At 42.1% G+C, this 116,440-nt stretch overlaps 4 protein-coding genes across 8 annotated transcripts; 3 read left to right on the top strand and 1 right to left on the bottom strand.

The window, feature by feature from the left end:
- The first annotated feature begins 27,234 nt into the window (after positions 1–27,234).
- On the top strand, positions 27,235–35,897 carry FAM89A (family with sequence similarity 89 member A). Its single transcript, XM_028723985.2, has 2 exons — positions 27,235–27,689; positions 34,788–35,897. The coding sequence occupies exons 1-2, from the start codon at positions 27,405–27,407 to the stop codon at positions 34,944–34,946; spliced, it is 444 nt and encodes a 147-aa protein (XP_028579818.1). The 5' UTR covers positions 27,235–27,404; the 3' UTR covers positions 34,947–35,897.
- Positions 35,898–42,861: 6,964 nt separating this feature from the next.
- ARV1 (ARV1 fatty acid homeostasis modulator) lies at positions 42,862–56,535 on the bottom strand. Its single transcript, XM_028723992.2, has 5 exons — positions 56,402–56,535; positions 47,722–47,841; positions 46,934–47,087; positions 45,362–45,586; positions 42,862–44,423 (listed from the first exon to the last, which is right to left on the bottom strand). Exons 1-5 carry the CDS (start codon positions 56,498–56,500, stop codon positions 44,317–44,319), a joined length of 705 nt encoding a protein of 234 aa, XP_028579825.1. The 5' UTR covers positions 56,501–56,535; the 3' UTR covers positions 42,862–44,316.
- A 254-nt stretch (positions 56,536–56,789) lies between these two features.
- TTC13 (tetratricopeptide repeat domain 13) lies at positions 56,790–85,214 on the top strand. Of its 5 annotated transcripts, none has more exons than XM_028723987.2 (23): positions 56,790–57,039; positions 58,300–58,394; positions 58,878–58,953; positions 60,433–60,503; positions 62,122–62,187; positions 63,240–63,332; positions 64,210–64,326; positions 65,129–65,239; positions 66,151–66,233; positions 66,748–66,889; positions 67,372–67,546; positions 68,667–68,823; positions 69,221–69,351; positions 70,126–70,258; positions 72,244–72,336; positions 74,662–74,745; positions 77,820–77,904; positions 79,061–79,167; positions 80,346–80,481; positions 82,103–82,182; positions 82,678–82,756; positions 83,862–83,941; positions 85,055–85,214. In XM_028723987.2, the coding sequence occupies exons 1-23, from the start codon at positions 56,790–56,792 to the stop codon at positions 85,164–85,166; spliced, it is 2,556 nt and encodes an 851-aa protein (XP_028579820.2). In that variant the 3' UTR covers positions 85,167–85,214. The 5 variants fall into 5 exon arrangements, with proteins under 5 accessions (XP_028579820.2, XP_028579819.2, XP_077781928.1 ...); XM_028723986.2 differs by having other exon boundaries at positions 79,058–79,167; XM_077925802.1 differs by lacking the exon at positions 63,240–63,332.
- A 3,944-nt stretch (positions 85,215–89,158) lies between these two features.
- Positions 89,159–116,153, top strand: C3H1orf198 (chromosome 3 C1orf198 homolog). Its single transcript, XM_028723993.2, has 4 exons — positions 89,159–89,719; positions 102,213–102,263; positions 111,301–111,828; positions 112,910–116,153. The coding sequence occupies exons 1-4, from the start codon at positions 89,372–89,374 to the stop codon at positions 112,964–112,966; spliced, it is 984 nt and encodes a 327-aa protein (XP_028579826.1). The 5' UTR covers positions 89,159–89,371; the 3' UTR covers positions 112,967–116,153.
- The last annotated feature ends 287 nt before the right edge of the window (positions 116,154–116,440 follow it).

The raw sequence follows: 116,440 nt of genomic DNA, 5'->3' as shown, positions 1-116,440 counted from the left end.
TCCAAATTTTTACTTCATCCTGCTGTGAATCTGGCTATGTCTAACAATATCTGCTTGTAGTTTATGGCTCTGGAAAGAGAACTTATGGCATAATGAATATATTTTAAATAAACCAATCTCTCATGCTGTCAAGATTATTTTTCTCTATTTTTTGGCTGTGTTCTTCATTCAAGGTACTTTCCAGATTTTTAAAGGTCAGTTGTTATACATTTAGGCCTTGGCATAATGACAGCTGGGGTGGAACATTTTAGTATGTTGAACATTTTTCTTGCTTTATTTATCTCTCTATAGCTTTTATTTCAAGGAATCCAAGAAACAACTACATTCTCAGTCAGCAAAATGGGTTGGCAATGGAAGTGTCATGACAGACTGTGGAGCAAGAACTTTCCCGCACTTGGCAAGTAGATGCACAATTATCATTCCATTAGAAACACAGAGGTGAAGAATTACCATCCTGCTGTCATGTTTAATGCTCCAGGGGCCAGAAGTGAAATTAATGAAGCCAAGGAGAAGGAATGCCCTTCTAGCATAAGAAAATACTGCCTGTAATCCCCAGAGAACCTCTCATACCCACTATGAGGCTTACAGTCATACTGAAGAGCCAGAAGTAGCTTTCTTGAAGCTAGGTTGCTTTGTAACCTAGATTGCTACCATGAAGGCACAGGTTCATTAATTTCTTCTAGCTACCCACACAAACCCAGAGAGAGCACTCAGGACAAGTTCAAATAATCAAATCTGGTGTCAGGAGGAGGGGATGCAGCCTGCAAAGAGGGTATGTCCTTTAAGAAAAGGGCATTTCCATGCCATGCTTGCAGCTCTACATTTTACAAATGGGAAAGCTGAGTGGGAATGGTTTGTCTTAGCCCAAGCAGAGAATTCAGGACTGAGAAAGGACATAAAGGCAGACCTTCTTTGTTCCAATCCAATACTATCCACTCTCCAAAGAACTCACAGTGAAAAAATAAAAGGCGTGTGTATGAATAATTTTAACGAAAAGTGTTTAATACTTTCATTTCCAGTCCCATATCCTAACCTTTCAGCTCCTTGCCTAATGTTTCTTTCTCTAATATATTTTTCACATATGTGAAATGTTTTTAGATGATTTTATCAAATGAATGTTTCATTGCTTAGTTGGTTAGAGCATGGTGCTGGTAATGCCAAGGTTGCAAGTTCAATCCCTGCATGGGACAGCTGCATATTCCTGCATTGCAGGGGGTTGGACTAGATGATCCTCAGGGTCCCTTCCAACTCTACAATTCTATGATTCAAATCTTAGGAACCTAAGAATAAATTTGCTGAATCAGAGCAAAAGGCATAACAAGTCCAGCACCCTCTTTTCAGAGTACCCACCTTGATGTCTATGGGCAGCCTTTGTGAACCCAACAGCATTCTTCCCATTTGTGATACCCAGCAGCTGGTATTCAGAAGCATACTCTGATGCTGGAGGTATAACATAACCATCAAGGCGAGTAACCACTGATATGTACAAAGAATGCACAGAAATCACTAAGTGATTTATTGTATTTATACCCCACCTTTTTTCTAAGAAGCTCAAGGTGGTGTACATGGTTCTCTCCCTCATTTAATCCCCATAATAACCCTATGAGGTAGGTTAGGCTGGTCCAGGATCCCTCAGTGAATTTCATGGCTGAGTGGGGATTTGAACATTGGTATCCCAGGTCCTAGCCCAGGGGTCTGCAACCTTTAAGACAAAAAGAGCCACTTGGACCCATTTCCGAAGAAAAAAAAACAGAGAGCCGCAAAACTCGTCATTATAAAAATAACTTTTTTGTCACTTTTTTATTATTTCTTTGTTTGACCCCTCAGAATCACTCCTCCTCATATAAATAAACGTTAAATTAACAAGTTACCTTTTTGTGTGTGTGTGTTCTTCACTCCCCTTCAAAACAGTGACCAGCGTACATGCCCCCTTTCAATGCAGTGACCAGCGTACATGCCCCTTACAATGTAGTGGGCAAGCGGGCAGGAAGGTGACGTCGGGACGGTGTGTGACTAACGCACGCACCGCCCCCATGCGACGTCACAGCCAGTACAGCACCCGCCACAGTGGGGAGTGTTGGGGCGCACAATGCGCCTCCTCCCCTCGCTAGTATCCGCCCCGGAGCCGCGGCAAAGGTGAAAAAGAGCCACATGCGGCTCCGGAGCCGCAGGTTGCAGACCCCTGTCCTAGCCTAACACCCTAACCACTACACCACACTGACTCTCAAGTTGTCAGTGAGTCTCCAAACCTATTTATTTCAGTGAACACAACTCTTCTTTTCCACACAATTCGTGGCCACTGTGTTTAACACCAATAGAATTACTTTTCACAGTTACAACCCGTATTCTCATCTTTCCTCATCCATTCCCCCTCTGGTTTAGCATTGCATTTCCTTATAAAATATAAAGGGTATAAAAAGAAGAGAAATACTTCACATTGGGTGTATTACTTTACTTCACATTGGGTGTACTGCTTTACTTATGAGAGTGTATATGTCTTCTTTCCTGTTTTAGAAAGGAACTTTGATCTGATATCTTGCCTGAAGTCCCCACTTCTGGTAGTCAAAGCTTTGAACCTGAATCTCTGCTTGAGAAATGCTTTTCTATTGTTAGATTACTGCCATCAGATGAAGTCATTCGCACACACCAGGATAATAAAACTGAAGGAAAAGCCACAGGAAGGAGATAGAGATACAATTTGAACAAAAGATCAAGTATACAGCAGATAAGACACTTTCATACTCATGGTGCAACGACAGAATGACCCTAGGAACCCAGTTGTCTTGCTCAATGAATTTTGTCGTTTATGCTTCTTCTTTGAATCTGTCTCTTTTTCCTTCAGTCTTTTCCCATCATGTCTTCCTGTCTTCTTCTTCTTCTTCTTCTTCTTCTTCTTCTTCTTCTTCTTCTTCTTCTTCTTCTTCTTCTTCTTCTTCTTCTTGACATTTTCTGATCCATTTCTCTTCACTTTGCCCCCTCCCCAACATGGATTAACATGAATTTAAATTATTAATTACTGCAATCTTTGACAAAATCATGAGTTCCAATTTGCATGTCACTTTGCTTGGGTATGCTGGCTTAAATTTATCTAGGAAACTGATGAGCAAAGCAGCATTTTTAAGGGCAATTCATACAATCGGTTTACGGGAAGAGGACTTAACAGCTTTTTGCACAAGCAGCTATCATTAGGTGATGTCATGATCACAGATCCATTACCAAGGATTATTCTTATCATATCAACCCATCAAGTAAAGCATTAGACTAGGACAAGATAAGAAAGATGGCCCTCGATAGTGGTTGGTGATAATGTGTTTTCTTCAAGGGCTTTTCTTTCTGAGAGTCAGAACTCCAAGGGAGCACTGATAAAAAAAGGAGAAAATTGAGAACTCTTGCCCTTGAAGAAGAAACACTGCAGAAATGTTTGGGGATATCTTAATTTCTCCACTCAGAGACTGTGGGTTGCCTCTCTGTCTTTTCTCTGTTGTTGCCTTCCTTGACATTTTTGGTGCTGCCCCTCTCTTGCTGTACTGGGTGCGCTGACTTTGACTGCCTTATGCAGAACACACAATGTTATATTGATTGTGAATGGCTTGTACAGTGCACATAACAGGGATTGAGGGAAGAAGAAGCAGTGGCTATATATACCATAACAGATGTGCCTGGCGTAGAACAGCTACAGAGATATGAAGGCCCAGAAAAATAAAAGAAAAAATTCTCCCCCCTCACCAGGGATTCGTGTCTCTAGGAAGATTGAATTTTTAAATGTTTTGCTGCCTTAAGCAAGTGCTATTTTCAAGGTCAGTCCTTTATAGGGCATTGGGTACTTCCATTGAGCAAGTCCCAACGAATGAGAGTCATGCAGGAGCACAAGGTGTGCTCTTTGTACAATCTGTGGCAAATGTTGGTACAGTGGTACCTTGGGTTACAGACGCTTCAGGTTACAGACACTTCAGGTTACAGACTCCGCTAACCCAGAAATAGTACCTCAGGTTAAGAACTTTGCTTCAGGATGAGAACAGAACTCGTGCTCTGGCGGCGCAGCGGCAGCAGGAGGCTCCATTAGCTAAAGAGGTGCTTCAGGTTAAGAACAGTTTCAGGTTAAGAATGGACCTCCGGAACGAATTAAGTACTTAACCTGAGGTACCACTGTATTAGGGATATGCAAATGTATACAGTAGGAGTAGGTACTGGACACAGGCTGCAAACACTCCATGCATTTAATGCACATGACGTCCACACCCACCCACAAGAATCCCAGAAATTTGCTCAGTAGACTGAAGCTGCACCAATAACCCCCTGACAGCAGCACTGTTGTTGTTTATTGGGAGGGATGATGTGGTGAAGAGGTCAGGGCTGCCTGGCTGAACCTGCAGGAATGCTGGATTGGCTCTGCCAGAAAACCCATGCAATTCCTGCTGTCCTGCTGCTTCTTGGTAAACAGCAGTGACACTGCTAACAGAAAGGGATTGGTGTGACTTCAGCCCACTGCTCCTGGACTTTACCTTGGGTACAAATCAGAACTTCACATATATGGGACTTCCTATCTCCCTATTGCTTGTAATGGATAAATATTGAATGGCCATAAATCCTTTATCTGTTCACATATTTGGATGAAATTTTCAAACACAATAGCCCCTCCTGAGTGTATTCAACCTTCCTAATTCCAGACAAACAGGGTCAGGCATTTTTGTGTTGGGCACACATGTTTCATTTTTTTTAAAGGCAGCAATCTATATTTTGTTTATTTTATGGCTGAATTGGATGAAATTTGTGGAAGGCTCTTCTGAAGGGGTGAATACCATCAGTTTTATACAGGTTTTTTTTGGGGGGGGAGTTAGAAAAAAGGATTCCCCTTTTCCTCTTTTTGTTTTGGGAGAAAACAGCATACATAACAGACACTATGAGGTACCCCTAGGTCAGAAACCTGCCCAATTTCAGAATGATAGGTAGTGGAGGTTTTATGCCAGAGGCCTTTGAAGTTGACCAAGGGGTGGGGGGGACTAAAATGGGATTTACTTACCTCCATGATTTTTTTTTGGGGGGTGTGTATATTAAAATACCAAACATCATAGAGTATTACAAGTCCTTAAACTGGTAACCTGTAAAATTTCAAAAGGATTTGGTACAGGGATTAAGGAGTTAAGATGAATAAGAAAGTTTGCATGCTGGGGGGTTGGGTTTTTTCCCCAGTTGACAACAGTTAAGTTTCTTCCTTCTACACCAAAGTACAGCAATCAAATGGAAAAAGGAGAGCCCTACAAAAAACTGTTAGTTGGTTGTAGGTTAGAGCTCTCAGTCAGAAACTTACACTCCCCCCTTCCCCCCATCCTTCTGTAATAGGAATGGACAACCTGTGGCCTTCCAGATGTTGCTAAACTACAACACTAGTCATCCCTAGTCATTGATCATACTGGCCAGGGCTGATAGAAGTTGTAGTTTGGGGAAACATAATGATTTTAAAGAGACAGACAGTCTGAGTCTGCCTGAGTTCCGTAGGTTTTCTAAAGCAGCCCCAATGGGGCTTCAGAGGCAGCCAAATTTAGCTTGGGACAGTTTGTGGGACACCTGTTTCAGAAGAGTCTTGAGTCTCTCCAAATCTGCTGCTCAGGATTCATTTGAACCAAATATACGCCCCAGGTACATATAGACCAATGAAATATATTGTTAGGAGCCTTTGCTATTCATTTTGTTTTTCTGTCAAATATGTAGCAGTAGCAACTGTTGGATGGGGGGGGGGGAATCAAGTACTTGTGTATTAATTTGAGTCATGTTTTTATTATTTCTTTGTGGTTTGAGTGTTTGATAGAGGAACCTCCCTTTTCCCGTTTTTATACAGCTCTTGCGGCATCTGCTGCCCTTGCACAGGATGAAGCATGTAATCCTCAGAGTTGGCTCAGATTAAGTAGTTGTTAGGGGACAAATAAGGATTTAGCCCTCCTCTTATTTCATCATGCTCAAGTCTCTACCCTGATACATGTGCATAACGTATCATAGTCACCAGGTACCTTATTTAAACTTATATATATATATATATATATATATATATATATATATGTATGTAGAATTGTCATATATTAGGAAATGCTCATTTTTTATGTCATGCTTATGTCTAATAGTAATATGAATTCATTCTTTTACTAGTGAGTGCCCCAAAATGTTGTGCGTTCTTACCAAATCTCATGTTATATGCAACATGCTGCAAAATATACAGGCATGAACATAGGAAAGCATTCATACAATTTAAATACTACAAATCTCATAATATACACGTGACTGAGAAATGTATAGTGTTGGCATCTGGAGGCTTTAATAATACAGTGCAGAAGGAGTAGCAGTGCAGATACAGTGGAACAAATGTCAGATAGATTATTTGCAGAAAACTGCTGTATAGGGCTCCTAAAATGGAGCTGGAAATGAGATTTCTCCTGCAGATTGAGCACTAGCCATGGTGCAACTGACAATTTTTGCACTAAATAAACTTTGATTCCCATGGTTAGCCAAAAAGCAGCTCCTTGTCTCAGCCTCACTTACCATTGCGGGGGGGGGGGGGGGGTGGCACTAGACTACCAACCTTGGCCTTGACCTGCTCTTTGCCTACAATGAGCACTTACCTAGCCTTGCACCTGAATTCCTGATACTGCTCTCAAAAAGAAAGAAGTCAGATCTTCTCTGCTGACATCTTCCTCTGAGACACTGGATTTCTTACCATAACCCTCTGTCCCTTTAAACTGTTTTTGTATTTACTTTTTATGTCTGCCAGGAATTGGGGGGGGGGGGGAGAGAGAGAGAGAGAGAGAGAGAGAGAGAGAGAGAATGAAGAACTGCTGAAGGGACCAGATAAGAGATTTAATTGCCACCAGATACCGTTCTACCCCAAACTGCATTGGCTGGCAACCTGCCCACAAATCCTTCAGACATCCCTGGATGCATAATTTCGCTGAATGGAAGCTGTATTTTCAGAAAGGGTGGGTAAGCTGAAGAAATCGTGCTTTAAGTGTAGGAAATCCTGCCTGCGCAGGAGTTGGAATTAGATAAATCAGCTTCCTTATGCTCTCTAAGGAGTTTTTATTTCAGCTTTTAAAATCTTGGTGTTTATTCTATATGCAGCAATGACTAGCACAATGATCCAAGCCTTGAATGATACATACTGGAAGGGACAGAATACTAAACCTCCTTTGGGCTGACGGAGCACAACTCCAAATCAGTATCAACTCCATAGCAACTCTATAAAATGTAAAGAGATGGGATATCCAATCACAGATCTCTGTTGTCTCATCCAGTCAGGCCTTTATATTCTCCACTTTGTCTCACAAGCCTCCTTTTGATCCTATGCAAGGCGAGTGACCCTATGATTTAATTGGATGTTGAAGCTTTAGAGTTTTCTCAATATTTCTACCTACAACTTAACCTTTCTGGTCAGTCGGATGCTCATTTTCTCCTAATTTTCCTTCCCATTAGCCATCACTTTCATCTTTTTCTACATCTTGTCCCTTTGAACTTAGTCACCTATTTTTTTTCTGCTTGGAAAAGGCAGTAGAATGCCTTTCCTGCTGGTCTGACTACAGCAGACATGACTAGAGAACTAAATGACTACTCCCAGCTTGCCTAGTTGCATAGAAAATCTTGACTACCCTAATAGAAAAGGGTATGCTGAAATCCTGCATTTGCTTAGTGGGACTTGCATCAAAGTATGGATACTTAGTATTGGATTGTAAGTATTCTAACAGTGCAATCCTATGCATGCCCACTCAGAAGAAAGCTGCTATTCCATTTTGAGGCTTATAACGGCAGAACTCCATCCCACCCCACCTTCCTTCCATGTCCATTTCATGTATTAATATAAAGCATTTGGCCTATTTGTATTTGCATGACCATTTATTTAAATTTTTATATATTGTTACTGTTACTAGGATGGTCTTCAAAGCTTGCTATACTTTATTATGTAAACTTTCCTCAGGTTGCTGTGAGCTGCTTTGAGCATGGTTAACTGTGAGAAAAGTGACACACAAATAAACTGATGGTGGTGGATGAAGTGGATGAGCAACTGGTGCCCAGGGAGGTGAGCCTAGTGGGTGCTGTGTGATTAGAGGGCACTGGGGTACTGGATGAATGGCTAGTACATAAGCAGCACTTCAGAGCATGAGGAGAGGGAGTGTTTGAAGTGCTTTATATTCCTTATTTTAGTACTTCTCACAACAGTCAATGCAAGATCTATGGCATTCACACAGCATAGATAGCATGGAGACACAGGCTAAGTAGAGAATGGCTTGCTTAAGACTAGATACTGAACTCATGGCAGAATCATTTCCTGAGCACAATTCAAAGTGTTGGTGCTGACCTTTAAAGTCCTAAACGGCCTCAGCCCAGGATACCTGAAGGAGCGTCTCTTCCCCCATCATTCAGCCTGGACACTGGGGCCCTCCTCTGAGGGTCTTCTGCTGGTTCCCTCACTGCACTAAGCAAGGTTACAGGGAACCAGGCAAAGAGCCTTCTCGGTAGTGGCGACCTCCCTGTGGAACACCCTCCCTTCAGATGTCAAGGAAATAAATAACTATCTGACTTTTAGAAGACATCTGAAGGCAATCCTGTTTAGGGAAGTTTTTAATGTTTGATGTTTTATCGTGTTTTTAATATTCTGTAGGGAGCCACCCAGAGTGGCTGGGGAAACCTAGCCAGATGGGTGGGGTATAAATATTATTATTATTATTATTATTATTATTATTATTATTATTATTATTATTTCACACCTCACCTCACTCTATATCCAGCACACTCCCACTGTTGGTTTGGGAAGTGGGGTACACACATCCACAATCCACATCTATCCTGCTTTGCTTATGAAATATTGCATGCTGTTTCCCCCCAAACCAACTTTGATTCAAACTGAGAAAAAGAACAACCTAGTTTTGTTTTAACTCAGTGTGTACATAGCCTATGAATTAGCCCTAAGAGAAACTATTAATGACAAAATAGCATCTTGGGCTAAGAGCTAATAAAACATGAAATGGACTAAGTCTGAAATCCTATACATCAGGGGGTCAGCAAACGTTTAGCAGGGGGCTGGTCCACTGTCCCTCAGGCCTTGGGGGGGCAGACTATATTTTTTTGGGGGGGGGATGATGCAAGAGGACCATGAGCCCTGGTGGTTGCTTACCTGTGTCTTGAGAGCAGCAGGGGCTGCCACCACCAGCGGGACAATGAGCAGCACGCAAAAGGGCTCCGGAGAGGGGCTGCTTAAAATGGTGGCCGCTCAAGAGCTGCTGCTGCTGGCACCAACATAGCCCAGCCCCCTTCCTTCTCTAGGCAGGGCGGGGAGAAGTCAGGAGGAGGGAGGGAAGAGGCGCCGCTGGCGCCATGTGAGGGAGAGGGAATGAGAGGGAAAGAACGTGTGTGCTGGCAATCCACGCGGCGATTCCCGGACCATACGCGGTCCAGATCCGGAAGGCAATTGGGCCTGATAAGGCCTACCCATGCCATACATACTTACTTGGGCGCAAGCACTTTTGAATTCAATCGCTTGCATCTGAGTAGACATATATAGGATTGCACTGCAGGTTACTTACTTAAACAATAGTGTGGCAGGAGGTAGAGGTACTCAGGTGCTGGATTGTAAATTTATTTTTATTTTTAAAGACCGCTTCTTCCATGCCCCGCACTCCTGCTTTCAATTTCTGCTGCGATCTGATTCTTCCTCTCATCATCTCTATTGTGGTTGTCTGCACAGCATGCAGCATGCTGTTGGTGCTTATTAATGTTATATTACGACAGTCATTTCTGTATGCTGCTCTTCCAACCCCCAACCACCAGCTGTTGTGCCTTGGACAAGACTCCCCTTGTGCTAAGCTCTCTTCCCTCTCATCACTGCTATCTGTGCTAGTCTCTACTCTGATTTTCTAGCTGCTTGCCAGCTCTTTTTTACTGTCCATCTGTAGCTAGACTCTTTTCTTACCAGAGAGACAATAAAGGTAGGGGGCCAAACACATGTGAATAATGAAACAATGAAAACCCTCTCAGGCTTGCAGATGGGCTCCTGCCCCTTGGCTATAAATCCTTTTCACGGTGAATCTTAGAGCTGCAGAACAAGAGCAGAGAAACCTTCACGGCCTGCCCTAGCCAAAAAAGCAGCCCTCCCTGTTCCTCATGTTTAAAAGAACCCACACATACACTATACAAAGGAATATAAGCCTCACAACCCCACCACGCCTCTCCCCGCTCTTCTTCCCCAACCTTATACAGTACTCAACACTAATGTCACAACAAATGTAGCTGATTTGTAAGAATGACTGTACAACATGAAAAAAGAGACAAGGCATGTACTTTTGTAAACCAAGAAAATCTTTAATAAAAATTATATTTTAAAAAAGAACAATGTATATTTTAGAAAAAGGAATCCAGCTTTCCTGTGTGATACAGGGAAGGAAGGAAGGTTTTGTGCAACAGTGGTGGTAGGTTGAGTGATTCATGAGATAGGAATTGATTTTGTAAAACTGATTGAGATGGGGATTGATCTACAGTGATGGCAATGTTATTTGCAAAGAGAAAATGGAATCTCTTATACATTAATGTATAGATACCTATAAAATGCTCAGTGTTGATTTTATTGAGCAAGGAGATTACTGCTTTGTGAATGTGATTGATTGAATAATGGTGGGGTGAAGATTGGAGGGGTGCAGAGATCTGAACAAGGAAAATATTTTGCTTAGTTGCAATAAATCCCCTACGTTCCTCTGGGATTTAGGATCAAGATGTTCATAGTAACTTTATTGAAAAGGATTTCATAGAGAGGGAGCTATATACTTTGTTTAAAATATTTCTATCCGCTTTTAGGTCTGTTGAGGGCCAACAGTAGAAATCAAAACAACCTTTTTAACAACAAACAAACAAACAAACTAGAGCCAGGAAATAAATAATTGAAAGTATCATTAGCAATAAAAAGTAGCATCCCCCACCCCACAAACTAGTTGTGGCCAGTGTCACAGCTGTTTAATGCACATCATGAGGAATGCTTTAACCTGAAGAAAAACGGTAAGGCTCAGAAACAGCCATAAATGCATTATTCTTTGCCATTGTTTTATACTTTGCTATTATTCTGTATGGGATGCGGGTGGCGCTGTGGGTTAAAGCCTCAGCGCCTAGGACTTGCCGATCGAAAGGTCGGCGGTTCGAATCCCCGTGGCGGGGTGCGCTCCCGTCGTTCGGTCCCAGCGCCTGCCAACCTAGCAGTTCGAAAGCACCTTCGGGTGCAAGTAGATAAATAGGGACCACTTACCAGCGGGAAGGTAAACGGCGTTCCGTGTGCTGCGCTGGCTCGCCAGATGCAGCTTGTCACGCTGGCCACGTGACCCGGAAGTGTCTGCGGACAGCGCTGGCTCCCGGCCTATAGAGTGAGATGAGCGCACAACCCTAGAGTCTGTCAAGACTGGCCCATACGGGCAGGGGTACCTTTACCTTATTATTCTGTATATGGTTCTGTATTTACGGAATCCTTCTTGAGATGTTGGCTAACAACAAGTCAGCTGATAAATATTTTTAAGGAAGGAAGGAAGGAAGGAACACTACACTACACTACACTACACTACACTACACTACACTACACTACATACCAGGGCCTTTTCCCTGGTGGTGCCCCATCTATGGCTTCCCCTCCCCAAGAAGGCTCATCTGGCACCTGTGCTGTTTTCTTTTTTGTACCAAGTAAAGACATTCCTGTTCTCAGAGTCTTTTAACTACTTTTTTTGGATTTTGTACTAAAGTGGGCCCTTTTGGCTTGTGTTTATGCAAACCTTTAAGCTACTGTTCCATACTGTTTGAATATTTTTTATTGTTGGGGCTTTTATTATTATTTTATTGGTTTTTGTTTCTTGTGAACTTCCTAGAGAGACACAATGGAATAGGTTGCATAAAAGCAGAAATGCTAAGATTTAATTTATCTGTTTTAATTTTAGATTCTTACACATACAACACACACATATTATTCAATTTTGCTACAATATTTTAATCCTTTGTATGGTTTAGATTTTTTAAATAAAATCAAGCATTTACCAGAATTCCGTTGTGAAAAATAATTTGACTCTTAGCTGAAGTGTATAGCTGCCACATTATTATACGTAATAAATATTATTTTTAGTGCACTCTTTCTCTCTTTATATGCATTATTTCATTGACAAGATTACAATTTAGCACTCTTTCCTCTGCTTAATCACTTGTTTCTCACTTATTGTTTTTGACATCAATAACAAAAGGCACAAAACGCTTCATTCTTGCTGGGTGAGTTAACACATGGGGCCTGGTCTAAAGCAATCAGTCCATAACGCTATTGCAAATTGAGATGAGAGGAGCTGCCTAAAGGGAATTGAAATTAGCTAAGACATGCTGTTGTTGCCATCTATGAAGATCAGGGGAGGGATGCAAGGGGAGAGGTGAACCAACACATTGGCAGAGATTCCAATGTGAACCAACACAGTCATTTGAAAAGGATTGCCAGAGGACTAAAGGCTTTTCTGGCCCAAGCTGTCAGACCTCATGTCACATTAATGCAGTTGGCTGAAAGTAAGTGGGTACTGGGAATGAAGAGGATATAAGAATAAAGTCCTCCATTAGCAGGTATATTTTGCTTTTCCTCCTTCAGTTGCCATGTTACTACAGTGGCTGAGACATAAACTTCCTATTCTGGAAGAAGAAGAAGAAGAAGAAGAAGAAGAAGAAGAAGAAGAAGAAGAAGAAGAAGAAGAAGAAGAAGAAGAAGAATCTGTTGATTCTTCTTGATCCCTTAGCAGCTTTTGATACAATCAACAATGGCATTTGCCTGGATTGGCTCTGTGGGTTGAGAGCAAGAGGCACTGCATTGATTGTTCCACCCCTACCTGCAGGGCCAGTTCCAGAAAGCAGCATTGGGTGACTACTTCTTGGCTCCTTGGTGTTTGCTCTGGGCAGTCCCACAGAATACCACCTTGTCCCAAATGCTTTTTCAACATCTATATGGAGCCCCTGGAGCTATCATTAGGGAATTTGGAGCAGAGTGTTTATAATCAGGAATAGTTCTCTGTCTCATCTGAGCCAGGTGTGGCTGTGCAAATCCTAGATTTTGAAGCAGCATTGGGAGGGACAAGGGACAATAAGCCGGAGCTAAATCCAGGCAAGAATGATGCTGTGGGTGGGCAGTTCCCAAGCTCAGGAATCAGAGTTTGCCTGTTCTGCTTGGGGTTGTAGTCTCCCTAAAGGATCAGATATGCAGTCTGGAGGTAGTCTTTCATTCATCGCTGTTGCTGGAAGCTCTAGTGAGCTTAGCAGCCAGGAATACCTTTCATCAGTTTTGGCTGTTCCTGGATAATGTTCCTGAACATTGTGGCTTACCACAATGATCCATGTATTGGTAGCCTCAAGACTAATTATTGCAATGTACTATATGTAGGGGATTATCTTAAGGTTGGCCCTGAAGCTGCAACTGATGCAGAACTTGGTGGTTTGGTTGCTGATTGGGGTGGCCTGTGGACATTTACATTTTTGCTGTTCAAGGAGCTGCATTTGTAGCCAATTTGCTACTGAACCAGATTTAAGGTGTTGCTATTAACATATAAGGCCCAGTTACCTGAGAAAACACCTTCCTCCACATAGGCCTGAGCTCTGTAGATCTAAACTTCCAGGCTCCTTCACCACCTGTGAAGGTATGTACTGTAGCCACCAGGGGGCAGGCCTTTTCTACTGTGGTGCCCAGCCTTTAGATAGAATCACCTCCACCAGGAAGCAAGGCAGATGCCATCTGAGCATCATTACCCATGTCTTGGTTGAACTTTCATTAACAGACTTTTTGTGAATATTTTAATTGACTTGTTTATACTACAAAGGGTGCTGTGCTGTTGTAAATGGATTTTTAATGTACTGTAAAATTTGGGTTTTAATTTTTGTGTTTTTGTTTTGGTATTCTTGTTGCACACCGTCCTGAGCTGTTGCTTCTAATGAAGTATATAAATGCTTTCAATCATAAATAATTGTGACAGAGAAGTCCAGGGCTGTTAAAATGATTTATCAGCTGGCTTTGTCCAAGGACAGTTGTGCTTAACACAGAAGGTCTTATAGTTACTGCTGGGACATAAATAAGCAGGTAATGCATCAATAAAAGATACATGTCTCTTGTCCCATAGAAGTTGTATCAGAAAGAATATTTCCACCAGCTGTATGCTTCTTCCATCATTCAAAGTTCCAGGGTAAATGCATAAGCTGCACCTGGTGGAATTTTCCCTTCCAGCTATATTATACCAAAAAGCATATATATGCACATTAAAAATGGGGCTGCTACAAGCCAGTGGTGCCATGCAGTGATGTCCTATGCATGCTTACTCAGAGTTGTTCAACTGTAAGTATACACAAGATTGCAACCTAAGTACCACAATTTCAGAGAAGCTAGAGAATTTACCCTCATACCACCATTTCCAAAAGTGCCCTGGTGGGACAATCTTGCTTTTAAACATTTTGATAATCCGTACTGTATCGTTTAATGATTGTGTGGAAACTGCAGAAGAATCCAGGATCAAGCTCATTATAATAAAAATAAACCTTGGACCTTTGCTGCAGCAGCTGCTAAATTGTAGAATCTTTCCCACATCCTCTGACTAGGGAAATTTGGCAAGCCCACTTTCCTTGTGCTTTCAAGGTTATTAACCCGGATACATTCACATGATTAAAAGAATAATTTAAGCTATGCTGTTATGCCGGGCTATTTTATTGTTATTGATGGGTTGTTGTTTTTTGTTGTTTTTGTTGCTTTATTCTTTAATCCTAAAGGTTGGGATATACAGTAGATAAATAGATAGTTCAATACCCACCCACCCACCCACCCACCCTTGTTTTATGGAATCCAAGGGGGATTTTCCAGCCAGTGTGACTAGCACTCCTGGTGAGCTCCTGGTCTTGTTGTGGAATAATGAGACAAGTAGAGACGTTGACACAATCACTCCTAAATGTGTGCTCTAATTGCAAGGAGCTCCTGGCTTTCTTGGGGACTATGAGCAATGAAATGGACTTGTACTGTAGATGTCTAAAGATTGGGTGACCTACAACCAATTGCACTCACTATATGGCAGTGGTGGAGGCAAAGAAGGTGTCCTTCTCCACCACAGTGAACTGTCCAGCAGAGGTTTCTTGAGTGGTGAGTGGACTACTCAAATCTAGCCTTCAAGTAGCAACAGTTCACCACTCGGTGCTGTGATACATTTGTGAAGCACTTTGAGTTCAACATAACTTGACACCATGATTGTTGCAGAACTGGGGAGGCAATTAGACAACTGTCTGAATGAGATTTGTGGGATCAATTATTGCAGCATGAGGATGTAGACCAAATGTTTTCAGGGGTTAGGCAAACCACATGCTCTCTTGACCCTTGTCCAACATGGGTGGTAAGATCTAGCGAAGAGGAACTGAGTGGGTCCATAGAGTGATTAAAGCCTTGTTACAGGAGGGAATCATACCACTCTGTTCTTCAGAGCAGTCAGCATGACTCCTCCTGAAAAGGCCCTCCCTGGACCCTGAGTTATTAGACAACTAATGCCCAGTCAAACACAACCATCTCTCACCCCTTGCCTAAGGAATGGATGTGTCAGGACATGTCTGGATGAAGAGGACAACGTGGACTCCTTTCATTCTGGCTTCAGGCCTGGGTATGCACTGAAACAGCCTTAGTGGCTTTAAATGATTACGGTACATTTATTTGGGAATGTTGCCCTGTTAATTCTTCTTTATCTCTTGGAGGTATTTGCCAACAGTGTCCTTCTGGAGTGTCTCTGCAGATTAGAAGTTTGCACCTGTGTGTTACAGTGGTTCCATTCCTACCTGCAGAAAGTAGCATTTGGGGACACCTGCTGGTTTCCTTGGAGTTTATGCTGCAGGGTCCCACATAGTTTTAGTCTGCCCCCTTGCTGTTCAACATCTATGTGAAGCTGCAGGGAACTGTCATCCAGAGATGTGGGGTGTCATCAGTATGTGGGTAACAGCTAAGATCTCTTCATTCCATCTGAATCAGGGAAGTCTGTGCAAGTGTTTGACAGATGCCTGGAGGCAGCGGTGATCCAATAAACTGAGGCTGAATTCTGATAAGAAAGAGACGCTATGGATAGGAGACTCTTTGAGTTCAGGAATTAGGGAGATGGCCTGTTCTGGATGGGGCTGAAGGAACAGCTACATAGCTTAGGGCTATCGTCAATTCAAAACTGTCGCTAGAGGCACAGGCGGCCTTGGTAGAAACAAGTTTGTTTGTCATCTGCGACTGTTCCTGGGCAGGGATAGCCTACCCTCAGTTATCTATGCTGTAATAATGTTATGAATGGATTATTCAACGCACTCTGTGTTGGGCTGCCCTTGAAGATGGTTCAGAGGCTGCAGCTTGTGCAGACTGTGGTTACCTAGCAGTTAAGCAGGGCAGCTAGATGAGATCACATAACACTGACAGCATTGCTGTGGCTGTCCTCTTCCCAACCCCCTTCCTCACTTCCTACTCTCCCAGTTACTCCCACTGCTCCACTTATTAGGCAGCAGCAAGAGTGTGTTCATTTTCTCTGTCTCTCTTTTTCTGGACAGCTGGGTGCTGTCTGCAAGTGTCCACTATGAAATACCTCTAAGCCCAAATGGGGCCAAGAGCATTCTGGGGATATTAGCATGCTGGTGGTTGGAGGTCAGCACTTTGCTTTGAAGTGAGCCCAACTCCAAGAGGTGCTTTTTTTAAAAGGGAGACACAGCGAGCCTCAGCTGGCATCTGTGGGCCCCAGGCTTACAACAACTGCTCCAATTCACCAGACAATATGACAAGGGGCAGTTAAACATCACCCTTGGAATCATTTACCTTGGGCCCTGAATCTATGATGCACAAGAGCTGCAGTAAATTTGAAGAGGAGGGAAAACCTTTTGTAAACTGTAACTCAAATTTATGATTTATTCCCCCCCCCCCCAATATTTATAAGTGAGCTGTCTGCTTCAGGTTTTGTTTTCTGTCTTGAGGCCTGGAAATTTCTGTAGACATGAAATACTGCATTTGTTTGTTTGTTTGCCCGAGGGATTCATTTGACACAAGTTCGAATCCAACATTCTAATAACTGGTTCTAATAACTAATCCTAATAAAAGAATTGCCTATTTTTCAAGAAAGGGCTGTATGCACAGGAAAGCTGCAACTGGGGCTTTGATGTTTTATTCACAGCCATGCACAAAGAGAAAAATTTGGCTTGCTTTAAAAAGCAGCTTGTCTTTTCAGTGGTCAGTGTCTTAGGACTACTTTTAATTTATTACTTAGCAGTAACACTAAATGCACACGTGCAGCATAGAGCCATATCCATGCAGGCTTTACATTTTAATGCATGCCTTGAAATTTGTCTGTGCATATTAAAAGGCACTATCTTAATCAACTTCCATTAGATGCTACTTCTTATCTGAGACAAATGCAGCTACCAAGACAAGATAAATTAAGGGACTGCCTATGCAAATAATTTAGCTAGCTTCCTCTGTGAAGGGAAAAGCACAGCAGCTGTGACATGATTCCAAAGCCGGCACATTTCCAAAACACACAGAGAGAGCCCAATAACAGTAAACCAAGTCCATGTCAGAAGAAAAAAATACATAACCCAGAATGAACCGAGATGTCTGCATATAGAAGTGATAGGACTGAGGATAACCAATCTTTAATTCTTAAAAGAACACTTTCCCCTTCAATATATAATTTGGGGATGTTAACTGATATTTAAATCTGACTATTAGCAACATAAATATATAGATAGATGACAGTCATTAAAATAATGAAGTGTGTTTTGTTTCTTTTAAACAGATTTATTCCCTTTTATATTTTTAAAAATTGTTTTTAAGTTTCATTCATTTGATTTTTTTCTCTTCTGTTTTTAATATTTTGTTGGGAGCCGTCCAGAGTGGCTGGTGCAGCCCAGAGAGATGGGTGGTGTATAAATATAATTATTGTTATTATTGCTCTTGTTGTTCTTGTTGTTTCAATTGCAGCATTAAGCACCTGCTGAAATTTCACCTATTGAAATGAATAAGGCTTGAAACTGCTTAACTTCAGCTGGATCAAGATCATGAGTTTTAATGACAGGTACTGTAGAGCTGCATGGCTCTGTTCCACAATATACATGGTGTTGCTTCAGTTGAAACAGCACAAATCACTGTTTGTGCTGCTCCAGATGAAATAACTTCTCTGGATCAAGCCATTAGTCCTAATGCACACAAACCAACTCAAATCAAGTGCTTCAGCATAACTGGACTTAGGATAACAGTCTCTGTTTTGGGGAACCAATCATCCTTCTACTCCTTTATGGGTCAGCAGTTACCTTGTTCTGTAAAATTTAATTTCTGGCATGTAATTTATCTACAGATTTAAGAGATTACGCTTCTACCTCAGATAACCTCTGCTCAGCATAGAAGCCTGGTCCTTGCTACAGACCTCCCTGAAGAGAAAAGTCTGCTCAGTGTCACTAGGATAATGAGACAAATACCTTTTTAAACCCTGCAGCTCTTATCTTTTTGCTCATCTACTTTCGGTAATCAGATTCTCCAAGTCTGCTACTGTAAATCAACCTGTACTGTTGACAGCAAAGAAGCTTGTTGCTACATAGATAGCAAACTAGGTCCTGCAATAGCCGTCATTTTGAAGAGGAAAATAGCTGGTTTCCACCAAAGGTTCTGGAAGGGGGAGACAATTCCAGGAAGATTTGAAACATCGCTTAGAGTTGTGTTCAGTTGAGTCTTGCTCAGACCCATTGAAATTGATTAACTTAAGTTAGTCATGTCCATTAACTTCAGTGGATCTGCTCTGAGCAGGACTAGGATTGTAGACTAGCATTGATTACCACCCATAAAGTTTGCATTTCCAAAATAGCAAAAGAGGCTTAGTTAAAACTGCTAAATGACCAATTCCTAATATTGTGTTTAGATTTTGTGCTGTCACTATGCAGTGGTGTGTCCCCCCCTCCATTTCCTTCTGAAAGTAGGGCAGGCATTTTTTATTATTATTTCTTGACTATTTTCTGGTTTTTTAAAAACAACAACCAGGAAGTACAAATGATAAAAAGCCATAAAACAGAACATCATACAAACAGCAAGAAAAGCCCATCTGAACTCAGAATTTTAAAACCATTACAGTATGTGGGTAACCCCCCCCCCCCAGTCAGAAACCAGAGTTCTGACCATAGGATGTTATCTATCTCCTCCCTTCCAACTCTATACCTATGAGGTATGTACAGGTTTGAAGCAGCAAAGAACACTGCTGCTGCAAAGCTATGCTATGTACACTTTCCTGGGAGTAGTTTAATGGAATACAGTAGGACTTACTGGGCAAACGTACATAGAACTGTACTGTATGAATAATATGAATGAATAATATTGAGGCTCATTTCCCCCCCTGAAACCACCCAACTCTTCAAACCATACTTTTAAAGGCTACTGATAACATTGGTAATGTATGGCTCACAACATTTTTATGGTGTGAAAAATTCCATTTCCATTCAGAACAAGATAATCCTTCAATAAAAGCAATCTAGTTTAATACAATGAAACTGAATTTCCAATGCTGGCAGAGAATTAAGGTATTTAGAAAATAAAAGTGTGTGCAAGATGCCTAATAATTTATTTGGCAGAGTGCTATCAGGTCTTGAAAAAAATTTAAAGGGGAACGTGGGATGGAGAGAATGTGTGTGTTCAGTTACTTTTCCCTGCCTCCTGATCTCCAATTTGCATGTCTTGAAATTATCCTAGTTGGTCATGATGCTGTAATTACTAGTTTGGCCCTTGAACTAAGTAAATATATATTATGTAAAGAATGTTCTTATACTGTCTTAGTCTAAGGAGATGGGGGGCCAAGATAGCATAGCAAGAAGGCAGAAAGGATACAGATATGCTAACTGGGGTTTTTGATGGCTCATTTGCCACTATACTAACAAACTCACTTGAAATAAAGCTCTTTGTCTCACACTCTTGACTCAGCTCTAGTTGGCTATCAATAAAGCTGGCTCCACAGACAAGAGATTTGGACAAAATTTGTTTGGACTAAATTAATAGTACAATGATGTTATCAAAACTTGGATAAAGACAGTGCTTGGCAGGCCCTTTAAAGTGAAATGTCCCATAATTCTTGTGCTACAAGAGAAAGCGATCTCGTCTTACAGAAAGACTGCACTCGAAACACGCCCTACTTCTTGATCTTCAAGTTCATGAGGGATCAAGTGTGCACAGTCCCATGTTGCTTTGGTTCTATGGTTCGCTTCTGCTAGGTCACCTAAAATTTCTGTAGTAACCCTGGATCTGAGGGTCATTTCCCAAGGGTGGGAAGAGACCAGCAACAACTCCTATTTGCCAAGAGGCTGAGGAGGAGGAGACAGATCTGGCCTCCAAGAAGCTTGGCATTGACATTGGCAGCAGCAGTGAGCAATGGATTATTTGGAGCCTGAATTTGCTTGCCTTGTGGATCTTGCCTTGTAAAGTGGTCCCCTCAGCTTGCCTCATGGGTGGGCCGGCCCTGAACCCTACACAAAACAGAAGACATGATAACATGTCTAGGCATGAACGTCAAATTTTCAGACACCCTGGATTTTCCCTGTAATTCTCCTGGCTCCATGGAAATCAATATGATGCACCAATCTCAGGTATAGTATTGCACAGAATGGAAAAAGCTACCGGTAATTAACTTTTGCCTTCAAATTCTTTACTGCATCATGTTTACGGTTACCAAAAAGTCAGACAAGGAGAAAGGTACAGTATATATCCCTTGCTATGCAAAACTACGAGCCCACTCATCTATTCCTATCCTATGCCTTCTCAGCAAATGCATGCTATCTCAGGAATTGCATGTTTACTGCAGGGCTCAAATCTCCATTTACCAATGATGTTCACTGGGTGACCTTGGGCCAGTCACCATATCTCAGCCTACTCTACTCCATAGAGTTGTTGTGAAGATAAAATGGAGAGGGGAGAACCATGTACGCCAACTTAAGCTATTTGGAAGAAAAGTGAGGTATAAATGTAATAATAGAAATCATTCTTTATTATTATATTCATATCCCACCTTTTCTCCAAGGAGCTCAAGGTGGCATACATGGGTCTCCCCCTGAGTCTGTCAGGATAAAATTACTGGTTCTACAGGTATTTGTCTTCACACACCCACACAAGCAGTCTAAGGTTCCAGCAAAAACCCACTCACTTTTTCCAACTACAATCCAGAGGTGCACTGATTCACAATAGATCCACACAATCTGAATCATGCTTTCAGAGTCTGCACTGAATTAGTAGCACTGCCAATGCCGTGTTAGACCCACACCACATTGGGTATACCATTGGACTGGCAGGAGCCATTTATGATCATGATGATAAAGCCTTCATCTTTCACTCTAGTTCTTGGTTAGTGACATGCAAAAATAGGTACTGTATGTACCACCAGATTATAAACCACTAAGAACTGTTGTGCTTGCATTGATAACATAAACACTCTTAGGGTAGAAATGCACCTTAGAAGCCGGGACTTCCTCAGAAAATGTGCTGAATTATCCTGCTCCCACTTTGTAAACAATGTCCTGTTTCCTGACAGAGTTATCTTGAGCACTTCCCTGCATCTGCCAGTGACTTTCATTTGTGTAAAGTGAGACTGCGGAAATGGAGAGGGTAATTCTGTCTGGACAGAAATTATACTACATCATAGAATCATAGAACTGTAGAGTTGAAAGGGATCTGGAAAGTCATCTAGTCCAACCCCCTGCAATGCTAAAGCATCGATGACAGATGGCTATCCAACTTCTGCTTAAAAACCTGCAACGAATGTCCACCACCTTCCGAGCGAGTCCATTCTACTGTTGAACAGCTTTTACCATCAAAAAGTTCTTCCTGGTGTTTAGTCGGAATCTCCTTTCTTTTAACTTGAAGTCATTGGTTGGGATCCTAGCCTCTGGAGCAGGAGAAAACAAGCTTGCTTCATCTTCCACGAGACAGCCCTTCAAATATTTGAAGATGGCTATCATATCTCCAGAGTACACAGCTGTCATGAGCCAGAGTCAGAGATCAGCAATAAAAAAACCACTGGTGTGAGTGAAGTTAACTCTTTATTGAAAGAAACTAAAACAGTGCAGGCGGAGTGATCACAGCAACTCTTCCCAGTAGGTCTTTCTAAGGTTCCTCCCCTGGTTCCTTCCCCAGCAGCCTAAGGCTCTGGCATCTTGCCTCTCTTTGCTTTGCCCTCTTCATTTCTCTGTGTGTTTTGGGAGATTGGGGGGGGGGTAGTCACAGCAGGAAGGGGAGATACCCTGGCTTATTCAGCAGCCTGCCTCCAGTCAGCCTTTTGACCTCCCCTTTGCTTCTACATCAGAAGTCACAACTGCACTCTGCCAGAGCCTCCTCCTGTTCACTAAACCTTGTTACCTCTTCAGCTTCTGACACCTCCTCCTCCCAGTCTTCTCTTCTCATTGTTGTCCAACCACCAATCCCCTGGCTCTGAGCTTTCTTTGCCTGGAGGTTCCCTTGGGAGTTCCCCAGCTAGTGCCTCCCATTACTTCTCTGCATCCAGCCAGTCCATGACAATGTCTGACTGCACTCAGCTTTCCCCTGCCCTTGTATAATGAAACCCAGTAGCACATGATGACTTCCTCCCAAGATTCCTAGTACTTCCGCTTTATCAATTAGTTCTCCCCTGTTGGTGAGAACCGGGTCCAAGATAGATTATTCCCTTGTCGCTTCTTCCACCTTTTGGGAAATGAAATTGTCAGTGAGGCAATGGAGGAATTCTTGGCATAGTTTGTGTTCCAACAGATATGGGGTAGTTGAAGTCTCCCAAACTACTATATCTCTCTTTTTTGAATGTTAGGTAATCTGCTCCAGGAAGGCTTCAGTCTGGCTTGGAGGTTTATAGCAGACACCCACAGTAACAACAACAACAACAAAACAACAACAACAACAACAACAACAATAATTTATTATTTATACCCCGCCCATCTGGCTGGGCCTCCCCAGTGCGACCAAGGCAGTTTCAGTCCCATGATGAGGCCTGAATCCCGACTGGAAGGGATCCAAATGGTCCGCTTCTTCCAGGCTCGCTCAATCACCTTGCCCAAGAATGGAAGATTTGAGACTGGGCGATAGTTGGCCATTGTGGCCGCATCTAAAGATGTTTTTTTAAGAAGCGGTTTAATAAGTAATAGTAATAATAGTAAGGCTAGTGTAGTTTCCTTCTCCTACAAATGTTACCCATACACCCACAATCTGCCTTCCATGCTCCAAGTTGTGGATCTCTTCACAAGTGTACACATCCTTTACATATAATGCTACTCCTCCTCCCTTCCTGTTTGGTCTGTTTGTTCTGATATATACCATACCATTTCTACATTCCAGTAATGGCTATTAGGTCATATTTGCCATACTGTATTGAGAGCTCAAATTTGTCCTGCTTGTTTCCCATGCTCTGTGCATTGGTAGAGACAACTGAAACCACGAGTCATTCCCTCCAGCTGTTTCCTTCTTGTAGTTTCTTGCCAGTTATCAGGTTTCTGTAGCACTGCCTCAGTTTCCTGTGCATCAATGAAGCTATTATCCCCAGTATCAGGTGCTTCCCCGTCATCTGTAATATCGTCTCCATCCCTCTCAGAATTTAGTTTAAAGCTCTGAAGGGAATGGGAGAACTCAGTTGCTCTGTGGGCAGTTGTTATTTTTCTGCTCTGAAGCAGTTGTAACAACTACGTCTGAGTTGTAGGAATGAACACAACACATAGAATTGCATAGGTTGCATCAAGGTTATGTCTTGGACCAAAAATGGTAATACAAATGTATTTATATCAGTTAATATTAACAGCCAATCCATATGCTCATTTGATGCACTATGGATGCAGTCCTATACTTATTACACTAGATGAGAGGCAATGTGATATATTGGAAGCCCCACTATGCCTGCACAACACTAGATGACAGATACAGCTGCACAAAGCCTCAGATATAATGGTGGGGCACTCTGTCAATGCAGATGTAGCATTGATGAATATTGTTAAAGATGGAATAGATAAAATAGGCTAGAGTCATGCTTACAATACTGGTGGCACAGGGAAGGAACTATTTGGAAATGGTTTGCATAAAGCATTTTGCCTCCAGAAAATCTGAGGAAATTGCTAACATATCTCACCTTGGGATGAGACACAAACATCAAACAACAAACTTGGCTTCACCTTCACTTTTTTCTATTATCTTGCATATTCTTTCCATTTTCTTCACTATTCCTTTCACAATATCCATTCAATCTAGCTGCTCATTTAGGTACACTGAAATGCCCAGTTATGAAAGCACTATGCTGCATCATGCATATTTTACTCAGCCTAGAAAACAGTTTCCTGAACTTTTATCTATTTCATGCGCCAAAACATCTGGGCTCCAAATGTGTCATTGAAATCCTGTTTCCTTTGTTTCCTGTGACTGAACATTGACACTGTTGTCTCTGGGATTGCTTTCAGTGACCTAATCCAAAATTATTTGTTGTAAGATAAAGTAAAATGTATTTTTGAATTTTATATTACAGTTTACATTTAAAATTTAAAAATGAGTAAATACAGCAGATTTTAAAGCAACACAGCAAATTAAAAACAATTTCAGCTAACAATTTAAAAAGCTTTTTCAGTGGCGATACCAAAATAGTGGAAAGCCTTCATAAAGATTTACTAGCTCCCTTTCATTTTCTGTTTAGATCTTTTCTTAATAACTTTTTATTTTAGAAAAGTTTCCCATGTTTAGTAATTTGCTGCTTTCAAACAGGCTGGGGGATCTCAAGTAGCAAAGCAGGGCCAAACGTAAACAATTTAAACTTGGATGACATGGTACCACATTCAACTACTTTAAATAATACAGTATAGAGATTTTCAGTATTTTCACTTGCCTTTCTTTGGACAGCTGCTGCCAAATTAGGCAGTCCTTGGCTAGTAGAACAATGGCATGGCTCAGTCTAATTTATCAGGAAGTTTCTCACATCCTAATTGTGGGATTAGTCAGCAAATGTGACAGTGTCCACATGGTAGAAAGATGATGCAACATGGTATCTTTAAAAGAAAAGTAAGTTGGGTCCTGCTTCACATACTTACAACTGAACGCTAAATGTGCATAAAAAGATTCAGAGTCACACTTGCCCTTTTATTTCCCTGAAGCAGATGTAATTGCTTCTCTTCTACAATTTTAGTTGGAGCATTGCATGTTGCTTTGTCAAAGGCAACATACTTTAATTTCTTACCCACATCATGCCCTGCTTCAAACACTCCCTTCTAATGGAATAGTCAACTTGGAATAATCCCCCTTTCCCCAGCACCATTCATTCATTTATTTAGCATTATTTGTTTGCTTTGTTTGCTTATTTATATTAGTTGTTAATGTATTGTTTATTTATTCACACATCAATACTCAAGGCATATTGCATATATAATATGCACACAGGCAACACCCGTTTTATTTTATTTCTTCCCCCACTCCCACAATCCCAACTTCTAAAGGAATCCTTGCTAAAGGAAAGGAGCTACTCACTTATCACCTTCATGTGTTTTTGGTACCATTACATCTAATTTATATTCCTCCCCACCTCAACCCCCTTTTGATTTACCTCAGATATGCCCAACTGAAGAAATTTTTAATCAGTGTTGCATGCCCCTCCACTGAAGAGAAAGAGCTGCTATCCCTGCGCCGGATAACACCTTAGAGATTACCGGTAATCTTCCCCAACCTGGTGCCCTGCAGATGTAGCTGGATCAGATGAGTGTTTCTAGTCCAAATTATCTTGGGGGTGCGAAGGCTGCCTTAGATATTTTTTAAAAAAACCCTTTCCCTCATCTTTTACTTTTACTTCAGACCTGCCTGGCCTATATTTTATTTTGTCCTTACCGTGGGGTTTTTTTTTTATAAAAGCAATAAAAAACAACACGTGAGCTACCTTGTTGAAAGTAACAAATAATATTAATAAAATGTTTGACATTCACATTCCCCACCCTCACAGCTCTTAATTTACCTCAGACCCGTGGTTCCCAACGTGGGGCACACGCCCCACGGGGGGGGGGCAATTTGATTTTTAAGGGGGGCAATTCGAGAATGAGTTATTAATTGAGAGGCACAAATACAAGATGGGGGACACCTGGCTTGAGAGCAGTACATGTGAAAATGATCTAGGAGTCTTGGTTGACCACAAACTTGACATGAGCCAACAGTGTGACGCGGCAGCTAAAAAAGCCAATGCAATTCTGGGCTGCATCAATAGGAGTATAGCATCTAGATCAAGGGAAGTAATAGTGCCACTGTATTCTGCTCTGGTCAGACCTCACCTGGAGTACTGTGTCCAGTTCTGGGCACCACAGTTCAAGAAGGACACTGACAAACTGGAACATGTCCAGAGGAGGGCAACCAAAATGGTCAAAGGCCTGGAAACGATGCCTTATGAGGAACGGCTAAGGGAGCTGGGCATGTTTAGCCTGGAGAAGAGGAGGTTAAGGGGTGATATGATAGCCATGTTCAAATATATAAAAGGATGTCACATAGAGGAGGGAGAAAGGTTGTTTTCTGCAGAGAAGAGGACACGGAGCAATGGATCCAAACTACAAGAAAGAATATTCCACCTAAACATTAGGAAGAACTTCCTGACAGTAAGAGCTGTTTAACAGTGGAATTTGCTGCCAAGGAGTGTGGTGGAGTCTCCTTCTTTGGAGGTCTTTAAGCAGAGGCTTGACAACCATATGTCAGGAGTGCTCTGATGGTGTTTCCTGCTTGGCAGGGGGTTGGACTAGATGGCCCTTGTGGTCTCTTCCAACTCTATGATTCTATGATTCTATGAATTGCATTTTAGCCTTCCTCCACGTGAATAGGAGTTCACTTTTTGAATAATAAGAATTATATGTCGCGGGGGATTAGGATTTCAGAGATGCTTAGGTGGGGCATGGCCAAAAAGGGTTTGGAACCACTGCCTTATTTATTTACGACAGCTCTTAAATTACCTTGGACCAAACTGCCTCCCCCCCCTTCTTTTTTTAAACTGCACTCTCTTGCTAAGCTATTCCTTCTCAGCAGCCCCGAATAACCCCCCTTCCTCGCTCCTCCGCTTTATGACTAGCTGAAGAAAGCGAACCCCTCCCGGCCGCCGCGCACTCCCCGAAGTGTTTCGGGTACCATTTTGCCTCTATTGTGCCTTCTTCCCTCCTTCTGGGGCCCGCCCTGAGCCCGCCTCTTTCTCCCTTTCAGGGCCTGTCCCTGTTGCGAGGGCGGGCCGAGCGGGGCCGGCAGAAGGGAGGCGGGCCCCGAGCGGAGCCGAACAGAAGAGAGCCTTTCTCTGCGAGGGAAGGAGGCGGAGGCGGCTCTTGTTTTCTTTCGCGGCAGCCTTAGCTCAGCTGGGCTGAGGGGACCGGCTGGCCGCCTTGCCCCGCCGGGTGCCATGAGTGGGTCGGGGCTGCCCGGAGGCGGCGGCGGTGGCGGCGGCGGGTCTGGGTTGCCTCCCCTGCCCAAGAGCCTGAGCGGCTTGTTGAATTCTTCTTCGAGCGGGGTCGGCCCGGGCGGAGCAGGCGGGCGCTGGCGGGACCTGGAGCGGCTCTACGCGCAGAAGTCCCGCATCCAGGACGAGCTGAGCCGCAGCGGAGGCGGCGGAGGGGGAAGGGGATCCCCGCGGCCGCCCAAGCCTCCCAACCTGGACGCCGCTTTGGCCTTGCTGCGGAAAGAGATGGTGAGCACCCGCCAGTTTTTGCTCTCTTTTTTTGCGTGTTTGTGCTTGGTGCAAGTCTTCCGCCCCACCCCCTTTTTAAAATTGCTCAGTTTTGAGTCCCGGGACCTGGCTCGAGAACGTCGCCTCTGAGCGCGTGCAGAGTTCAATTCCGGCTCCCGGAGGCTGTGGGCGATTTCTGCTCCCCTCGCGCGCATGCCGGTACGATGCACACGGTGGAAAGGAAACCTTTTGTTTGTGGCAGGCAAGATTCGAGTTTTCATCCCAGCTCCTTGCGCAAAAAAAAGGCAAATGCTCTTCTCTACTGCGATAGCAAGAGGTGGCAGCACCCCAGTTGCTGGATCTGCTTCCCAAAAGGAAGTGAGATTGGCCTCTTTTAGGTGGGCAGTTGAGGGGGCAAGTCCCCTTGCCTGTGAGCACATGGGTGTGGCCAGTGCTTTTTTTTTCTTGGGGTACGCATACCCCTAAACATTTTGTGAATCTAAGTTTGGCCTCATTGAGGGGCAGTATTTCAATATGAGTAGGAAAATGAGAGTACAGTACCCCTAAACATTTTTTTAGAAAAAAAGGACTGGGTGTGGCTGGGGGGGCAGCTGCCTCCAGTCAACAAAAATAAAGAACTGAGGTCCTGCCCCCCCCAACTAAAGTCCTGCCCCCCCCAAATCCTGGCTTTGCCCATCAGTAAGCACCATTCAATTCTGGGGAGATATGGTTAGGATTGTGCAGTAAGACACTTTTCCACCAAGCCTGTTTACCTGTTGCAGACTCATTTTTTTGCTCTCTTCTTTTTACTTTAATACTGTTTTTAGTTGTAGAGTTTTTAATTCTTGTAAATTGCATTTGGGGCTCCCACTTAGGTCCGAAAGGCCGTATATACACATTTTTAAGGGATAAAATCTATTTTTAGATAGATTTAAAAGCGATAAAGGTGGAAACTGGAAGCTGTTTTGCTTATTAATCACTATGGCTACCTTAGCTGTGCTGAAGACCTTGGGCAGACCCTGTGGAATTTTTATACTTATTTATTTACCCTTTGAACAGTTGTGAAACTGAGGAGTTCAAATGGAGAATTGCCAGGAGGTAAAGGGGGTGGGGTGGGGGCTGCCATTCTAGAATGACAAACCCAAAGGATGCATAGAGCTAGTTGTGCAATTCTTTGGGCCTAAGCCTGTGATGGTTACCCAAGTTGCAGTTAATGGATGCAAGACCTGTCTAGGGATTGTGACTGAAACATTCCTCATGTGAGAGAGAAAAAGAAAAAGAAACTCAAATCAAAAGATTGGCAAACCAAAAAAACAAAACCTTGATAGCATCTGAAGTATGTCACTATTATCTTCCCTTTTAAAACTCTTTTCTCATTCTGTCCTCTTTGTTTCCTTCTAAAATAAAGTACTTAAAAGCTATTTCCTCTAAAAATGATCTTGTTCATTCTTTTAGTTCCTCTACAAATTCTCTTTTAGTTAGAACTAATTTTTCATTCTGCGCTCTAGTCATAGTTGCATATTGTACAAGCACACACCTGTTCTTTATATTCACTATTTGGATCAGAAGTGTTTTGTTCTGTTTCAGAAACTGGAATGTGACTTCTAGTAAGCAGGCTGCTTCTTTCCCACCTTTGACTTGTCTTCTGAAATGTAGGTTAATTGGCTTAATGGGCTTTTACTTTGCACAGGATTGGTACTTGGGCTGTGCACCAGATTGCTTACAGCAGCAGATTCACATTGGTTTTTAAATGTGACTAAAAACTGAAGTGCTTCAAATATTGTTACACTAGTAGATCATGTAAGCAAACAAAGTATGGGCTAGATTCATTTTGAATATCAAGCATGGCTTTTTGTCTTATAAACCTATAAATCAAATTAAGAATGAGTCCTTTCATTGTCCCAGAAAAGCTTTTGCAAAACCCGCAATCTAAAAGGTTTTCCCATTTTAAGTGGTACACATATGCCTTTCATGAGACAAAAGCTTCAGGTTAAACAAGCAACATTGCTCTTAGTGAAACATGACTGAATTATTAGGTATGCAAAACTTTTCCTTTGGATCGGTAACATGAAACTTCCAAAGGCAGCAGAGATCTATGCCTGTCTGGCACACCCCTGATTAAGTAATCTGGAGCTATCTTTTTTCCTGCTGTAGGAAGGAAGTTGCAATGGTTGACAAGTTTTCGTAGAATTAGGATGTCAGCTCATGAATACGCACAGCATGTGATCACTCTAAATCTGGCTATTTTAAGATGTGATTAAAAGGTATTTTCTCTTTGCAGTATTTGTGGGATACTGCTGTCAATCTGCACATGGTCCTTGGAAATAGAACATGAAAGCATCATAGCATTGTCTAGCTCGGGCCATATGTGGTGTACGTATGGCGCACTGTATGTTAGGATCCTGTAAACTCCCTTCAGAAAACAGCAAAGTATCACTTTAAAATACAGAGTATTAGAGTCAGACACCTTCTCTTACACATGTCCTCTTTGCATTCATGACAGTGCCCACCAATCACAATGTGGCATGCTGATGACACCCTCAGCTTCGCTGCACAAGGAAGAAATTATGTGTGGCGATGGTGAAACATCAACATCACCTTGCCCAACCACACAGATAAGATGCAGCGCTGCAAACATCTACTAGAGTGCCCTTATCACTGTGAACCACTCTGGTGCATCCAGTCCAAATCCCATAACTGGGATCCCTGCAGGTGACCTTGCACCATGCACATGGGCTGGAGATCAGCCTTTGGACAGGAAAACATACAGGAAGGATGGGCGTTCCTGGCATATCACCCAGCCTCACTTTTGCATGGTGAACCTTTCGCCTCCACTTGGCAACCGTTCAGCCCCTGATGGGGAAAGAGTGCCTTTGTGAGAAAGAAAAGAGATCTTTTGCATGGTAAGAGGAATGGAGATACCAAGTGGTGGGTGTGTAAACAGTAAGAAGAGCTGGGGCAGTGGATTTTAGCTCTCCATTAGCTTCAGTAGGAATGTTTTTAATTTACACACAGCCAAGCTTGGGGAAGCTTCGGAAACCTGTTGTTCCTCCTCCTGATACACTGCCCATTTTTTATCACTCTGCTGGTGGAATTGCACCTCATAAGCCTGGTGCTATGCCAGTGTCCATCCCCATCACTACTGTTTATCATCAGCTAGTGCAAAGAAACCGACTGGCATTTTCACACCCCTCTCATCTGCAGTACAGGGTGCATAGCTTATTAATGTAAGCTTGTCTACTACAATTTGAAACTGTAGGTATTCCTGACTTCACTAATGCCATTGCTAGTCAGAAGGTGTATTTATGGAATCTGGAGCCTGGCTGTGTGGTTTCTATTTAATGTTGAGATTATATCTCAAAGGTAAAAAACAAACAAACCCTAATTAGATGGTATCACACCCTCCACCATAAATCTTACTTGTATCTTTTGGATAGAAAATGAAATTGTATGTTCTGGTAAGAGATATAAACCCAATTGTTTAGATTGCTTTTCTGATGATACCTAGCCTGCATATTTGTCTTGCTCATCCTTCGCCCACTTTTACTTATAATTCTTAATCTTGCCACCCTCACAAATACCTGCAATTGATGTTTACCTATGATTCATTTCTGTTTTCCTTATGAATAACTAGTTGAACTGTAACACGGCTAGCCTTGCAAGTTAGTTTTGCCCATTAGTGGGAGGTGAGTGTTTTGCTTTGAAGGGTAAATGAGAAGTCATCACTAGATCCACCCTAAGGGGAGAAAGGCAAGCTTAATTTCTGGTAGTAATATTATTTTTGAAAGGCAGAATAAAATAATGTGCTATGATCTTGGACACTGCAATGCCTATGCTATTTTTCTTTCTCTACTTCGGGGGGGAGGGGGGGAGCCTGGCATGAGTTGTGTGAAAGGCAAGATTGAATGATGTGAGGTGTTTGATTATATTCATATTATTTCCCTAAATGTCCTTGTGAAAAGCTGCCCGTATAAGCTGAAGGTAGTTGCATAGGGCGTAAAAACAGAAGTCCTATGGACCAAAAAGTTAAATACATTAAAAAGAACATTCATGGCATAGTGCAGATAATACAAAGTACTCTTGTCTTCCACATTCATTCAATTCTCCATTACTGTGTAGGAAGGAAGGAGGCAGGTAATATATGATGAAGTAAGCCCTGAAAGAAGTTCTGTAAAATGCTCAAAGAATCTTGTTATACCTTGGGCAGTTTCTGTATTTAATTCAAGAATTTAAGCTTTCAGAACAACCTGGCTTTGTACTTCATTGCTGTCCTTTCTTTAAACTACGCAGATTCTGATGGAGCAGAATGGTCTCTTTTAAAATGCTTGTGTGAAAAGCTGGGAGTAAATAGGATGAAATTGTTGTAGTAGCTGGCTGCCATCCACAAGTGTTATAGCAAGCAAGCATCAAACTGAGTGTTCTTCAAGGGGCAGACACGCCCACTCAGGATTTTCTGGGCCCATGTGGATTATGTATTTTGTGTTACTTGCAAAAGAGGGCATACATTTGCATACACTTTGTGTCATACGCAAATTTGTATTCTCTTTTGTGGGGTGGAAGACCATAAGATAAATCGGGGGCCATACAGGAATAACTTGTTTGTCCAACAGAATGGATGGTATCCAGCTGACTGCTTCCATTACTGCAAATATTTCTCTTTTTCTTTCCCCCCTCCACACTCCCCAAATTTGCTTCGGGAACCCCCCAGAACAGATATGGGGGGGGGTGTAAGGAAAGGAGATGGGGAAGTTCTGGATTTCTATATAAGGAAAGGCATAACCTGTTAAATTACTGCTTGCCACATAGCTGCTAGGGACGCGGGTGGCGCTGTGGGTAAAAGCCTCAGCGCCTAGGGTTTGCCGATCGAAAGGTCGGCAGTTCGAATCCCCGCGGCGGGGTGCGCTCCCATTGCTCGGTCCCAGCGCCTGCCAACCTAGCAGTTTGAAAGCACCCCCAGGTGCAAGTAGATAAATAGGGACCGCTTACTGGCGGGAAGGTAAACGGCGTTTCCGTGTGCTGCGCTGGCTTGCCAGATGCAGCTTTGTCACGCTGGCCACGTGACCCGGAAGTGTCTCCGGACAGCGCTGGCCCCTGGCCTCTTAAGTGAGATGGGTGCACAACCCCAGAGTCTGTCAAGACTGGCCCGTACGGGCAGGGGTACCTTTACCTTTACCTTTACATAGCTGTTAAAGGCACAAAAGCTCAGTTCTCCCTCAATGCTAACCCTAAACCATGCAAAGAACTCATGTTCCATGATTTGTAAACCACTTATGTTACTGTATATCTGTCATCAATTAATCTTAGGCTAGCAATACCTCATTCAGTACAAGACCAGACATGGTGTTTCAGCTGGCTGGTGGAGGGGTCACAAGAGATTTTAAATTTACAGTTATTTTGGTTCAGATGCCTATTCTTGGGTAAAGATTACCGTACATTGTTTTAAAGGAGGAGTGTCTTTTAGGAGCATATGTTACAGCTGTTTATTTATACCTAGTAAAAACTACAACAATATTACCAGCCAAGGTGAAACAGCCATCTTTTCTTCTTTTTAAGCAAAAAGGAGTAGTTGATTCTTTGACATGAATATATTCATTTAAGTGTATTAAGTGCAGCACCTTGCTCTCAAGAATCCCTGTTTCCTTCCCCTCCCCCCCCCCCATGAGTAGAAAAGCAATCACCTTCCATGTTGCTGCTACACCTCCCCAGTTTCATTTCTGTAAAAACAGAGGCACACACTTTTATGGGACTAGAAAACACTGAACTACACTGCAGGGTTGTCATACGGTATTATCTTCCACCTCCCCGCTATCCAAGCAATATCAGCACAGCAACACAACTTTTTTGCAAGGATGCTATAACCCACACTTTCCCAACCTCACCACACCCTCCCCCTGAAGCAATATGGATAGGGTAATGATGGGTTGTATTTATATTTGCATTGGTAGGATTTTTTTTAAAGTTTGCATACTCAGGGGAAAAATAAACTAGAGTTCAAAAGAGAATGGACTCCTTTCTTTGCTGGTACTTTTTGCTTTGGGGTAGACATGTTGTTGCCCAATCACAGCTATGCTAAAATCCTGGAATTCTCAATTATTTTCTTTGTGCAACAACCACTTATTTACCAAGGAAGATGAACAGGCACCCTCAGAATGAACCAGACAGTCTCTGGAGAACAGTTGAGTCATACAAGTACTAGAGAAGACCCCAACATGGCTTCAAAATGAATGTTGAAGTCTTTTCCCATTGACCCTTAATTTCTCAAGAGCACTTGTCAATCAGAGCTCTGTTTCACGCACTGGGTAAAAAAAACCAACAACACTGAAAGGCAGGAATAGTATCATATCTCACAAAGCGATTGCTTTGAATGGTACCTACACACTTTGCTTCATCATTTTCATTCTACAAGGGCTAGAGACAACTGCCTGCCCCCCTGCCAACCAATCAAATGAAAGTGTGGAGCTGGGCCTGATACATCAGTCATCCCTGCACCAGTTTGTCAGAATTGGGTTCTGTTGATTTCCTATGAAGTAGAATTCAAAGCATATCGGGGGAGGGGGAAAAGAATACTGAATGTTTCCTCAATTCATGCTTTTGTTCCCATGAAGTTGCTTCTCTCCCATAGGGACACACTGACTAGAACCTTCCCCCAGGGGGAGTAAAAAACAAAAAGGAGGGAGTTTCAGTCCCCCTTCTCCCACCAGATCAAGGTGCACCTTAAACTACATTTATTTCCCCACTTTATAAGAAATTGGCAGTGACCCACTTCTGACACAGGTCTGTGCTAATCACATCTGGTTTCTCCTTAATGCAGCATCAGCCTATGGTTACACAGATCCTCTGCTATTAAAGAGGGCATGGTAACATGACTTAAGCATCAGGAATGTTTTGCCACGCTGCTTCCTGCACACTCCAGCTTCCCCCACAGCTGTTTCTTCCTTACTTCGGCAGGGTGGAATCTCCCACGTAATTTAATTATCCTGCTCATATTGTGTAATTGTCAGGTACAACACTGATCTTCTGAGTGAAGTCATTGTGGGGAGCAAAATGTGCAAGCACCAGCATTTTAGAAGTAAAATTAAGCCATAAATACTAATATGTGTGTGTGTTCTCTTCTACAAGGTTGGTCTCCGGCAGCTAGATATGTCATTATTATGTCAACTATACTCCCTTTATGAGTCAATTCAAGAATATAAAGGTGCCTGCCAAGCTGTATCAAGTGCAGACTGTGCATATGCTCTGGAAAATGGCTTTTTTGATGAAGAGGAGGAATATTTCTAAGAACACAGCCGTTCCCTGGAGTAGAGCTGAGATCATCGGCGTCTAATTGGAACTTAAAGTGCATTCCTGCCTTGTGCTGAAGAAAAGACACTCTGCTACTTTGCAGCCCATTTATTTCTGGCATGCTGTCAACCCGAGTTACACATTGTGTGAATCCTCCTTTAAGGAAAGCCATGTGCGACAAATTTTAAGGCGTCCTCAAGCATGTTTGACAGGCCATGTCAGTATAATTTGTGAACTGGGTGTTTCCAGTTTGCACATGTTGGAAAATAACTTTCTATTAACTGTTGCTTGGGATCATGCAAGGAAGAAATGACATCTGGAGTGTTCTGACATGTAAAACATTAGTAGTAATAATTGTATATGTATTTTGTAAACATTTGAATAGTCTTTGAACTGATCTTTTGACTTTTTAAAGAAAGTCTTGTTAAAAACTCAGAGCATTGAGGACCAACATGTACCTTCTCCAGTACTGTATTAGACAGACTTTTAAAAATCTCAGATACACTTCTAAAAGCCTCTTACCATATTCTTTTCCATCCCAAAGTTTACAAATGTTAGGAATCTTACCCTCTTTCCCCAGTGATCAGTTCACTCTTTCACTCACGCAAGTTTTAGCTATTTTAATCCAATCAATTTAAAGTTTTGTAACACTTGGTATATTTTTACACAAATACAGTGAAAGCAAATGGGTCTTCCTTTTTGTGAGCTTATATAAGTGTAATTAGATTGCTTATTCAGTGAATAGTAATATAAATTTCACACAAACTGAGACCAACAGCAGTATTTTATACTCCTTAATGCTTGGAAGAGAGCTGTGAACTTTGTATCTTATAAATCCAAAGGATGTGTACAAATTATTTGTAGGTTATTCTATGCAGCTTTGTTTTTTTATACTATTGTAACAGAAAACTCAAGCTTGACCTGTAATTTATTAAACTTTATACCAAACATGGTGTGTGTATGTAAATAAGTAAAATTATCTAAGTACAGCCAAGCCTGCCTCCTTCACAAATAAAACACAAACTGCCACCTCAGTCATGTTGTCAGGTTTTGCACAGAGGGTGCTTCCATGAAGGAATTTTCAGGAAACCAGTACATTCGTACCTTGGATCTCAAGCGCCTTGGCTCCCGAACAAATTGGCTCTCAAACAATCGAAACTCAGAAGTGAGTATTCCGGTTTTTGAACAATTTTCGTAAGTCAAATGTCCAGTGTGGCTTCCACAGCTTCTGATTGGCTGCAAGACGCTCCTGAAGCCAATCGGAAGCCGCACTTTGGTTTTCGAATGGTTCCGGGAGTCCATTTGACGCATTCTGTTTGAGAACCAAGGTACAACCATACCAGGATGGTCACCTGTGAGACTAGATACAGAGTAAGTCAGTTGCAATGGGACTTAAGTGTAGCTATTTTAATCTGGCTGTAACTTAGAAATTCTTACTGTGTGTAAACGTGGTGGAATTTGCTTGGCTTTGGCTTTCCACCATGTACACAAAATATATAGCAGCGGGAACACTTGAATAGCTAGTTTAACTAGTGACCCTGCAATCGTCACCAAGTAGGGCCTTTGTTGGTGACAGTGCCCACATATGGATGCAACCAATGAATTTGTAATGAGGGCACAGCCCTAGTACAGATTCTTGAATTGCAGACACCACAGTGTCCCCAATCCATCAGTAACGGGTAGCAACATGTCCCCAGGGCTACCTGCAGACAGTGGTCTGAATCTCCTTCATGCTTCACACAAGCATTGTTTTGGAGCACAATTCACACAGCAAGGAAGTTGAGCCCAAGCAACAACGCACTTATGTAGCTTCCAGAGCAGTGCACAGTCTACCTGGGACAAAGCCTGAAGCTCTATTCAGGGAGAGAATATTTGTCAAGTAACCAGAGAGAGGTGCAGTAGCAGCTGTAGACACATACTGATGGTAACAACCTCTAGCGGCTTTGCTGCTTGTTGGGAAGCAAGGAATATGCACGCATTAAAGGTAAAGGGACCCCTGACTATTAGGTCCAGTCGTGACTGATTCAGGGCTGCGGCACTCACCTCGCTTTATTGGTCAAGGGAGCCAGCGTACAGCTTCCGGGTCATGTGGTCAGCATGACTAAGCCGCTTCTGGCAAACCAGAGCAGCGCACGGAAACACCGTTTACCTTCCCGCTGGAGCGGTACCTATTTATCTACTTGCACTTTGACGTGCTTTCGAACTGCTAGGTTGGCAGGAGCTGGGACCGAGCAATGGGAGCTCACCCTGTTGCAGGGATTCGAACCGCTGACCTTCTGATCGGCAAGTCCTAGGCTCTGTGGTTTAACCCACAGCACCACCTGTGGCCCTTCATATGCACGCATAGCTGAGCCAATTGGGAAGATTGCTGCATAGACCAATAGCCTATCTGCTGCATTTGGCCCATTCCAACCACATGTCAACCCATGTGATGAATCTCCCCACCACCCTTGCTATTTTGCCTGATAGGTGAGCCTTGCTGGATAGCAGTCCACATTTCTGCATACTTCATTCCTCCCTCCCAGCCACTGCAACTGCTTCCTGCACTCCGACAGCAGCATACACCTTATTTACACATTCTGAGATAAATGCCCCTTCACAGGGAATCTACATGTTGTTGCAAGACTGGGTTTGGACCCAATCTGGCTAAGTTTTCTGGATAGCCAAAGGACATTGCGGGATTTAATCATAGAATTGTAGAGTTGGAAGGGGTCCGACCCCCCAAGGGTCATCTAGTCCAACCCCCTGCAATGCAGGAATCTCAACTAAAGCATCCATGACAGATGTTTTACATTCACTTACAGGTATTTATACCCCCCTCTTCAACTCTAAAAAGCCTTACACTTGGGAAAGAAAGCTCTTTCCAGAGTTGATGGTGGGGAATTTGGCAATCTGATGTACTTTACATATGTATATTCAACCAAGCTGCAGGGGGATATAGTCTTTTAACAAGATAGTCTTTTTAGCTGGACTATGTGCCAAGATACACACTTGTTTACTCAGGAAAGCCTTGAACTTATGCAGGCTTTTGCATTACCAAAGAAAGCAAGGGAACTGTTCTCTTTCATGACATATCTGCAAAACGTAAATCCTGCTATTGAGATTCCTATGAAACTACACAAAGTTCAGATTGCTCAACTTGGTTGTTTTGGTCTGTTTCCACATATATTGAGCATTCTTTGGAGATTCACAAAAACAGGATCTCAGGAAAGCAACGAAATGGATTCCTGCTGTGGGCTTCCCTCTGTTGTCCAAAAAAAGAAGTCAATATCTCTTGTGTCAATATTTTGAAATGTAGTTACATTTATTTTGGGTGAGCTACAGAGAATTCATTGGGATAAGCTACATTTAATGGCTTTATTAATGTCTTCAGCAGTTAAAAGAGTTATGAAGATGTTTTCAATTATGTAAAAAAGACGTAAAGACTCCAGTTTTTCTCATGAAGCAAAAATATTACAGGGAAAATGTATCATACAATGCCAGTTTAATGTTCAATACCTAAACATTAGGAAGAACTTCCTGACAGTAAGAGCTGTTTGACAGTGGAATTTGCTGCCAAGGAGTGTGGTGGAGTCTCCTTCTTTGGAGGTCTTTAAGCAGAGGCTTGACAACCATATGTCAGGAGTGCTCTGATGGTGTTTCCTGCTTGGCAGGGGGTTGGACTCGATGGCCCTTGTGGTCTATTCCAACTCTATGATTCTATGATCACCCAGAAGCCTGCCCCTCCCACCCCCAAAATATTGCTTTTAAGGCTACAATATTATGCACATTTTCCTGACAGGCAATCCCCATTAAATACAGTGGGGCTTACTTCTGAGTAACATGCATAGATCAGTAGCAGGACAGCAAAGAGGAAGAAACAGCTATGGCTGATGCCAGAGGCCAGTCAAACACCAAGACCTGGAAACCAGTAAACAGCTCACTGAGCTGGCTATGCTACCATTTTAATTTTGCATGGGATTCCTGGCAAAGCCAGATGTCGTGTATGTCTTTCTCTTATTCTGGCCTTCCCAGGAGCCCAGTTGAGAGAGAAGAACCTGTCTGTTTTCTCCTCCATTTCTGCAGTGCACAGATGAGTTGCCATTGAATAGCTGAATGCAGAGGAGTTGTGCGGGGAACCCCTCTAGGGAACCCCCAAGGGAAGAAGGCTCCGAGCCAGGGGATTGGTGGTGGGAAGACAATGTGTGGTCAGACGGAGGAGAAGACTGGGAGGAGGAGGTGTCAGTGGCAGAAGAGGTGACAAGGTTTAGTGAACCCAGGGTTTAGAAGCTGTGGCAGAGAGCAGCTCAAACTGACTCTGAAGTGGAGGCTGGAGGGGAGAGTGGCCAAGAGGGAGAGTTGAGGTTGCTGATGAATCCAGGGAGTCTCCCCCTTCTGCTGAGACCTCTCCCTCCCGGTCTACCAGAACACGCAGAGAAATCAAAAGAGCAGAGATTGATTGTGCACAGACACAGTCTCAGATTGCTTGGGAAATAACCTGGAGAGGAGGGAAGTCAGTCCTCGCAACTTCCTCATTGGGGCAAGACTTGCTGGGAAGAGTTGTTGGGATCACTAGGCTTGCTCTGTTTTGGTTTCTTTGAATTAAGCGTTAACTTACCTGACATTGTGTTTTTTATCGCTGACCTACATCTGACTCCGGCTCCTGACAGTATGTGAATTTTACCTTTATAGTAGGCTAGCTTCTATACACATCCATCTCAATCTTCAATCTAAGACAGCAAGAAGCATCAGAGTTCAAGGACACATCCCAGGCAGGAAAAATACTAGAGGTACAAAGCAGGGCTGTTGAGGGGTGTGGCTTGGGGAGCGTCCCAAGGACATAACAGCTCTGAAAGGCCACATTTTCTTCTGCAGGGCCACCAGATGTTAGTGGACTACAGCTTTCATCACTGCCTACCGCTGGTCATGCCGCTTGGGGCGGATAGTTCAGCAACATCAGGAGGCCCACAGGTTCCCCACTCCTGGTTTAGTGTTTCATGCAAAACAGGCCGGTGTTAACTATAGTACAAATTAATGTACTAAGGCTGAATTCCTATACTTGGGAGTAAATCCTTATAAACTCAGCAGGATTATTTCTCAGCAGTCATGCATAGTATTTCACTGCACTTCCCCTTATTTGGAAGTAAGTTTCATTGCACTCGGCAAACATTTTGGAAGGAGAAAGTGTTTTGACACTAAATGCTATCTTGTCCCTTTTTGCAAAGTCAAATTTTCAAGATTTAATAATGCATGTTTTATTGTGTTATGACCTCTTGTTTGTATATAACATGTCTGCTCTTAAGTCTGTGAGGTTTTATTTTGGGCAGGATCCCTCCCTCACCTCAAAAAAATGTTTATTTATCTCATCAGCCCAGTGTCCAAGCACATAGTGCTACCCCTCAAGGGTCAAAGAAACCATTCAGTGGAGTTGAGAGGACTGGCCCATGTGCAGTAATTCATGGGTTCATTTTAGACTTCCGGAGCTAGGCTCTGTCACAAACAATAATTATGCCTGTCTGAATTGTGCCAGCTATCGCTTAAACTGTTTCGACTGGTTAAACACAAGAGCCTTTTGAATCATTTAGAATCCGGCAGAGCCAGAATGGCTGTATCAAGATTCCAAGAGGAGAAATATATATTTTTAACTCCGTCTATGGCTCTTTTTGTTCAAATTCATTCAGCCTAGTCACTTCTAATTTAAAATGTACTTAATGGGAATCAAGCTGAAGATTTTAAATTAATCCAGTGAAACTTTGCTAGATTGGTAATTAAAATGACATGTTAGGATATATTAAAGAATGTAAGATTAATACACTTACACTTGGAACTTCTGGTATGGTACTAAAAGCTACCCTTTCAAGAAGCTGAAATGCAGCATAATTGATACAATACCTTTTATTGAACCACCTAGTCTATAAACCTGGAAGAAAGCATTTGAACTCCATATTTTGAAGTAAGTTTAGGTGTCCAAAGGGGTGGTGGTAGGGAATAATATAATGTTTTATGCCAACAGCAATCTTCTGTCCTTGTTGGAGGAAATTAGGTCACAAGCTCATCCACAATTTGGCATGCTGGGGGAAGAAAATCAGCAAACTGATAATTGAACTTTGTTTTGCTTCCTATGTAATTTGGTTTGAGGTGCAATCCTAGGCACACATACATGAAATAAGTTCACCTGAAGTGTGACTTTGGAGTAAACATGGGTAGGATCAGGCTGTAGGGATCCAGGTAATTTGTAATGCACTTAACATGTAGCTGTAGATCTTTGATAGGCAGTGCTGCTTTCAAATGGCAAGTGGTGGGATATTTTATTGAAAGCTCCTCCACTTGCAGTTCCAACACAGAAATGTAGAATGTCAGAGAGGCGGCTAGTAGGCCTGGGCAATACATAGGGAGCAGAATGTGATGTTGGCTTCACTTGGCGGTATATCACTGGTGAAACAGCCACCACTCCCAAGTCTCTCTGCTAGCAGCGTCCATTAGAGTTCCTTCCGCCAGTGAGGCGCCGATACAGCTTGTTCCTCCCTCTGCATCTTTTTGGTGAGGGCTTCATGAAGCTGCTCAGCTGAGGGTGGGGGGAGCACCGGGGCTGTCTCAGCTGGGGAGGGGGAACCTTCCTGATCCCCAGCTGATCTGCACAAACAAGCTGTGTTGCCCCGACCTGTTAGTGCCTGGGTGAAACCAGTTCCCAAGGTGGGAGCTGGGGCCGTTTCACCAGGTGCCTGGTGCAGGCCAATGCAGCTTGCTTTTTCAGTGCCGTGGTGTATTGACAAACCGATGTTTGGCTGGCGATATTGTTGAAAAGCTGATATTGCCCAGCCCTAGTGGCTAGACTATAACCTTCTTCCTGACATCTACTTAGAGGGGATTTTTCAAGATGGGGGCTTTCAGCTCCCCCTCCCACTTAAACAGCAAACCTGCCCACCTCCGTATCACTGAGAAACAGCTTTTGAAACTGAACAAAGCTTCAAAAGCAGTTTGAACAGCACATTAGGTCAGGTTAGCATATCTGAAGGTTAAAGATTATACAGGGTCATCACAAGTCCCTTGAAGGATACCAACCGTTTCTTAGATCCCAGCAAAAGCTTTTACAGTTATGTGCAGAGGAGAGAGATGACTGGTTGTGATCTTTTACTGTTTGCTTTTATATGGCTTTGTTGTCATCACTGTGTTATTTAATTTCTTTAAAAGAAGTAGTGCTGTGTATTGTTTTATAGATTCTGTTTTGTTCTCTCAAAGATGTAGGCCATGGAAAGTTTCCAGCCCAGCGTGGGGCTGACCGAGTTCTGGCCTCAAAGCTGCTGAGGACGGAACAACAGATGGGAGGCTGGGAAGACGCATTTTGTCAACACAGGCTAGAAGTGGCAGTTTATCATTGGTTTAAAAATATTTTTGACATTTTTAAATAGTTGCTTTTAGCTATTTTAAAGTGATCATTTCATTATTTTATTCTTTTTGTAAATCACTCTTTTTTACAATCAAGTGGAATATAAATGTTATGAAATAATAATAAAAAATAATGGCATGGACACAGATGATTGTTGTATGGGCTGTGGATATCCTGTCTACAGAAAAATTGCCTTAAGTTCAGTGGTAAAAAGAGGATTCCTGTGCCACTCGAGATACAGGGACCACCAGGAACATTTAGTCTTTAGCCTAGTTGTTGCCTTTAAGCATAATAGAGAACAGCTGACATTCTTGTCTATGTGAGAAGATCATAGACTCATAGAAGTGTAGAGCTGGAAGTGCTGCACTTGAGAACAACACTGCAATGGGGCAAAACTTATGTGATGAACCTGCCTCTGACCAGGTATTGGCTTTCCATTTTTTTCTTCTGCTTTCTGATTTGGTTTTAATAACTGAATTTTATTATATTATCTTTTATATGTAACTACTTGATAGTTCATCACAGAAATGACAAGTGACATATAAATTCTCAAAATAAAATATTCTTTGAAATGAAAGGCAGTACAGAAATGTTACCCAAAAAAGCAAGGGTAAGTAAGGATAGTAAACATCAACACAGATTCCTAATACCTCTAGTTCTGAGTCATCGAGTTCACTGCAAAGTTTATCAAACATATCAGAGGGCTTCTCATTGAACACCAAAATTCACCTAGACCACCTTCATGTTTGAACCTTATAATTAAGTATAAATAAAACAGATGCCTCAGCTTCTAAGAACACAATTCCATGGAACAGAACTGCAAAGCCATTGGGTGGGGAGCTCCAGAAGTCATCCTACCTAACCAACTTGGTTTGGGGTAAAAAATTATAATTAATAGCATATTGTTTCCCAATGTGGCAGTTAATTACAATTAATTTTGGGAGACAATTATCTATTCCAGCTACTGCCTGTTACCATTGCCCTAATTAAATATGCTATCGTCCACAGAATGAAGTTTTACTGTACATTCCAAATACACTTAAATCATACATAGGCGTCACTCATATGTACCCAGGTAGAGCTTACTTTTGAGTAAACATGTAATAAGGCTGTCAAGTTCATTTTCAGGAAAGCATAAGAACAGTACAATTCTTTATGCACTTGCTCAGAATTAAGTTCTATCACAGTACTCTCAGGTAAGTGGGTATAGGATAGCCGCTTAAATCTTTTCAAAAAGAACTTTAAATATGCCTCTTACATAAACATCAAAATTAAGAGATTTAGAAATGAAGCCCACAAAGCATCTTTATTATTTGAGTATGTATCAACATCAAATTTAAAATGTGATTATCTCTCAGATAAGTAGTGCAGCTACCAGCAATATCAAAGTAATGCCGTTGCAAAGGAAGCAAGTGCTCCAGGCTTATACATGTCTATTCAAAAGTTAACCCCACCAAATTTAATGGGGCTTACTCGTAGGTAGGTAGAGGATTTCAGCCTTAACTTTACTGCAATCAGTATGCCATGTCATAAGCATTGGTTTGCTGTTCATTCTGATGTAACAGCTTTCAAAAGGTGGTCAGACGAGGTGTCATAGGATATCATTTTGTCTCCATTTCCACATATGCTCCCCCCCCATAAAGAAACTACTAATCAGGCTTTTTAAAAATACAATACATTAAACAGTGTAGTAGAAAAATGGACCACAACTAGATCCATAAATATCTAGGACAGCAGTACCACCAGTCCAAGACATTTTTGACAAATGAAAAATACTGAAGTACGTTATAGAACTAATTACATTCCATCAGTGCATCATTGCACTCTTCATATTACTATCTCCTCTTCAGCATGGAACGTTTTCTTTATGTTCATTGTCTCTTTACCACTGCATTTATAACAAACAGGTAGTAAACAGTGTCAAAATAAATGACTCAAAAAACATCATTTCCTTTATATCTTCAAGTAATTCCACCTAAAACAAACTAAATCAAGATTGCTTCAAACATTCCATCCTATCCTCTGGAACAAGCTGATGATAGCATTTTCAAAAATTAATCCACTCACAATAGCCACCAGACAAAGTTTTCGGCTTGTATTCAAGGTAACTGCAAAAGAAAGGAAAAATCACATTTCTAGTTAATATGTGACGGCTATGTGAATAAAATACACAGGACTGGGAACAGGTAGTGTTAAACATTATCACAGTTGCAAACTAATCATTTAAGCAGGAGTGGGCAACCTTTGTTCCATCAAGGGCTGAATTCTTTTGGAGCTAATCTCTCAAGGCTGCATGCAGTGGGGGTCAGGACTTATCACCCCCCCCCATCTGTTAATACTATCACCACCCAAAACCTCCCTCCCTCACATTATCCCTCTATCCCTCCCCCTCCAATCTTTTCTTTCTTTCTTTCTTTCTTTCTTTCTTTCTTTCTTTCTTTCTTTCTCCCTCTCTCTCTCTTTCTCCCTCTGCCACCTCACTTTTGCCTTCCAAGGGACCACAACTGCACTAAGGGAAAATGGCACAATTTTGGCCCAGCATTCCTTTCTAGTAATCTAGTCATTTCTGTGAGATCTTTTGCAACCCAGTTCCTTCTCAGTGATCCAGCCTTCACCATTATTGCCAGGAAAATGAGAAAGAGGCAGTCCAGACTGACCACAAAGCACAGTAGAAAGAGTCTTTCCAAAGGACACTGTACTACTCTACCTACCATGCTCTGCGGTTTGGCACCTGCCTCTCTCTTGTTCTTTTTTGTGGCAATTAGATGTTTATGAAAGAACTGCATTACTTGGGGGCAGTGAAGAAGCAACACTGTCCTTGTGCCACCAGCTAGATCATTGGGAAGGAACCCACTTTTCCTGAAATACTGCATCAGTGATACAGAACACCTCTATACTTGCTAGAACAGACAAGGGCAAACAGACTGGTTTACCCAAGTATGGGATGTAACGCATATGAACAAACTAACATAATAGTACATGTTCAAGGCAAAAGGAAAAACTGTTATTCCTTTGGAATATTGTGCAATTATTATTGTAATAATACCTCTAATTGCTTGCGAGTTTGAGGTCAAGACGAACACTTTAATGAGCAAGAGGCACAAATGAGTATAGTCATGTTCCCAAATAACAGCTGGAATCAACAGAAGTTTTCCATAGCTGGATAGCAGCAATGCTTTCAGAAGAAAGGTGAAATCTGCCTTGGTTGTCAGGACTACAGCTCTTGCTAGCCACAAAGCAGTGAAGATGCCAATCAAAAAGGCAGTTTGTTCTGAATGAGAGAGAGAGAGATATTAAGGCATTTATTAAACAGTTAGTCATTAGAAGGTATACCAGACATTTTACTACATAAATTCGCTAGGTGCCTTTAAGTAGTTTTCTGTGGAAAAGAGTACATTTTGGGTTGGATTAGATGTAGCACGATGTATGTATGACATTTGCTAGTTACTTTACCTTGCCCAAGGCAACTCAAAGCAACTTACAAACAAATGAACAAAAAACCCCATATAGATACATTAAAACCAGTTGCGGAGGGGAGGGGGAAACCCCAACAACTTCAGAGAATGAGCAGGGGGAAGGAGGCAGTCCCTAGGCACCATGCTTTGTGGAAGTTTAAGATGTGATAACCAAGACTTTGCACTGTGCTTAGAAATGGGGAGCTAGGCATGACTAAAATTAGAAATGGCCAGAAACAGGCACAATTGACACACCAGCTGAAGCTGAGCAAAATTACTCCTGGTCACACAGTCACTGAATATCCAGGAGCAGAGCTGGGCCTATGAGCACTCCCAAACTATGAACCTCATCTTTCAAAGGGAGCACAGCCCCATAACACCTCTGTCATGTCCAAACTGAGTTTCAGCTTGTTTGCCTGTATGTATGTAGCTTATCAGTAACCTCAAGGAATGGTTCAAAGCCTCCACACCCTCCCTGTGAAATGTTAAGCTGATAGAGAGCTGCATACCATTCACACACTAGTGACAACCAACTTCAAACTTCTGGGTAACCTCTTCTATGAGATTTAAGGTCGATATTAAAGAGCATAAGGCACAGCCTTGAACCCTGTTAGACACCACCAGTCATCCAAGTGCATGTCAACCCACCACTGAACCACCACCTAGTTCTGCTCCCCATCACAATTTTGCAACTGGCTTCAAATGGTGGCTCCTGGGATTGTAGTGGGAAAACAGTAGAACTGGAAGCCCGAGACCTGCTCACCTCAATGCAGGTAGTAATTGTTCCAATTTGAAAGGAGTATGAAAAACGAGTAATTTTCACAAGGCTAATCAAGGGGCTTTGGGCTGAAAATGCATTTGGGCTCTGTCTCCCAGACCCAACCCCAACATTCTCTGCTGTAAAATACTTGCACTCACAAGTGCCCTGCAATACTTTTTCATACACCATTCAGATTGGTGGAATACTGTCAATTCTTGATTGTTGACCATCCTCCAAGCAGATTATGTGAAGTCAAGTGAGACATTATGGAAAAATAAACTAACAGTACAACACACCCATTTTACACTAATAATTACAATGCATTCAAACCAGTTTAAAATGTTTAGATAAAAAGAACCTAGAAAGAATATTTGGAGAAATGACAAATTATACTGGATCTTACCCAGAGACGCTATCCCAAACATTCGATAAAAATCCCATTCCTTGGCATATCTAATTAAATCATCAGGTTCAGTGCTTTGGCTTGAATCCTGTAACTGCAACCATCTGATATAAGCCTCACAAAGCAAACAGAATATGCAAAGCTTCCCATGAATCTGAAATATGAAATAGCATTAGTTTCAGAGGCCCATGGACACCAGGCATTCAACACTATTGTTTACCATTACAAACTATGTTGTTTTTTGCAAGTTTTATTGGTGTTAGATGCATAAGTCATCATATAAGTCAGCTGTCTCATACTAGAAGACGCAGAATGGAAAAAGGAAAGACGGAAGGAGCCTAACTGAGGGCTGCCTCAGTTGTGATGGTGCACACATCTTTCCCATCCAGGGACTTGCAACATACATATGGAAATGCACTGACTGCAAGAATAACTAAATGTTACTTGGCTCATAATCAGACTTCTGAATAACAGAACATCTTCCAGAGCACTGCTACACACGGTGCTGCCCAAGGAGCTCAATTATTATTCATTCAGTTAATATGTTATATGGGCTTTAGAGTGACTTTCAAGAGTTGTAATTATTTTTTGCCATGGTGGGTAACAGGACAAGACAAAACTTCCAGAAAAGGATGCAAGCTGAAGTTAATACAAGTACTACATGGAAAGGAAGAAGGAAAGACCAGTTTCACACCAAATATTTTCATTATGCCTCTCATAACTTTCTAACAAGAACCGCATATCTTACACTAAATTAAGATAAGAAGGGAAAGCCCCCAGGAACTTACATTTATCTTCGTATTGAACAATATATGTCTATAAGCCTGTGCTTTGCATAAGATAGCATTAATTAAGATGATAACAGGATCATATTCTATATACTTGTCCACTGGTTTCTGACAGGATTTCTGAAAGCAACAGAGCAAGAGCAAGTTAAAAACATCACACAGTAATATTGCAGTGATATAGATACCATTAAAGCTCTTGATAATTCCATGTAGCCTCATTTTCAGTCTAATACAACAAAAAAATTCATCTGAAAATGCTGCCTTGATAGCAAAATATTTATACCTTCACAATTCATCCAACCATAGTGTTGGATATGGTGCATGTTTTTGACTCAGCACACCGAGTTGCAGTGATGAACTGCCAGACATAGAAAAATGCATAGAAGCTCATAAAATATTACCACCAAGGCTGTCTATTTTTATCCACGTGAACAGGAATTTACATTTCAATATTTCATCATACACTGTTGAAAGACAGATATTTTAGGCTTAATTCTATTCTACTTATTAGATCGAAACAGTGTCATGTGGTATACAAGATGATCTGCAAGGACCATAAAAATATCTGTAAGCTTCTTTGAGTCCCTGTCAAGGAAAAAGGTGGGGCATAAATTGATGATGATGATGATGATGATCCAGTCCTTCAGTGCTTGGCACAGATGCATTCCAGAATTGCAGTAGTCATAGCCCATGGGGCGATGGTGTGTTGTAGCAGCAGCAGCAGCAGCAGCAGCACTAAAGACAAGCTTAATGTTAATAATTATTAGAAAGGGACTAAAAAATAAAATAGCAAATGCCAAATTAATATTATATGCCTGTGGTATGTCCACATACAGTTAATGTGTTCCTGATACCATCATCTCAAAAGTATTGTCGAGCTGGAAAAGACTAATAAAGGCAGACTGATAGAGGCTCATAAAATTATGGACGATGGAGAGAGAATGTGTAGGAACAAATTATTTTCCCTCCCAAAACAAAAGTCTGTGTTCTTCAGTGAAATTGGTTGGGGTCCACAAACACCATCACCAAGTAGCTAGCAGTGAAAACTATAACTAGTGAGAGATTATTCTGCCATGTATACACTATGACTGGAGTATCTACATTTTCAAAAAACCACCAGCAACAAAGCATAGCAGATAGTAATCCCCCCCCCCCCCGAATAGCAATAGAGTGCTTTTGTACTGGAATTTTTTATTAGTGTCATGTGCTTGAGGAGAAGGGTTGTTACAAACCCCAGATGTGTATATACTGCCCAATGTTCTAAAAACTCCTTGCCAGGCAATGATGATACAGAAACATTATATTTGCCTCCTTGTATCAGGAAGCAAGGGTGCCTCACCAGTCACTAGAAATAATGGTTGGCTGCTGTATTGTTGGATAAACTCATGACCATATCACAATGTACACTGATAGGAATAATTTCTCTCTCGTGGTATTGCTACTTAATAAAATTTTATTTGACAAAGATGTTAAAATTGTACCCAGCAAAATAGAAAGAGACACTTGTTACCTGAAAATGAAAAGTATGTGCCAACAGCAAGAACAATCAGTCATATCAAAGCATTCATGTTCATGCAAAATTTATAAAATCTGCCAACTTCTTTTATGCAAGCAAATACTGGATTTTATATACTTTCTGCTGAAGGAATTGCTTTTGTCCAGAAGACAGATAACATGTAGCAAAGGCTATAAAACAGCACCTCCATTTTAGTTTTTATGTGAGGAAAATACATTTTTCTAGTGGTTAAATGATAATAAAATGCTGCCAAAGGACAGTTTGACATTGAAAAGATGTGACAGTAGTTAAAATGTGTTTTATTACCATCTTTCAGTGCAGCTTCTTTTATCTAGCTTTCCCATCAACTACCTTGGCTGCCAGTTATTATTAATAAAAAAGCAAGCTTTACATCATGCTGTAAGCCTTACGGACATCCAGTTTGCAATTTATATTATGGTATGTACTGAGCAGGACCTCAGCTAGCTAGGTTCTACCCTTTTCCCCATCCAAATAAGAGCTTATCAGCCTCAACTTGGTGTCCACACTATTCCCCATTTTCAGAATGATGGATCACTGTTGGGGAGATGCTTAAGTGGTTTTAAACTTGTGCTCTGAAGATTCTTCAGTGATTAGTTAGCTATTGCTAACTGGCACATTCTGGAATTTTCTGCTATCGGAATATTGTTCGTGTTCTAGGCCAAAACCTCATTCCATGCAAAAAATCAGCAAATGCCAACAGACCAGGACAGCACCTATGTTTCTGCCTCCTCTGCCAATGTTTCCCTTCTCACTGTAGACAATTAAGAAAGGATATGAGGGGAAAGCCCCTCCTATAAAAACTCCTATTTTTATTACTATTTTGCAACCCATTCTTATGTTGTCTGAGCTTGTTTCCCTGTTACTTTTTTATTCCACACCACATACTGGGACTTAGAACACTTCATAATGGTCATCATGACAAATATATAAATATATTTAAATGCCATCATAAGCCTAGCCATACAATATTCTTAAATACATTCTATTTCAAATTTTATTATTGCTTGGTGTTTTTAGACCATAAGCTGCACTGAAGTTGATGACAGTGGCGTAGTGTGGGTTGTCAGCACCCGGGGCAAGGCAAGTAATTTGCGCCCCCTAACCCGTGGAGAGTGAGTGAGCCAGGTAGGGGCAGAGAGCTGCGAGTGTGAGCGCCCCCCCCCCCCCGATGTTGCGCCTGGTGCTACGCCACTGGTTGATGATGAGAAGAGAGAGTCATTTGTTAAGCGGCATGCAATACAGGGAAAGCAGAGTGTTAGAATGTTTGGGTGAGGAAGATCCAGAAATAAAGGGATGTACAGGAAACAGCCAGGACAGTAGGAATACAAGACAGAGGAAATACAAGAAAGAGCAGAGTAAGAGGCAAGATCAAGAGAAATAAACTGATACCCTATTTGCACCATACATTTACAGCTCTATTATACCACTTTAAGTAGTCATACCTTTCCTCAAATAATCCTAGAAGTTGTAGTTTGTTAAGTGTTTGGAGAGACAACCCCCATTTTCCTTAAAAAGGTAAAGGTAAAGGGACCCCTGACCATTTGGTCCAGTCTGGGGTTGTGGTGCTCATCTCGCTCTATAGGCCGAGGGAGCCGCTGTTTGTCTGCAGACAGCTTCCGGGTCATGTGGCCAGCATGACTAAGCTGCTTCTGGTGAACCAGAGCAGCGCATGGAAACGCCGTTTACCTTCCCGCCGGAGCGGTACCTATTTATCTACTTGCACTTTAACGTGCTTTTACAGAGTTACAATTCCCAGAGTGCTTAAACAATCCAATCATCTTCCCTGGGAACTCTGGAAACTGTAGCTCTGTGAGGGGAATAGGATGTCCCAACAACACTCTGAACACTTAAACTGCAGTTCCCAGGATTCTTTGGGGGAAGCTATTACTGTTTAAGGGGGTATGATACTACTGTATTTTTAAATGTGCTGTACAGATGGGGAATATATAAGGATACAGAAAGGTAGGAGTTTTAATTTCTGTTATTAACTTTCTGCACAAATAGTTCATCAAGAGTAAGACAATATTTTCAGACCCTGAGAGGCAGATATTTGTTTAGACAGCTCTTAACTACAACTAGGTTCATAGAGAAAATGTGCACAAGTTGCACAGGTTTTTTTTTCCTTTTATTTTTTACAACGTTTTGATAAAGAGGCTCTCTATGTTCATGGTATGTGCCTTCAAGCTCTACAGAAGAAAAAGCCAGTGTCAACTCTACCTTAGAAACTTGGTGTTCAAAGTGCACAGTGCTGACAAGCAACACAACAAAATTCCTAAAGTAAGAGGCAGAAAATGCTAAATGGCAGCATCAGATACCATGAGAAGTACAAGAGGTAAGTGAAAGGAAAGCACAAGGCATAGGCATCCTGAAGCCCCACAAATCTAGCTAGAAAGATGTCCATAGATGAGTAGTACAGCAAGGGACAAGACAATTTGAAGATCCTTTGCTTTGCTAGACAAAATGAGCTGCAGTTTATATTAAATTTTATTTCTAAAAATGTTTGTAGTCAAGACAGATAATGAAGAATGCTTGGATAAAAATTCATTGCAACACTCATCCTTTGGGAGGTAGAAACAGGAAAGAGTTAAAAGAAAATAAAAAGAGAAAGCCAATTAGCCAGGCGCTTGATGAGCCTGAAACAGAGAGATGGACTAAGGACATGTTTAATTAAATATAGCATGAACTCTATTAAGGAACAGATTATAACTATAATTAAATGAAGTCATGCTGGTTTTTCAAAACAGGAAATCAGAAAGCATGTTCTAAGAACAACAGATGAAAAACAGGTACAGGATGCAAAACTCAAGAGGTCCTTCATCCTTATTCAGCTTCAGATCCTTTACAGTGGTGCCCTGCAAGACGAATGCCTCGCAAGACGAAAAACCCGCTAGACGAAAGGGTTTTCCATTTCGGAGGCGCTTCGCAAGACGAATTTCCCTATGGGCGTGCTTCGCAAGACGAAAACGTCTTGCGAGTCTCGCCATTTCCCCCCCGCTTTCCCCCCCCTTTTTCAAAGCCGCTAAGCCGTTAATAGCCTTTTAACAGCTTAGCTGCTAAGCCTTTAATAGCCGCTAAGCCGCTAAATCGCTAATAGCGCTAATCCGCTTAGCCGCTAATGGGGTTGCTTCGCAAGACGAAAAAACCGCTAGACGAAGAGAATCGCGGAACGGATTGTTTTCATCTTGCGAGGCACCACTGTATTTGCATTGTATGTTAAATATCTGAAACTGAATAAGCAAAAATTCAAATATATTTTGATAACTAAAGTTTAGCTGTTTGGTTATCAAAAAATTATCCTATGTGAACTGCCCTAAGATTAATAATGATAATAATAATTTATTCAGATGCTTTCGGAATACGCAGGCATAAAGCTTACTTAAGTACATACACAAAGTTACATGGTTTTTCATAAGCCTTACAAGTTGAAGGAACCCCCTCTCCCCCACCCCTTTAAACACACAACAGGGCATTCTCTAAATAACAGTGCATTAAGTACATTCTACAATTTATGGAGACATATATTACACTTGAGTCCCCGTTTTGTGTATAAAATCAACAAAGCAAAATTCATGCTATAAGCCTGTCAGAGATGTATTCTATCAGTCTTTGATAAAGAACTGCACTCAAATAACTGCGTAACAAGTAAGTCTAGATGAACCAATACCCCAATTTCTTTTTCTGAACTGCAGTCATGAACAATAAAGGTTGTTCGGGCAGTGATTTGATTACAAAGGCAAACCACATTGAAGTTTTATTACAATCAAGTGGTATATGAATCTAGTTAGTTAGTTAAAGGTAAAGGGACCCCTGACTGTTAGGTCCAGTCACAGATGACTCTAGGGTTGTGGCGCTCATCTCGCTCTATAGGCCGAGTAGCCGGCGTTTGTCCACAGACTGCTTCTGGGTCATGTGGCTAGCATGACTAAGCCGCTTCTGGCGAACCAGAGCAGCGCACGGAAACGCCGTTTACCTTCCCGCCAGAGTGGTACCTATTTATCTACTTGCACTTGACGTGCTTTCGAACTGCTAGGTTAGCAGGAGATGGGAATGAGCAATGGGAGCTCACCCCATCGCAGGGATTCAAACTGCCGACCTTCTGATCAGAAAGCCCTAGGCTCTGTGGTTTAGACCACAGCACCTAGTTAGTTAGTTAGTTAGTTAGTTAGTTAGTTAGTTGAATGAATGAATGAATGATTTTTAGAAGATACAGAAAGGACGAGGGGGAGACCAGTTATATCTGAGCCTTCCATCAGCAGAAAGGCTCCTGAAGCTTATGGAATAAATTTGGGGGGCACACACAGCAGGTTGCAGGGAAGTAGAATAGGCAAAAACTGCTTCTCTCCCCATTACACTGTACAAAAGAGCTATTCATAAGCACAAAGAATGTCATTGGATACAACCCATTGTAACTGCAATACAGTGCCAGTGGAGCTGTACCCTCAAGTCAGCATAATGAAGGAATTGCCAATTTTTGGAGGCCTATGGACATATATCTGCAAACTGGAAAAAAACTGTTGTTAGTGCCATATACACTACTATCTATATTAATGGTTACAATACAATGTTTCCTCCAAGTCTAATTTCAACTGGGACACATGCACAGTGGGCATCTGGGAAAGCCTCTGTGAGTGCATGTGTGCCTGTGGGTACCAAATTCCTGGCATAATGGAAAGCAGCGGATCTAGCTCAAGGCCAGTGGATCATCTTTTACCATTTATACAGTGTTTTTATTTAAATAAATTAAACCAAAAACCAAAAATACAGCCACTGCCCAAAAGGTTACAAACCAGTAAGATAAAAACATAAAACAGGATATGGCAAGAAATAGGAAATATTTTGGTTGCTTTCTGCCCTGCCGCCACATGCAGTGTTGATTTATTTGCGCAGAGGTACAAAGAAAGTAGGATACAGTGGAAGAGCTTCTGTTGTATCTTTCCTTCACCAAAACACAGTACAAGTGAGAGAGATCCTAAGGGATGGGGCACTCCTGATAAAATGATTTTTGTATTCTTAATCCAAAATGTAAAAACTAAAATACAAAGAAGAACTAGATACAATTTATTTAAAAACAAATTAAGGAAGGCAAAAAAATAGGACAGAAACACATGGATCAGAAATGGCTAAAAAAAAATGGAAATGAGAGGTTTCAGATATCAGAACTCATCAATGCCTCATTAACAGATGGGGCGGTACTTCCTGTACTTCTGAAGGAGTCAGTAATGAAACCATTGTCTGAAAAGCCTGGTCTAGATTCCTTGGCTTTGGGGAATCCATTCAGTCCCAAACCTACAATATTTGAACAAGGTATTGGAGGACACCAGTTATTAGTTCTATTCCAGGCCAAACTTAGAGAAAAACTGCCTCAAATGACTTTAACCCACAGAGGATGATAGAAAGCCCAATGGGACTTAAAGGCACAATCTTTCCTGGGAGGACAGACCCAGAAGGTGGTACTAGGGGACTTTCATTCTTCATTCTTTGGCCACTGAAATTTCTAGTGCCTCAAGTTCTTTCTTCTCCCTCATGCTTATCAACATTTATATGCAATACATAGGCTTGGGCTGATAGCGGCTATCAGAGGAAGCAGTACTTCTCTTCCCTACCACCTAATATGATAGTTTTAACGCTAAACAAGTGTCTTGGGTTGATAGCAGGCTGCATGAGAGCTAACAAGATGAAGCTTCATCCACATAGAATGTTATGGCTTAGGAAACATGCTAATTTTGATGGAGGCTGAGATCTGACTTTGGCCTCAGTACTATCTATTGAGGCACTGGTGGTGCTGGTTGCTAGGAGTGGTTTTTTAGCAGTTTAGGCTGGTTCAGCAACTATGGCCCTACCTAGAGAAAGCTGACTTTGTGGCCTAGCTGACCTAGCCACATTGATGCATGCCTTGACTGCATACATGTCGGATTACTATAATGCACTATATGTTGTTCCCTCCCTTGATGACTGTTCAGAAATGACAACTGGTACAGAATGCAGCAGCTAGAACACTTGTGAAAGCTGAGTGTGCAGATTATAGAACAACAACAACAACAACAACAATTTATTTGTACCCTGCCCATCTGACCGTGTTGGCCCAGTCACTCCAGCATATATAAAAACATAGTAAAACATTAAACCTTATAAAGTTTCCCTATACAGATGTCTCCTAAATATATATATACAGTGGTACCTCGGTTTACGAACTTAATCCGTTCCGGAAGTCCGTTCTTAAACTGAAACCATTCTTAAACCAAGGCGCGCTTTTCCTAATAAGACCTCCTGCCGCCAGTGCCCTTCCACCGTTCGAATTCCATTCTTAGACCAAGGTAAAGTTCACAAACCGGGACACTACTTCCGGTTTTGCGGAGTTTGTAAACTGAATCATTCGTAAACAGGACTGTTCTTAAACTGAGGTACCACTGTAATTACTCATCTGTTTGACATCTGATGGGATGGTATTCCACAGGGTGGGCGCCACTACCGAGAAGGCCCTCTGCCATGTAAACACAGTAGCAACCATCCAAATTATACTGGGGTTTGAATGATCAAGTTCTACTAAAGGTCTAGGTAAATAAGATACATTTTTACGTGACAGGCTGAACAACCCTGAGAACACCTGTGCCTTGAAGGGGAGAGAATTCCACTGTCAGGTGAGAGACAAGGAAGGCTGACTTCCATGAACCACACTATGAACTCTGCTTGCTGGTGAGACTAAAAGACTCCCTCCACCCATCTCTATCTAAGGGCTTGCCCTGCCGCACTTATGCAAAGTCTAAACACCTCACTTCAGTTCCACGCACGCACGTGGGCAACCATGTGCAACCCCCCACGTGGACTGCCATAGTACAACCCACATGCCTTTTCCTACTTGCAGAATTAGCAATCCTAAAACGTACCCATAAAAGGCGGATACAAGTACGTTGTTGTTGTTGTTGTTACTGTATTTGAAGTGCAGCCAATCCATATTCTAGTTACTGAAGAGTTCGGAAAACTATTCGTATACGTTGTAATCTATTACTAACCCCACCCCCGTCTCCCTTCCATGGACAAGTATCTCTGCCACCCCGATACATTCCTTTTGGTCAGTCAGCCCCCCTCTATTTCCTTCCGATCTCCTCGCTCGGCCCGATACTTCTCTCTCAAAACATGACTCACGCAGATAGAAATACGCAGCACGCCACGCTGGTAATCCTTGTACAGCTCAGGAGCCTTCCTACTGCACTCAATGCACCTATAAGCTCCGGGTTCTTCCATCTCCCTCGGGAGCCCTGAGCCGCAAGATCCCGTTGCCACAGAAACGGCCGTCCCCTCTCCTCGGCCTCGTTCACTTCCGGGTTCCGCGAGCAGAGGCGGGGAAACAGGAGCAGCCGCAGAGCATCTTGGTCTTCGTAGTTCACGAGCCTCTCGAAGCTACGTGGAGACCCGGCGGATACAAACTACAATTCCCAGAAAGCAACCCGGTCCACCCGTTCCTCGCCGGGTCCCAAAGCAAAAGAGGGAAACGCAAAAAAGTTAAGTTGCTGTGCGCAGGCGCGCTGGGAAGATGGCACCTGCCACTGCGTTCGGGGGCCGTTGGCCAAGTGTCAGTGCGCCGTCGGGGCTGCTCTCGACGCTGCTGTGGCTGCTGGCGGCGACTCAGCCGGTGCTCGCCCTGACGGAGCAGTACCCGTCGTTATCGCTTCTTAGGCAGGAGCCGCGCTGTCAGCAGGGCCAAGGGAGCAGAGGCTGCCCGGAGTTCCTGGCGGCTGAGTGGGGAGGGGAACAGTACGCGGCGGCCGCAGCCGGCGACTGTGGTGAGTGACAGGAGGGAGGGAGGAAAGAGCCAGCGGCGGTTGCTCGGCTTTCTGGCGCGGAGGGGGAACCACGCCGCCGCCCTCCTCCCTCATCGGGTCCTGCCTGAGGCGGCGGGATCCTGAGGTGGCTGAGTGGGATGTACCATTTCAGGGCGCAGGTGGGGAGGGAGAGATAAGAAGCTCTCTCAGCCCAACAGGCAGAGGGGTCTCTGTTAGACCCTTCCATGCTTTGCTTTGGCTCTTATCTACCTAAAGGACCACCCCACCTCCCAGCAATTTCATATTCCGCGCCTGCATTTTGAAGTGGTACAGCCCGGCTCTCCGCCTCCTTATGACTTGACACTTCATTCCGCTGCAGGTGTGGACCGGGCCTGAGGGGAGGAAGGGCAGGGCGCGCCCTTCGCTTCTCTTTCCGAAGTGTGCTCCGCTCCGCTTGCTTAAGGGAGAGGCGGCAAGTCTCGGCTGGCTAGAAAGCGGCTGTGTTAAGTGATGAGCTGCTGCTGCTGCTGCTGCTGCTGCCGCCGCCTCCTCTCCCAAGGGGCCAAGCCGGCTCGTGCAAATTCACCTGTCAAGTTCTTTTGAGGAGCGGCGGAGAAGCGGAAAGCTCTTCCTGACTCTTCGCTTGCTGCGCTCTGCAGAGTGTCATAAACCGAAACCAAGCCCCTGCCCTGAGGCGCTTTCAATGGAGCGACATCCAAGTAGGTGCACTTTAATTTGCCGTTGCCTTCCCCTTCTGATGTTTCATTGCGGGGACCTAGTATACAGTTAAACAGCAGCAGCAGAAGGGGAAGGCAAGGGCAAATTAAAGTGCACCTACATACTTGGATTTCGTTCCATTCAAGAGCAAGGAACTAAAGTTTCCTTGCACATTTTACCTCATCTAGATGCACACCTAAACATGTAGAGTGAATGCAGCATGAGTGTTCTTTATTTACCGCATTTCCCCGTGTATAACATGCCCCTGTGTATAACACGACCCCTATTTTTTGGGACTCCAAATAAAGAAATCCCCCATATGCACTATCCGTGTTATACTTGAAAAAATAGGGGGGAAATATAGTCTTATACATGAAAAATATGGCATGTTTAGCAGTTGTATGGCATCCCATAAGAACAAGGTGCAATATTTGAACGATTACCCTAGAAATGTTCTTTCCATGTGAACTGTTGTATAATTAGCACTGCCTTCCTTAGTGTCCAAATTCTGTAGCCGTTTTAAGCTGAGCATACCAATTAACCGTGAAAATGTTTCCATTTTAGAGTCTTCTTTTTTGCACTTTCATGACTCAGACTGTGAACTACAAAGGTCTCCCTCTTGTGAATCCCTGCTTTCCCTCAATACTGAAAAACTTTTGGTATGTTTATATGTTCACTGTGTATAGCAAGGAGTCTGCTGATGAATTTTTGCTGAAGTGACATATCTACTACAATGATCATAATACTTAAGAAATGTATTTATCAATCCAAAGGAAAGGAAATCAAATTTATTAGATTACATACACTATTGAAGACTGCAGATGTTAAGATGCTAACAGTATTTGAACTATGAATATCACTGAAACTATAAATATTTTAACTTGTTTTAAAGAATACATGTTATTTTCCAGATCCATTAAAACCAACTGTTCTTGCTTTATCTGGTGTTAAATTTTGATGTGATAAGCACTTTGGACCCAATCTAGCTAAGCATTTTTAAGTCACATGATTTCCGTGATAGAATTAAGTCTTTGCTTGACACTGTTGCAGGGAAGTCATTGAGACTTAATTTAATTTTGGTTTGTTCATGCCCTCAATTTTTATTTTGGTGGTGTTAGTTTAATTTGGTAAATGTTTTTCAGAGTCAAGCAAAGTCACTTGCAGAACAAAAAAGATTTCCATTTGCCACAGATGATGACAATACCAATGAAGAATTAGGTAAGAGGTTCTGTGTGTGGTTGGTGATCAGTAGTGGCTATATATAGTTAAATTATATCACTTACGAGTGCTGCAAAATGTTCTGAATATAGTGGTACTGAGATCTAATAATCCTAATTCATTTTTAAATACTTGACCATGACTGTCCACAGAATAAAATTAAGATGAAGAGCATTAGGTTGTATTCAGTCCTGTCTGTGTGTGAGTGGACCGGACTATTATTTATACAGTGAGACTTCATGGTCCCCTCATCCCTCTTCACTCTGCCTTCCTGGCAGCCCTCCACATGCCTGAAAAATCTGCTCTAGAAGGTTGGTGTGCTGGAGGATAGATTTTGGAGGATGGTGAAATTTCTGTCACAGGTTTGGAAGGCTGCTTGTGGAACATTGGATTCTGCCCATTGACACTTATAAAATAATTCATTTTTGCATTCTGTCCTCTTAACCTGAATTCTCCAGTGTTATGCTCATGCTGAGTCTTTATGTAATAATTATTGTGGGTAGGTTCACACATGCTGTTGGATGTGTTAACCATTTGACTTTTATCTTATCTTTATAGTAGAGATAACCACATAGGTGAAACACAAACACAGGCCTGCACATGTGAATCCAGCTTCACTTTTAACCTGTCACCAATCTTGCTTGTTCCAGCTGGTTATAGCATCCATCCTGGAGTTGGTCTTCTAGTCTAGTGGCATTGCACTCCCACCCTGTCATTATCCTGTGAGCATTTTTATTTACACATAACACTGGACTTCTCTGCTTTCAGTGGTATTTTAGTCAACTAGTTGTAAGTATGTCTACTTGGAAGCAAGTCCACTGACTTCAGTGGGACTTATTCCCAGGTAAATGTTTATAGACTTGCATTCTGGAGCAGATTACAGGGCTCACAGGGGATGTACAGGCAGGGAAGGTCCACTGCACAGCTAAAACTCATTGCAGTAGTGATGCTGTTTAATGGAAAACCACATTAAAGACTTAAAGACACAGACTTTAAGATGGAGTGACTTTCCAGTCTTTCTCAGTCCTATGTGGAGAAGCCAGGTTAATAGCTTTATTGAATATTTCTATGGCAATCCAGATTGCCTCTTTGCACTTCAGTTACCCCCATAGATGCCAGAGATTGAATCTGGGACCATTTACATGGGTGGGATTGGATTGTTTTTCTTTGTTACTTATTGCCGCCAAGTGGAAATTTTAAATTACCTTAAAGTGTACAGTGATGCAAAGTGTGGTTTCAAGCCTTGGGCTACTCTTTACAGGAAAAAATCATTGAATATTTTAAATGTTGATACTTTAATGAAACTATTTCCTGATTATTATGTTGTAGTATTTGATAGCTTATGAAATAACTTCTTTTTGAAACTCTGTTTTCAGAAATCATACCCCTCAATTAAACCCTTTGGCAGGTATTCAGCAATTCTTATATGCATGGCAAATGTGGAATTCATAACACTAACCCGTAACACTATTTTGACAGCTTTCGCTTATGTATTGATTGGCAGTGGCCTTTATGATGAAGCTGTGCGGCACTTCTCCACAATGCTCCAGGTGATTTTTCACTCCTATTACATTGTAGTTTTAGACTTAGATAATAGAACTCCCCAAGGTAGAATGCCTGCCTTCCTAGAGAAGAGTGACAGATGGCAGAAAATGCTTAGCCTATGGGTAGGCAAACTAAGGCCTGGGGGCTGGATCCGATCCAATCGCTTTCTAAATCCAGCCCGTGGACAGTCCGGGAATCAGCGTGTTTTTACATGAGTAGGATGTGTCCTTTTATTTAAAATGCATCTCTGGGTTATTTGTGGGGCATAGGAATTTGTTCATATATTTTTTTCAAAATATAGTCTGGCCCCCCACAAGGTCTGAGGGACAGTGGACCGGCCCCAAGCTGAAAAAGTTTGCTGACCCCTGGCTTAGCCTATATACTGTAACATAATTGAAGATGGATGGATGGAATGGAAACTTGAATCTATAAAAGGGAAATGGGCCTGAGGCAGAACTCCTTGAAGGTAACAGAGTTAAAAATGTAAACAGAAGGATATAGGTTGATGTGAAGAGGGATATGACTGTTATGGAAATGTTACATGGGGAGGCAACTTAGCTTAACTTGACATGCAGCTTCTTGGGGTCTTGATAGGAAAATTTCACAAACTATAATTGAGCAGGCATGTCTACTCTGAATCACAGCCCAATATGATTACACTATTGTAAAGGTTCAGGCTGGAAGGTTTTGGTAGGAGGACAGTGTTAAATTCCTTGGTCCATTAACTGCTGCAAGTCCCAAACTAGACATGACATGTGTGTCCATGTATGATTTTGAGTGGGGAAAATGGCTGGCAGAGAAAGAGTTCAATAGCGCTACTATTCTTCTACTCAAATTCACAGCCACCTAAAGCTGATTTTGGTGGCAGTGGGAAATGTCAGCAGAACTTGGCACATCACAGCAGTTCAATTCCTTCAGGGTCAAACTACAGTGGTACATCGGGTTACATACACTTCAGGTTACATACGCTTCAGGTTACACACTCCCCTATCCAGAAATAGTACCTCGGGTTAAGAACTTTGCTTCAGGATGAGAACAGAAATTGTGCTCTGGCGGCGCAGCAGTGGTGCTTCAGGTTAAGAACAGTTTCAGGTTAAGAACGGACCTCCAGAAACGAATTCAGTACTTAACCCGAGGTACCACTGTATATGACTTTGAAAAGCAGCTCTGCTGCCCTAATCACCAGAACACTTTTCACTTCTCCTGTTGTATTATGGAAATTTTGTGTAGCTGTAATTTATGCATTCATGTACTAGAATGTATTATTTAATATATGAATATGAAATGAGATTTGTAACTACAGTATAGCAAAGAAGAGGCCTGAAATGAGCAGCGGTCTTTAAAGTAATAAAAATGCAGGAGTTTACAGAGACAGTGCAAAGACTAAAGGAGCACACACACTCCACTCCTATAGTAGTTTCCCCTTTTAAGCATCTTCTGTGTAAAACTGCCCACCAAGCTGCTCTTTAATTGTATGCATAAGCCCAAAGTAACTCCTTAGAAATGCAAATGAATGGGGATGAAATGCATGAATTTTGGCTTTGGTTATGTATGATGGAATGTAGCATTCACTATTAGGACAAGTGGAACCTTCTAAAGATTATTTTATTTTGCTTCAAATAGGAGCAACCAGAGCTTGTTAGTGCAATTTATGGACGAGGGATAGCATATGGAAAGAAAGGGCTGCATGTGAGTATAACATTTTTAAAGCCGCACATGATAATGAATTCCATAATATATATGCATTAGCCAGGGCTGGCCTAAGGCATTTTGGTGCTTGAGGTGAACAAAAAAAAGTCACCTCATCTGGTACTCAGAGATAGACTGCTCCTGAACCTGGGGGCTCTATTTGTTTCTTACAGTAAGCGGTTAGAATTGCAACTTTGCCTAAGACAGAAGATTTGCAATAATGAAGCAGGGGTTGGTATTGGTTGGTTCTAGACAGCCATGTGAAGGATTCTCTTTTCCTTCAGGATTGTTGGGATCAGACACTGCTGTCACTCTGCACATTTTTAATGGACAACATCAGTTGTGTGACATTTCCTTCTATTCCACTCGGTGACTCCATACTCTCTACTTCCAGGGAAGCAGTTTCCCCAGCAGCAGTCATGGCACTGTAGCCCAGGGTAGTCAACCTTTTTATACCTACCACCCACTAATGCATCTTTCTTGATGGTAAAATTTCATTGCCGCCCACCAGTGCTCGATGGAAGGAGGATTCAGCTTGTGCCGTAGAACCCCCTACCGCCTAGCTAGAATCCTGAAATGCCCACTAGTGGGCGGCAGGGACCAGGCCGACAACCCCTGCTCTAGCCAATGATTTTTGCTCAAGAGGAATGTCCTTATTCCAAACCCAGAAGTTATTTGTACAGTCCCTTCACTTCCGATTGCTTTTCAGGATACATATTATTTTTGCAACTACAATAATGATAAAGTATAAAGGATAAAGGATAAAGATTTTTATTTCCCTTCTACCATCTGAGGCAGTTGCCTCATGGTGCTTCATGGGCAGGCCAGCCCTGGCAATAGCAGATTCATGATGGTCCCATAGTAACTGGAATACTTAGCCTTGTTTGTTCTGATGTTGCATGTATGTGACTCTTAGCACACATCAAAATATTCCATGATGAAACCCAGAATTTTGATTCACTGAGTGTTGTACCATTTAAAAATTGTCACCATAACCTCCCTATGACTAAGCATACATTGTTACTTACGTATTTCCCCCTCCCATTTTTAAGGATATAAAAAATGCAGAGCTAGCATTGTTTGAGCTGAGCAGAGTCATTAGTCTGGTCCCAGATCAAGCTGAAGTGTTTGAGCAGCGAGCAGAGGTACTTCCTCCACTTTTAAAAGACTTTCTTATCTTATCTTACCTTATCTAGTTGTTATTACCTTACCTTATCTAGTTGTTATTTTGTTTATACAGTTATTTTCTGTATGTTTATTGTTGAAAGTTCTTGGTCATATTCATAATAATATATTATATGAATTAAGATTTGATGTTCATCAATATACAGCTATCAATACATTAAGACAAAAATAAAATAGAATAAAAATACCAAAGCTCCTCACTCACTCTCCTGAGGCAACGTTCTTCCGCTATTTCATCTAGCGCATAATATCTTGTGCTGTATTCACCACCCTCTGTAGGCGCTTCCTATCAAATGATGTCAAACCAGCGTACCACACCATGATGCAGTATGAAAGGACACTTTCTATTGTTGACCAGTATTTTATTTCTGTTGAAAAGCATAATTACACTAGTGTTTGTAGCTGTCAGCCTTCAGAGGGTCCGTGAATGTCATTAACTCTTCATTTTCTTTGTTAAGGTATAGAAGGATGCTTGTAATAATAAATGCAACAATTTTCTTATAAGCTATACAGATGGGCTTAGAAAAAATTTAGTAGGAAGAAATATGTCATTTCAGTACAACCCAAACCCGCCTTTTCTCCTTCAGCCCCTTAATAACTGATAAAATTAATAGGTCTTAGTCTGCTTTTTAAAGTTAAATAGATGTAATGTAATATATGCATGTGCTCCAATCAATTTTAATGTACAACTTTTTTATGTAAATAATGCACTTGTTTAATTACTCAACGCAAAATTAATTTTTTGTGCATAGTTATTACATATTGCAACCTAAAATCATTTTGAAAATGAAGGATTATTTATACAATCTTGCTCAAAGTATTATCTTGGTTTTACAGATACTGTCGCCTCTGGGTCAAATGAGTGAAGCGCTGGCTGACCTCACTAAAGCTATTCAGCTAAAACCCTCCGCACGACTTTACCGACACAGAGGTACTCTTTACTTCATATCTGAGGTTAGTTTTCAGTTGAGCACCTGCAGAGAATGAGCTGGGATAGATGCTTAGTCTCAAGGGTCATATTTGCAATGTATTATAACCTATAAGCTATTCTATCTATCTCCTTTAAAGAGAACTGAGTTTGGGAGGCAGGGGGAGATCTCCTACTCTCTTGCCCGATCTCTTGCAACAAGATAGCCTTACAGAATCTGTCTGAGGAAACAGATTCAAGTATTTTAGACTGGGAGAAACTGCTGATACATATTTTTGTTCAGCACCTATTTTTGCAGGAGGGGTGTACAAAAGCAATTTTCGTGATGATTTTTAAAAAGCATTTAATTTGTTTATTTAAGGCACGTATACACCACTACTTTAAAGAGTTCAAGGCAGAACACATTTTTAAAAAACAACATTTTTTTCATTCTTTTAGAGCACCAACTTAGTTACAAAGATTGCTACTTCAAAAGTAGAAGGAACAGCTGATATCTGTAGAGATTGTGGCAGCAGATTATTTCTGGGGACTTTTCTTGACTAATCACTCCAGTTTCTTCAGTTACCATAATTTAGGTTGCTTTCCCCCTGGAACCATTATAAAAATAGAGGGAACATATTCCTTTTGCAACCTAGTGAATTCAGTGAAGCTCCCAAGTAATAGGTCTAGGATTGTAGCCCGACCACCATAAACTGTTCTTTTCATTTTAAGAGTTGATAATTTTGTGATATGAAAGGCTTGGTATCCTGTAACTATAACATTATTTGTGTTGCCTTTGTGTTAGATCTAGCAGTTTTCTGTCTGATGGAAGTTGTTTTTCTGTCACAGGACTATTCAAGTGCCCATGAAGACTTTCAGAACTCCCTTGAACTAAACAAAAACCAGCCTATAGCTATGCTTTACAAAGGTTTAACATTTTTTCACAGAGGACTTCTAAAGGTAATTATTTTGAATAACTGTGCAATTTCTACTATATGTGTGATGAATGCATATGTTTATTTATTATTGAATTTATATACCGCCCTTTGGCTGGAGGTATGTTACCATTAGCTATTAACAAAGTCTGCTTTATGAATGTACCAATCCAGAGTGTTTAGCCTTATCTACTCTGAGTGTCTTTCCAAATGTCCAGACAGGGCCTTTACACAGCTTTTCACAGCTGTTAGTTGTAACCAAGTTGTTTAAGGAGAATGGAACACTTTTAAAATGTTTCAGCAGTAACTACCTTAATTTGTATCTATGAGACTTCACAGTAACATAATTGTATCAAATAATTACATGTATCTAATTTATCAGTTGGCATTACCTCTATTTGAGTGTTTGGGTTGGTGTTTATGTTTCAGCAGTAACTACCTTAATTTGTATCTATGAGACTTCACAGTAACATAATTGTATCAAATAATTGCATGTATCTAATTTATTAGTTGGCATTGCCTCTATTTGAGTGTTTGGGTTGGTGTTTAATATATCTGATAGATAAATATAGAACAATCTAGAGAGATTTTAAAGTTGTTTAGTCCCCGACTCCTGTCCCTGATGTTAGTTATTTGTTGAGTTTATCATTTGGTTGATAGACCTTAGGCAAATTTGTGATAACACAAATGTATATTAGTAGATTGATTGTGTGATGCTAAGAGAGACTAAGTTTTTTGGACATTTCATATTTCAGTTTCTGAGGACATTTTTGCACATGCAGTTATAAATATATTGTCCAATGTATTGCCTTGTGTTTGCCTGTACAGATCTTCCACAAAGTATTTCCATAATTATTCAAAAATCCCAATATGAATTATTAATCTTAATAGCACAATATTTTGATTAACAAGAGTAAATGGTCGTGTTTTACCCAGGAAGCTATTGAATCATTCAAAGAAGCCCTTAAGCAGAAAGCAGATTTTATTGATGCATATAAAAGTCTGGGGCAGGCCTATCGGTAAGCAAAATGCCTTTACATTTCACTCTTTGATCCTCAAATGTGAATTGTGTAAGGAACATATAGAAGGGAGGTTTTCATCCAGACTGTTATGCTGGTTTGTTAAAATGTTCGGATATCTCTTTAGTGATATAATATGAGACTGAAACGGAACTCCAATAATTTAATGGGAGGCAAGTTATTTTAAGATTACTTTGGAGTAAAAGACTTCCTTTGCCTAAAATAATATATACTTTCAAAGTCATTTTCCTGACTGGTCTTTTTATATCTTAAACAGATTAAATTAGATAATACAGTCAGATACATATCTACTAAGGAGTAGGAACAATTGCGGCCTGATCTTCAGTACATGCATGTAGGATTGCTGCTTGGAAAAAAATTACAGATTTATTGTTGAACTTATTTTTAATATGATACTGATTTTTAGAGCCCACGTTGGTTAATTTCAGTAAATAGCAACTTTGCTAAATAAACATTTTAATTGCTGCTTTTTGCTATTTATCTATCACTTTAGAGAGCTTGGTAACTTTGAAGCTGCTACAGAAAACTTTCAAAAGGCACTGATGCTAAATCAAAATCACGTTCAGACAATACAACTTGGGGGAATGATGCTTTATCATCATGGTAGCCTGAATGAAGCTCTGAAAAACTTTAAGGTAAGCAATTGTGACGAGTTACAGCACTTCCATCATATATACTCATTATATCTGTCTGTGCTGTGTTTGGTTATTATATAAGAAAACAAACATACATAAATCAGACACCTTTAGGCTATTAAGCTCTCAAATGCACATACAACCACAAAGACTTGCATGTTCCCTTTCATATATAAGAAAAGTTGCAGCCTTCTTGAGGGCTTCCCTTAGATTGAAAGACTGTCTTGATATTTCTGCCCAGTGGATAACAGTAGAAATGGGCTGAACAAAAGCCTTTCCCCTGTGGAAGATTTCTGCCTGTTTGTTTTAAAAACTGGCGCATCGCTTCTCCTTTTCTTCTAACTTCCACATAGACTTGAGATGGCTGGGACAAATTACTTTTTTACTGTCACAGATGTGTGGATAAAGAGTAAATAAAGATCTGTGGTTTGTTTATCTGCAATCTCACACATGTATTGATTATTCTCTTTTCAATTTTCTAGAGGTGTCTGCAACTAGAACCATATAATGAGGTGTGCCAGTATATGAAAGGTCTTAGTCACGTTGCTATGGGGCAATTTTATGAAGGAATAAAAGCTCAAACTAAAGTTATGTTAAATGATCCTTTGCCTGGTCAGAAAGCTAGTACAGAGTACCTGAAAGTGAAATACCTCAGAGGTAAGTTGCTGCTAATGAAATATTCATTGTTTCATACCCAGATCCAGGTCTTTTTTTCAGCCAGAACTCAGTTCCGGTACCTCTCGGGTGGGCACCATTGCCATTATAAGAGAACAAGGTTCATGGTGTGTTCCAGCACCTCTTTTTCTAGAAAAATAGCACTGCTCAAACCTATGTTAACTTAAGTATCAAATTTCTGCACTTTTTTTTTTAAATTGCTGTACGTACTGTATTGTGAAATTCTTTACAGCTTTCTTACCCCAAAGAAGTACATAGCAGAAAGTTTTTTTTCAGGTTTACATACGGTGGTAAAAAGTACTTATTTAGGCTTGTACATCAATCCTAGCTATCCATAAAATTTATTGCTAATTGGCATGCCCTTTCTGTAGATTTGTTTTTAAATGAAAATATAAAGTTATGTATATGACTACTTATGTAACTATTGGCTCAGGATATTTTTTCCTTAATAAAGACTGAATTTGTGCAGTTGTCCATATGTAACCTGATCAATTGGATACAGTTTGCCAAAGAGTTAAGTATGTATTTCAAGGAAAAGGAGACATATTATTTTAATTATTTAGAAAATTTATCCAAAAAAAATAATCTTCAAGTGGTGTACATTGTAATGGCATTGTGAAGTTGTAAGGTTTAGTGGTTGCAGTGATGAAAGTTCCTCACTTAAAGAATCTCTGCTAATGGAAGAAATATGAAGGAAATGATCCACAAGTTTATACTACTTTAAGGAAGTACAGTGCTTTTGTATGGAAAGGTCCCCAGATACAGCATGTGAACAGTGAACAGTGACATGGCTGTAGTTTGTGTGTGGATTTGGGGGAGGGCCATAGATCAGTGGTAGAGCATGTGCAGAAGGTCCCAGTTCAATCCCTGGCATCTCCAGGTCGGGCTGGGAGAAATGCCTTTCTGAAACCCTGAAGAGCCGCTGCCACTTAGTGTAGACAAGACTAAGCTAGATGAATCCAGCTCAGTATAAAGCAACTTCATATGAGCTCCTTATGTGTTTTTCTTCAGCACTGCAGATCACTTGAAAAGCATTTCGCCTAGAGATCATTTAAGTTGACTTGCAGGAAAAGGGGCTAAAAGATATTTACTTCCTTTACAGAATATTCTCGCTATCTGCATTCCCACCTTGATACCCCACTTACAGAATACAATATAGATATGGATCTTCCTGGGAAGTTTAAAGATCACTGGGCCAAAAATCTTCCTTTTCTCATAGAAGACTATGAAGAACAGCCAGGACTACAACCACATATAAAGTAAGTAACTAAATTTACCAGTTCTTGGGCTCTGCTGGAAATGTTTGCTAGTGGCAGTTCAAGGTTTAACTTTAATCACATGGCTTCAAATGTAGGCTATGGTTTTATAGGATGTGTTTGTAACAGGTACGTTGATTTCTAGCCTGCACCAACTCCAAAAATGTGTTCTGCTCAAAATAGACCTATTGAAATAAATGAACTTGCTATTGGACAAATTTATTTATTTATTTATGCCCAAATAGAGTTATAAAAAGGAAAGCTGCAATAAACCTTGGCAGGGGTTGGTAATCTTAAACCATATTTCTAATCTTTGTCTATCTCACGGGCTGCTACTAATATAGAATCTATGTAAGAAATCATCTTGATATTTAATCCTGGCTTTATTTGTGATTTTAAGGGATGTGCTACTTCAGAAATTTGAAAACTATAAACCCGAAATGCAAGAGATTATATGTGTTGCTGATCAGTTGGGTTCCCTAATGCAATATGAGACCCCTGGATTTCTTCCAAACAAGAGAGTACATAGAGGTACACTGGAAAAACTTTATTGAAATATGGAATTAAAAGTATAATGGCGCTTGCTGTGATTAGCATTGGATATTATGCAATAAAACATGCTCTATTCATATGGTAGTTCATCTTATTCATACATAAAAGAAAACTACTAATAATTATTACAGTCCATTATGTACTGTAAAGTGTGAATACTTAATGAGGCAGCAACCTCCAGTGATATTAAATGTTAGATCCTATGCAGTCATCCACTTGCATCTCTTAGACTGCAATTCTATGCCCACTTACTTAGAGAGTAAGCCTTACTGAACATAGTAAGGGCATGCATAAGGTAAAGGTAAAGGGGCCCCCGACCATTAGGTCCAGTCATGACCAACTCTGGGGTTGCAGCGCTCATCTCACTTTATTGGCTGAGGGAGCCAGTGTACAGCTTCTGTCATGTGACTAAGCCGCTTCTGGCGAACCAGAGCAGCACACGGAAATGCCATTTACCTTCTTGCTGGAGCGGTACCTATTTATCTACCTGCACTTTGAAGTGCTTTTGAACTGCTAGGTTGGCAGGAGCAGGGACCGAGCAACAGGAGCTCACCCTGTCGCGGGGATTCGAGCTGCCGACCTTCTGATCGGCAAGTCCTAGGCTATGTGGTTTCACCCATATAGCCACCCGCGTCCCTCAAGGGCATGCATAGAATTGCACTATTTTGATGCTTCAGCTTCTGCCTCACGTTTAGATGTCAAGTATAAATGTGAGTGGGCTTCACTGGTAACCTACTTCTGTTTGTTGTTCAGCAATGGGGCTAGCTGTGATAGAAGTAATGCAAGCTGTACAGAGAACGTGGGTGAACTCGAAAGTACGAATTAATGGAAAAACCAGGCTGATGCAGTGGAGAGATATGTTTGACATTGCTGTGAAATGGCGAAGGTAATAAAGAAAGAAATCTAGTTTGCGTGGCAATACCCGCCCCCTCCCACAGATGGGTAAATAAAGACACGGACAACAGAATTTAGGTTAATGGGTGAAAAATGGCCACAACTTTATTGATTACAGGTAAGAGTTGGCCTTAGGCATTGGCCTTAGGCATTGGCCCTAACAGACTATCCGGTTCTAACCGGGAAGGGTTAAACACCAGCAGGGGGAGCCCCCCGAGATGCACATCCGTAGGCGCTCCCCGAGGGGTTACCGCTTGGGAGCGCGCTTTAGGCCCTAGCCTCCATAGGTTTCGGACAAGGCGACGCCCCTCAGAGTCCTTTAACGAACCACCCTTCAAGGATTGGGGGAGGTGATGGCGTTCCTCCCCCCCGACCTCAATTTGCATAACAATACCCCGGCCAATGCCTAACCGCCAAAACCAAGGAGTTGTGACGTTTTGCTACGAGGTAGGCGAAAAAACCAAGTGGCTTCAAATTCAGCCAATTAGCCAAATGGAAAAACTCCTACCAGGCCCCTTGCAGCGACCAGCCGAAGCCCATAGCAAAGACCAAAGCATGCCTAAAGGGAGGGTGGGAAACCGCGGCTGCAGCGAGGAGAGAAAAGGGGCGAGCCCAGGCTGCCCTGACCTTAAGTGCCCTCCGGAAGATCCGCCCCCTGACGCCACCCCATTGGCTGGCGCCGACACTGAATAATAATGAGTTCCTGAGTCCCGCGGGGCTGGAGCTAGCCCCGCGAGAGTGTGGGTGGGGTCGTGAGCCCCGCAACCCCCCCCCTCCTGAGATCGGGAGTGGCTTTGTGAATTATTATTATCAAGAGTACTAAACTGTAGGCTAAGCAAGTATTGACTTTATAAAGGCAGAGGCAAAGTGAACTGAGGAAGTATTTATAGATTTTTGTGGTTCCTACATCATTACTTCTGCTGTTGATTACATGATTTATAGCCCTGTCTGTGTGACTACTTCACAAAACCTATTTAATTCTTCTAATAAGGGCCATAACTGGAGGCTGGAGGCCACAGGGCAAATCATAGTGTTTGGATCTTCCCATACTGCTTGACCCAGGCATGTTGGGTTTTTCTTTTCTCTCTTTCACAATGCTTTCCTCCCCTTACTTCACCCCTCATGCAAATTCTAACTTTACATTTCATAGTAGTATGCACATTGTGTATCATATAGGGTGATGTATAACTTGAATCTTTAATCCAAGAAACAAAAGTTCTTTCTCCTTGCAAACTAAAGTAAATAAAGTTAAGTTCAGGGAAGTTTTTAATCTGTGATATTTTACTGTATCTTTGGTTTCTATGGAAGCCGCCCAGAGTGGCTGGGGAAACCCAGCCAGATGGGCGGGGTACAAATAATAAATTATTATTATTATTATTATTATTATTATTATTATTATTATTAGTCCATTATTTCATTCCTCTTAACATTTCAGATTTGGTAATAGCAATAGTTGTACAGAACATCACCAAGATTAACTTTGATTTCCTGAAGAGCTAACCAATTTTATAAGATGTAAAGGCTCAGCAATTCTCCATTCTCTCTGTCCTTCCCATTCTCTTCCTTGGCAGTGTTGCCAGCTGCCTTATGAATGCAGACGTGTTGCAGTCGGGCCCCAATCCTCCTCCTGTGCTTATGCTTTTGCAACTGTCAGAGGGCTTCCAGGTCAGCATTTGGGATGCATTCCCAAGCAGTGCTGCTGGCCATGGGTGTCATTATTGGTGCTGTGCAATGGTGAGATGCCCCCGCAAAGTCCAGATTGGTTGCCCAGATTCCCACCACCACTGCCCCACATCCCTTAGGAATTAGTTTGATTCTGATCTCCAAGTTAATTTCCTCTAACTCTTGAGGTTAGCACATTATTGTAGGTGGAAGAAAGCAATAAAAAGCTTTCTTTAAAAATAGATGAAAAAATTAAACCTGAATTAACACAACTACCAAATCTGTAAGCAGTGTTGATGCTGTGTCTCTCTACAGGATAGCTGACCCAGACCAGCCTGTACTGTGGTTAGACCAAATGCCAGCTCGAAGTCTTAGCAGAGGCTTTAATAATCACATCAATCTAATCAGGTATGATGCTTTAGTGAAACCTTGTTTGCATCAGAAATTGTGCCAGAATCACACATTTTGCACATAGGAGTTCTCAGTGTTGGGATTTCTGAATTTGTATTCTGACATTTTCTTCTTCAAATGAGTATGTAATGTATTGCATGTTTTATAGCCCCCTTTAGATATTTCTTTTCCTTTTCCTGAGGAGCTGGAATTGTACATCTACACTGTTTTGGAGTCCAACAAATAAATACAATATCTTTCAGTACTGCCTTCTGTTAGGTATTTTTCCTACACAGAAACCCACAGCTACGCTTAAAATCTTGCCAGGCATTTCTGAAAGGTAATATATGCAGCACAACTGATTCATTATTGCATTATGCTTCATCACAAGCCCACTTCTCTTCAAAGCATAGCTTAGCAATTGTTGTATGTTCCCTCTTCTCCTATACTACAAAACAAGATATCTGGTATTAGAGCAGCCACAAAGAAGGAAAGGCAGAGAACACAACAAAAATATTGTCAATCACAGGGGTTTAGACTAAGGAGCATATATTTAAGCTGCCAAAGTTTGTAAATTTCCTAGTAAGAACTTGTTGCATTCTTGCTTTGACCAATTACTTCTATTTCTATTTCTTTGTCCAATCTTTACCAATAGCATCAACCTTTCACTGTACAAGCTGGATATTTTACACTCAGTTTGGGTCCTTCCGATTTTTATTTCCTTGACTTCATTTATATTCTTTAACTAGATTCATATGAAACTTTTCTGAAAATCTAAAGTCAAGTTCTAAAATCTGCTTGGCATAGATATATGCTGACTGCATAACTACAAGGCCTACCATGAAAATGTGGTAACTTCTAATTCACCTTTAGGCTCACTGCATTCTTACAAGATCCACCATAGCTTATTTTGTAGTGTGAAATGTCTTGTCATCAGCATAGAAAGTGTTTGACAGGCAGCAGTGGGTTGTGCTAGAAGTGGAAAGTTTGAATAAATAATTTGGAACTATGATTTCTCTGCTCCTTTTAGAAAAAAAACAAAACTTCTGCTAATATGATTCTTGCTTTTTCATTTACTGCATTGATGAATCTGCCTTAAGCTGCCACTTTTTTCCAGGCTTCTTTTCATCGCTATTATTATGCAGTTCTTGTTTAGTCATAGCAGGTTTAATTAAACTAATTAAGCACAACTGGCTCAGGTAAGTGAAATTAAAGACGAGTGGCCTAATTAACCCCTGTGATTGACAAGTAGCTTTGTCTCTTGGTATTTGCGGCTATAAAGCTTGCTCTATGAAATCTTGTTTTGTAGACTTGGAAACGAGAAGGGACTTCAACAAGTGCAATAATGGTATGTAGTTTTGCCTTTGGTATATGTGTTTGTGTGGCTAGCTGCACCCTAGACATATCTTTTTACTGTTCATGAATGTTTGGACAATTACAATTACGCCAACAACATTCTAGATGGAAAACAAAAATCCGTGTTTGTAAGCATTGGTCAGAATGAAAATTTAGCTGGAGAGTTTAAATAGATATAAGCAAACATAATCCAGTGGGCATAAATCTTGAAATGAATGACCAGTGCATGAGTTTTCATTCATTTCATTTCAATGGCTCTGATTTGGGGGAAAATATTGATGAATTATGGGCAGTCTGTGTAACCATATCCTGAGCAGGGCTAAAAAGTTGTATTAGGTGAAATATTCCCATGCCTAAAATGATTACAGCTTTCCAGTGCATGCATAATGTTGAGTAGCTCAATAAGTTCAAAGGGCTCAAGTTTAAGACTTCAATATTATAAATAATTTTTTATAGATGTAGGACCTAATAACTATTGCTCCCAGTTTTCTTAAGTCTGCTTGCCTGTAAAGACAACCTCAGTACAGAAACAAAATAAAACTCAAATTAATTTAAATTTTATATAGTTACATCCTTTTTCTTCTAAATGCTAACAATGACTCTTGTCAGTTTAATATTTTTAAAGAGAATACACAAACTATCAAAGATTTAAACTGTGTGGTACAATCTACTATTAGTCAAAGTTGCCTTGTAAATATCACTTGAAAAATGTTCTGTTAACAGTGCAATCTATGCAAATTTACTCAGCAGTAAGTTCCATTATTTCAAAGTCTCATTGAACCCTTCTAAGTAGAAACACACAGATTTTTGCTATAACATGTCCATAATGCTTTGCAATGCACAAAAGTTCTCTGGCAGGTAGAGTCCCTTGAACAAAGTTTGAACTCATTTTTTACCACATAGAAATCATATATGTACTTTCACAAATGGTATGTAAATGCTTGCTATCTGTTTAATGTCCTGTTTTTAAAATGTTCTTCTCTGCAGGGGACAAGTTATTAACATAAGATATCTGGAATATTTTGAAAAGATGCTTCATTTTATCAAAGACCGGATCCTTGTTTATCATAGGTAAATAAATTCTTCCTTTTCCTGCATTAATACGGAAAATTTTTATATAGTGTTCAAGAATTAGGTGCTGCACAGTAATATTTAAAACATCCTGCCTGCAGGCTTACAATCTAAACAAGATGAAACCATGGGGAGGGAAAGAAGAGATTAGGAACAAAAATTTAGGAAATGGTTTGAAACATTGCATAAACAATTGAGAAGACAGAAGGGTGCAGATTTCAGGAGTCAGTGAGGTTCAGAGAAAAGAGACAGCAAGAGAGTGAGGATGGAAATGTGAAACAGAAATGACTTGAGATTTTTCAAAGAAGAAAGCATTGGCTGAGCAAAGATAATAATGCAGTGGGAGAGAAAGGAAAAGGATGACAGATAAGAAGGGGCCAAAAGGTAAAAGCATAGTAACGAATAATTTCTGATAAGGAGATGAATTTCAATAAATGGATGTAACACGGGAAAAAGATGGGCAAATTGAGATACAGAATAAACCGAACGGGCAACAGAGTTAAGAACAGAGAGGAGAGGGTGAAGCTGAAAAACTGGCAAACCAAAAAGAAGCATGAGAGAATAAACAAATGCCTTTCCAGTAGCAGGAGACAAAACTATCAAAATTTAGCAAGGTTGAAAACTTGGACGTTGGCAGTTCTGACGGTCAGATTGACTGTATGCAGCCAGGAGGATGAGGCAAGTTTGAAGATGATGAAGGAAAGGTGTGAACTATGGTCAGGGAAAGCCAGGCCAATGAGAATGCTGAAGAAGAAGATTTTAAAAGATCTATTTTTGTTGTCAACATAGAAGATAATGGAGTAGCAGCAGAACTGGGGAAAGAAGACGAAAAAAGAGCCAAGAGAAGAAAACTAATCTGTATTTATTGAGATAATCGGTTTTTAAAAGTTTTAACAGGAGGGAAGATGATGAAAAGTAAAGAAATGGAAGCATGAATGTGTAAGGAGTAAAAGTTGAAGAGCAGCTGGAGTGTCAAGTTGAATATGGGAAATGCCCTTGCTCATTGGTGAAGCTCACTCAGTAACTATGAAGATGTCACTTTATTTCACCCTAAGAGTCAGTCACTGTTCCAGAATCCTTTAAGGGTGGGGTAAAACATACATATATAATAAGATTACAAATGAAAATGGAAAGATGGAACAACGGGTCAACATATATATTTTTAAGTCTAAACACAGGACGATATCAGGAAGGGAAAGGTGTAGTAATAACAGTATGTACTGCTTCAGTCTGCCTTGTTCAACATAACTCTAAACTGTGGTGCTGTGGGTAAAAGCCTCAGCGCCTAGGGCTTGCCGATCAAAAGGTCAGCGGTTCGAATCCCCGCGGCGGGGTGCGCTCCCGCTGCTCGGTCCCAGCGCCTGCCAACCTAGCAGTTCGAAAGCACCCCCGGGTGCAAGTAGATAAATAGGGACCGCTTACTAGTGGGAAGGTAAACGGCGTTTCCGTGTGCGGCTCTGGCTTGCCAGAGCAGCGATGTCACACTGGCCACGTGACCCAGAAGTGTCTCCGGACAGCACTGGCCCCCGGCCTCTTGAGTGAGATGGGCGCACAACCCTAGAGTCTGTCAAGACTGGCCTGTATGGGCAGGGGTACCTTTACCTTTACCTTACTGCTTCAGTCTGCCTTGTTCAACATAACTCTAAACTATATTTTAGTTATTGCTATGGAAATAATCATGGATGAGCCTCAAGTTCCCATGCTCCTCCTGTGGAGCAGCTCTGATGAGATCAGATGTGTTTGTCCCAGTTTGGACATAATGGTAGACTGTGGTTAGTTTTAATGATGGTTGAGGTTGCCTTAATCAGATAAACTGTAGGTAAAACTAAGGGCAGTTTAGCCCTTTCATACCTACTGACAACCATGATTAGTTGAAAATGGAAGCAAATGCTTTCAGTCTCCTTGCAGTCACATCAGAGAAGGGGAGACAGGCTCATTATAACATTAAACTATAAAGAGTGGTGTGAAACAGGGCTGTGTTCTCACCCAACTCTCTTTAGCATATTCTTCTCCCTGTTGCTCTCGTATGCATTTAGCTTGCCTGAAGACGGTGTGTTCATCCATTCAAGGAGCAATGGGAGTCTGTTCAAGCTGGCACGTCCCTGCACCAAGAAAAATGCAGCGGGTCCTTATCTGAGAGACGTTGCTTGCAGATGACACAGCCTTTACTGTGCACTCTGAGGAAGCTCTACTGAGACTCATCAACCATTTTGCCCAAGCCTTCAGGGAGTTTGGCCTTACCTGACAAAGACCAACATCGTGGGTTAGGACGTTGCAAATACCAAGATGAAGGTCTACCAGACTTGCATGTTGAGCATGCTGCTTTATGGAAGTATGTTGTGGGCAACTTACAACCATCAGGAGTGATGCATCAATGCCTTCCATATCCACTGTGTCAGGAACATTGGATATCACATAGCAGGACAGATTTTCAAACAAAGATGTGCTTTCCTAAACCCATGTTCCTAGCATGTTTGCACTCCTGTCTCAGCAGCGTCTACGCTGACTTGGTCATGTCCACAGAATGGAAGATGGCAAGATCTCCAAGGGCATGCTCTAAAGGGAGCTGGCTTCAGGCACTAGGCCAATTGGCAGACCAACTCTGTCAACGATATCTACAAAAGTGACATGAAGACTGGCAACATCTACCCTGCCGGTCCCTTGCAGATGACAGCAGTGCCTGGAGACAGACAGATAGGTCAGTATCCATAATGATGATTGGTGGAGGAATGACCATTGGGAAGAGCACAAAGAGAAGAAATCCCATGGTGCATCTGCATTAGCACAACCAGACACCTTCATCTGCCCCAGCTTCATTGAAACATGTCTCTCCTGTATCTCTATGCCCACAGCACACTTTTCCATCGTCTCCCAAGACACACGGATGCCAACCAGGTTTAACTTCGTATATGAATAGGTTATCTTGTATAGGTTATTTTCTCAGTAACATAACCTAGGTATGCTAAAAAGCTACTGTATTGTGTTATCTTGTTAGGATATTTTCACATTAATATAAAAACTAGAACAAAATATTTAATTGAAATTCTATTGAACCCTTTTGTCTAACCATTTAGTGCTAATAACCACAAAGAACTAGTAGACGTTCGAGAAGCTCTGGAGCAAGTGCAAAAAGTAGAAGATCTTCTCCCAATAATGAAGGTAGTCTTTCTATCTCCCACCCCCCCAATTCCTCTCCCATCCTGCAAAACAACTGTATTTTTTGTAATATTACAATTTATTTGTAATAAACAATAGTTAGCGATGATCCTTCAAATTTCATGTGAAAGTGGAAATGGACTTAAAGCTACCATTTTAAACTTGGATATGATTTTTTTCTAGTACACAATGAGGGTTTGCTGAGGAAGGTCATTTTGCAAGGGAAAACTCACTAAACTCCTAGCTAGTTTTCTGTGTATTACAGTGTTTTGTAACAAATTGTGGGTGTTTATTAGTGTCTCTTGGAATGATGAAGTGGTTTTTAATTGCAAAATTGTCCATAGTAAAGAAAATAAGCTCAATGGATCTTACTGCATTTTAAGTACTCATTACAAGGAAGACTTAACAAATACCGCATAAATGAAAAGATACAAATAGCATGAAATGAAAGAGGTGAATAACTTTGAGTAGGAGGCCAACACTTCATTTTGTCAGAGTGGGTCATGTGTTACTTATTCATAGGGTCAAACTGGCAGAATTTCACAATTTAGCAACCGTTTTAGCTAAAAATAATCCCCTCTGAGATTGAATGTATAACCTTGAGGGTGCTGTTTTCTATTAGTTGAAAGCAGTTAGCTGAATAATTCAATAATTCTCTAAAGACTGTTGACAAAATGGTTTTCCTGTGCAGGTCCTGACTTCCATGTCGGAAGAAGAATGTCAACATGCATCTGATATTTGAACAGGAAAATATGAAATAGCCCAAGTATCAACAACTAGGGAAAACTATTATCTCTTCTATGTTTTTAGCACATCTCTGTTGTGTGGTATGCCTAAAAAGAGCTCTAATATATTTGCATATGTTTAGGGAGGCCATAGTCCACAAATAGCAAAATTCTTTTAGCAGTGAGAGAGAGAAATGCATGTTAGATGTAAACTTTAATGGGAAAGAAACCTTGCCATAGTTTTGGCCACATGACCCGGAAGCTCCCTCGGCCAATAAAGCGAGATGAGCGCCGCAACCCCAGAGGCGTCTGCGACTGGACCCAATGGTCAGGGGTCCCTTTACCTAGTTATGTAGTATAAAGGAAAGCTGAAATTGTCTTAACTGTAATATGGAACAAACAAAATCCACTTTTTGATATTTGTTTGAAAGCAGCTCCACAGTAAAACAAGAGATGGATTCACGGTCAACACCAAAGTCCCAAGCCTCAAAGATCCAGGAAAAGAGTATGATGGATTTACTATCACCATAACAGGAGATAAGTAAGCTAAGTTTCTATTTCATATCATGTAAACTACAGACAAAAGCTTACTAGTCTTTATTTTAATTATTTTTTAAAAAAATAAATTGAAGACAGTGTTATAGCAGTCAAAGGTTAGGCAGATTTCAAATATGCTTGGTTTTCCTTCTGTAGTGCTTCAATGTGGTATTATATTAATATATTTACACCCATATAATCCATGCAAGGGATGCGGGTGGCGCTGTGGGTAAAAGCCTCAGCGCCTAGGGCTTGCCGATCGAAAGGTCGGCGGTTCAAATCCCCGCGGCGGGGTGCACTCCTGTCGTTTGGTCCCAGCTCCTGCCAACCTAGCAGTTCGAAAACACCCCCGGGTGCAAGTAGATAAATAGGGACCGCTTTCTAGCGGGAAGGTAAACGGCGTTTCTGTGTGCGGCTCTGCCTCGCCAGAGCAGCGATGTCACGCTGGCCACGTGACCCGGAAGTGTCTTCGGACAGCGCTGGCCCCCGGCCTCTTGAGTGAGATGGGCGCACAACCCTAGAGTATGTCAAGACTGGCCCGTACGGGCAGGGGTACCTTTACCTTAATCCATGCAAACATGTCCTAACAGACTTTACTAACAGCTTGTAAGTTGTATACACTTATTATAGTTTTATCCTTATCCATATTGGAAGCTTCTCAGGTATACAGTTTGGATGGCACATGTTACCCACCCTTGTTCTTACTGCTTATGCTCCCCAATTAATATACTAGTATAACAACTCTTCTTCTGTGAAAAAGGGGGGGGGGATCAAAGCAATATTCTGTATTTTTCCTTTTCAGGGATACTCACTAAATTTTTATATAGGCAATGTAGTAGCTAAAGGGTACGTTCCACCAGGTCCTGCTTCTGCCCATTCCTAATCATCTCGCCATATTTGTGCGAGTGTGTGTTTAAAAAAAGATTAAAAATATTACCAACTAATTAACAGAAATCTGCTTTGTCTTTTTATGTTGCTTTTTCAGTTTTGATATTTGGTCAAAAGCCAAAGTAACATTGCACTCATTTCTATATTCAACTGGAAATTATTGAAATACATTTTAGAGCAACATAACCAATCATATATAATCTGTAGGCATTTGTATGTGTTTGTTTATGTATGTGTTGTTGAATGTATGTGTTTATTTTAAAACATGCCTCTGATGCAGACATATATTTTCAGGATTGGGAACATACTATTTTCAGTTGAAACGCAGACAACAGAAGAAAGAACACAACTCTATCATGCAGAAATAGATGCTCTTTATAAAGACTTAACTACTAAAGGAAAACTACTTGTTTCATCTGCAGAATCTGGGGTAAGATCTTCCGTTATGTAATTAGTTTTTAGTATCATGAGCCCAAAAGGTCTAAGAGCACAGGCAGGCTGATACACAGAGAGATGTTTCTTCCAATATTTGCATCCCAAGGCATTTGTGAACCACCCTGTGATCACTGGTTGAAGGGTGGTATGGAAATTGTCATCATCACCATCATCATCATCATCATCATAGGCTTGGCATGTCAACATCAGCACCTTGAATTTTGTCTCAGAAGCATATAGGCAGCTTTTCAAAATGTTTCAACAAACCGTACCAGTTCACATTCTGTCAGCCACGTTCTGCTCCAATTATAGCTTTTGTATCCCCTTCAAGGGCAACATCATGTAAGATTTTGCCCTTGATTTTCACATGTCAGTGTTTTTTAGACCAACTTTCTTAGAGCCAAACTGGACACAATGGGTGGGTGGGGGGTTGTTGTTGCTGTTATTGTTGTTAATTTTTTGTATCTTTATTTAAGATGTTGTTATGGATGTTGTTTATGTGGAAATTGTTTCAATTTGGTTGTTTACTTTTTTATTTTTTGTTTATGACTATTTTTGTTATGTTCATCATTATGTATTTTTTCATGTTGTAAGCCACATTGAGCATAGTTTTAACTCTGGAAAGATGGCAAGCAAATAAAATTATGTATATATGTTAGTCCAAGCACACCACTGAAGTCACCTGAGCCTCAAGTGACAGCGCTGGGTCAAGCACAACCCCAGACTATGCATCTAAAGCTATATGTCCAGCCAATTCTCAGACCTGAGAACCAACCTACCCATAGGACCTGTGTCTTGTCAGGATTCAGCCTCAGTTTATTGGCCCTCATCCAGCCCATTACTGCTTCCAGGCACCAGTCCAACACAAAGTATTAGTTAAAACACATGCCATCACTATAAAATATTTAAGAGATTACTCCTATTTATGGTTAAATGCAATGCATTGTTTAAACATTTTAAAATTTATTTTTGTTGGGCTGGATCCAGAGCGTCCTTTCTGTGAACAGCCTTTTTCCATTTGTGGAACGCACTGAGATACAACAGAAGCTCCCTCGGAAGGAAAGGGGAGGCTCTTTTCTCTCATTCCCCCCAAATGCCACCTCCCACACAAGGGTGCCCTGTCCTCCCAAGAGCAGCTATTGGCTAAAATCTGATCCCCACCCTACCTTCTTCCAGCTGGAATTCTGCTCACAGGAGCTATGGATCCAACCCGTTTTTAAAATCTCTGATCTGTCCTTTCTGTTCCATTACTATTCAAGGTAACTCACAATCTGACACCCCCAAAAATTAACATGGCAGATAAAAACATTTTTTTTTTGGCAAGGCTTGAGAGACAACCACATTAGATACAAAGCTTAGAAGGCCTTAGCAACTGAAACATGTCTATATGGCTTACTGTCCTATATACACCTTTTCCTGCTTGAATGCTGCTTCTTGTCATGCTACAACTACCAACTTAATAAAGAATTATACAGATAATAAAATACTGCATATTGCATAATGAAAACACTTTATTTCCATAAATTCCATACATTGAATTTAATTTGCTTGGTGTATGCAGTTTTCTATCGCTATTGCGATTTTTCATGTTAAATACATGGTTTTATTTTTCTTAGGAATCGGATGCTGTGTGCAGTCTAATCCTGTCTCTTGTATATTATTTCTATAACTTAATGCCTTTGTCCAGAGGGTCCAGGTTAGTATCTTTCTTCATATGTAATAACTGTATCTGCAAAGATTACATTGTGCACAGTGATATGAGATCTTACCTTACCAGTTCTTCTTTCTCCTGCCCCAAGTCCTAAACACTTTTGCATAAATATTGGCAGTCATATTATTCTTGTGTGCATCTTTAACAAGAGAACATTTTCTCCATTTTATAGTAGATTTATTTCTCATTTTGTATTTGACATGTTAAAACTTGTCTTACGCTCTCCAGTTTTTTAAAAATACACTTGAAAGTAAGTCCTGTTGCACTCAATGCAGCTTACTTCTGTACAGCATTGCACTATTAAGCTCAATATAGCAATATTGGAATTAATACAGCCAGGTCACAAGTACATTGCATTGATTTTAAATATTTATGAAAATGGAGAGTCTCTTAACCTTTAAAAGCAGTAAAATATGTTCTTGTGTTTCCATGGAATGCTTTGTGTGCATTTTATTTCTTCTGTTTTTGTTTGTTTCTCAGTGTGGTGGCTTATTCAATAGTCATGGGAGCCCTAATGGCAAGTGGAAAAGAAGTATCAGGAAAAATTCCGAAAGGAAAGGTACAATAAAATAAAATAAATATAATGCCCTGAAATGTAGAAAAGAGCTGCTTGTGACACCCAAGTTTTTTTCTGCAGCTCACACCTATGTCCAAAAAGTTATTTAAAGCGTAATGTGGGGCTGGGTATGAATGAAGTAATGCAGATGTTCAGGAAGCAGCTTGTGAATACCTGCAACTTCTCAAAAGATAAAGACATGTTACAGTATTTTGAAAAAGAAGTGAGATGTATGAGAGAGCATTCTTGCTTCAATGTGAGAAGTAGCCCTATGGACTGGAAACTGTTGGTGTAGCAAAATAATGAAATAAAGCAGCAATCCTAATCTCAGAAGGTGATGTCCAGTGTTGTCTACCTGCAAATGGAATGGGCACCATTTGCAGAAGTTCTTCACCCTACTCTTTCCCTCTGACCTGCTCTGGAGGGTTAGGGTACCATCTAGAACTAACTGGAAATTTGCATTTGGCAGTGGGGTGGGGAATAGGAAAAGAACTTCCACTGCATGAGTGAACTTCCTCTTGTGCAATGTTGGATATATCACCCAGTGGAACTTGCTTCCTAGTAAATCTTTTTCCAGATTTAACTATCATTAGGTAATGTTCCTGTTATTGTTCTTGGCAGATGCTAGAAGTGATGGAGTGTGTTGTAAATGAGATGAAAGTTTTCATGTGATTAGGACAATAGTAACTTCTCTTTATGATCAAAAGAAGTTTTTCACATTTTTTGCTTCAAAATAGTCTGGAACTTTGTGTCTTGCAACAGGAATCATCATCACTAATAATAATAATAATAATAATAATAATAATAATAATAATAATAATTCTTTATTATTTATACCACACTCATCTAGTCTCTTGTGATGGTGGTTTTCTTTAAATTTTAAATCTCCCCCCCTTGAAATCATACTAGCAACTTCAGCCTTTCATTGTTGTACCACAACTGCTAAAATAGCATATTTAAAGCAAACAAATCCAAAGCATACAGTTCAGTTCTTCTTGTCTTCCAACTTCCATTACAAATACCTTTTTGATGGTGCTAAATGTGAGAGTATGTTCTGACAGTGCACTTATTTTTGCATTTAGTTGTTTATATTTAATGTGTGTTCCAGCTGATTGATTTTGAAGCTATGACAGCAGCTGGATCAGAGGCCTTCAGTAAAGTGGCAAAAGATTGGCTGAATCTAAAAAGGTAAAATTGTTAATGTTGGCTCAAGGTTTTGCATGTCCTGAAAAAAAGAAAAATAGACCCAGCTTTGCTTAGAAAGGCAGTCTTTGTTACTTTGAAAAGTTGAGTTAACAGAAGAGTGCTTTCACAAATTCCAACTTATGGCAGCTATTGCATTTCACCCTCTGCCCATATATCTATGGCTGCTGCTTGTGACACTACTCAAATACAGTTTGTGATAACAATGTCATTCTTGTTAAACTTAAACCACCACATCTACAAGGCCTGGTTCCCATTATAATTTAAGTAGCACTAAAGTTACATGAAGAGGGACGCGGGTGGTGCTGTGGGTAAAACCTCAGCGCCTAGGACTTGCCGATCGTATGGTCGGCGGTTCGAATCCCCGCGGCGGGGTGAGCTCCCGTCGTTCGGTCCCAGCTCCTGCCCACCTAGCAGTTCGAAAGCACCCCTAAGTGCAAGTAGATAAATAGGTACCACTTTATAGCGAGAAGGTAAACGGCGTTTCTGTGTGCTGCGTTGGTGCTGGCTCGCCAGAGCAGCTTCGTCACGCTGGCCACGTGACCCGGAAGGGTCTCCGGACAGCGCTGGCTCCCGGCCTCTTAAGTGAGATGGGCGCACAACCCTAGAGTCGGACACGACTGGCCCGTATGGGCAGGGGTACCTTTAAAGTTACATGAAGCAATAGACCCAAACTAGAAAGAACTATTTGACTTTGGCACACCATAGAGGTCTGCATGTGTGGCATTTTACTCTCTAGCAGAAGGGAAAAATAGCCTAATACATTAAATTTCTTTGTGGTTTTCTGGATTAGAACCATGGTGATAATTAGCTACCTTCATTGATAGTTATCATCGCAATCTACTTAACAGTTCTACAATATATGGTGTTAAATGTCTGAATGAACCATACTATTGTGAATTTTGGTATTTTAATGCTAAAACATTTTGAAGACAAAATGCATAGGTAGTCACTTGCCCAAAAACTTGAGCAATAAAGTTCCAGCTGAATTAAATTAGCATTTTTGGAGCGCTTAAGCAAAAATGCAAAATATCAGGTTTATTTCAAACTTAAGTCATGGACTATGTTTCTATTAATATTTGCATTTTCCTTTTCCAGCATTTCGCCTTCTTACAAGAGTCTTCCACTGGTATCAGAATACTTTCCAACATTAAGAACCATGATTGAAGCATTAAGTACAGATTCAGCTCATTGCCTGAAAAGGCTTTAGTTGCTGTGTAACTTACTTCAATAAAGAGCAGTGACCACTTTTTTTGTATGTTGTTGATGGTGCAAGTCCTTTGTTCCTGATTATTTTTGTGGATTCTAAATAATTGAATCACTTCCTTTTAGGAACCCAACAGAAAACAAAATCCTTTTCTATAACTGAGAATTACTGGATATATCCAGAAGAAATACAGCTGATTTCAGTGAAGAACCAGTTGCCAGAAGGCAAAAGTAGCAACACAGGGTGCTGCTCAACTAAGATTTACTCAGAAGTAGAACCCAATTACTGAACTTGACTTGTTTATTTCATTTGGTCTACTCTGAGTAAAATTTAGTTGAATATCACACAGACATCTGCCACACATTGTATGCACTGAAGCGTAATTTTAGCCTGTTCCCTGCACCGGTTTAAATTTCACACAGTCACCCAAAAGAATGATTTAATAGGTTGGCACAAAAGCCCGTTTTATTACTTGGATGTAAAGTCTAAATATCTATAAAAGGCAGGCATGGCTTATTAGCCCTCTTTCTGTCAATTACTGCATACAGGCACTGATCCACTTCCTCTCCTGTATTTGATGAAAGTGCTGAATGTCACCTGCATATTAGTGACACCTCCTCTCCCAGTGATTTCATGTACCGTATTTTTCGCCCCATAGGACGCACCGGCCCATAGGATGCATCAAGTTTTTTTGGGGGGAAATAAAGAGAAAAAAATTATTTCCCCCCCAGGCGCTTGTGGGGCCGGCAGCGGGGAGAAGCGCTCTTCTCCCCGCAGCCCGCCTTGAGATCAGGTCCGGGGACAGCGGGGAGACGCGCTGCGCCTCCCAGCTGTCCCCGGAGCTTGCGGGGCAGGCAGCGGGGAGAAGCGCTCTTCTCCCTGCCGCCCGCCTTCAGATCAGGTCCGGGGACAGCAGGAAGACGCGCTGCGCCTCCCAGCTGTCCCCAGAGCTTGTGGGGCAGGCAGCGGGGAGAAGCGCTCTTCTCCCTGCTGCCCGCCTTGAGATCAGGTCCGGGGACAGCGGGGAGACGCCGCCAGCCTCCAAACCACTTTGGGAGACAGCGGGATGGTGGCGTTCCGCCTCCCTCTGTCCCCTGACCTTGTGGGGCTGGCGCTGGGGCTCTCCTGAAGCCTGGAGAGCGAGAGGGGTCGGTGCGCACTGACCCCTCTCGCTCTCCAGGCTTCAGCGAAAGCCTGCATTCGCCCCATAGGACGCACTCACATTTCCCTTTCATTTTTGGAGGGGAAAAAGTGCGTCCTATAGGGCGAAAAATACGGTAGATGTTAAATAGCATGGATATGAAACCCTTTGTGACAAAAGTGTAACCACCACACCCCCTTTTGGAAGGGGCCTCTAGGTAAGAAAGGAACCATTGCAAAACAGTACCTCCAACACCCAGCTTGGACATCCTATCCAGAAGGATACTATGGTTGGTATCAAAAGGTCCAAGAGCATCATCAGGATTACACTCCCTATCTTTCTCACAGCAAAGCTGTGTGTTCCAAAACCAGGTTTGAAACCCAACTGAGATGGAGCCAGGCAATCAGATTCAGGCTGCAGAAGGATCTTTGGCAAGTAATTGGTTTTTTTCCAAGTCTTCCGACACCATTTCATTTGTCATTATATACCCAGTTTGCTTTGTTAGACCAGTTTGGTTGGTTCTCTCTACCCATTAGTCAGCAGGTGTAGCAATAAAGGTCTGGTAATAAAGAAGTCTTAGTATACTGTTATAGTAAGATTTATGTACTGGAACAAAATACCTGGCACTTGCTCAGAATGAGCACAAACATTTTAGCGTAATTCTGGGACTAGCTCAGGAAGAAGATGCAAATGCCTTGCTGGGCAATTTGACCACAATCCTTGGCCTTTCAAACTCTGGTTTGGTTTACAAATGAATTATTTTGGATTATGACTGGGGGTTTTATGGAGGCCCTATTGGTCAAAGCGCACCCTGGGTTACGACCTGTTCTGGTTTATGAACGGACCTCCGGAATGGATTATGGTCATAAACCAAGGTACCACTGTATGAGGGAACAAACAGTATGGTGGGAAAATAAGTATAAGATATAACAGAAAATGGAGCATCTTTTTCAATCATGTCCAAATCTAGAGTCCTTGGGAAGAGTTTTAGCCACAAACTCCTTCAGGGATTATATCCAGTTTCATCAAATGCATCACTGACTGATGAATCTTTTACCTGCTGCTTTCTTGTTGAAGGTGCTCATAACTTTTCTAGTACCACACCCTTAGCAACTCCCAGACTGTTTAAAGTGGTATGATACTGCTTTAAATGTATAGTTCAGGTGGGGCCTGATGGTTGCTTGAGTGTCACAGGAGGTCTCTCCCTCACAAACATATAGGATGAATATATTAAATTACTAAATTAGTATAGACTATAGGATTACTTGGTAATTTATTCATAAAGCATCTGGTTACTCATATTGCCTGACAATACAATAATTTCAAATATGCTTGACTAAAGTTTTGGTTCAGATACCAAAAACCCACCAGAGTTAAGTCCATTCAAGCCCCACAAAACTAGGAAGCCTTAACCCCCATGCCCCAAGATCAGCAATGCTGCTGTACACTGTCATCAATTACACTTGCTTCCATCTTACCCTTCACACGCACACCCTCTCCCTTGGTCTTTCAGGCCCAAACGCAGAAGGGAGGATGGAGTGTCTGGGACCACCAAAGGTGCCCTATGTCTTCCTGGTCCTGCCTTGCCTTGCCTTATGGAGCATCCGAACACAACTATGAATCCTCCCCATCTGTCACAGAGCTACCCGGACAGTAATTTACACAGTTCAAAGTTGGTGTTCACTCTTTATTAGCCAAAACACTATAGTCACAGACTTGGCTGTCAGGCTGAATGAGCACAGCAGCTCATTTCCTGTGTGTTTTGCCATGAAAGTTACCAAGAGTAAAGATCCTCACCTCCCTACGGCCATCTATGTCGTCTCCTCTCCAGGGCTTTTCCCAAGCAATCGGAAATTGAGCCTGTAGGTTTGTCTTGGCTCCTCCCATTTCATACCTCTTCTGGTTCTTGGAACAGTGATGATGGCAGGGAGACACCTATGCTTCTTCAGCAGTCTGACTCATCTCTGCCTCTTGGCCTCGCTCATTCCACTCTCCTGTCTCTGCTTCTGGACTTTTCTCTCCCAACTTCCCACACCTCTTCCCAGTCTTTCCAACTACACACCATTCCACCTCCACTCCCAGGGCCGGATATAGGTTTGATGAGGCCCTAAGCTACTGAAGGTAATGGGGCCCTTTATATGTCCAGCTGTCCTTTGTCAACAACAAAATGTTGCTGTTTTTTGTGTTGAATATATGCTATATGGTAATTTATGGACCTAATAGGTCCATTTATGTAAATTGTGTTACTTTTATTGTTAGCCGCTCTGAGCCCGGCTTCGGCTGGGGAGGGCAGGATATAAATAAAATATTATTATTGTTATTATTATTATTATACACAACACAAAACACTATTGCTGTATGTAGGTTTTATTTTATTTGTTTTTTAATCTTATATTTTGGAAACGTACATCCTGGGGGTTTTCCCCCTTTAAATTTTTTGGGGAGCCCCAAGAGAGTGGGTCCCTAAGCTATAGCTTGTTTAGTTTATACGTAAATCCGACTCCCACCTCCACTCCCCAAACTTGAGCTTTCATCCTTTGGTGGTTCCCCAGTTCTCGCCATTCCTCGCCTTCCAAGCAGCCCGTAACACCATCCCTCTTGGGCGAGGTGGATCCAGACTAAATCCGGCAGGGTGTTAGATGCAATCCGTCCACTACACTCGCTTAGTTCGTCTGATTGGAGCACCGCCCCCCGTATACCTTTGCTACGCGCAATTTTGTGCTGTGAATGGCAAGGCGCGCTGCTTTGGAAAGGGCTCCTGGCTCTTTGCGCGGCACAACACCCACGCGGCCCGCGTTGGCAGCAGCATCCATGCCTCGTCCTGGGCTCGTGTGCTTGTGTTTGTGTGTCTTTTGTGTGTTTGTTTTTAAGGGGAGGACGCCCGGGAGGCGGTCCTAAAGAGCAGGGGCGGAGCCAAAGGCTTCCGGGTGGCGGAAAGCGGAGCTGTGCGCGGAGCCGAGGAGAAGGAGGGCGCGGCGGCGGCGGGCGGCCGAGTTGTTTTGTGCTCCCGGCTCGGCTGCGCTCCACGCCGGCGTCCGAGCGCGCGCCAGGGCCCCGGGGGGCGGCGATGGCTTCGATGGCGGCGGCGATCGCCGCTTCCCGCACGGCGGCCCTGAACGGCAACCGGCCGCTGGACGAGCGGGAGCGCAAGCGCTTCAGCTACTTCTCGTCGCTCAACCCCATGGCGCGCAAGATCATGGCGGAGAAGGAGCGCATCCGCGAGCGCTACGGGCCCGAGTGGGAGCGCCTGCCGCCCCGCCAGCAGGACGAGATCATCGACCAGACCCTGGTGGAGCCCCACATCCAGGCCCGCTACGCGGCGCACCGAGGGGTCGCCCGGGGACCCCCGCCGCCGGTCTGCTACCCGAACCTGCGCCTCAACACCGGCCAGAAGGTGGTGCACTTCGGCGACGAGGTGAGATCCTGCCCCGAGCGAAAGGACTCTCTGCACACGCTCAGGAGCACGGTTTGTTGTCGGATCCGGGCCTGCGCTGCAGGGATGTATCTGCTTGGCGTCCAGTGTTACGCCCCCTTGCGATGGTGTCGAGGGAGGGTAGTCTCTGGGGAAAAGAGATTTGCAGGGGAAAGAATATAAAGCAGAGGAAGGATTTTTTTTCCTTTTAAAAAAAGCATATTTGTTTATTCAAGGCAGGGTTTTGAAGAATCCCTCTCTAAAAGTAGTTTTCGGTGCTAGTGGAACATGTGTTGCAGTGAGAGATTTCATTTAGACATGTACAGAGTGCAGGTTCCACTCCTTACTGAGCATAGACAGATCCCCCAAGTCTGAGATTTGCAGTGACATGGCAGAGAAGCATGTATCACTCCTTGGCAGACTTGTTGGTTGGGTATCTCATGCTGTCCAAGTACTATAGGACTTCAACCTAGGGCTGCAGAGCTTTTGGCGCTCCAGATGTTTCTGGAGTCTGAACTCACAGCATTTCAAACTATTGACTGTGCTGGTTAGTGCTGATGGGAATGGAGCTTAACAACACCTGGATGACCAAAGGTTCCCTGTGCTCTGACCTAGGCTGGTTTGGGAAGCGGTGTAAAAACACACACACACACACACACACAGAGAGAGAGAGAGAGAGAGAGAGAAACAATATAAGCCACAATTCTTTATCCTGTTGTTTATTAGGAAATACTGTGTTTTGATGCATTTCCCCCCAGACTAGCTTTGATCTGAATTGAGAAAAACCCATGTAATCCTAGGCATGCTTACTTGGAAGTAAATACTACTGCGTTCAGTCGGATTGACTGATGAAAGGGGTGCTTAGGATTCCAGCATAAGACATTACAGTGGTTGCTTCTTCAACTTAACAGGGTTGTTTAAATTTCTGCTTTTACAGCAGAAATTAAACTGCTGCATTTTCAGTAGCTGATGAGTGGGGTAACTGAAGAGTGTTGTTCTTTTAACCACTTAAAACTGGTGCAGCTTTTGTCGTTAGCTTCCAAATAACAGCAGCAGTGTGTTTTTTCCAGGTTTTCAAGTTTGTGTGTTTTTTCAAAAAGAATTGCGTGTGCAAATATATATTATTATAATGTTAGCTTTATGCTTCAAAATATGCTTTAAGTTACTTGGAGACCTTATGTAACAAGTGACCAACTCATCTAGTATTTTTGAAAAATACTATTTTTTCAAAATGTTTTTTCAAAATGTTTTTGAAAAAAAGGAGTATTTTGCTCCTTTTTATTGTTGGAAAGTACTTAGCAGTGGAACTGTTCATTTTATTGTCAGTGGTGTAGGTGATGTGCTTTTACTTTTGGCTGTAGAGTCTCATGCATCACAGCCACAGCTGTCAAAACTAATAGCAGTAAGACCAGCAGCTGGAAAGTCCAGGGGGCTGGGGAGAGGCTGCAAATCACCTAACCTGGTGAGAAGACCTCTTCCCCTCTGAACTATATTAAAACGGGGCTGCTGAAGAGACCAGCACCAATGACTTCGTCTACTGTTGACTTTTTCTGCTTTGTATTTGGGTCTAGATTATTTTTTTCATAATAGTGAATTCATTCCATGTATGCTGAATTGTTTATTTTTGTCCAGTTAGAATTATAGAGTCGGAACAGACCCTGAGGGTCGGGATCCTGCCCACAGCTGTCGCTCAGGTGGGCTCAAACCATCAACCTTCTCGTTAACAGCCAGATGCACTGACCCACTGTGCCACAATGCTCCCCCTAACCTGTTTTGTATTTTGGTTCAAGTGGGTGCTTGTTGTAAGCCACTTTGGGCACTGCTAACTGTGGGAAGGCAGCACATAAATAAATGAAACCAGTCAATCATTTGTGCAACATGCCATTACATCACTGTACAAAGGCAGTTCATGAGGTCATAATGAGAACATTGGAAGCAGTAGTGAAACAGGGTGTCATTTGTTCTTCATGGTTGCTACCTCATCCTGAGCAGGTGAAGGCAAACTTGCATATGTTCAGGCATGGACAATATTTTCTCAAAGTAGCATTGTCCAGGCTGCCACTGTTTTAACAGTAGCTTTTTTAAAAATGCTGATTTGGACTAGTTAACTTTGGCCTGAACTTTCAGAGGCATAGGCAAGACCAATGTAAGAGACATGAACTGGGCTGAGAAGGTGGTAGGTGTATTTACCCCATGTTTAAAGTTTGCCTGTTTGTAGAGATGGAAGGAAAAACCCAAAACATTAGGCAGCAAACCTAACTTGTGTTAGGAGAGCCAAACACAGCTCAATAGAAGTTTCAAATAAAAATATAAACATGTGTGTTGGTTCTTTAATAGTAGTCACCCAATACACTCAATTTTCTGGATGGTATACATATTTGTTTAAAAACGCCACTTAAAATCACACATTGATTCAAAGAATACAATTCAGTAAAGCAGTGCAGTACAGAAACAATGTAACTGACAGAAAGGAAACCCAAAACTAGAATAAAATAAATCATACCAAGCCACACATAATACAACCAGATGATAAAACGACGACTGTACAACACCAAATAACTTATCCATTTGAAAAGCTTGTGAGAATAAATAGGGCTTTGCCTGATTTGAAAAATACATTCTGGCAGAACCCCCCCTGCCAGAAAAAATATCGGGGAGTCAACCACCCCCCCAGGTGTTCTGTCTAAGCGTTGGACAGCTCATACTTTCTGGAAGTTGTTCCTTATCTTTATTTGAGATCTAGCTTCTAGAGCGACATAGAATAAATGTGCCCCATCATTAATGTCACAACCCTTCAAATATTTGTAGATGCCTATCGTGTTGTCTCTTAATTATCCATCCTCCAGGCTAAGTATGCACAGCACCTTCAACCTTTCCTCATAGGAAAATGCTTATCATGGTTGCTTTTTGAAAAACAAAGGCTTTGAGGATCCAGCCATTTGTTTGGGGTCTTTTGGAGAATTTGACCTCATTTCAAGATGCTGTTTTCAAGCAGATGTTTGCCATTATTGAAAAGGAAGAGGGATTGTTTATGCATTTATTAATTTGTATACTGCCCCTAATCCATAGATCTCAGGGCGGTTCATGACATGAAAATACAATACCGAAAACACAAAATGCATAATAAAAGCAAGAAGAAAAACGTGGTGATTGTTGAGTGGAAAGCCTTAGTTTCACTTGTGTTTGTGTCACCATCTCAAGCCACTTGGAAGCTGCCTTGAGTAAAAAGGCGTGGTATAAATTAATAATAATAACAACAACAATAATAAAAATAACCATAAGTCTTGGCCTATTGCCAGTTTTGCCACCTTTACCTGTCGTACTTCCATCCATGTGCATTTATAACCCACACTCTTTATTTACTGTTTTTGCAGACAGAGAGAATGTACATTACTTTTCACGGTGCCACAGAACTCTTTATCTTTTCTTTTCCATTTTTTGGACTGCAATAAGCTAACATGACTGACTGTCCACAGTAAATATATTCTGAGGTATTAGATTTTCAATGCAGGATTACTATTTTACTTCCTTTGGTCCTCAGTGGTTTTTACCTGTGCAAATCTGGATTGGGACTGGATAGTCAAGATGAGATGTACTGCTATGTATAGCCCTAACACTGATGTCAGAAAGTCATTAGACAACAGTAGTCTTGAATAGTCAGGGTCAAGCTATTTTATTTATATTTATAAAAGCCCCAGCTCATTAAACAATAACAAGGCAGTGTACAGATATATATAGGATAGGAAACAATATTAACTCCATGACACTTTTCCTTGGGTGGAAAGTTATTCCGACACTCCCCTCTTCATTGTGTTTTAATTTGTTGGAAGTCGCCCAGAGTGGCTGGGGTAACCCAGTCATATGGGTGGCAAATAAATAATAAATGATTATAATTGTACTTTTTTGTGTAAAATATGTACAAGAGATGCAGGACACATATAGCCCGAACATGCGTACACACACACACACACACACACACACTGTAGCATGGACTCCATTCAAGTATTCCTAAATCAATACTGGGGTAGCAGGGTAATCTCATAGAAAATCCTCAATGTACAATACCCGTGGTTCAAGGGTTTTAAGATGTCAGGAAATTGTTCATTAACTTACTCTGAAAAATCCTGACGGTCTGCCGTAGGATGTTCCACTCAGTTTGTGTGGGGAATTGGTCGCCTTTTGGGGTCTTGCGTGCTGCTGAGTGCGACCTAAAAGTCCCAGTGCTCTCCCATGGCTGCCGTGAGCAAGATACCTTTGCACAGAAACTTGTCCACTGGCATTGGCCTCCTCACTGAAGGAGCCCGTGAGCTTCCAAGTAATCTTATGGCTTCCCAAATCACAGTTTGAAAGTAACTTGTCTTCTCAGTAGGGTGTTCTTTATGTAGATATGTTTGGATGTTGGAAAAAAAGATCTACGAATAATGGTCCATCAAAACAGTCTCATGATTAGCTGTTAGAGAATTGGCCATCTTCTTATGGTTGTTGAGTGGCAGATAAACTAAGCCAGCGGTTTTCAATTCGGTGAAATACTGAAGAGAAAACAAACATGATAACCAGGAAACAATGGAAGGAATGCAAAGGAACCAATGGAAATACTTTAGTAGGCCTGTCCTAAAAGTTCATTCATAAAAATGACCTATCTTATTTTAGAAGGGTATGTGTGTGTCTTTACTAACAGCTAATAAGTTTAGCAAAAGGCAGTAGGAAGTTACTGCTAAAAGAAGAATTAGAGCTGAGGAAATGTTTACATTCAACACACGGAATCTGGCAAGCCGTTCCACGTATCTTGAGGGAAGTCTGGTGGTATAATAACTGCGGCTATTCCAAGAGTTGATGTTTTTAAGACACCTTCTAAAAAGATTAAATCAGGTTTTCCACTGCTGCTGTTGAGCCAGGAAAAACAAGAGTGTGGAAAAATAAAATTTAATGGTCCTAATTATAACTGTTTTTAGGTTTTGCTAATCTCTTGGTGGTTGATACACGTGGCAAAGCAGCTGGAAAATGGAGCAGATGCTTCACAGTACTAGTAGTAATAATAACAAAGGTAAAAGACCCCTGGATGGTTAAGTCCAGTCAAAGGCGACTATGGGGTTGCGTCGCTCATATTGCTTTCAGGCCAAGGGAGCCGGTGTTTGTCCACAGACAGCTTTCCGGGTCATGTGGCCAGCAGGACTAAACTGCTTCTGCCGCAACGGAACACCGTGACGGAAACCAGAGCACACAGAAATGCCGTTTACCTTTAGAAGTAAAGGTACCCCTGACCATTAGGTCGAGTAACGAACGACTCTGGGGTTGCGGTGCTCATCTCGCTCTATAAACCGAGGGAGCCGGCGTTTGTCTGCAGATAGCTTCTGGGTCATGTGGCCAGCATGACTAACCTCCTTCTGGTGAACCAGAGCAGCACATGGAAACACTGTTTACCTTCCCGCCGGAGCGGTACCTATTTATCTACTTGCACTTTGATGTTCTTTCGAACTGTTAGGTGGGCAGGAGCTAGGACCAGACGATGGGAGCTCACCCCGTTGCGGGGATTCGAACTGCCAACCTTCAGATCGGCAAGCCCTAGGCTCAGTGGTTTAGACCATAGCGCCACCATTTGGTAGTTGTTGTAGCGTAATAGTAATCTGGATACAACCCCTACCAAAAATGCACCAGCATAATTTCTTCTATATGGGACGCGGGTGGCGCTGTGGGTTAAACCACAGAGCCTAGGACTTGCCGATCAGAAGGTAGGCTCCCATTGCTTGGTCCCTGCTCCTGCCCACCTATCAGTTCGAAAGCACCTCAAAGTGCAAGTAGATAAATAGGTACCGCTCTGGCGGGAAGGTAAACGGCGTTTCCATGCGCTGCTCTGGTTTGCCAGAAGCGGCTTAGTCATGCTGGCCACATGACCCGGAAGCTGTACGCCGGCTCCTTCGACCAATAAAGCGAGATGAGCGCCGCAACCCCAGAGTCGGTCACGACTGGACCAAATGGTCAGGGGTCCCTGTACCTTTACCTTTAATTTCTTCTATGACTGTCACTGTGCCCAAGTGTATCCTAAATATGTAATTGATAGTGCAAGTCTATGATTTTGGCTTGATTTTCCTTAGAGCCATAGGCTGGGGAGGGGAAGTCATCCCCCTACTTGACGCAGGTTTAGGTGATTGAACATGGGTATGTGAATTGGGTTGAGCTCTAAGGCACTGTGGCCTCTCCTTTGATAAAAGGTAAAGGTACCCCTGCCCGTACGGGCCAGTTTTGCCAGACTCTAGGGTTGTGCGCCCATCTCACTCTATAGGCCGAGGGCCAGCGCTGTCCGCAGACACTTCTGGGTTACGTGGCCAGCGTGACAAGCTGCATCTGGCGAGCCAGCGCAGCACACGGAACGCCGTTTACCTTCCCGCTAGTAAGCGGTCCCTATTTATCTACTTGCACCTGGGGGTGCTTTCGAACTGCTAGGTTGGCAGGCGCTGGGACCGAGCAACGGGAGCGCACCCCGCCGCGGGGATTCGAACCACCGACCTTTCGATCGGCAAGCCCTAGGCGCTGAGGCTTTAACCCACAGCGCCACCCGCATCCACCCTCTCCTTTGATAGGCTGCCTTAAATTAGATGACAAGCTACAAGGTAGCTTTGCTCTTGATTGCGTAAAGTGAACTGAATTGTGGAGGGAGGGAAGGGGAATTTGAATGGAATCTAAAGATTTACGTTACACATACTGGGGAATTTTGGACATGTGTGCTTTATTTTTCAATTGATTTGTCAATGTTTTGTCATTGAGTAGAAGACCCTGTGTCTTATCATAAGCTGCTTTGGAAAATCTCCAGTCCAATAAGTGATTTGCCATGTCGTGTTGGAGTTAGGGAGTTGTTGTTTGGGAAACACAAGCCCAAAACACACCAAATGGGCTGCATGGCTTTCTGAATCCCAGCTCTATGTTTTTAGAATTTTCCTGTTATGTTGCCTGCGGGCAACTTTTTCAATGCCTCAGGCAACTAGGAGGATGCTAATTTGGAAGTCCAATATAAAGACTAATTGTAGCCAAGTTTCTTGGCCTTGCTAATCAAAGTGATAAAAACAGACTCTGAAAATCTGCCTGGCGGTTGTACCAGAAAGTGGTAATGTCATAGAATTTTTGCTTTTCGATTTTTTTTTAACAAAAAGGCAAACAGGTGTCCAGATCTTGGGAATGGGAAGGAGGAATGGAAGAAGGAAAGGGGTCAGCAGACTTTTTCAGCAGGGGGCCGGTGCAGTGTCCCTCAGACTTTGTGGAGGGCCAGACTATATTGGGGGGGGGGGTAACAAAATCCTATGCCCCACAAATAACCCAGCGATGCATTTTAAATAAAAGGGCACATTCTTCTCATGTAAAAACACGCTGATTCCTGGACTGTCCGCGGGCCGGATTTAGAAAGCGATTGGGCCGGATCCAGCCCCAGGCCTTAGTTTGCCCACCCATGGTATACATGTTGGCAATTCTTTGCTAATTGCAAATGATTTCATCAGTTTGGAAATAGCATACAAATTAAACAAGAAAAAGGATGCAAATTTGTCCATCTGCCATTGCTTTTTTTTTTTTTTAAAGTGTTACCACTAAAATGCAGAGCATGAATTTGAATATGCCCACAATGCATTTCCCCCACCCTACAAACACACCTTCCTGGTTCTCCAAAGGCTTAGAAAGATTAATAAGCTTCCTCTCTGCATTCTGTATACTGGATACAGTATACAGTCCCCAGCTTCTGCAAGTAGGATTGGGAGACGCTCCTGTCTGAAGCCATTGGGAGCCACTGCCGGTCAGTGCAGTCGATGATTCTGAGCAAGATGGAGCAGTGGTCCCTGTACAGGGCAGCTTCCTGCATTCCTTTGGGCCCAGGTTCCCTTCCAGCTTACAGCTTGTGAAGCATGGTTAAAATGTGCTGGCTTTCTCTGCATCCACACAGTGGTTGAAGTTCTAGCAGCCTAGCAGGTACAGAAAGAAGCCAGTGAACCTCAGCCCACCCTCTCCAGCTTGGAGGCAGTGAGATGCAGAAGAGACTGGCCTTTGGTGGGGAGCAGAGGGGTGGGAAGACAGAGGTTGGGTTTGGTACTCTGCTTGCATCCAGGGAGCACAAATTACAGGCTCCCACCCTTGTTTGGAGCTGCGGAGGAGATTATTTACTCCTCCAACACTGGGAGGAATGACTTGAGCGCATCTTGCTTGCAAGATAGGAGGGCTATTGTCCAGCCCCTGCTTAAAACTATATTTTGAATACATCACACGCATACACATTTAATCCACTGGGCTTCTTGATTATCTGCATGCTGCACAGCATCATTTATGACTTTGTTTTCGTAACTCTTAATTCTGTCAGGCAACCACTGTCAGAACTATTTTTCCAATTCTCCAGTCGCACGGCAAACTAATCTGCATCTTGTAACCACATGTGATTTAAAGTGAGTGGAGCTTGAATTAACTCCAAATTGGTCTTGTTGCATAGGATCGCCCCCGTCGCCCCCAAGTGCTATTTGAAGTATTTAGATCAGAATTGAGGGTATCTAAAAAATGATGCTTAAAAAAAAAACCTGGAATATTTTCTGTTACTTAGCTGAAAGTCAAAACCAATATGGAACAAGTAATTCCCCCGCCTTCCATGATATGAAGACCTGAGGAGAAGTTGTTTTTTCCATTTTAAATAATTCATGTTTAAGGCTAAGTCTCTGACAGATGGGCATGCATATATACCGTATATGAGATTGTAGAGCTGAAGAAGGACAACAGAAATGATCATCTGGTTGGACTCTCCAGTGGGGAAAAGATACTCACATTTTTTTCTAAACTAAGAAGCCCTAAATGTCATAAGGTGGGACAACATGACAGCACGTCTCAAGCTTGTACAGCTAAGGTGCACAAACACCCCTGACCATATGTGGCAAATCCATTTGTGGTACTCTTAAATGTTCAATGAGCTCTTTGTGATCCTCAGTTGGAACACAGTGTAGAAAAATGTATTCGGGTTGCCCTGGGGATCTATGTGGAGGCAGAAAACCAGCAATTTTCTGTTTCCACAGAGCTTATTATTACTAGTTTAATATATTCTTACATTTGAGTTTCTGTAGGTTGAATTAAATAAGAGGAATGCCATTTCCAAGTAGGGGGAACTGGATTGAAATAAGATTACTTTGGAAGCCATCCTCTGAAAAAAATGGATGAGGACATTCCATTACATGATGGCCTTAGTGCATGCTGTGAGTTCTGCTAGATTAGGTGGGTATAGGTCAGACACTCTCCGTGGTGAATGTTTCAATCTACACCAGCTTCAAGATTTTTGTGTGTTTGTATATTGTTCTAGGATGGTTATGTTGTTTTGGTATTTTGCCCAGATGCTTTATATCAGGCTGGGACTGATGGGAGTTATAGTCCGCCACTCTGTCAACAGCACAACATTAGCTATGCCTGTTCTTAACTATCAACAGAAATACACCACCTTCCGCACATCATATTGCTAACTCGTCTTTGCTGGGTCTGTTATTGTTAACTATTTGTTTTCATAAGATGGAGAAAGCTTTCATATTCTAAATACAGTGGTACCTCTGGTTATGAACGTAATTCGTTACAGAGGTCCATTTTTAAGCTGAAACCGTTCTTATCCTGAGGTGCGCTTTCGCTAATGGGGCCTCCCGCTGGCACACGATTTCTGTTCGCACCCTGGAGCAAAGTTCGCATCCAGGAGCAGCTACTTCCGGGTTAGCGGAGTTCGTAATCCTGAAGCATTGCATAACCAGAGGTACCACAGTACTGCTTTCAAACAGGTAGCAGGTACAGTTACTTGAAATGCATTTAGCAGTCTGTGGTCTGCACAGGGGCCAACAATTCTGCCCATGTGGTCAACAGGGGAGTACTTACTCAAAAAGCAGTGAAGGCTAGGTAATGGAGTGTTAAGGCTTATATTCAGGGATAGCTCAGTTGGTCCCTTCGAACTCTTCTCAGTTGGTCCCTTCCAACTCTACAAGTCTATGAGTCTAGGCTCATCCATGTGGTAAAACGAGCTTATGTGCTGAGAAGTTGTAATAATGCAACACTTACTTGCCATTTCCCATTCAAGGTTCCTTTGGCAAGCAGGGACTTTTATAATCACACATGATGATAGACACAGCTTCCCACTCCCTCCAGTGTTTGTAGTGAAACCTGTGTGTGTAACAACCAATTGAGTACCAAGAAAGTAAATTTTGGAATAAATTGCTTTTTTGAAAAAGAAGAGGCAGAAGAACCCTTGACTTCTGCTCTCCGGACTCCTTTGTGGTATTTTCTTTAACATTTTCTCAATATTATTTTTTAAAATGTTCCTTCTTATTTATTACATTTGTCCTTTATTATGTTATGAACTGCTGCTGTAAGGCATTTATAGGCCGTGAGCAAATTGCTGACTTAAAGCACAGCTTAGTTGGTTTTTTTTCTTAATTCAGATTGAAGCTGGTTTGGGGGGGGGGGGACATTTCAAAATGCAAGATTTTGTAAGAAACAACAGGATGGATATGGATTGTGGCTAAAGTAGACTCCTTCCAAAAACAGTGGCAGAGGTGCACTGGATGCCGAGTAAACTGGCGTGTGTGCACAGCCTCAGTTGCCAACAGAGTAATCTTTTGTGCTGACTTGGATAACAGAGCAGTCATTTGGCTCTTCAGCGCTGATAAATGGTCAGATCCCTGCTTATGTCATTCGCCATCGGGAACGAACGATACCAGTGTCTCTCGCATCTTAGAATTCCAATGTCTTTTTCAAAACAAGCTGCTTGGAAGAAGTCTCTGTTAGTTGCATACTTTTCTACATTTGATGCTTTGCAGCTGGCGGCTGAGGTTAGCTCTGTGACCGAATTCTTGTTTGTGGATGGCATTTTTGTCATGAATTCAGATAAGCAGAGGCCAACAAAGACTCCAGCTCCTTAAATGTGCTGCCGGGTGAACGAAAGCCTAAATCCTTGGCATCTCTTTAGAGAAAGTGCTCCATTTCCTGAGCACAGCGGGGATGGGGTGGGGAAAGGGATTCAATTTTGATGGCTTATACTCCTCCCAAGAGACTTACTCTAAGCTGTGCTGGAACATTAATCAAAACATTTATATATTCCCCTTTCTCTTATTCTGCTAATCGTCTTCGTGCCGTGTTGGATCTCAACACATTTCCAACAAATAAATAAATAGCATGGAGCTAGCACACCCAACCCAAGAGACTACATCTGTGTCTAAGCATGACCTCTAAAATAGCCAGGAATACAATTTTTAAGATTATTGTGAGTGTACAAAGGTGCAGAGAGGTGTTCCCAGTGGCTGCCCCATAATGTTGGCATTCCTTTTCCCTGGAGACATGCCAAAACCTGAATAATCTTTCGAAGGCTATGTTCTGTCAGGGCATAGGGTCTGAGCCCATGATGGTGAAGTCAGCACAAAAGTGTTCTAATCCAGAATAAAGATCACCTCTGATTAGAATTCCCAAATGTGGGCAGGTCTACGCAGAAGTTTGGTTACTCTCAAAAATAAAGATGATTTTTCCCCAGTATGAAAGTCCAACACAAAACACACACACGAACACCTGGCAGACGCCTACCCCTTTGTTCGTGTGAAGAGAAACTACTTTTGCCCAACACATACAACTAGGGGATGGGGGGGCACCATTTTTAAAAAACAAACATAATAATTGCCCCATCCCTTTGTGAAACGTAATACACTACAATGCAAAAACGGGTCTCCAAAATGCTGTCTCTCCTGTGGATAGCTGCCCTTATTCAGCAGTTGTACACATTCTCACAGACATACACTGTACTGCTGTGTGTAACAGTCAAAAGACTTCAATAAGCTAATGCAATAGAGAGAGCATGCTAGATCCAGGCCAAAATAACATTTCCTGTCAGTGCAGTTCAGCTAGAGAAGAATTCTGTTCTGTTTTGTATATCAGCAGCAGAAGTTCAAACTGGCTTCCAGCTTTTTATTTTGAGTTCACATGAAGGGTGACATGTGAGCCAGAAATAACCCAGATGGGCTCTGCATAGAGAGGCTAAAAGCAAGGGGAATAATATTTGCTTCTTAATAATTGAGTCAGTTTTGAAGGGAGCATCTGAGGCAGTAAACATGCCGGCTGCATCAACATCCTTCCACAATTTCAAATCCCACAATTCTTTGATTGTATAAAGTTTTTTTGATGTAAGATGAATCAGCAAGTGTCTCTTTAGATCTCCACTTTAGAGCAAAGTGAATATTCTGTCATAAAAGCACATTCAGATAGTTGAGCATGTGATGTTGTGGATTTATTCTACAAATCAGCATACGAAGTAAGAGCCCGTCCCGTTCAGACTTTTCATCAAGAGAGTGCCTCTTATTTTACTTCTTGTCCTTCCCTATCTGTTAGCTGATTAAAGCAGAGATTTTGTAAAATCCTTCAACTGTATTACATATAATTAAGGTCTACTATAAAATGTCATCTCTTTGGCGTTTAAAAGTCTACATGCTTACTTGTGCATAATTATTCTTCCGTTGTGTTCCAGGATATCACCTGGCAAGATGAACACTCTGCTCCTTTCTCCTGGGAAACCAAGGTAATTTTGCTAACTTATGTTATTCTCATGTTGGTTCACCTTGGAAGTTTTACTAAGCCTAATTGACACTCCTGTCATGGTTAGGGTTATACCATGCTAATGGTAGTTTAAAAGAAGAGTAGGTTTTCCCCTTGCAATTAGTGTGCAGGCCATTTAATATTGTGTGAGCTCACTGGATATCACTTCTTGCAAAGCTATACAAAAATGGCTATTGATTTCTTAATAATACTGCATTGCAGCCAACCAAGTCAGAGTTAGACCCCCTTAAGTAAACATAATCCCCTGCTTTATTTTCACAAGAACCATGCAGGGTAGATTAGGTGTGGGGCTAACCAGCCCAAGGCCGAGGAATTTCATGCTCGGGCAAAGATTTGATCCCAGATCTCAAAGGGCAAAGTCTAACACTCTCTAAAGCTGTTATCTACAGTGTCTAGCTCTCAAAACTGGATGCCATTCTGTTCAGTGTGACTAGTTATAGCTCTTAGAACAGGTTTCCTCAACCTCGGCCCTCCAGATGTTTTTGGCCTACAACTCCCATGATCCCTAGCTAGCAGGACCAGTGGTCAGGGATGATGGGAATTGTAGTCTCAAAACATCTGGAGGGCCGAGGTTGAGGAAGCCTGTTTTGGAATGTGCTCTTTGAAATGTAAGTAGTTCAGCTATGGTTTAGAAAAAATGTGTTTGGCATAACGGACAACCTGCTCGCAACTAAACTGGTGCAGCATGGTGGTTAGACTGGCAAGTTGTGAACAAGCAGGGTCCCTGGTTTGAATTGTACCTTGGGCAAGCCTCTCCCTCCCTCTGCTCAGCGGTCACAGTAATACTTGCTGCGCTTTACTGGGCTATAAGGATCACTGAGAGAATAAATGTGGAGAAATTTGGGCATTCAGGAAGCAGCATCTAAATGGCAAGTATATTATTATTCCGTGGAAAGACTGACCTGGAAAATGACTACATAATGTTGAGGATGTGGGAGGATAGACTTCATCTTGTTTAAAGGTCCCTTTAATGGGATTCTTTAAAATGGAAAAATAATATAGCTCTAGTTGTAGACTCCTTTTTGCTGTCCTTCCTATGAAGCTTCCCCCACTAACCAAATGGAATAAATTTCTGGTGTCACTTTATAAATATGATGTTGACAGCAGGTAGCTGGAATGCCAGGGAATAAATAGTATTTATGAAAAGGAACTGACTTCAGTGGGGGTGGCATTCAACTGAGTTCTATGCAGAGTAGACCCACTGAAATTCATGAACATGACTACGTTAGGTCCACTAATTTCTGACTAAAATTTAATTGAGTGCCCCCCTGGGTTTAGTTCTCAAAGCAACTTACACCTTGAGTGAAAAGATCACCTGTTTGAGCTTCCACATGTCGTTTCCAGGTTGCCACCAGCAGAATGCAATTGCTTAAAATTGCCTGATATAGCTGGAAAGAGGTGGCCACAATTCTCCCCAATTTGCCTGTTAGTCCTGTTCTGCACTTTGCAAGAGCAGATCACCACCGGAAGGGTGTGGATGGGTGGTCACAAGGCATGGGGAAGCAAAGGGTGGAAAAGGCCATGCCTGCCTTGTTTTGCTCCATCAAATCGGGGCATTTGAACCCGGCATACATATTCTCCAGGTTGCAATCTGCCAGCCCACCTTTGAACATTTGTTATATACCACTGTTGTAGTTGTAGTGGTGGGGGGGGGACCCTAAAAGATGGAGGACCCTAAAAAGCCACTGAGTGTGAAATGTTCTGCTCTACCTTTCTTACCTTTTTAGGTGGTAATTTCCATTTATACAGCAAGAGTTCTTTTTTGACGTTTCTACAGAATGCATAGTGTTAGAGCAGGCAGAAGGAGCGCCAGTATGTCCTATTCCATTTTTGTTTCATTCCCTCCCTTTGCCTTTTATAAGCAGTGATATATATGTAGCTCTGTGGCTGATGCAGTTACTGTTTTTATATAATTGTAGAGTTGGAAGGGACCATGAGGAATCTCAACTAAAGCATCCATGACAGGTGGCCATCCAACCTCTGCTTAAAAACCTCCACAGAGGGAGAGTCCATGGGAGTCTGTTCCACTGTCGAACAGCTCTTACTGTCAGAAAGTTCTTCCTGATGTTTAGTCAGAATCTCCTTCCTTGTAACTTGATTCCATTGGTTGGGTCCTATCCTCCAGAGCAGGAGAAAACAAGCTTGCTCCATCCTCCACGTGGAAGCCCTTTAGATAATTGAAACTAAACGTAAACATACACAGGTTAAACATACACAGCTCTTTCAAGCGTTCCTCATAAGGCTTGGTTTCCAGTCCCTTGATCATTTTGGTTCCAGATTATCAATATTATTACTTAGATTTCTTAACTGCCCTTCACAGTTAAACCAAATCACAATCAAGAGAATAGGTTAGATCCTAAAATATATATCTCTCTCAGGGATCAAAGACCAGAGTGAAGGGGTATATTTTCTATATACAGTGGAGACTACATAATGGAAGGCACCAGAAATTCCACAGAGAATGTCCTCCCCCAAGCTCCCTGCTTGAATTGAATCCATTTTGCTTGGGGGAGGATGATGACACAAAACATCTCCAGTTTTGGAGCCAAGCTTCTCATTATAAGCAGTTGCATACTTGCCCCCTCCCTCGAGAAGCAACCTTGGAGAGTGCAGCCAGGAGCAGAAAAGCAGCGAGCGGGGAGGGTCTCCTGAACCCCTTTCCCCTTCATGCCAGCCTGGTCCTCCAGAGCATGCCAGCTGTGTAGTTCTAACACAGCAGGGCTTGGGCTGTAGCAAGTCATGACCCCAAAGCCATAATTTCCTACAGCTGTCCATATTTTGGGAGCTTGATCATGTTACTAAACCAACACGTTCAAAAGAGAGCTGGCCAAAGATAGAGCCGTTTCTTTGTTTTGAGAAATGTTGGAATTTTTAATTTATTTCTTTGCTCCTTTTACTGCAAATATGTTTTTGTCACTCCTGCTTTCAAAACATAATGCTTGGCCTACCTGGTTGTTAGCTGTGGTTATACATGTTCAAAAATACGAGCAGCGACGTCCCACAGTTTGGGGAGATTGGTATAGACTGGAGGTTTCTAAAAAAGATGAATGACACTGAGGGGGTGAAATGGAAACATTGGTTTTGGCTGTAATTTGGGCCCATAGCTCTGTGGTAGAGCATGTGCTTGGAATGAGGCTTCAGGATTCAGTTGCTGCCACTTCCAGTTAAGTAGCAGGACCGGGAAATCAACTTAAAACTGGATGAATGATTTGATTTGGTAAAAAGTACCAGTGTATTGGGTGGCGCTATGGGTAAAAGCCTCAGCGTCTAGGGCTTGCCGATCGAAAGGTCAGCGGTTCGAATCCCCGCGGCGGGGTGCGCTCCAGTTGTTCGGTCCCAGCACCTGCCAACCTAGCAGTTCGAAAGCACCCCCGGGTGCAAGTAGATAAATAGGGACCGCTTACTAGCGGGAAGGTAAACGGCGTTTCCGTGTGCGGCTCTGGCTCGCCAGAGCAGCGATGTCACGCTGGCCACGTGACCCGGAAGTGTCTCCGGACAGCGCTGGCCCCCGGCCTCTTGAGTGAGATGGGCGCACAACCCTAGAGTCTGTCAAGACTGGCCCGTACGGGCAGGGGTACCTTTACCTTTTTTTACCAGTGTATTGAAATCTCTTCCTTCTTTCAAGTTACCATTTCTCTGTGGGATGCAAGCTTTTCTCTGATTTTTTGAATCTGTTTGAATTCCCACATGTGCAAAGCGACTTAGCATCCCCAATACTATTGCCCGTTTTTCCTGGCAGCAACTTGCCTCGATATGGCAACAAGCCACGCAGGCAGTGGTATCCGGTCTGTGTGGTGAACATTAGACCATTTCACAGCATGTGGAGGCAGGGAGGCAGTCTCAGCCTGGCAGAAACGACCCTTAGATTCACATGAATGAGCATCAATAGCTGCACATCTCCATCCTAGTATCACCTCAGTGCTTATCCCCTGTGCTCACATTCACGAATCGGGGGGCGGGGGGCGGGGAAGACTCCCAACACCCAGTTAAATTTCTGGATCTGAGGGCAAACAGCCTAAGGAGCTGCAATATCATCTTATTTGTAGTTTGAGTCTGTGGCTCATACTGTCTGAAGGTCTGAGTTCCCCGAGTGGCCTGCATATAACTGCCTGAAGTGATTGACGAAAGGGTTCTTCATTGTTGCGGCAACTATTTGAGAGCCATTGTGGTGTAGTGGTTAAAGTGCTGTACTAAGAACTGGGAGAACAGAGGTCAAGTCCCCACTCGATCATCAAGATCAGTGAGTGATCTTGAGCCAGTCACAGTCTTTCAGATTAACCTACCTCACAGAATTGTTATATAAGCATAACAGACAGGACCATGTCTGTCACCTTGAGCTCCTGGGGGAAAAGGTGACATAAAATTATAATAGTAAATGTAATGAAATACAGTCATATCTTGGTTTTCAGACAGCTTAGTTCTCGAACGTTTTGGCTCCCAAACACCGCAAACCCAGAAGTGACTGTTCCAGTTTGCGAACTATTTTTGGAAGCCAAACATCTGACGGGGCTTCCAATCGGAAACCACACTTTGGTTTCCAAACATTTTGGAAGTCAAGCGGATTTCCGGAACGGATTCCATTCGACTTCCAAGGTGCGACTGTATGGAGCTAGCAGCAAGTCAGAGGCTTGCTTCAGTGATGCATTGTAATCTTGGTTTTGTTGAATTTCTAAGGTGCAGGATGTGTTCTTTGCAGGAAATCCTATACTTTAGTGGTTGTCCAATCAGCTGAGACTTAGGCCGCAATCCTAGACACAGCTACTTGGAGTAGGTCCCACTGAACTCTGTTGGGCTTACTTCGGAGTAGACAAGTATATGATTGCACTGCAGGCGTACTCTTGTCAGTTAGCCAACTTTAGGTTCCTCTCTTCCGTCTCAGCAATTTTGTTTCTTGAAATACTACAGGTTGTGCTTAAAGGAGTTTTGAGTGGGTGTGGTAAGCTCTTGTCCTACAGGCTTTGTTTCAGTATTTGCCGGTGGGTTTTTTCCTCTTTCTATTTTGAGGTTGCCAAGCCAAACAGCTTGTTTTGGCTGTGTGCGCTATCTGCTTAACGAAATACTGCACATTCCCAACCAGTGAATAAGCTATAAAAATAACTCTGTGAATTCTTGTGGCCTTCTCTGTTTTTAGTGCATAGTTGAGAGCTGGTTAGCAGAGATCCAGTTTTCATTCAGTTTGATGGGGAGCCAGCCTTATAATTCAACACTCGCCTGGTTGCCTAGGGCATTTGCCACCATTTTGCAGTGAGGGCGAAAGAAGCTGGCCACAGAAACCTCTCTGAGAACCCTGGCACAGCCTCCACAGCCTCCTTTCTAGCCATTAGAACAAAGAAAGCAGACTCTGTGGCACTCCATGTTGCTGGACTACAACTCCCATCATTCCTGGCCAGTGACTGTGCTGGCTGGATCCAGTGGGAGTTGGTGCCCAGCAACATCTGGCATGCCACAGGTTCCCCAATCTCACATTAGAGTTAGCGGGTGTAAAATACCCTGAGAGTTTTATTAAAAGGTGGTATAAAAATAATTATAAAATCAGTAAATAATGATTAAGTGGTACATAAATGCCTTAAATAAGGGACGCGGGTGGTGCTGTGGGTTAAGCCACAGAGCCTAGGACTTGCTGATCAGAAGGTCGGCGGTTCGAATCCCCACGACGGAGTGAGCTCCCGTTGCTCGGTCCCTGCTCCTGCCAACCTAGCAGTTCAAAAGCACATCAAAGTGCAAGTAGATAAATAGGTACCTCTCTGGCTGGAAGGTAAACAGCGTTTCTGTGCACTGCTCTGGTTCGCCAGAAGCGGCTTAGTCATGCTGACCACATGACCCAGAAGTTGTACACCGGCTCCCTCGGCCAATAAAGCAAGAATAGTGCCGCAACCCCAGAGTCGCAACCCCATGACTGGACCTAATGGTCAGGGGTCCCTTTAAAAGGTAAAGGTACCCCTGCCCGTACGGGCCAGTCTTGACAGACTCTAGGGTTGTGCGCCCATCTCACTCAAGAGGCCGGGGACCAGCGCTGTCCGCAGACACTTCCGGGTCACGTGGCCAGCGTGACATCGCTGCTCTGGCGAGCTAGAGCCGCACACGGAAACACCGTTTACCTTCCCGCTAGTAAGCGGTCCCTATTTATCTACTTGCACCCGGGGGTGCTTTCGAACTGCTAGGTTGGCAGGCGCTGGGACTGAACAACGGGAGCGCACCCCGCCGCGGGGATTCGAACCGCCGACCTTTCAATCGGCAAGCCCTAGGCGCTGAGGCTTTTACCCACAGCGCCACCCGCGTCCCTTTACCTAAATGCCTTAAATAAATGAATACAATAATAAATGGTTGTTGATGGCCAATATTGGAATACACCTTCATCTGAATAATCATTAATGTACAATGAAGTGCAAGACCAAGAGTTAGTCAGATCCTGCTGTTCTCCCTTCTGCCCACAGAACCTGAATTGCCTTGGGGACAGAGCTTTAAAAATATTGGCAATTCTTCATTGCCAGCAGTGGCAACTGAAGCCCGTTGTGCCTTTCCATTTGCACTGAGTCACCCATTGCCAACTTGGTGCCCTCTGGCTGTTTTGGACTGCAGATCTAAATCAGCTGCCTTGGGAATAGGCCAGAAACATGAGAGGGAAACATGAGAGGAAGGGATAACGTTGTGGATGAAATCAGTGTTTAGGCAGATTATTTTGAAGAAGACCAGAACCGTGACCTTGAATTTTGTAATTTCAGAACTCAGCAATATAAAGCTTTGGGTCTGCCAGAGCTTCCCTAGCCCATAGTGTGCAGAACCCCAGACTGCCACTGCATGGAAGTGCTCCTGCTGGCCAGTTATTCTAGTGGAAAAAATCTTGCCAGGCCGGAAACTTCATCGCCCAAGCCATACATTACCTCCTCCTGCTTGAGCACATGGCCAGAAACAGGACATGTGGTTTGTGTGCTTTCAGTTCGGAATATCTGGAAGCTGTTGAAACTCATTCTGCCAGGGAACTAACTCATCCACTCCTTCCCCCTCTCTGTATGCTTTGTTTCACTTTTAAATTTTCTTTCTTTCTTTCTTTGGTCTCTGTTTATGAATCGCTTCCCATAAAATATCTCAAAGTGATTTCAGAGTAAGAACATCAACAAGAAAAAGAATTTCTAATCTGGTATGAGATAAAGATACCCACTTAAGAGGCTTCCTGAAGAAGGAAGGTCTAAATAATAATAATAATAATAATAATAATAATAATAATAATAATACTTATACCCCACCCATCTGGCCAGGTCCGGGTCTCCCCAGGCACTCTAGGTGGCTCCCAACAGAATATTGAAAACACGATACAACATTGAACATTAAAAACTTCCCTAAACAGGGCTGCCTTCAGATGTCTTCTAAAAATCAGTTGTTTATTTCCTTGACATCTGATGGGAAGGTGTTTCACAGGGTGGGCGCCACTACTGAGAAAGCCTTCTGCCTGGTTCCCTATTCTATGTTGTGAACCGCCCTGAGATCTATGGTGGTATACATACAAATTCAATAAATGAAATAAAAATAATTCAGTTGGGGTCAGAAAGACAATAGAAATGGAACTCCAGGAGGAAGTTCCAAAGGGTCGGTTGCCACCACACTAAAGACCCAACTCCTATATCTTACATTAAAGACCTCCTGAAAACTGATCAAGCTGTTACGTACTATGAAGGAACATTAGTGAAACATAATAATGCTGGTGGGATAGAAAGCAGGCTTTGCAAGGGATAAGATGACGGGCAGCGAAAAGGTCCAGCTTTCTCCATCATGTAAACCTAGACTCCAAAAGCAGAAGTGAGCCTGGTTAGAGTAAAAGTGGAGTTGGAATGGGTGTGAGTCTCCTCTCCTGCCTCCTCTCATTCTTCCTTGAAGGCCATCTTAGAATTTCCCCATTAGCTGAGCAAAAGCTGGGCTTGAATTGCCTCTTTGCCAAGAAAACACGTCATTTGGCCTCTAACATTGCAAGCCACTGGCACAAGTTTTCTCAAGTTACTTTAAACTGGGGATGACTATCCCATGGTCCTCCAGATGTTCTTGGGTTCCAACACTCATCAGTCCCACCCAGTATGGTGAGTGGCCAGGGATGATGGGCGTTGTAGTACTACAGCATCTCAAGAATCACATGTCAGTCACCCTATGCTTTAAGCTATATCTGTTTGTTCCTGCGTGTTCTCAACTAGGGTTTGAGCAATGCTCCTACAATTGTGGAGCCAGTCAATTCAAGCATGATGGAGAGTGTCCTGATGTTCAGACTAGATTTGAAACCTGAATTGTGTAGTAATGGGCATGGCCAACCTTGCGTAGGAGTGAAATTGATTACCATCCAAAAATGTTTTCTCTGTTATGTGTGGTGTGGTTTTGTTTGTTTGTTTCATGGCCCTTTATGACAGTTCCTTTTATGCTGTGTACTTCTTAGATAATTGTGGGCCATTCGTCAGAGGAAGCTAAATCTGTAGTATCCAGTATCCCATCTCTAACAGCTGCTTGGCTCTTCCTTGGGCATAATGGATGGCATCTTATAAGCAAGTGCATGGCAAATCTGCCTTATTTGCACAGTTTCTAGAGGTTGCAGAATCCCCCTTTACTTGGCACAAAACCTAGGCTGTGTTTGTGCTAACCATCAAAATTGTGTGCCCATCCCAGATTGTGCCCACAGCTTACCTGCAGCAGGCAGTAAGTACAGTGGTACCTCGGGTTAAGAACTTAATTTGTTCCAGAGGTCCGTTCTTAACCTGAAACTGTTCTTAACCTGAAGCACCACTTTAGCTAATGGGGCCTCCCACTGCTGCTTGATTTCTGTTCTCATCCTGAAGCAAAGTTCTTAACCCAAGGTAATATTTCTGGGTTAGCAGAGTCTGTAACCTGAAGCGTCTGTAACCTGAAGTGTATGTAACCCATAACCTCTAAAACAGCCACCACCATTCCTCTCTAAACTTCTCCACTACGTGCGTTTTCTCATGCAAAGAGAGTTGACATTAATTCTTTCTAATCCCCAACAGAGTCAGATGGAGTTCAGCATTGCTTCTCTGTCCATACAAGAGCCAAGTGCAGTGGCATTGCAGAGCGAACCAAAGCAGACCACCAAAACCGCTCCAGGGCCCCCAGCCCCCAAGCCCGCACAAGGTGCTAAAACGCCTAACTCAGAGGGGCTTCTGCCAGCTAGGAAAGAGGAGGAGTCGTCATTCTGGAAGATCAATGCTGAGCGCTCGAAGTGTGACGGAGAACAGTCTGAGTTCTGTTCTCTGACCCCAAGCCAGATCAAGTCCATGGAGAAAGGAGAGAAGACCCTCCAGCCTTACTACAGGCAAGAATCTGGTCCAAAAGAGGCAACCAAAGCAGAGAAGCCTAGTGCTAGCAAACCTGAAAAATTGACCACCCCCGTTCTTGCTGCAACTTCAATAGAATGGGAAAAACCTCAACCTGGCCAGCCGAGTCCTCCTGATGTTTGTCCTGAGCCAGTGGAAAAACTCTCATCAACTGGGACCAAAAGTGAGGAGGCTGATAGTGGTTTCCTTTCAGAAGTGCAGGTAAAAGCTGGTCTTTAATCCCTTGCTTTGTCTATTTGAGTGCTTTGCAAAACAAAACAAAAGTCCACCCTTCTGCAAATGTTGCTCAAGAAGATTAGCAGTTCATACAGTTCTAAACACTAAGCTTGTTTCTTTTTCTTCTGCCAATTAAATCCAGCTCCAACATAAATGCTAATGCATTTTCAATATGTTTTTAATATACAGTCGTACCTTGGTTGTCGAATGCCCTGGAACTCGGATGTTTTGGCTCCCAAACGATCGAAACCCGGAAGTCACTGTTCTGTTTTTTTAATGTTCTTTCAGAAGCCAAACATCCGACGCGGCGTCCGCAGCTTCTGATTGGCTGCAGGAGCCACGATTCAGTTTTTGAATATTTTGAAAGTCAAACAGACTTCCAGAATGAATTCCGTTCGACTTCCAAGGTACAACTGTATATATAGTAGCGGCATTTGCCATTTGAATTGCGGAAATCCTGTATGAGTCCCTGCATGACTTGGTTTAAAGCAGGGGAGTGGAACCTTTGGCCCATCAGATGGCTAAACTACAACTCCCAGGAGACCCAGCAAGCATAGCCAGTGGCCAAGGATGATGGGAGTTGTAGTTCAGCAGCATCTGGTAGGCCTAATGTTCCCAGCACCTGGTTTTGAGGTTAGGTTTTTCTGCTAGCATGCAGACAAGCAACCAGAGATTGAAATCTTCCTCCCCCAAATCCAGCCCTGTAAGATTTTCGATGCAAATTTCGAATTCCATAGCACTACTTGCAGTGACGGAGGACTCTGATGCTCACATGTAATTTTGGGTGCTTTTATGGGGTTTGGGTTTTTTGTTCTTGTTTTACAGTGTCCATATAATGCTATCAAAATGCCAGCTACCCCAATTTAATCTAAATTTATCCTTTCTAGGGGAAATAAAAAAACGGGGGGGGGGGGCAGGAAGGATCTGTTTCCCAACAACCTGCTTGCAATATTAAACCTGTGCCAGGAAGCACCTTTTATTGTATATATGTGTATGTTACTGATTAGGGTTAATTTAGTTTCAATGATTTAAGTATTCACTTTGTCTAATTTTTGTGTCTCTGCAGAGCAATGCAAATAACGTTATCTTGAAGACCGGATTTGATTTTCTAGACAATTGGTAAAGGACCAAAATAGCTTCAGCTCAGTTTTGGAGGAAGAGAACAGGAACATCTCTCTTCCAGTCTACTTTATTTTATTTTATTGGTATTGGCTTCTATTTGACCTTTCAAACTAATATTTTTTCCAACTGTTTTAAATGTTGCCTTTGTATTTACACTTTTTTGTAAAACCATATGGATATTTGTATTTTGAAATTGTCCAGTGTTAGAAGTATGGTTTTTTCTCTTTATGATTCTATAGGGTGAATTGTTATATTGGAGATGGGACAGGATACATTTCCTAATTAGTGTTATGTGTTTTAAGGACAAGGTTTGAGGGATCTGACCTAGAGAGAGAGAGAGAGAGAGAAGTTGAAGCCACCCGACAGAGGCACCTATTTTCATTTCATATACAAAATAAACTACACCTTATGGGCTGCAACATGACTTAAAGAAAGCAATTTATGTGGAGATGGTGCAGCGGCAAAACACCGTAGGCCTAGGTTCTGCTGAAGCACAAAGCTCAAAAACCAAAATTAATCTTATCTGTTTCAAATAAACTACACAGAAAATTAAGGCTACAGATTTTTACACTTTTATTTTTGTATAGGTATGTTTAGTTTGACCAAATTATTTCTAATGCTGATATTGGTAATGTGGTATGAAATATTTTTGAAATGGAAAAGCTTTTACAAAGGAGGCTGTTCAAACCAGCACCGTAGCTATACTTGGGAAAATAATTTGCCTAAATGCAAAGCCAATGCGGAGAGGGACATGGCAAGAGAGAAGACAAAACCCCACAAATACATTTCAGTGAAGCTTCTCTTTTATCTTTGAAAAATAACTCAGTAAGAATATTTTGGGTGAATACAACCTTGCAAAACAACCGATTCTCTTGAGACCTCTTAGCATTCCCCTTAAGAGTGGCATTGCACACCAATCTGTAGGAGTGTCAATTGCCTCTTCCCTACCCCTCCCGCAAAAGAAAACTCTACAGTAATCCACCATGTTTGAAACTTGTAGGGTGGTCAAGTTCAAAAGAGGACAGGGGTCCTACATCCTTTATTAGTTGTGTAGAAGAGGGGATTTCATCAGGTGTACTTGTATGACAAGGCGGTTAAAGGTGTTGGCATTCTGTCCTCTTGAATCCAGCCACCTTATCAGAGAGGATTTTTTTTTAATTGTTTCAGTAATAATAATAATGGTAGTAGCAGTAGTAATAAGCTTCTCTTGAAGGTATCTTGACTAATTTCTGGTGCTGCATCCCTTAGTGAGGCTAGAATTCCCAACATGTCACACCCACACACCCTGATGTGCTAAGTTTTTGTTAGTTTTTAAACTTGCAGAGAGCTATTAATATGATGGGTTGGTCATTCAAAAATGACACCCCTCCACTATAGCTTGAAATTATACCACCACCTCAGGATTCTAGCACCTCCTTCTTTCTGCTGCATATGTAGACCAGGCCTCATTGTTGTCAGCTATTTAAAATGTACGTGTGTGAGTAGAACTGTCGCCTGACAATGCGTCGTGGTTTTCCATTTTGCTTCACTGCTATACCTATCACCTTCGAGCCTTAATTTCCCTTTACGCACAACTAGTGATCTGTCCAATCCAAAGCCAAAGGTGACTGACGCTCTGATTTTAAATTCTTGCAATTTAAAATCCCAATAACTGAATTTCTGGAGTATTGACCCAAGGCAGTGGTTCTTTGTGCCAACTCGTGGAGATCCCACAAAGTTTGCATCGGACTACTTCTGTAGGACAAAAAAAAGCAAACCTTACACCCTCTGTTTATTTTCCGTGCTTTTTGTAACAGCGCTTGCTAGTAGCCTCCTCCGGGTAGCTTATCGCAACCTTGAGATTTCTGTTTGCGTGACCTCACACTAGTGTATAAACTAAAACCTGAAAATTCCTCTTCATCTACATAAGCTCTACTTCAGTCCACTTTCTGTACATCCAATCTCCTGTTCTCTCAATGTACTCTGCAGGAAACATAGATCGCAACAATTAATCAAACCAGATGAAGAGACTTCTTCTAAGTCTCTGTTCCAAAGACACGTCCATCTGTGTTGCTATGGGAAATAAGAAAATATGGGGGAACACTAAAGGAAATGCTGCTTCTGTGTCCCCCTCTCTCACACATGGGTGTTTGTGGTAAAACAGCAATGTAGGCAGGTTAAATATGTGCATCTCTAAACACTCAGATGCACACTCCAGAGCTCAGGATAACTTGTGGGTCCCTGTGGCATCTTTGGCGATGCATCTCTCCATCACACGGTGTTTACCGTAGCAGCACCTGTCATGCTGCGTCGCTGTGCTGCCATGTTCCGTGTGAATTGACTCTTGAGTAACAAGCAGCTTCCTGACACTGCTAGTTATTCAACTTGGGATACTGACAGTTCAAAATGGCAGGAGGCTGAAGAGATTTTAGCAGAAGAAAGCCTCTTGAAGTTCTGGTAACAGTTTGTGAGCGATCTATTTATGGCTACGTTTACAAGTTTTTTGAGTCACTTTAATATTTGTAAAATAAATTCAGAATGGTTTTTTAAATTAGAAAAAACATTTGGTATTTAAAAAGCAACAAAACGCTATGATTGAGCACAAGTTCTACATGCATGAAGGCATTTCTGATTCACATTTTGGCATTTGAAAGGGAATATTTGCAATCTTATAAAAGCTGAATAATGTGAAGTGTGACTTTTTTTAGTTCAGGTCCTCTTCTCTGTGTTGGCAACTTCAAGAAGCAGATATTTTCAGTTTCACAGACAAGTAATGTCACTTTCCATATTTTTTTTGGCCCATGAAAGAGAATGCCCTAAGCCCTAGAGAAGCATCTTTTTAAAATCTCTGCTTTCATGCACTGACAATGGATAAACGGATAGGATCTGTGTTGTTTTCTTCTTCTGTTCTCTTGTTTTGGAGTCTTTCATCTTATACACTTAGGGTTTACTTCTTCTAAAGTGTCTGTACACAGCCTATTCCCTACAGTGAGGCTAACTCAGAAGATGTTGATAGATTGTACTCAGTGCAACCAGCCAGCAAATGTCTACTGCAGAAATCTTTACTCCCCCTTTCCCTTTACTGTGCTTTGATGGCTAAATCGGATGCTTCTCCCTTTCTTAGATATGTTTTTATTGAAGTTCATATTCAAAATACTTGGTCACATTTTGTATAAAATTACTTCTTAATTAAAGGCACCTGACATAAACCAGTTTCATTGCCTTTATTGTTTGGATGTCCTTGCCTCTTCCTCCTTGACATGGTTCTGACATTTTGATATTGGCTTCATCTGCATTATACGTTTACTTTTATTATTTTTTCATAAAAATTATTCACAGCTGATTTTATAAAACAAAAAACCTCAAAGCAGTTCACAAAAAATAATTTAAAGCAGTATCATACCCCTTGGCTTCCCCCAGAGAATCATGAGAACTGTAGGTTGTTAAGGTTGCTGAGAAAATTAAACATTATTATATTGGTTATTTGTTGCAAATC

This window comes from Podarcis muralis, chromosome 3 (assembly GCF_964188315.1).
Source record: "Podarcis muralis chromosome 3, rPodMur119.hap1.1, whole genome shotgun sequence".
In the NCBI taxonomy this organism is placed as follows: Eukaryota; Metazoa; Chordata; class Lepidosauria; order Squamata; family Lacertidae; genus Podarcis; species Podarcis muralis.
The sequence above is the reverse complement of the archived record's forward strand: the minus strand, read 5'-3'. Positions and strand labels throughout refer to the sequence as shown.

Excerpts from the sequence above, each read along its gene's own strand:
- FAM89A (XM_028723985.2), top strand. The coding sequence starts at position 27,405 with ATGAGTGGGTCGGGGCTGCCCGGAGGCGGCGGCGGTGGCGGCGGCGGG. Across the intron at positions 27,690-34,787 it reads CCTTGCTGCGGAAAGAGATG|GTTGGTCTCCGGCAGCTAGA; the intron begins GTGAGCACCCGC and ends CTCTTCTACAAG.
- ARV1 (XM_028723992.2), bottom strand. The coding sequence starts at position 56,500 with ATGGAAGAACCCGGAGCTTATAGGTGCATTGAGTGCAGTAGGAAGGCT. Across the intron at positions 47,842-56,401 it reads TGCTGCGTATTTCTATCTGC|AAATCCTGTCAGAAACCAGT; the intron begins GTGAGTCATGTT and ends TGTTGCTTTCAG. Across the intron at positions 44,424-45,361 it reads AAACTCGCAAGCAATTAGAG|TTACCTTGAATACAAGCCGA; the intron begins GTATTATTACAA and ends TTTCTTTTGCAG.
- TTC13 (XM_028723986.2), top strand. The coding sequence starts at position 56,790 with ATGGCACCTGCCACTGCGTTCGGGGGCCGTTGGCCAAGTGTCAGTGCG. Across the intron at positions 64,327-65,128 it reads CTCTTTACTTCATATCTGAG|GACTATTCAAGTGCCCATGA; the intron begins GTTAGTTTTCAG and ends TTTCTGTCACAG. Across the intron at positions 79,168-80,345 it reads ATCACCATAACAGGAGATAA|GATTGGGAACATACTATTTT; the intron begins GTAAGCTAAGTT and ends ATATATTTTCAG.
- C3H1orf198 (XM_028723993.2), top strand. The coding sequence starts at position 89,372 with ATGGCTTCGATGGCGGCGGCGATCGCCGCTTCCCGCACGGCGGCCCTG. Across the intron at positions 89,720-102,212 it reads TGGTGCACTTCGGCGACGAG|GATATCACCTGGCAAGATGA; the intron begins GTGAGATCCTGC and ends GTTGTGTTCCAG. Across the intron at positions 111,829-112,909 it reads GTTTCCTTTCAGAAGTGCAG|AGCAATGCAAATAACGTTAT; the intron begins GTAAAAGCTGGT and ends GTGTCTCTGCAG.